The sequence below is a fragment of the Spinacia oleracea genome, chromosome 6 (assembly GCF_020520425.1).
Source record: "Spinacia oleracea cultivar Varoflay chromosome 6, BTI_SOV_V1, whole genome shotgun sequence".
NCBI lineage: Eukaryota > Viridiplantae > Streptophyta > Magnoliopsida > Caryophyllales > Amaranthaceae > Spinacia > Spinacia oleracea.
In genome coordinates this window covers 6,467,982-6,612,160 of record NC_079492.1, presented here as the reverse complement: position 1 = coordinate 6,612,160, position 144,179 = coordinate 6,467,982, and the positions used below count along the sequence as shown (strand labels likewise).

At 39.3% G+C, this 144,179-nt stretch overlaps 8 protein-coding genes across 9 annotated transcripts; 5 read left to right on the top strand and 3 right to left on the bottom strand.

The window, feature by feature from the left end:
- Nucleotides 1-761: 761 nt before the first annotated feature.
- Nucleotides 762-8,110, bottom strand: LOC110779099 (methylsterol monooxygenase 1-1). The gene is made up of 5 exons (XM_021983633.2): nucleotides 7,649-8,110; nucleotides 2,290-2,612; nucleotides 2,047-2,194; nucleotides 1,365-1,397; nucleotides 762-966 (listed from the first exon to the last, which is right to left on the bottom strand). Exons 1-5 carry the CDS (start codon nucleotides 7,976-7,978, stop codon nucleotides 913-915), a joined length of 888 nt encoding a protein of 295 aa, XP_021839325.1. The 5' UTR covers nucleotides 7,979-8,110; the 3' UTR covers nucleotides 762-912.
- A 44,040-nt stretch (nucleotides 8,111-52,150) lies between these two features.
- Nucleotides 52,151-65,806, bottom strand: LOC110790734 (RNA pseudouridine synthase 6, chloroplastic-like). Of its 2 annotated transcripts, XM_021995504.2 has the most exons (11): nucleotides 65,458-65,806; nucleotides 62,836-62,964; nucleotides 62,492-62,746; nucleotides 62,333-62,414; nucleotides 61,313-61,428; nucleotides 61,174-61,228; nucleotides 60,538-60,649; nucleotides 54,473-54,642; nucleotides 53,502-53,909; nucleotides 52,704-52,910; nucleotides 52,151-52,605 (listed from the first exon to the last, which is right to left on the bottom strand). In XM_021995504.2, exons 1-9 carry the CDS (start codon nucleotides 65,655-65,657, stop codon nucleotides 53,637-53,639), a joined length of 1,392 nt encoding a protein of 463 aa, XP_021851196.2. In that variant the 5' UTR covers nucleotides 65,658-65,806; the 3' UTR covers nucleotides 52,151-52,605; nucleotides 52,704-52,910; nucleotides 53,502-53,636. The 2 variants fall into 2 exon arrangements, with proteins under 2 accessions (XP_021851196.2, XP_021851195.2); XM_021995503.2 differs by lacking the exon at nucleotides 52,704-52,910.
- Nucleotides 65,807-73,879: 8,073 nt separating this feature from the next.
- LOC110790731 (cytochrome P450 77A3) lies at nucleotides 73,880-76,340 on the top strand. The gene is made up of 2 exons (XM_021995500.2): nucleotides 73,880-74,948; nucleotides 75,647-76,340. Exons 1-2 carry the CDS (start codon nucleotides 73,938-73,940, stop codon nucleotides 76,181-76,183), a joined length of 1,548 nt encoding a protein of 515 aa, XP_021851192.1. The 5' UTR covers nucleotides 73,880-73,937; the 3' UTR covers nucleotides 76,184-76,340.
- A 9,310-nt stretch (nucleotides 76,341-85,650) lies between these two features.
- On the top strand, nucleotides 85,651-89,811 carry LOC110790735 (N6-mAMP deaminase). Its single transcript, XM_021995506.2, has 11 exons — nucleotides 85,651-85,813; nucleotides 85,969-86,039; nucleotides 86,146-86,237; nucleotides 86,758-86,817; nucleotides 86,898-87,131; nucleotides 87,251-87,327; nucleotides 87,426-87,495; nucleotides 87,591-87,704; nucleotides 88,770-88,836; nucleotides 88,924-89,028; nucleotides 89,411-89,811. Exons 1-11 carry the CDS (start codon nucleotides 85,728-85,730, stop codon nucleotides 89,536-89,538), a joined length of 1,104 nt encoding a protein of 367 aa, XP_021851198.1. The 5' UTR covers nucleotides 85,651-85,727; the 3' UTR covers nucleotides 89,539-89,811.
- A 1,845-nt stretch (nucleotides 89,812-91,656) lies between these two features.
- Nucleotides 91,657-100,492, top strand: LOC110790736 (phospholipase A I). Its single transcript, XM_021995508.2, has 19 exons — nucleotides 91,657-92,578; nucleotides 94,107-94,254; nucleotides 94,392-94,470; nucleotides 94,595-94,748; nucleotides 94,843-95,052; nucleotides 95,130-95,375; nucleotides 95,463-95,625; nucleotides 95,702-95,962; nucleotides 96,067-96,188; nucleotides 96,298-96,459; nucleotides 96,617-96,809; nucleotides 96,898-97,034; nucleotides 97,145-97,283; nucleotides 97,530-97,733; nucleotides 97,902-98,373; nucleotides 98,672-98,882; nucleotides 98,969-99,058; nucleotides 99,595-100,094; nucleotides 100,183-100,492. The coding sequence occupies exons 1-18, from the start codon at nucleotides 92,069-92,071 to the stop codon at nucleotides 100,045-100,047; spliced, it is 3,954 nt and encodes a 1,317-aa protein (XP_021851200.2). The 5' UTR covers nucleotides 91,657-92,068; the 3' UTR covers nucleotides 100,048-100,094; nucleotides 100,183-100,492.
- Nucleotides 100,493-102,736: 2,244 nt separating this feature from the next.
- Nucleotides 102,737-103,537, top strand: LOC110790739 (uncharacterized). Its single transcript, XM_021995510.2, has one exon. The coding sequence runs from the start codon at nucleotides 102,906-102,908 to the stop codon at nucleotides 103,347-103,349; it is 444 nt and encodes a 147-aa protein (XP_021851202.1). The 5' UTR covers nucleotides 102,737-102,905; the 3' UTR covers nucleotides 103,350-103,537.
- Nucleotides 103,538-105,768: 2,231 nt separating this feature from the next.
- Nucleotides 105,769-107,822, bottom strand: LOC110790737 (trihelix transcription factor ASIL2-like). The gene has a single exon (XM_021995509.2). It carries the CDS (start codon nucleotides 107,524-107,526, stop codon nucleotides 106,054-106,056), a length of 1,473 nt encoding a protein of 490 aa, XP_021851201.1. The 5' UTR covers nucleotides 107,527-107,822; the 3' UTR covers nucleotides 105,769-106,053.
- Nucleotides 107,823-124,071: 16,249 nt separating this feature from the next.
- LOC110790750 (uncharacterized) lies at nucleotides 124,072-127,089 on the top strand. Its single transcript, XM_021995520.2, has one exon. It carries the CDS (start codon nucleotides 124,072-124,074, stop codon nucleotides 127,087-127,089), a length of 3,018 nt encoding a protein of 1,005 aa, XP_021851212.2.
- Nucleotides 127,090-144,179: the final 17,090 nt, after the last annotated feature.

Here is a 144,179-nt window from a genome sequence, read left to right as displayed (position 1 = left end):
GAGACACTGGTGTTATTGTTATCAAAATCGTAGGGGAGAGAAAATTTTGGTGTTACATCAATGCACTTATTTAACCAATAACATCTCTAATTATTCATTAGAACAAATTCTACTCCGTATTTTTTTTCATTTATAGTTTTCCAAAATAATAAAATAAATTATCTCAATCTCTTGTCCTTTATCACAAAGTTATATTTTTGTACATATCTTGTTGAGTGTTTCATACTCAATGTGCACCCTTATTCCACATTCAAAATTGCAAACGTCAAAGTACCCAAATCTAAAACCGATATAATCACAAATCTGAACAAATGAAACTATGAAAATCACAATAAGGAAGGGAAAATGTTACAAAGTATATAGAACCGACTTACACGTGAAAATAGTAATGCAAATCAAATGTAATGACGTCGATTGAAGTGTAATTGTTGAGGATAACGTAGTAATCCTAGAGGATAGAATATCATATGAGATAGAGCTATATTATTGTGAATAGTGAAATTGTAAATAGTATCAAGATTCCAAAAGGGACTAATACTCGAGAACTGAGGGAGTAGTAAAAAGTTAGTCAAAAATAGACACATTATTGATATATAAATATTATTAACCCCATAAAAGGAGTTACAAAACTACATACGTTACTAGCTACATATATAGTACGAAGTATATGGTGGATAAATTTTATTAACCCCATAAAAGGGACTTCGATTTAGTTTTAATTGATTGTTGAAGAAAAATAGAACATCAGTTTGAGATGAAAATGGTAGGGGTAAAGTGTCATTTCATATAAATAATGCGGGCGATTTTAACATATACGGATGTCAAATAACAATACATTATATATATGGGCCAACATTTTGCTTTATGTACACATATACTTGCATGGTATATAATAATATATGTACTTGTTAGCTAGTCGAATTTAAGGCCATGTTGTTGATCGTTGTTGCTCGATTCTACTTTCGACTGCATGCATGAAAACAATTCACCAAAATTATTTATATATTAAATATATATATTACCTCCGTTTCACAAAGTTCTTTATGCTTTGAAAAATATGTCCAAAAGTCAACAGACCATAAATTTTCACTATTATATATTTATATCTATAAAAAAATTATCATGAGATTCGTTTCAAAATATATTTTATATAATTTGTTAGATTCGTTTCAAAATATATTTTATAAATATCAATTTTTTTTATATAACTTTTTGCGTTACAGAATTAGATATATTAACAGTCAAATATTGCACCGTATTCCGTGCAAATAGTAAGTGTAAAGATCTTTTTGAAACGGAGGTAGTATGGTACAACTTGAACAAAATTATACAAGTATGACTGAAGAATGTACTAAAAAGTGTACCTTTGAAAGGAGTTTCTTCTGGTAACGATAGCCCTAATACCATGACATATAGAAAGGCCGACATGAATGATGAATAGCGAGTTAGTATAAAATTAAGTAGAGATGGAAATAATAAGAGAAACATGTATAATTAGACCGATCAAAAATCAACCCGACACGAACCCGACCCGGAAATACCGGGCCTTGAACAAGATTTTGTGATCCGTAACCCGATTTTATCCGAATCTGAGCAACCCAGAAAGGAATGGGTTAAAACCCGACCGAATTCGTTTTGGACCCGACCGATTGAAAATCATTGTATTTATAGTAATAAATGAGATCATGAGAAAATTTAAGCATAATAGACACGTTGTTTTTACTATTGTTGTGTGTAATATGATTTTAATTTGAAATATACGTCATTTTTTGGGTAAATTTGACTAAATATAAACTTGTGTAGGAAAATTTGTTAATTTGTGCCCATATTTTGTATATTTATCACCTAAATTAATGAAAATATAATGTGCTTTTTAAAATCTCTCAACCCGTTGGGTCGAACCGAACCCAAAAGTTATGGGTCTTGAACAAGCATTTGTTAACCAAATCCAAAAGTGACATACCCAATTCAACCCGAACCCGAAAATATTTTTTTACAACCCGACCCTTCCGACCCGTTTGACATGTCTATATATAATGCAATCACCTTATCAGTCCCATAGATGTAGTCGCAGTATGTGAAGATTGAAGCGAAATTGCTTTGGCTTTGTCCTCCAACATAATGATGGTAATCATGGTATTCGGCTCCACCATAGAAGGGAATATACTTTGTTGGTGTCCACGGAAAGTCATACCTGTACAATACAATCACAAACTAGATTATATAGGTAAGAAGAATGGACCTTGCTAAACCAGCATCTAACATAGGTTAACCAGTCCAGTTACATACCCGCAGTGAGTTTCAATAGCTTCAACGTGTCTGAGAACCATCCACAACCAAAATGTAACGATGTGGCCCGGTACCATGGCCGGGCCGAGGAATGACGGAATGCCAAGGATTACAATTTCAGCCCAATGTGAATACGGGGCTGCAAAACTAATCGGGGCACTATACTCATGGTGCACCTTATGAATCTTCTCATATCCCCATTTGGAGTGCAATGCTCTATGAAGCCAGTAATTTGTGTAGTCTTCAATTATCAAGTATATACCTAATTGGATCAATATCTCCCATCCTGACGGTATTGATAATCCTGTCCGTATACCAATTATCTGCCACACATATATCCATGTATCATATTCGTTAATTAATCGTTAATTATCGATCAATGCAATTTCTCTAATCCAAATCCATATATAGATATACATTAGAGATGATCAACATGGGCCCGACCCGCTAGCCCGGCTCGTCCCGAAAATACCGGGTTTTGGGGCAGAATATTTCAGCCCGAAGGCCGGGCCCGAACTTTTAAAAAAGTTGCGGGCTTTGGGGAACGTAAAACGACGAATTTAGTTATAAATTTGGCCCGGTCCGAAATTGGCCTGAAAAGCCCGCTATTTTTAGCCCGAAATAGCGGGTTTTGGGCACAAAAATTTGCCCGAAGCTTGGACCGGCCTGATCCAACATAATGGGCTGAATATTTTGTCCTCGGCCCGACCTTAACCCGGCCCGGCCCGCCTTTTGATCAGGTCTAATATACATAGACGTTGAATTTTAGCTTTCCCAAACAATTAAACAATGTACATATGGATGTACCATGTTGATAAAAAAAAATGAGAGAGTTAATCATTTAACAAGCTAGGTTAAGGAAAATTTGGTAATATTAATACAATCTTTGATCGATTTTCTTTTATTATTCTCACCTACGATATATTTTTTAATAATCCCACATTTTCAAAGGAAAAGTAGGGATGCTAGTGGAAAATGTGACATTTCTTCTTTTTAAAGGAAAAGTTAAATTTTCGCTAAAGAAAGTTATTTTCCACTATTAATTAAAACCGACGAAAATTGAAAAAATCATTTTAGAACCTTAAAGTGAAACTAACCTCCTTTAAACTTGTTAATTAGTGTCCCCAAAAGTGGGTTCGAATAAGTCTCAGGTTCGGGTCAAGTTTGGATCCATGAGTCTTGGGTTCTGATCAAATACGAGCAAGAACCAGTTGCTTGGCTTCACCGCAGACCTAGTGGCTATCAACTTTTAACTTCCCTTTCAGGAAATCTTGGAGGCTAGTTGCGGATTGGGTTTGCGGTTCGAGTTTAATTCGAGTTAGGCTTGTATTTTGTGTTCCATTGATCAAGTGACTCCCGAGTTCACGATCAAGTTCGAATAACTGTATTATCCTAGGACTTCATGCAAAATGATATTTTTTAGACCTCTGTTATGAGTATTTAATATACGAATGACGTAGAATAACCTTTACATTATACATTAGATTGGATTTAAGTAATGAACAGATCAATTTAGTTTACTGGAGTTAGATTAATAACGAGTAAATATCATAGGGTTTGGGTTAAATTGAGTCTTTTTTTAATCTCAAGTGGCTTTCTGTTATCAGGTTAAATCAAATCGATTTAATGTCGGATCTAGACAAGATCTTGACAACTCAGTTCTAATCTAGATATAACTTGGACATATTGATTATAATCAGGGCATGATATGGACAAACGGGTTCTAATCTGGATATGATCAAGAAATATCGGATCTGATATGGACATGATTTAGACAAATGGTTCTGATCTGGACATATCGGTTCTGATTTGACATGATCTGGACAAATCAGTTCTGATTTGGTTTCAACTTTGATCTAGACCAGGTATGATCTGGACATGTGAGTTATAAGTAACAAAAATTATATGGGTAGATTTGCCTTCACTTTTATTTACTCCATAATTCAATTAAATTTAGATGTCTTTTCATTTTATTTTTATTTTCGGAATATATTTTAATTTTATCTTCTTTTTCTAATTTTTTTTGTAACTTTGTGGAAATTGAAGTTTCTTCATGGAGTACCCTCATCCGGACGATAAGCAAAGGAAGGAGTTGAGCCGTAGATTAACGTTGAAGCCTCTACAAAAGTTTTGGTTCCAAAACAAACGCACTCAAATGAAGGTATAATTTGTACTCCTTCTGTCTCTTAATACTCGATCCGGTTTGACCGGCACAGAGTTTAAGGGACTTGAATTGACTTATTTAGTTTAATAGGTAATAGTTGATAGTGAGGTATTATTTTAATGTAGTTAGTGAGAAATGGGTAAAGGGGAGAGTAAGAGTTGAATTTTTTATTATTTTTTGTATGGAGTAGGGGGTATGTGGGTTAAAAGGGGGAGTGAGAAATAATATAATATTATTAAAATATTTCCATTTTTAGAAACAGGTCAAGTATTAAGGGACGACCCGATAAGGAAAACAGGTCAAGTATTAAGGGACGGAGGGAGCAATTACTTTTCCCTCAAAAAAAAAAAAAAAAAAAATTTGTAATTACTACTCCTTCCATTCCTAAATGATCTTCCTATTTGGTGTTTGGGTGGAAAATAAGAAAATGTAATCTTGTAATGATTGGATGTAAGAGAAAATAATAAATAAATGAAGAAAAGTAATAAATAAATGAAGGAGAGAGAATATATTTTTATTAAAGTAAAAAAATCATAAAAGTGGGCTTGGGTGGGTGAATGGGGAAATGTGAATGAATTAAACAAGGGAGGGTGGAGAAATTTATGGTAAAAAGCCATGTCCAAAAATAGAAACAGGAAGATCAAATAGGAACGACATTTATAGAAATAGGAAGATCAAAAAGGAATGGAGGGAGTACTTTCGTCCCACAATTTTTTCCGCCTAATTCCCCGTATAATACTAGTGTTACAAAATGAGAAGTCAGTGGCGGATCTAGGATTTGAGAAATGGGGGTACGAATAAAAATTCTTATGGTCTATCAACGGGGAAAAAAAAACCCGGGTCCAAATCCGCTATATAAATGATCCAAAAAAAAGGGTCTACTTTCGGTATTAAAAATGGGTCAAAATTACATTCGTTGTAATATTTTAGTCCGAATAATTAAAATCTAAACCCACCGTTTACTTCGTTTGTATTATCAATGATTTACTAGTCTTTTAGTATATTCGATAAACAATAGAACAATTAGAGAAATAAAGGGAGTAGTGAACTGTGTATATAAAAACCATTAATGAAATTGAAATCATATTAAATTTCAATAGAAATGAAAATATTATTCTTCACTATGTATATGACATCTAGCATTGTGTTCACAAATTTTATTTTTTAAAATTATATAACCCATGCAACTAATTTTAGCTAAGTATAAAAGTAAAATTCACAAAAAGTGATATATCTATGTAATTGAAATTAAATGAGTGAAAAAGAAACTCATAAATGATATACGGAGTAGCTAGAATCATTTAAAATTTGAAAAAATGGAAGACTAAATTCAATAAATAGTTAAATGGTGAAAAAACTCTTAAGTGCTAAACAATGAGAAAGTAAAACATTAAGGAGCTAAATAAATGGGAAAAAAGTGATGAAAAATAAGAATTACCAAGACTCGAACCCAATATATCTCTTTGCTCTAACATAATGAGGCTAACCACTCAACCAACCGAGACAAACTCATTTATGTAATACCTAATAGGGAATTTCAAATATATGCAAAATACCTGTTACTATTATATAATTTTTCGCAGACTTAGGGAATGGGGTGGGGGGGTGGGGGGGGGGGGGGGGGGGGGGGGGTGGGGGGGCAACGGCACCCCTTGTACCCCACCTAAATCCGCCACCTGTGAGAAGTCGTTGTTTAATGAACGTAACACATACTATGGTTGTTCCGTTTTCGCTCGCCTAATGGTTGGGTGGGATCATTTGGACTATCCAAAACCGTCACATAAAATTATTTAAAACATTATTCAGTGTTAATTAACTCGCTTTTAATGGTTGTTTAGCTTAACAACTTATGTAGTATCTATTGAACCGTCACATAAAATTGTTTAAAACATTATTAGACTTATGCATATTAAGCTCACACCATGGCGTAGATTTATGAATTTTAAGTTTCGTTCATGGTACGAGTTTAAACTGCATAAGTCTACCACGGTAGAAGCTAAAACTCATAAGTCTGTACCATGGTACAAGCTAAAAATACATAAGTTTCTGAAATTTTTCCCGGACAAAAAAAAAAATCTTGTAAATTCGACATTCCACCAGTAGACTCGGCCATGTAAACATTACAACGCAATTTCTCGCTGGCGACGTGGTGGGGGCGATGGTGGTGGTGGTGATGCTGGTCGTCGGTGGTGGACGGACGTGGGAAGATAAAAGGGTAAATAATGATGGTAAATGTTGAATAAGGGGGTAAATAAAGAAGGGTACATGGATAAAATAGTGGGGCAATTTTGAATAATATGGGACGGTAAATAGTAAGCCTCTATTTTTACTCCTTCCTATGGTTGATGATAGGTCATAGGGCTATTGTGAAAAGGACAATATCTAGCTAGCTAATTACTTACTAAGTACTGCATCATGTCCTTGTAATTCGTCATTTTCAATATAATTTGTCTGCTTAAATGAAGCAATTGTTTAATGCATTAATTGCATAACCTCGCTTTCTTAATTAAATTAATCAATATCTACTCCATCCGTTTCTTTTTGTTTGTTACCTATTCTTTTTAGGGTGATTCACAATGTTTGTTACGTGGGAGAATTTTTTCTTTTATAAATTTATTATATTGTCATTTTTTGTGCCATCTTTTAATTTTACTTGGTCCAATTTCTTCAACTCATTAAATTTCTTTACAATTTCCAAGTATGTTAAGTTAGCAATCTTTGTGTTTTTTCATTATTGGTTCTTTTTGATAAATAAAACAATCTTATTGGTTGTTGTAATGATTAGTGGATTGAGGTTTTACTTGGGTTTATTTTTTTAATAAAAAAGAAAAAGAATATTTATTATACGTTAATAAACGTGCAAAAGTCAAAACGTAATAAACAAAAAGAAACGGAGGGAGTAGTATTTAAAAAAAAAACCACGGATTATTAGATGATATGTATCATCCCATCTTTCCTCCAATAATTTATATTTTTTCCCAATTTTTCATTTTGTTGTTTGTTTCACAAATTATTTTACAACATTAATTATTTTACAATTTTTCTTTTCCTCCAACTCATTTTTTCATTTGTTACCCCCATCATCATATATTCACCAAAATTTCTTAATTATCGTGCAAACAGTAAGTGTAAAGATCACTAAAAAACGGAGACAGTAAATGATAAAAAAAATGAAATGAAATGAAAATGATTTACCTTGAAAGCAGGATATGAAATGAGTTGAAAAGGGCCCACAACGAAGAAGAACATCTTGATAACGGTGTTGTAGCAAGACATGATTTGAGCAAAGGATAACTTGACTTTTGGCTGGATTTTGTAGCGTGCAATATTGCCTACGCCAAGAAGCTCAACAACAACGAGTGGTAAAGGGATAAGAGTATAAACAATATAGAGGAAGATAATGTTGTGACAATACAAATTGTAATCTGATTTGTTAGTTGAGTAGTTTAACCAAAGAGTTTCTGCCACCGTCAGAGTTCGGTTTAAGGCCGCTTCCGCCTCGTCCACCGCCTTGTAAGGCAACATTGCCGTACCGGAGCTCCTTTTTTTTAAAAAAAAGAAATGTATGTTTAAAGGATACGGTAACCACAAATACAATTATATCTTAGCATGAGTTATTATTGAGTTTACAATAGGGACAATAAAGTTGTAGCCGTGTATAGTCCTTCTAATCCGTACCACTAGATTTCTATATATATATAATATTAAAGAGTCACATAGGATTACTATTGATTTCGGCCAATGAAAAATAAGATTACATAAATAATAAATTAAATTCCACATAGATAGTTTAATTAATTAATTAATTAATTAATATTTTTTTTTGGTGCAAACGAGCCACAAGGGCGGGGATGAAAATCAATCCCAAGATCACCTGAAACCGGGATGGAAGCTCTAACAAACTGAGCTATCCATCACTCTCATTAATTAATTATAAATATATACAATTCCATCCAAAATCAAACATTCTAATAATTAAAAAAATAAATCTAAAATAAAATAAATCCAAAATCAAACACTAATCTAAAATAAAATTCAATCCAAAATCAATACAATTATAATATGATTTGTTAGCCGAGTAGTTTAACCAAAGAGTTTCTGCCACCGCGCGTCAGAGTTCGGTTTAAGGTCGCTTTCGCCTCGTCCACCGTCTTGTAAGGCAACATTGCCGTACCGGAGCTTTTTTTTAAAAAAAAAAATAAAAAAAAAATTAAGAAATGTATGTTTAAAAGGATATGCTAACCACAAATACAATTATATCTTAGCATGAGTTATTATTGAGTTTACAATAGGGACAATAAAGTTGTAGCCGTGTATAATGCTTTTAATCCGTACCACTAGCTTTTATTGACACTAGATTTTGGTCCATGCAATGTACGAATTTTATTAAATTGTTAAGTTAAAATAAAACTCCTATATATACCATTTTAGAATTTTGAATTGAATTTCATTTTAGATTTATTTTTTAATTATTAGAGTGTTTGAATTTCGATGGAGTTGTATATATTAGTAATTAATTAGTTAATTAAAATATCTATGTGGCACCTAAATAATTATCTACATGGCACTCGATTTTTTTAATTCAAAAATAAATTAGAAATTTTGTTTTTCATTGGCCGAATACGTTAGATTTCCTATGTGGAGCTCTAAGATCTCAGTAAATATGTCCGCTTTAATTATATATACTAGTTGTGAAGCCCGGTCGTTGCCCGGGTTGTTCGATAATATTTTATGCATTGGAAACATGAGAAATATAACCAAACTCTTTAAATCAAATCATTATTAAACTATTCTACTTAATACATAAATTTTGTATATGTATAATGTAGGTTGTACGGAGTAACATTCTTAGGTGAAAACATCTTTACTCGGCAAATCCAATAGCAAAAACTATTATTTTTAATACTCTTCTTAAAAATCTAATGAAACTCAAAAAGAAAACAACTCAAAATTCTCAACAAACAAAACCAAGATGTTTTGTGTCATGTTTATTGATGATTTTCAAATCAACCTATTTTGATAGTTCTTCTACTTAATATAATTATTAAAAATAAATTCATACAAATCTTACCTGGAAAATTCAATTAAAAAAAATACAGAGTGTGACTACCTAGAAAATCAAAACAAACTGCTTAGGAGTAATCTAATGATGATAAAGAAAATTATAATAACTATAATAAACTGATAAAGGGAGAGCGAGGGTCTCCTTGTCTAATGCCCCTAGAGGGAAAGAATTGATCAGTGACCTGACCATTCCAAAGTACAGCAATAGAGGAAGTGGTAATACAATTCATAATTAAGTTGACCAAAGGTATGGGCATGCTAAAAGTAATTAGGGTTTCATGGATGAAACTCCATTCAAGGCTATCAAAAGCTTTAGATAAGTCAATTTTGAGAGCCATAAGGTTTGATTTTTTTGAAGCCTTATGAAAAATGTGAGCCATTTCTTTTATGATAATAACATTTTAATCGATGGTCCTATTCATGACAAAGCTAGACTGAAGGGGGCTAATAATATTAAGCATTAGGGGCCTATGCCCACTTTAGGGATTAAACAAAGGTACAAATTATTAATAGAAGAATGTATATTGGAAGACTGAAAACAATTTTTAATGAACTCAGTGATACTTTCTCCCAAGAATTTCCAGAATTTTTGAAGGAATATAGGTTGGATTATCTTAAGTTCTTAACTAAAATTTAAAAGTGTATCTTACTTTTTCATAATAGAATACAATATTGATGATCAAAGTTTAACTGTAAAGTACGAGGATAAATTCGGCATTGGAGACTTGTGAGAAGGATGAGTTATGGTAAAGTGACATAGTCCATCTGCTATTCTGCTAGTATCATTAAATCAAATACTCCCTCCGTCTCTTTTTGTTTTTTACGTTTTCCTTTTTGGGTATTTCAAAATGTTCTTTACATTTCCTTTTATATTATCACATAAATAACTTAGTTTTCTATCAAAATTTGTGTCAAATTATTATTTTAACCAATCAAATTCATTGGGTCATTTAATCTCTCACACTTTTTCATTGGGACATTAAATTTTTCTCATTTCCCAATATCAGAATTTTGATAAAAGTGAAAACATTATAAATAAACGTAATTTATCTCTTTTAAATAAAAAAAATTGAGGGATTTCAATGCAAATTAATAATTCGTTAAAACGCGTGAAAAATACCAAACGTAAAAAACAAAAAGAGACGGAGGGAGTATTAGGTAAATTTAAAAGTTTAGGAGTACATTAAAGTCAAAGTCAACTTACAGCAAAATTACTTGAAACAATACATCTGTAATCTGTTTACTTCCCCAATTACACAGAAACTTAACCTCATCCTCTGACAAACACAAACATCAGGTATAGTTGAAAATCCTTCCTGATGTCATGTTAAGATGCAATTTACAGAACTTTCCACCACATGACATCTAAGAAGAAAAGGAGAATGATCTGATAAACCTGGATTTGAGTGAGCGGCATGCCAATGAGTATTTCCAAAAGCCCTATCAATCCGAGAAGCAACCTGTTCCGGTATCGGAAACGGGTGGTGAGGTCGGATCTTCGGATCTTGAGCGTGGAGATGAGTGCCTGCAAGATGAACCCGAATCCGGGGGAGGCTCCCCGGATCAGGGCCTCCGACGCCCAACATTAGTATCATATTGTGAGATAAAGCAGTGAGATAGGAGAGAGAGTGTAGAGAAGTCCCTTTTACCTTCCCCCATAAATGAGTATTTATAGGGGTTTTAGATTATTAGGTCATGGATTGGGCCTTGGCCCTTATTACTCTTTGGGCCCATAATACTAGAATATGATGTTCTGGTATAGAAATGGGCCAACGGGAGTATCCCGTACAACTAGCCCCCTCAGAGTAAGTACAACCGTCTTAGACTGTTGTGCTTTCTCTGAAAAAGTAATCACCCCGTACAACTAGCCCCCTTATCTGCAGAGGTTCGTAGAATGGGCGGATATCTTGATTCTGCTCATGAGTCGAAGATATGCAGATAAAACTAATAATTTATTTTGCTTGCTCTGGCCGATTGGGCCCTTTGGTTTTTAGGACGACTAGCCCCCTTGATTTTTTAGGACGAAGCCTTCTTGATTTTTTAGGATGACTAGCCCCCTTGATTTTTTAGGAAGACTAGCCCCCCTTAATTTTCCAGGACGACTAGCCTCCTCGATTTTTCAGGATGACTAGCCTATTTAATGTTTAGGACGACTAGCCCCCTTGATTCTTTAGGACGACTAGCCCCTTTGAATTTTTAGGACGACTAGCCCCTTTGAATTTTTAGGATGACTAGTCCCCTTGATTTTTTAGGACGACTAGCCCCCTTGATTTTTTAGGACGACTAGCCCCTTTGAATTTTTAGGACAACTAGCCCCCTTGATTTTATTCGGGCGACTAGCCTATTTAATATTTAGGATGACTAGCCCCCTTGATTCTTTAGGACGACTAGCCCCTTTGAATTTTTTAGGACGACTAGCCCCTTTGATTTTTTTAGGACGACTAGCCCCTTGATTTTTGTAGGATGACTAGCCCCATTTGATTTTTTTAGGACGACTAGCCCCCTTGATTTTTTAGGACGACTAGCCCCTTTGAATTTTTAGGACAACTAGCCCCCTTGATTCTTTAGGACGACTAGCCCCTTTGAATTTTTTAGGACGACTAGCCCCTTGATTTTTGTAGGATGACTAGCCCCACTTGATTTTTTTAGGACGACTAGCCCCCTTGATTTTTTAGGACGACTAGCCCCTTTGAATTTTTAGGATGACTAGCCTCCTTTTTGCATTGATATGTCTTGCCGGTCTTTTTTCAACACCATATTTCATATTTTATTTTATCATTGCTTTATTATGGACTGCTACGATTCACAGTGGAGTGCCCCTACGGCATTTATTTTCCCCAAAGTTACTGATCACATCCATACATTTCGTTGGACTGCTACGATTCACAATGGAGTGCCCTTAACGGCATTTATTTTCCCCAAAGCTACTGATCACATCCATTCCTTATGGACTGCTACGCTTCACAGTGGAGTGCCCCTACGGCATTTATTTTCCCCAAAGCTACTGATCACATCCATACATTTCGTTGGATTGCTACGATTCACAATGGAGTGCCCTTAACGGCATTTATTTTCCCCAACGCTACTGATCACATCCATTCCTTATGGACTGCTACGCTTCACAATGGAGTGCCCCTACGGCATTTATTTTTCCCAAGGCTACTGATCACATCCATACATTTCGTTGGATTGCTACGATTCACAATGGAGTGCCCTTAACGGCATTTATTTTCCCCAACGCTACTGATCACATCCATTCCTTATGGACTGCTACGATTCACAATGGAGTGCCCCTACGGCATTTATTTTCCCCAAGGCTACTGATCACATCCATACATTTCGTTGGATTGCTACGATTCACAATGGAGTGCCCTTAACGACATTTATTTTCCCCAAAGCTACTGATCACATCCATTCCTTATGGACTGCTACGCTTCACAATGGAGTGCCCCTACGACATTTATTTTCCCCAAAGCTACTGATCACATCCATACATTTTATTGGTTGCCATATTTCACCTTTGATATGCGATGTCGGCCTTTTACTTACTTCAAACACAACGGCTATTTAGCACCTGCAATCTTGCTTTTTCCTTGCTTTTGGAGTAGTAACCAGTGAGGCATCGTTACTCCATCAAGCTCCATAGGATCGGTTAGGCTCTGCCTCAGAGGTTGGGAAGCAATGCTTGGACCAAGTGCCTACACCATTCACGTATCAAATATATTACATGCACAATGAATTTCTTGCTTTTCTTTTTAAAATGTGACTAAATACTGAAATTAGTTGGTTGCACATTCTGAATGCAGTTTAACCATAATTTTAATTAAAGGATCTCTTTTCCTTAGTGCCACAGGAAGTTAAAGCTTAAAGTGGTAGAGCGTATATCATCCTTAATCAGCGGTGGCATTTACAATGAGATGGTAATAAAAACGGAGTATGTGCCGGTAAGACTTAATTCAATTAAATTTTTTACCAAATAACCACATTAGTTGCGGCAAAATGAAAACACTTTCAATGGGAAACTTAACCAAGCACTCTATATGTACCCTTTACTTTGGTCAAACTGAGTTCGACTCATCCACACCCAATTATCAATTGGTCGGCTACTATCACAGATTTTTGTTACACCAAGTTGTTTGAGCATTTTCATATAGAGTCAAAAAATCACAATTTTGACTTAACATAAACGTCAATGAGGAGGTAAAAAATACCGTCAGCATGCTTATCACGAATTAAAAAGTTGATTGCGACAAATTAGACCATAGATGGTAGCAATTTTAGACCATTTGCGAACTAAAACTGTAGTAAGAATGACTCTTCAATTCATAGTGCAATCTTTGATAAAATAGCTAATTTCAAAAAATATGCGCCGGTAACAGTTGATCAGATGATGCATACAAACAAAGAGTAGAACCATGTATTCGAATAAACTTTTAGTAAGTTGCCGATAGCGAGCAGGCGGTAAATTATATGGCATGACTCTAGTTCAGGCCGGTAAGATTATCACATTAGGCCGTCTAACAATTTAGTGTGACTGGAAACAACAAAGCTGATAGCCAAGTATAAGGGACGTATCTGGCAGTAAGATTAGGCCGGTAACAAATTAGACAATGTGCAAATTAAAACTAGTAGTAAGTCAGGTGATAGCAAGTAGAAACTCGGTTTTAGATAAAACTTTTGCAGCATGGGTTCATGGGGGATGACTCTAAATCAGGTGACATCAAGTTGACCCATCAAACAAGGCCGGTAGCATTGTAAACCAATCATACATTAGACCAGTAGCAGACTAGCAGCCGACAATTATGACTCTACAGTTTATAGTGGTAATAGGTAGTTTTGCTAAGGAGTAATGAAGTTAGATGGTAGGAGGCGTATAACATTGTAGACTAACAGCAAATTAACTCGGTAAGATATGCACACTACTGACTGTATGACACTATGACTAACATCAGATTAAAGTAGCCAACAGAGAAGAAGTACGACAACAAACCATAATGGCCGACAATACACTAACTGGTAGCATTTTCAAATGGTGTAAGGTTGGCCGTCAGCAAGTTAGCTGATAGCAAGTTTTTAAGAGATGCGTACCCGACAACGAATCAAATGTCAAGGGGTAGGACTAGGCTGGTAATGAAACTTAGATCGGTAGCAGACAGTAGGATTTCGAAAAGACATACTTGTGGCCATTTATGCACGGACAGCCGATCAGATAACTTTTAACCACTTGCAAATAATTCCTTGCTTAAACATTTGCTTTAACATCGCTCATCATAAACCAGGTAATTTCACATTACCCTGGGAACAAATCAGTCAGAAATAACTCAAGTAAAAAATCAGGTAATCAATAAATCGGTATTATTAACACTTGTGGAATGACAGAGAGATTATGACTAAGACTTTGAACACTTAATGGAATTTGAAAGCTTAACCATTGCGCTTTAGCAAACACACAGTATGCACAATTTAACTTGGTCATATGAGAACTAGATTATGGCCGCCCAGACCTTCACATCTAATGCAGCGGTGTTGTAAAATCATAATCTTATTAATGTCGTTTAGCAGAGGGAAATTAATTAGCTTGCTCAAACTAAATTCCTACTGGTGCATACTAATTGCAGGTTGACTATGGAGTAATAAATTTATAATTAGAACTATGTCACAACGAAGTACACAATCTCGTAGAAAGTGCAAACGGTAAGCCGACAGTGAATTATGGTGGGGTATAACTTTTTAAATCAGGTCGGTAGTAAATACTCATTTACACAATGCATAGCCGGCATGGCCGGCATAATCCTAATACATAAAATCATACAAGGTTCATGCAGCCTTTAACTTAACAAAAGTGATGAAAAGGGAAGCTTAGCATTTATGGTAGTACCGAAGGCCCGTCAAATTAGGTCGGTAGTAAAGGGTATAACATTTTAAATCAAGGAAGACTCATCAAATTAGGCTGACGACAATTTTGGTAGCAGATAACAGTCTGAGTATTGGGCTCTTATAATTCTTTATCAAACCTCTTAAAATAGTAAAGGATGACTGATAGGCATGTACCATTTTAAAATGGCCGTATGTGGCCCATTACCATGGGATTCGGAAAATATACACTCGTGGAAATATGGCTATGCAAACAGTAGTAGTAACCTCCAATGGCTATATGCCTATAATGCAATACAATTCTTAATTAAAATTACCTCAAGAGGCACGATGGCATGCAGATAAAACTAACAAATACTTTGTAAACGGAGCACACGGTGAATTATGCAGGAGGACACTATTTCCCATAAACTAGCGTACTTTGTTTTATGAGAATTGAAATGAGATTGTAAGGGCGATATCTCAAAAATGTTTATACTATGACTTGCATTTCCGAGTTCAGCAAGAATTTGGCTGGCAGAGAATTCACAACTCCTAGTTTAAACAAGTCCCAAAGTTGCAGGTGGTTTCTATTATGCCAGTAGCAAGGTTGGCAATGGCGTCTAGCCGACTGCTTGTTGACTATAGCAACACTTGATGATTATGCTACGCTCTATGCAAATTGGTTTCAATCGGAATGCTGTTTTCATAAAATGTTAAAATCGCGCTCTGGCTACTCCTTTTTACAAATTTGAGTATGGCAAGAGTTTGGCCGATAGAAAAAACCTATAAAAAACCGTTACCTGATAATTGTAACTTTTGTTTCTCACCAAACCGGGCTACTTATGAAACATGGACTTCATAACCGCCTAGGCACATACTGGGAATAAGAAATTTTGAAATAAGAACTCAACCGTAACAACAGACTAGCCAGAGGGTACCATTTGCTTTTGAAAATATAAACTTCAGTGTATCTTGTATTATGGTCACCACTAGTAGACTCGTAGCGTACGATGGTATAATGTCGGTGATACTAAATCAAGTCATACCTTTCTAAAATATCATCATATACTAAGCATGCATAAACCTACGAAACATTATACCTATATTACTTATGCATCAAACATAATACATACACCATGCATTAACTGCTTTCCTCTTGAAAGGTAGTTGACACATGCTAGAACTAACCGACTGTACACTTCAAATGCAGTTTAAGGATACTTTTTATCGACATAACACCATGTAAATTGGGTTGGTGTCCAAAGTCCAAAGTTCTAGGAGTTACTGCTTTTAAGTTGTTAAACAAAGTGAGAGTGCCAAAAGTAAATACATGGACGTGCCAGCATTTTTAGTCTGCTAGTCATTATCTATGGCCACGAGATAGTATAAACAATATGTACTTAGGACGAAACTCGGTCCAGCACGAAGCGAATCCAATAAGTATTGGCAGCAACTAATTTTGACAGTAAATGAGCTAAAACATTAGCAATCAACACATTTGCGAGTCCGACAAGAAATAGGCCGACAAAAGATTCTCGTACTAGACAGATAGAAAATCACAACCGATAGCTCGGTCTTACGACTTAGATTAGCTTTTTTCTGGCTATTGGAGACTTATGAGTTTTACAAACACCATCTAACAACTTGGGTTGCTTAAAAATCCGGTAGCGAATTAAAAGGTTGCATCTTGGCAGTAAAGTAGGCGGCCACTTGCACTCATTATTACTGGATGGCTCACAATGTACATTTAAAAAACACTTGGAGCCAACAATTATTGGGTAGTGAAACGAAGACAATATAATTATAAACCGGCTGATAAGTTTACTACTATGTGCCGGTAAGATGTGTACTCCGACAGTGGGAGCCACTAATTATAAAGGATGTGTCTTTTATCATTGAAATTCAATTTCTCTTTGCTCATCAATTGAGAAAACTGCGGGTTCGAGCAGGTAGCACATAAAATTGTCTCAAAATGATTTCACATACAGACATACTAGGCACGTTTAAAAATTGCACAGCTGGGCTGATATGAGCTTTCAACCTAAGCTGGTAGCAAATCAAGTGGCTAGGCTGGTAGGAAATCACTAAGTTAAAAACGCCGGTTGGAAGGATACTGACAGCAATATTGTGACTGAGAGAATCCTCTACTGAGACAGGCTGACATCGATTAAACTGGCCGATTACTGACCACTCCAGATAAAGTTAAATGAACACTATGAAATTGTGCAATTGTGGTGAATTATCAAGTGTGTAATACAGGCTGCCAGTAAACCGCACTTAGCAAACTTAGAGACGCGCCCCCAGTAGCAAATCAAGTGATAAATAGCAGGACTAGGTTGGGCTGACAGTAGACCTCAACCGGTAAGATTACTTTTCAAAGTGGGCTGGTATTATTTTTCGAAGTGGGCTGGTAAGACCATAACCATTTGAAAGTGGGCTGGTGCAGACTTGCGAATTAACAACATTTAGTAGCACTGCAGGTAGCACTTTATTAATAAATCACTGAATTAATAGGCTGATAGCATACTGATAGCAAATCAGTAGCTGGTAAGAGGTGTATACTGACAGAGAATCACTTGGCTGGTATGACATTTAAATCACAGCCTAGCACATAAAAAGAATTATCAACGAAGCATATTTCAAGAGTATGCAAATCCATTAATACAATAAAATCAACCAGACCACCACATTTAGATACTATAAAAAATCAAACTGAAATCCACATTCAGATATTATGGACAATAACAATATTATAGCCATGTAGCCTTAAATGCTGGTATGACATTTTGAAGCTGATATGAGACTATGCACATGTATGATGGTCATTGAGTGAGATTTAAAGACTTTTTTAATTTCACATAAAAAATATAAAATAAAAGAGAAACTTAGCCTTGGTATCGGCGTTCTGGTGTCGTCACCGTTAGCGGAGCAATTCGGCAACCAACACTTGGTTGGTGAAGCCGGTAGCATATTTTCCGGAAGGATGATTTACTGCCATCCATGGATCTCGATCCTTTGTATTACCGTATTTCAGCACATCATTGAACCCTGCAGCTTAGCCTTGCTACCGGTGCAAGAACAACCCGCCATTTTTTTCGGAATTACACATGAAGTTGGCCTGAGGCCTTGTTTTTCTTGCAATACTCGATATCAGCCACAATCCTCACCCTTGATCTTGAAGATTTATTTAGAAAATAATATGACGTAGTGTTTGATGGTGGGTATTGATTTGTTTCCTCGAGATGGAATAAAATGTTCTTGTTTTCTCCGCACAATACACTTTCTTTTTCCTTTTCTTTTTTTTTTTTTTTCTTTACTTTCAGATCTGGGAACAAGGAAATGCCAAATAGTGATATGCGTGTATATTGGATTTTTAGTGGTAAGAGTGGTGGTTATTGTCGGTTTTCTTTTTTGCTCGACGGTAAGTTTGGCAGTAGCCAGTAGGCTTTCGTTTTTGACTTTTACGGAGATTCAGGCACAATGATGTGTTATTGTGCCCCTCCTTCTAGCGCCAATTGTTCCGGTATCGGAAACGGGTGGTGAGGTCGGATCTTCGGATCTTGAGCGTGGAGATGAGTGCCTGCAAGATGAACCCGAACCCGGGGGAGGCTCCCCGGATCAGGACCTCCGACGCCCAACATTAGTATCATATTGTGAGATAAAGCAGTGAGATAGGAGAGAGTGTAGAGAAGTCCCTTTTACCTTCCCCCATAAATGAGTATTTATAGGGGTTTTAGATTATTAGGTCATGGATTGGGCCTTGACCCTTATTACTCTTTGGGCCCATAATACTAGAATATGATGTTCTGGTATAGAAATGGGCCAACGGGAGTATCCCGTACACAACCCTTGAATCACCTGTACCAAATCAGTGTTATCAAGCAAATGTTCAAAATCTCTAGTCTCGGGAACTGAAATTGGATTTCCATTAATTCTGTCTGCAGAGTACAAAACAGAATTGAAATCCCCCATGATCACCCACGGGACCAACGTTGTGTAACCCAAGGATGCTAAATCTACCCACAAAGGCCTTCTTGTATCAACAACATGTAATCCATAAATAGCAGCGAACGCAGACTGAAAATTGCCATTTAAAACCAATGGGGAGATAAGCATAATAGCAGATATAATTAACTTGGAGATATTAACCGCGCTTAGGATATTGTTGGAACTTGGAAGTTCCTCCTACCTAGTCAAAATCTTTCTTTCAAATATGCAAAATCAGAATACAATAGAAGCTTTGTGTTTCATTCAGTAGGTCCATGGCATCAAGTGATCAGATACTTGGAGCATTGTGTTCATAGTCTGAATAATGAGGATATCGATTCCCTTCACACACAGACACAAATTAATTAAGTTTTTTTTCTAGAGAATTAAAAATAAAAAATATAAGTTAAACAAAAATAAATAAATAAAGTTCCTCATCAGTTTAACCAAACACAAACATGTTAAAATAAATCAGTGGCTGATATTTAAACAAACACAAACATGCTAAAATAAATCAGTGGCTGATATTAGCGGATTGATGGGTCTAACCTCTGAATTTTCCCATCGATTCGAGAAACTGACACAAACAAAATATACATTTGGCAGCCAATCAGAAGTAACCACCCTTCCATTTTGTAGAAACAACAAGATCATAAGTTCGTCCCATAATTTTCTGGCCTTCATCATCGCCGATACCGATATTAACTTTACCCAAAAAATGTTCCAAGCTAGAAGCTCCGGCTGTTCCCAAACTTGCATGCAGGTCTACATCAACAATCAAAGACGAATCTTCCTCTGGAACAGAAACCACATTCCTAGAAAGCGGCACTTCACCATCCTCTGTCAGGCATCGCGCATTCTCCTCTTCAAAAAGTACAATGCGCCAGTGTTTTCTCTGGTAATTATTTGAGTACTCATAGTTGCTATACTCCGCAACAATAGACCCATACACAAAGGGGACAGAAGCAGAAGCATCCTTGGCAATGACAGAGATTTTCACAGTAGCCCTCACAGCGCTGCTGAATACTATGAAGTTCACTGCAGTAAAGCTATGTTTCCCCATAAGAATACGGCATAGGGGCCTATCAAACCACTGTCCAGGATGATCATATACATGATAGTACATCATAAAACAATTATCAATTTCCACATGCCCCGCAATATCCTTGAGCTTCACGTACATAGAAAAAGTATCCCCTTCGTAACTGGTAAGCCCCTCCAGGGATGCTGCTTTGCCATTTCGAGGAAAGCTTTCAGGACAAGACTCACCCCTTTTGTAAATATATGTAACACACCAGCTAACCACCACAATAATCAAGGAAGAACACAAGGAAATTATACAGTAAGTAAGAGAAACAGGAAGCTTTTTGATAGATGAATGCTCAAGGCAAATTACAAAAGGAGTAACTTGAGGCTACAAATCTCCAAGTTGGTAGCTTGAGGCTACTAATCTCTATTCTCAGTACAAAAAAACACAATGCCTTGCTCTCTCCTCTTTCCCCTCTTTAATTACTAACTTAGGCTACTGGTACGGTGCTTCATAAATGCAGCTGCTGCTTTGCTTTGTCTTCTAGTAGCTAACAACCTTGCTTTCCAACTCTGCTCCTGCTGCAGGTGCTTGGTGTGCCTTCTGAGTCTGTGTAAGCCCTTTCTTGTGGCGCCTGCTGTACACAAACATAGGTGGGTCAGCTCTCATGTGGTCCATTACATCACCTCGCCCCCAAAGACTCACCTTGTCCTCAAGGTGGAAGTCCGGGAAGCGATCGGAGATCAAGTGAGCTTCCTCCCACGTTGCCTCAAACTGTGGCAGCCCTTTCCACTTAATCAAGACCAAGGTAGGCTTGCCTTCACCACTTTGGTCACGCACCTCCAGCAATGCTTCTGGTTCAGTTATGAGCTCTAGCTCTTGGGTGAGTTGCTGTGGAATAGTTGCAGAAGCCATCTGTTGTCCCACGACTCTCTTGAGCTGAGATACGTGAAAAACAGGATGAATTCTACAGGTGGGTGGCAATTTTAGCTTGTAAGCCACCTTGCCTATTTTCTGTAACACTTCATAGGGCCCGTAGAAACGTGCAGCTAACTTTTCAAAGGGTCTTTTTGTTAGGTTATGATACATATGACATTACATAGATCATGCGGAAACAACCATTAACCCAGGACAACATATTATTTACACATAATCATATAGCATAATTTAGATGCATACTCTTTGTTGCGTGCCCTCCCTAGCTGCGCCCGAACCGAACAAGAACAAGTCTTTTAGGACTCCAAGTGTCGTCCCTCCGTAGATAGTCCACAGCACGTCCGGATCCGCCTTAAGATTGACCAACTAGAATCGCCCTTAAGGTACTAGAAAATTTCGGCACTTTATGAGCAAGATGTGTTTTAATTTTCTCTCAAAAACTCACTTTTGAATACTTTGAAACTTGTGTATAAATTATGACCCCTAGGCCTTTATTTATAGAGTTATGGAAAAGGAATCGTAATCCTAGTAGGATACGAATTAATTGAAATTAGAATCCTACATGAATTCTATTTAATTAATTTATCCAATTAGGAATAGAAATTTAATCATACACTGACTCTTGTAGATTCAGGAATCACGCATGAGCACAAACTCACACACACACGGCAGCCACAAGGGCTGCCCATGCGCGTGCGAGCAGCAGCCCACGCAGCACGGCCCACGCATCCGTGGCCCTTGGCGCGTGCTGGGCCTGCCTTGCGGTAGGCCTGGGCGCTGCCTTGGCTGGGCTTGTGGCGCGCATGCTTGCTGGGCGATGGCCCCGGCTTCGTGCTGGGCCTTCGTCCGGCAAGCCTCGTCCGATGCTAATTCGTACGATACGCTTCCGATTAAATTTCCATTTCCGGAATCTATTTCCGATTACGAACAATATTTAATATTTCCGATTCCGGAATTAATTTCCGTTTCGAACAAATATTTAATATTTCCGTTTCCGGAATTATTTTCCGATTCCGGTAATATTTCCGATTCTGACAATATTTCCGTTTCCGGCAATATTTCCGATTCTGGTAATATTTCCATTTCCAATAATATTTTCCGATACGTACCATGTTTCCGTTTCCGGCAACATCTACGACTTGGATAATATTCATATTTCCGACACGATCCATATTTCCGTTTCCGGCAATATCATCGTTTCCGGAGTATTCATTTCTTGCCTGTGACGATCTTAGCTCCCACTGAAACCAAGATCCGTCGGTTCCGAATATTCATAGATGGAGTATTTAATGCCATTAAATACTTGATCCGTTTACGTACTATTTGTGTGACCCTACGGGTTCAGTCAAGAGTAAGCTGTGGATTAATATCATTAATTCCACTTGAACTGAAGCGGCCTCTAGCTAGGCATTCAGCTCACTTGATCTCACTGAATTATTAACTTGTTAATTAATACTGAACCGCATTTATTAGACTTAACATAGAATGCATACTTGGACCAAGGGCATTATTTCCTTCAGTCTCCCACTTGTCCTTAGGGACAAGTGTGCATTTCCTAATTCCTTTGTCGCTCGATGCTTGCTCTTGAACATAAGGTAAGAGTTGTCATCCTTATTATGTCCAGAGGTGTTCCTCGGTTTCAGAGTTCAACTGATCAAATAAACAGATAATCATAGCCTATGATTCATCCGAGCACGGCCATGCATTTCACAGTTTCTAGCTCTCCGAGTGGCCTTGTACAACTTTTAAGCATCTCTTCCCGATTTATGGGAGGACAATCCTAATCTTGCGATCTTGAGATTAGACTTCGTTTGATAGGTGATTACCTGAGCGTTGCCTTTATAGCCTCCTTTTACGGTGCGACGGTTGGTCAACGTCAAAGCAACCAGTTCTCAAACAAGTAATCTCAAATCACTCAGGTATTGAGGATTTAGTGTCTAATAATTTTAATGAAATTTACTTATGACAGACTTTCATCTCTTACAGTAAAGTTTCATAGGTCTTGTCCGATACTAGTCTTCCCAAAGTAAGTATCTATGCAAATGATTATGACATTGCCATGTCCACATAGTTCAAGAAACAGAACTACTAGTCATCTTGCATTCTAATCGTCTAACGTTTTTCTATGCGTCCAATTTTATAGAAAACTCCGATTAGGGACCATTTTCAACCTTTGACATTCAAGTTCACTTGATAGACATTTCTTAGTCACAGGACTGGTCCTGACAGTCTATCTTGAATATTTCGTCAAATTTGAAGGGACTCATCATTTAATACTAAACCAAGATTAAATGGAATATGAAAATACATTTCATATATGATAAATGTTCAACCCCAATGTTTTATAACCATGGGCCTCAAACCCATCTTCTAAAACAATTCATGGAATTCAAAGCTATGCTTGATTTCCAGTGCTACAATGTGAGTGTTGCTTCTCACTTGTTGCATAGGTTTAGTTATCATGCTTTGCCAATCTTAATATCCTTTTCATCGAATGTTCTTCGAGATATGATGATAAGATCTTTTCGAGTTTGTTTATTATGTGATCTAGTCTTTCTTACTTTGATGGTGGTTTTACTCACTTTGCAATGAAGAACCATCAAGTTAGCAGACGTTTTTCTTGCTTCAAGAGTGGTTCCACGCATTTTTCAATGAAGAACCATCAAGCCAGCAGATAGGTGATCTACCCAAGTTCAGTGAAGAACTTTAAACAACCCTGTTTTATTGCTTCTTAGGCAATAATTACTTTTACTTCAACTGCATAGGTTGCTAGTGATGCTTTGTTTGGATTTACCTATCCAAGCAGTTCATAGATATGTGGAAGACTCTCCAACTGTATCTTAGAACATAGAAATTAATATTTTAATTTCCCACGCAACAACTCATGGTCTCCAATCCATGTTGCCATTTCAAAACACGATGCTCTATAGCTCGTCCTTATCAATGGTTAACTCCAAAGGGTCTTGCTTGATCCTTTGCCAGTGTTTATGCGTGTAGCATCAATATTTAGCGTATCTTTATTTCCTTGAATCAAGAACTATTCCTATGTACCTTTTCAAGTACCATAAGTATTCTTGGTCTCAATCTAGTTGATCTTCACTTTAGATCAATAGAGATTGGTATATGTTCGTCATGCCTAAAGTCATACGATACGTTTTTGGCGATCCTCATATTATATCATACATGATAAATTCTTTTGCAGAATAATTCCCAATTGAATTCTATTCATGTAACTTTAGCTCATTCAATTTTTAGTAGATACTGAATCCAGCTAAATTCTTTGACATATAATATAGGTTAAGAATCTCATTTAGACTCTTTGATGTTTAACTTAGTAAATGCTTATACATAGTTCAAACATTCTTTACTTAGATTTATTCACATGGGTCGAATATCTCCAATGGAGACTTTCGTGTTTGATTTAGTAAATGCCATTTACTTAATCCAAAACAATAATATAAGATCTTTGTAAATAGATCTTAATACCCAATATGTACTAAGTTTCGCCATGGTCCATTATTGATGAATAATTTCAAATCTAAGTCATTAGTATTTGAATGTTATTTCACAATAGAGAGATATGTGTGTGATACACATAGGACCAATTAAGTTTTATGTACTCCCACTAAACTTCTTATATATCTATAAGAATCATGTATATTTTATGAAACTAAAATACTTATTAGCTTCACTAAAATACAATTCCAATTCCCAATTGCTTGCTTAAATCTGGACTTAGATTTTATAAACTAGCTTTTCTTTTCAAGCATTTATTTGGATCCACAAATCCTATGACATACCATGTACATAGTTTTCTTCCAACATTTGATTGAGGAAAATGTTTTGTCATCCAATTGCCATATGTACCAATATGCAATCATTGCTTGATTTATAGACTTGAGCATTACGATTATGCATGAGGTTTCAACACAATCCATGTCATGAATTTGCTTGTAACCTTTAGCAACTAATCTAGCTTTGCGTGTGAACACAATTTCATGTTTGATGGTTTTTATCCTTAAAACAAACTTGCAACCAATAGATGTGAAACTATTCTTGCAAATCAACAAAATTTTAATTTTGTCATCAAAACATTGAGTATGTTTTATGGCCTCTAACCATTTAAACATATAGTCTATATATGGCCTCTAACCATTTTAGGGAATCTAGGTTTCGTCATAGCTTTCTTACAAGTCACAAACTCATTAATCTACATGATAATAGTTTGACTGCAAGTTGTAGGTTTCTTCACTATTTAATAGAAGAATCTCATAGTTTCATTGACCTGATCTCTATGTTTCTTTACTATCTAATAGAAGAATCTCATAGTTTCAGTGACTTGAATTCTATGCCTACTTGGGTATAGAACATCAAACATTAGAATATCAATAGCCACTTAAAGTCCTTTGAATATTCTGTTCTCCTTGAATCACTTGTAAAGTCTTCTAAGAGATGTCTATTCTTTAAAGCCACTTCTAAAGTCTTAAAGAATAAGTTCGGATTTTCTGAAGCACTTCGAAAAGCCTCCGGAATGTCCGTTTATGTTTGTTGTTCGCCTCGAAAACTTTCGAGGTCTATTTTCTCCCACTTGTCATTTTGGAAACGAATCTCCAAAAGGACATTATTTCGAGCAAACAAACATTATGTTCTCAAAAATTCGTGGTAGAAACAATACCCTTGTGTCTCATTTGAATAAATCACAATGAAACATATATCTATACTTGGGCCTTAGTTTGTTGAATAACAAACACTAAGCTCTCACTGAGTTTAGGAACTCTTTAGATATATTATGAAAAGATATTCTGAAATTACTTTTCAATAGCTTTGACGAATTTGGTTTAGTTTGGTGGTAGTTGAGCATTTTGTTTTAGAAATTATAGGAAAAGTCTTTATGATTCATCATTGATCGAATCAAGTACTAATTGACTTCGATCATTCCAACGTAGATATGCCATATCTTATGGAGCTAGATTGTGAAATTACAACACACAATCATTGGTGATCATATTTGGTCTCAAGTAATCATCAACATGATCTAACCTAGATCTTTATGATTTCTTGCCAAGTGGATTTTATACTTCTGAATCTTTGAACTAGCCAAACAGATTCAACTTATATCACATTTGAGTAAATAAACCTATATTCACTCAAATCCATGTGAAATAATACAGTCATAAAATCTTTCTTTAGCTTTGAACTCTATCGTCTAGGCGTTCTAACAATAGTTCATATTCTTTGTTACTTTCAACAAGTAAGACTAGCTTGTCTTAAGTTGATCTAGAAATCAACCAACTTTCAAAAGTCCATCAAAATAGAGCTTATGAATGTTAACTTGTTGATATGGTCTAAGCAACAATGCCAAAGATTTAATGGAACTCAAATCAAGGGTTTGATTTGAACCTAGTAAAGTTCTTTTAAAGAGTTGTTTGTTTTAATCAAGCATATTGACTCAACCAGTAATTGACCATTTCATTCAAATAAACAAACAAACAAGCATTGTTTTTGTTCTTCTGAATGTGAGTCTTTCTGTGTTTGAAGCAGAAATTTAGGTATGCTGATTATGGAACAAAATAGCCATTAAGTTCCAGCCTTTGAAAGGACTTAAAACAAACTAGATGACCCTACAACTAATGTAGCATTGCCATGCTTCATTTCCCACTTGTAGGTCATTAGTGTATCCTAGCTTCCATTATTTGAGTTATTACCGAAGTAAGAACCTCAAGCGGTATATGATACCAAGGAAGTTTGATTGCTAGGTCACTTCTCTTTAAACATAAATTTATAGGTAGAAACGGAATCGTAAATTCCTTTCATTTGTTCCTCGTTTTCCTATTTCTTGTACCCTTTCTTATAGTCTTAAGAATTGAATTCTTTAGTGTTGACTTTTATACTTTGTTTAGACATGTCCAATGTCACCAACAAGGTTCTTTACCATTTTAATTTATGTTGAATATTTTGTTTCAACTAGATGATCTTACCAGAAGCTTCTAAAGTTCTCTAAGTATCGATCTATTCGAATGTCTAGGGACTAGACTCATTCGAGAATTAAATGGACAAAGATATTAGGTTGTTAACCATTGGTAAAGCTGAGCGTATTAGACTCAATGCTTTATGATCTCAAAACTACAGTGTATTTTGAATTCACAAGCACCAATTGGTTTGCCATTCGATTTTGATATTCGAAAACAACCATAAAAGTCGATATAAGAAACGTACATTTTAAATTGCTCACTTTCTCTCTTTTCCGTGAATCGTTCTTGGATTCACTACCAATCGAGGAAATTTACTGTTACCTTTCTAAAAGGATTTATTGCAGTGCAAGATATTTAATTATAAACAATAATTAAAACATACATTGAAGCATGCAAAGTCTAAACATTTATCATGAATAATAACTTGAAATTAAAGCAACCATGCAATTCAAACAAGTTATTAGCATTTTATTCGATTTTATTGTTCCGGCAGGTGTGAATAAAATGATTCCAAGATCCTAAAATCATTGAAGAACTAAGCACAGTTTGTCGACTTAATCCTAAAACATCTTAGGTAAGCAAAAGCCTTTTGCTAATAGTCTAGAAACTATTCTTGGTTGATAGGTACGTCTAAGAACTTATTAGGTAAACCTATCGATTTTGCCACGACATAAAAGGACTCCTTACTTATATCGTTGAGTTTCACCAAAACTAACATGTAATCACAATTATTTGTGTACCTTGCCCCTTTAGGACCAATAAGTAACACCTCGCTGAGCGAAAACTATTACTAGATTGATGTAAAGGATATCCAAGCAAGTGTATATTTTGGCATGGCACCTTTTAACTCAATTTTTAAGTTTGGAACTTAAGGCTCTTACTATGTTGGTTAGATTTTAAGTGAACTAAAATCCTTAATCATGCAACATAATCAAGCTTTTGATCTCATGCATTTTAAGACATATTTAAAACAATAAATAACTTAAAACATGCATAAGATATTTGTGATCTAGTATGGCCCGACTTCATCTTGAAGCTTTGACTTCAAAGTCCGTCTTGAAAATCTCCGTGGGAGGCACCATTTTCTTCAAATAGGATAAGCTATAACTAATTACAACTATTTGATGGTTCGCAGACCATATTTGAATTGAAAAATAACTTTGGTACTTTAGACCAATTACATTCAAATTAATGGTACGCAGACCATATTTTCTATCCTATTTGGGCCATACTAGTCACTTCATAACCTGCAAAACGGTACATATACAATATATACCATTCACCCATTCATTATCATGAATGGCCCACATAGCTGGTTAGTAAAACACATTATGCATCACGTAAACATTTGCAGCAATTAATCAAGGGCACCAATAATCTACCAATTATTCAGTCCTTATTAATTCTAATCAAGTTGTTTTAACCTTAAGGATTTGTTGACCTAATCAAGAGTTTATGACTAAAAAGCGCTCCCACTTAAACCAATAAATTCATATGCTTTACTAATTTTAAACATAAAATTGTATTTCTAGTCTAACCAGAAACATACAAATTTAATTAAAATTTAAAGCTCATATAAATTTATAATTGAATCCAAAAATTTAATTTAATTTCAGTCGCATTTAAATTAATTCATGATTTTAATTTTAGTAAAATAATTAGAATAAATTCCATTTATTATAATTATAATATTCAAAATTAAAATCCAAGAAATTAATTCAAATTATTAATTTTAAAATTAATTAAAATTACGTGAACTGAAATTTTCAAATTAAACATTCAAAACGATCTAATCGTAACGCAAACACCCTACGCGTTGCACGCCCATGGGCCGTACGCACACAGCCATTGCTGGCCATGTGCACGCAGCCCATGCGCTCGTCGCATAGCTGCTGCTGTCCTATCGCAAGCCTCCGCACAGCGCCCCATCGCACGCGAGCTATCGCTCGCAGTGCGCGCGCGCGAGATCGCTCGCTGGGCGCGCGACATCGCTCGCTGGGCGCGCTGGCTCGCTCGCTGTGCGCGCGAGCCATCGCTCGCTGGGGCGCGACATCGCTCGCTGGGCGGGCGACATCGCGCGCTGTGCGCGCGAGCCATCGCTCGCTGGGGCGCGACATCGCTCGCTGGTGCGCGACATCGCTCGCTGGGCGCGCGACATCGCGTGCTGTGCGCGCGAGTGATGCTGGGCGCAGCGCTCGTGGCACGCGAGCTTGCGCTCGCTGCGCACGAGGCTGCGCGCTCTTGTGCGAGGCAGCGCGCGCTGTGGCGCAGCTCGCTTGCTGCCCACACGCGACTGCCTTGGCTCGCCCCTCGCCCATGCCCATACGTTCATTGCTCGTGGCACACGACACAAGGCAGGGCTGCTGACTTGTGCTCGTGCACTACGCTCTTGCTCATTGCATTCGTGCCGCACGGGCGACGAGCTCCCTTGCTCGTCGTCGCATGCCCGCATTATACAACACCCCTTAAGGGTAACACGAAGCGTCCATTGCTTCGTGCGTGCAAGTTATTTGAACGAATCGCATAAAAATTCAAAATTTATATTTAAAATTAATGACAAATTAATAAATAATATTAATTTCATAATTTTAGGGCGAAAAAATCGAAAATTTATTATCCAATTGATTTCCGATTGATATGGATTCAAGTCTAGGTCATAAAAATTTAAAATTTATCGTAAATTTACAATTTTTATGGTGGTTTTTAATCATAGGTTTCTAATTAAATTACAATTAATTATAAAAATCAAATTAATTCTAAATTATTCTAATTTTCAACAAATTAATCATAATTACAAATTAGATTGCATAATTAACAAGACTAGGCATTCAAACTTGTTAAACATATGCAGTAGGTCAATCAAAAATTCAAGATTTATCAACAAGAATCGCAAATATTTAATTTAACATCTTAAATTTACGAAATTTTGCATTCGAAAAACTAAAACCTTCGAAAAGTCATAGTTAGGCTTCGAATTTGAGAATTCTGGGTTCGGCAGAAAAATACTATTTTTGTCAAAATTTTAGAATGCCTTTTACATGCGGAATTGACACAAAAATCACTCAATTCGGATGAGTAATGAAGAAACTGCCGAAAAACTGCGTACGTATAATTAAATAAACGCAATTTGCAATTAATTAACAATTACGAAAATTAATCACCCCTTTTAATTCTTGCAAATTTGTAATATTTAACCATGTTTATGCAATTTAGATTATGAAAATAATAAGGGGCTCGTGATACCACTGTTAGGTTATGATACATATGACATTACATAGATCATGCGGAAACAACCATTAACCCAGGACAACATATTATTTACACATAATCATATAGCATAATTTAGATGCATACTCTTTGTTGCGTGCCCTCCCTAGCTGCGCCCGAACCGAACAAGAACAAGTCTTTTAGGACTCCAAGTGTCGTCCCTCCGTAGATAGTCCACAGCACGTCCGGATCCGCCTTAAGATTGACCAACTAGAATCGCCCTTAAGGTACTAGAAAATTTCGGCACTTTATGAGCAAGATGTGTTTTAATTTTCTCTCAAAAACTCACTTTTGAATACTTTGAAACTTGTGTATAAATTATGACCCCTAGGCCTTTATTTATAGAGTTATGGAAAAGGAATCGTAATCCTAGTAGGATACGAATTAATTGAAATTAGAATCCTACATGAATTCTATTTAATTAATTTATCCAATTAGGAATAGAAATTTAATCATACACTGACTCTTGTAGATTCAGGAATCACGCATGAGCACAAACTCACACACACACGGCAGCCACAAGGGCTGCCCATGCGCGTGCGAGCAGCAGCCCACGCAGCACGGCCCACGCATCCGTGGCCCTTGGCGCGTGCTGGGCCTGCCTTGCGGTAGGCCTGGGCGCTGCCTTGGCTGGGCTTGTGGCGCGCATGCTTGCTGGGCGATGGCCCCGGCTTCGTGCTGGGCCTTCGTCCGGCAAGCCTCGTCCGATGCTAATTCGTACGATACGCTTCCGATTAAATTTCCATTTCCGGAATCTATTTCCGATTACGAACAATATTTAATATTTCCGATTCCGGAATTAATTTCCGTTTCGAACAAATATTTAATATTTCCGTTTCCGGAATTATTTTCCGATTCCGGTAATATTTCCGATTCTGACAATATTTCCGTTTCCGGCAATATTTCCGATTCTGGTAATATTTCCATTTCCAATAATATTTTCCGATACGTACCATGTTTCCGTTTCCGGCAACATCTACGACTTGGATAATATTCATATTTCCGACACGATCCATATTTCCGTTTCCGGCAATATCATCGTTTCCGGAGTATTCATTTCTTGCCTGTGACGATCTTAGCTCCCACTGAAACCAAGATCCGTCGGTTCCGAATATTCATAGATGGAGTATTTAATGCCATTAAATACTTGATCCGTTTACGTACTATTTGTGTGACCCTACGGGTTCAGTCAAGAGTAAGCTGTGGATTAATATCATTAATTCCACTTGAACTGAAGCGGCCTCTAGCTAGGCATTCAGCTCACTTGATCTCACTGAATTATTAACTTGTTAATTAATACTGAACCGCATTTATTAGACTTAACATAGAATGCATACTTGGACCAAGGGCATTATTTCCTTCACTTTTGGCCAACGAACGTTGGCGATAAGGTTGTAACTTGAGAAATACATTATCCCCCACTTCAAACTGCTCTTCCCTCCTCTTGACATCGGCATTTTTCTTTATTATTTGTTGTGCACGCAGGAGGTTGAATTTTAGCTCGTCCAACACACCATCCCTTTCCTTCAGCATTTCCTCTACACTGTCCACAGGGGTCTGCCCGGAGCCAATGTGAAACAGCCTTGGTGGATCACGGCCATAGACAATCTTAAAGGGGGTCATAGTAGTGGCCAAATGGGTTGAAGTGTTGTATGAGTACTCGGCCCAAGTCAACCACTTAGCCCACTCCTTCGGCCTTTCACTTGCGAAACATCTTAAGTACGTCTCCAAGCCTTTGTTCACGTTCTCAGACTGCCCATCGGTTTGGGGGTGGTAAGCCGTACTCCTCCGCAATTCGGTCCCTTGTAACTTGAACAATTCCTTCCAAAATATGCTAAGAAAAACTCGATCTCTATCCGACACAATGGAGGAAGGGAACCCATGTAGCTTCACCACTTCTTTAATGAAGGCATTTGCAACTGAAAGTGCAGTAAAAGGGTGCTTCAATCCGATAAAATGAGCATATTTGGACAAGCGATCAACCACAACCAAAATAGTGTCCACCCCTTTTGAGGGAGATAAACCCTCAATAAAGTCCATAGCAATGTCACTCCAAACAGCCGTGGGAATTGGAAGAGGCTGCAATAGCCCGGCGGGTTGTTGTTGTGAGTGTTTGCTCCGTTGACATACCGCACACTCTCTCACATACGCGGCCACCATCTTCCTCATCCCCTGCCAAAACCACTCTGCATTCAGCCTAAGGTAAGTTTTAACCTCCCCTAGATGACCACCAGTTGGGGAGTCATGGTATTCCCGTAGTAATAAGGCAATGAAGGCAGAATTTTTCGCCAACACCATGCGGCCTTTGAACAATAGTCTGCCACCCTCCACTGTAAACCCAGGTACTACCCCCCCTTCTTCTATCTCCTGCCTTAATTTCGTCAGCCCCCCATCATTCCTCACTTCTTCTTCCAATTTCTCCCAGCATATACCTTGAGATGAGAGTAATGCTCCTAACTCCATACCTCCCAATTCAAGCTCACCTTCATTCTTCCGAGAGAGCGCATCAGCAACACGGTTCGATGTTCCGGGCTTATATTGTATCTCAAAATCAAACCCAATCAATTTTCTCACCCATTTTTGATAGTCCGCTCCGATCTCCCGTTGTTGAGTGATGTATCTGATGCTCTGTTGATCGGTCCTTATCACAAAATGTCTCCCCAAAAGGTAGTGTTTCCACTTTTGCACAGCTAGACACACCGCCATCAACTCTTTTTCGTATATAGACTTCCCCCGTGCTTGTGGCCCGAGAACCCGACTAAAAAAAGCAATAGGACGATTGTCCTGCATCATCACAGCTCCTATGCCGTAGCCCGAAGCATCAGTTTCGAGGATGAACATGCTGCTAAAATTAAGCATTGCCAACACCGGGGCAGTGGTCATGGCTTCCTTAAGCCTCACAAATGCCGTGGTGGCCTCTGCCGTCCACCCAAAACTATCCTTACGTAGCTGGTCCGTAAGGGGTTGAGCTATTTGTGCATAGCTCGAGACGAACTTACGGTAGTATCCCGTGAGTCCTAGGAAACCCCGTAGTTCCCTCAAGTTCTGTGGTATGCGCCACTCTTGGATTGCTCGGACTTTCTCTTGATCAACAGCCACACCCTTACTTGAAATTACATGGCCGAGGTATGCAACCTCTGTCTTGCCGAATTCACACTTTTTATAGTTTGCAAACAGTTGATTCTCAGCTAAGGTTGACAGCACTATATTAAGGTGTTTCTCATGTTCTGCTTCACCATTGCTGTAGATTAAGATGTCATCAAAAAAAACAAGTACGAATTTTCTTAAATAAGGACGGAATACCTCATTCATAAGGGATTGAAATGTTGCCGAAGCATTGGTAAGCCCAAAAGGCACAACCATAAATTCATAATGGCCTTCATGGGTCCGAAATGCGGTCTTGGGGACATCACTCGGCTTCACACGAATCTGGTGGTAACCAGCCCGCAAGTCTAACTTGGAGAAGACTTTGGCCCCATGTAACTCATCAAGCAACTCATCGATCACCGGAATGGGGTACTTATCGGGCACCGTTTCCTTGTTAAGCGCCCTATAATCCACACAGAACCTCCATGAACCATCTTTCTTTTTTACCAACAAAACCGGGCTAGAGAACGGGCTAGTTGACGGTCTGATTATGCCGGCCTCCAACATCTCCCTTATAAGCCGCTCAATCTCATCTTTTTGAACTTGAGGATAACGGTAAGGCCTCACACTAACTGGGTCACTCCCTTCCTTCAAGAGAATGGCGTGTTCGTGATTACGAGTGGGAGGCAGTCCCGATGGAAGTTCAAACACTCCCTTATATTCCATCAATGTCTCACGCAAGAACAGGGGTTGTTCCTGTGTTGCCCTGACCTCCTCTTCTAGTCGATTGAACTCGACCAAAATTCCCCCACCTTCCTTCTTGAGAACCTTAATCATGGCTTTGAGAGAGATTTTCGATCGTGACAAAGACGGGTCGCCGGTGATGATCACCGTCTCCTTCCCCAACTTATATTTCATCACCTGTGTTTTCCAATTTGTAACCACTGGACCCAATTTCTCAAGCCACTGTATTCCAAGGATAACATCTGAGTTCCCTAACTCCAAAGGCAAGAAGTCCTCCTGTATGGCTACCTCCCCATTCAACTTCAGACACACATTTTTACACACTCCCGTTCCCCGTACTCCTTCTCCGTTTCCCAGCGACACCCCAAACCCACCGGAGCCCGTAATTGGAACTCCCAATTTTTTCCACTGCCTTAAGCGAAATAAAATTGTGGGTGGCCCCAGGGTCCACCATGACCACCACTTCGCCATCTCCAATTGTTCCGACCAACTTCAGCGTTTTTGGGTTAGTTAACCCCACAATTGAATTCATGGATACAGTGATAGGACTTACCTCTGTCTCTGGCAATTCTAGTGACTGAAATTCGCCTCCCATCTCGCTGTCGTCCTCCCCCAATTCGCCCTCATTATCATCCACAAGCAAGACACTCATCTCCTTCTTCTTGCATTGGTGGCCAATGCCCCACCTTTCGTCACATCGGAAACATAACCCTTTAGCCTTCCGGTCTTGCAATTCCCTTTCGTCACATCGGAAAGATAACCCTTTAGCCTTCCGGTATCGCCCAAAGCAACCTACCACCCAGGTCGGCTCCGGCCAACTCACTGATCCTACAGAAGACGCCGGTTTGAAACTGGTTGCCTTTGCCGTAGGATTGTAGTGATTTGGAGCAAGGCTGTGGGTTTGGGCGATAGGTGTGTTTGAGGTTGGATAACTGTTTACTGGACTTTTGCTAAAATAAGAGAACCCGTTTTTGTTGGGCCCAGATTCGTTCCTCTTTAACCCATTGACCCTAATCTTCTCCTCCACCCGTAACGCCACATCCACAGTATCATTATATGTATACGGGTTTAAAACCCGAACCTCCGCCTTAATCTCCTCCTTCAACCCATTCAGAAACTGCCCTACTAATATGCTCTCTGGTACGTCATCTAATGGTGACACCAGCTCGATGAAACGCCGCTCATACTCTGCCACGGTGGAGGTTTGTGTGACTGCAAGCCATTGCTCGTAAAGTGAGCCTGTGTTCAAAGGCCGGTACTTTAACAGGACCCTGGCTTTGAGCGCCGCCCAACTCCTGATTGGATTTCGCCTCGACTCAAATGTGAACCACCGCAAGGCGTCGCCGTCCATTGACACAACTGCAGCGTTTAGCTTTTCCTCTTCTGTTAATTTGTAAAATTCGAAGTACTTCTCTCCCCTCATTATCCACCCATCCGGATCCGTCCCTTCGAAATTCGGCATGTCGAGTTTTCTGTACTTCCAATGGCCACCTCTTCCCCCGCCATCGAACCGGTGGTTGTGTCTGGTTTCAGAATACTCATCTTCTCCTTGGTGGTCATTTGGCCTTGCGTTGGGTTGCTTGGTTAACAGTGCCTTGATGTCTTCTTGGAATTTCTCCTGGTTCTTCTTTATCAATTCCATTTGCGTATTTTGTTCTTCCCTGAAACGATCAATCCTTCCCTCTAGACGGAGAGTTGCTGTGTTTACCTGCTCTGAACTCTTAGCCATCAGTTTTTCGGCCAAGGTGTTCTGAAAAACCTCCATACTCTCTGCCAAAATCTGTTGTATATTACTCTCTAAGCCATCCATTCGCTGGGTTACTTCTGCCAGACCAGTTTCCAACGCCTCAAAACGTTGTGAGTTCGGAAGCACCATGGTGGCTGACTCCCTGGGACCGTACGGCTCTGATACCAAATGTAACACACCAGCTAACCACCACAATAATCAAGGAAGAACACAAGGAAATTATAAAGTAAGTAAGAGAAACAGGAATCTTTTTGATAGATGAATGCTCAAGGCAAATTACAAAAGGAGTAGCTTGAGGCTACTAATCTCTATTCTCAGTACAAAAAAACAAAATGCCTTGCTCTCTCCTCTTTCCCCTCTTTAATTACTAACTTAGGCTACTGGTACGGTGCTTCATAAATGCAGCTGCTGCTTTGCTTTGTCTTCTAGTAGCTAACAACCTTGCTTTCCAACTCTGCTCCTGCTGCAGGTGCTTGGTGTGCCTTCTGAGTCTGTGTAAGCCCTTTCTTGTGGCGCCTGCTGTACACAAACATAGGTGGGTCAGCTCTCATGTGGTCCATTACAATATATTGACTACCAGGAGAGGAATCAACTGCGATTGTGCCATACATATCCACCTTTTCCCTACCTTCATGAGCAACAAAGACTGAAAGCACCTGTATTTGTTTATTAAAGCGTATTATTGTTGTTGGTGATACACTCCTAAAAGAAAAGGTCCATATTAGTGCTTCAAATACCGAGCCAAACAAGGAATAAACAGTTGCAGCAGATACAAAGAAAAGCAACCAACCTGCATATACTCGAGGCTGAGACAGGTTGTTGATGAGACTGCGACATGCACAAACAAGAAAAGAAAATAGCTTTAAAAGGTAGGAGATAAAGAAAAGAAAAATGGAGATTAAAGATGGACAGAAAACACACACACCAGTCGACTTTCACGGTTCTTTTCTTTCTCGAGGTCTAATCCACCTTCATCACTAGTAAAGAAGTTCACTTCAGCTTTGACACAGATATTTCCAACAGACAAAAATTCCGGAGATGTCACACCATTTCCACAGATAATGAATTCTTTTGACCCCTTGAGAACAATGTTCTCTTTAGCACCACGCTCCCTCAAGGTTATGTCTAATGTAACCAAAAGGGAGGAATAGGATGGCACGCAATGTTAGGTTATGATTCATATGACAGTTCATAAATCATGCGGAAAAACCATAAAGCCAGGAAACATATTATTTACACATAATCATTTAGCATAGTTTAGATGCATACTCTTTGTTGCGTGCCTTCCCTAGCTGCGCCCGAACCGAACAAGAACAAGTCTTTAGGACTCCAAGTGTCGTCCCTCCGTAGATAGTCCACAGCACGTCCGGATCCGCCTTAAGATTGACCAACTAGAATCGCCCTTAAGGTTCTAATATTTTCGGTTGGGTAGGCAAGAATATTGGCTGATTTTTCTGCTTAAAAATCTTAGTTTTGAATACTTAAAAACTTGTATGTAAATAATGACCCCTAGGCCTTTATTTATAGAGTTATGAAAAAGGAATCGCAATCCTAGTAGGATACGAATTAATTGAAATTAGAATCCTACATGAATTCTATTTAATTAATTTATCTAATTAGGAATAGGAATTTAATCACACACTAACTCTTGCAGTTTTAGGAATCACGCATGAGCACAAACTCACACACACACACGGCAGCCACAAGGGCTGCCCATGCGCATGCGAGCAGCAGCCCATGCAGCGCGGCCCACGCATCCGTGGCCTTGGTGCGCGCTGGGCTTGTGGCGTGCGTGCTTGCTGGGCGATGGCCCGGCTTCGTGCTGGGCCTTCGTCCGGCAGGCCTCGTCCGATGCTAATTCGTACGATACGCTTCCGATTAAATTTCCATTTCCGGAATCTATTTCCGATACGAACAATATTCAATATTTCCGATTCCGGAATTAATTTCCGTTTCGAACAAATATTTAATATTTCCGTTTCCGGAATTATTTTCCGATTCCGGTAATATTTCCGATTCTGACAATATTTCCGTTTCCGGCAATATTTCCGATTCTGGTAATATTTCCATTTCCAATAATATTTTCCGATACGTACCATGTTTCCGTTTCCGGCAACATCTACGACTTGGATAATATTCATATTTCCGACACGATCCATATTTCCGTTTCCGGCAATATCATCGTTTCCGGAGTATTCATTTCTTGCCTGTGACGATCTTAGCTCCCACTGAAACCAAGATCCGTCGGTTCCGAATATTCATAGATGGAGTATTTAATGCCATTAAATACTTGATCCGTTTACGTACTATTTGTGTGACCCTACGGGTTCAGTCAAGAGTAAGCTGTGGATTAATATCATTAATTCCACTTGAACTGAAGCGGCCTCTAGCTAGGCATTCAGCTCACTTGATCTCACTGAATTATTAACTTGTTAATTAATACTGAACCGCATTTATTAGACTTAACATAGAATGCATACTTGGACCAAGGGCATTATTTCCTTCAGTCTCCCACTTGTCCTTAGGGACAAGTGTGCATTTCCTAATTCCTTTGTCGCTCGATGCTTGCTCTTGAACATAAGGTAAGAGTTGTCATCCTTATTATGTCCAGAGGTGTTCCTCGGTTTCAGAGTTCAACTGATCAAATAAACAGATAATCATAGCCTATGATTCATCCGAGCACGGCCATGCATTTCACAGTTTCTAGCTCTCCGAGTGGCCTTGTACAACTTTTAAGCATCTCTTCCCGATTTATGGGAGGACAATCCCAATCTTGCGATCTTGAGATTAGACTTCGTTTGATAGGTGATTACCTGAGCGTTGCCTTTATAGCCTCCTTTTACGGTGTGACGGTTGGTCAACGTCAAAGCAACCAGTTCTCAAACAAGTAATCTCAAATCACTCAGGTATTGAGGATTTAGTGTCTAATAATTTAATGAAATTTACTTATGACAGACTTTCATCTCTTACAGTAAAGTTTCATAGGTCTTGTCCGATACTAGTCTTCCCAAAGTAAGTATCTATGCAAATGATTATGACATTGCCATGTCCACATAGTTCAAGAAACAGAACTACTAGTCATCTTGCATTCTAATCGTCTAACGTTTTCTATGCGTCCAATTTTATAGAAAACTCCGATTAGGGACCATTTTCAACCTTTGACATTCAAGTTCACTTGATAGACATTTCTTAGTCACAGGACTGGTCCTGACAGTCTATCTTGAATATATCGTCAAGTTGAAGGGACTCATCATTTAATAAACCACAAATTAAATGGAAAAATGAATTTCTTTCATTTATTGTGAATGATTAACCAATAATGTTTTACAAAGATTTAAGCTCTAAAACTTTAAAACATTAAACAGAGACATCAAAGCCATTCTCCAATATGCTTGATTCCCATAGCTGCAGTGTGCGAGTTGTGCTTCGCTTGCGGCAGAGGTTTAGTTAATGGATCTGATATGTTGTCATCAGTTCCAATTTTGCTTATCTCGACTTCTTTTCTTTCAACGAACTCTCGTAGAAGGTGAAATCTACGAAGTACATGCTTGACTCTCTGGTGGTGTCTAGGCTCTTTTGCCTGTGCAATAGCTCCGTTATTATCACAATACAGGGCTATTGGTCCTTTAATGGAGGGGACTACACCAAGTTCTCCTATGAACTTCCTTAGCCATATAGCTTCCTTTGCTGCTTCATGTGCAGCAATGTACTCCGCTTCAGTTGTAGAATCCGCAATGGTGCTTTGCTTAGCACTTTTCCAGCTTACTGCTCCTCCGTTGAGGCAGAAGACAAACCCAGACTGTGATCTGAAATCATCTTTGTCGGTTTGGAAACTTGCGTCCGTATAGCCTTTAACAATTAATTCATCATCTCCACCATAGACCAGGAAGTCATCTTTGTGCCTTTTCAGGTACTTCAGAATGTTCTTGGCAGCAGTCCAATGCGCCTCTCCTGGGTCTGACTGGTATCTGCTCGTAGCACTGAGTGCGTACGCAACATCCGGGCGTGTACATATCATAGCATACATTATTGAACCAATCAATGATGCATATGGAATCCCATTCATTCGTCTACGCTCATCAAGTGTTTTTGGGCACTGAGTCTTGCTTAGAGTCATTCCATGAGACATGGGTAGGTAGCCTCGCTTGGAGTCCGCCATCTTGAACCTATCAAGCACCTTATTGATATAAGTGCTTTGACTAAGTCCAATCATCCTTTTATATCTATCTCTGTAAATCTTGATGCCCAATATGTACTGTGCTTCTCCTAGATCCTTCATCGAAAAACATTTCCCAAGCCAAATCTTGACAGAGTTCAACATAGGAATGTCATTTCCGATAAGCAATATGTCGTCGACATATAATACTAGGAAAGCAATTTTGCTCCCACTGACCTTCTTGTATACACAAGATTCGTCCGCGTTCTTGATGAAACCAAAGTCACTGACTGCTTCATCAAAACGTATATTCCAGCTCCTGGATGCCTGCTTCAATCCGTAGATTGACTTCTTTAGCTTGCATACCTTTTTAGCATTCTTTGGATCCTCAAAACCTTCAGGCTGTGTCATAAACACAGTTTCTGTTAAAACGCCGTTTAAGAAAGCAGTTTTGACATCCATCTGCCATATTTCGTAATCGTAATATGCAGCGATTGCTAACATTATTCGAATAGACTTTAGCATTGCAACTGGTGAAAAGGTTTCATCGTAATCCACACCGTGGACTTGCCTGTAACCTTTTGCAACCAATCTAGCTTTGAAAACTTCAAGTTTCCCATCCTTGTCCTTTTTCAGTTTGAAAACCCATTTGCTTCCAATGGCTTGGTAGCCATCTGGCAAATCGACCAAATCCCATACTTGGTTTTCAGACATGGAGTCTAATTCAGATTGCATGGCTTCTTGCCATTGCTTGGAGCTAGGGCTCGTCATAGCTTGCTTGTAAGTCGCAGGTTCATCACTTTCAAGTAATAGAACGTCATAGCTCTCGTTCGTCAAAATACCTAAGTACCTTTCCGGTTGAGATCTATATCTTTGCGATCTACGCGGGGTAACATTTCTAGATTGACCATGATTCTCACCAGATTCTTCTAAAGATCTCTGAGTTTCATCCTGAATGTCATCTTGAGCATTCTCTAGAGTTTGTTGTTCGACTCGAATTTCTTCGAGGTCTACTTTTCTCCCACTTGTTATTTTGGAAATATGATCCTTCTCCAAAAAGACACCATCTCGAGCAACAAACACTTTGTTCTCAGATGTATTGTAGAAGTAATACCCCTTTGTTTCCTTTGGATAGCCCACAAGGATACATTTGTCAGATTTTGGATGAAGTTTGTCTGAAATTAATCGTTTGACGTATACTTCACATCCCCAAATCTTAAGAAAAGACACATTTGGAGGCTTTCCAAACCATAATTCGTATGGAGTCTTTTCGACAGCTTTAGACGGAGCTCTATTTATAGTGAGTGCAGCTGTATTTAGTGCATGTCCCCAAAATTCTAATGGAAGTTCGGCCTGACCCATCATTGACCTGACCATGTCTAGCAAGGTTCTGTTCCTCCGTTCCGACACACCGTTCCATTGTGGTGTTCCAGGAGGAGTCAATTCTGATAGAATTCCACATTCTTTCAGATGGTCATCAAATTCATAGCTCAGATATTCACCGCCTCTATCAGACCGCAGTGCCTTAATCTTCTTGCCTAATTGATTCTCTACTTCACTCTGAAATTCCTTGAATTTGTCAAAGGATTCAGACTTATGCTTCATTAGGTAGACATAACCATACCTACTGAAGTCATCAGTGAAAGTGATAAAGTAGCTGAAACCACCTCTAGCATTTGTACTCATTGGTCCACATACATCTGTATGGATTAAACCCAATAGTTCATTTGCTCTTTCTCCAACTTTAGAGAAAGGTTGCTTTGTCATTTTGCCAAGTAAACATGATTCGCATTTACCATAATCCTCTAAGTCAAATGGTTCTAGAATTCCTTCCCTTTGAAGTCTTTCTAAGCGTTTCAAGTTTATATGGCCTAATCGACAATGCCACAGATAGGTGAGATCTGAATCATCCTTTTTGGCCCTTTTGGTATTTATGTTATATACTTGTTTGTCGTGATCTAATAAATAAAGTCCATTGACTAATCTAGCAGATCCATAAAACATCTCTTTAAAATAAAACGAACAACTATTGTCTTTTATTATAAAGGAAAATCCCTTAGCATCTAAGCAAGAAACTGAAATGATGTTTTTAGTAAGACTTGGAACATGGAAACATTCTTCCAATTCCAAAACTAGCCCGGAGGGCAACGACAAATAGTAAGTTCCTACAGCTAATGCAGCAATCCGTGCTCCATTTCCCACTCGTAGGTCGACTTCACCCTTGCTTAACTTTCTACTTCTTCTTAGTCCCTGTGGATTGGAACATAAGTGTGAGCCACAACCTGTATCTAATACCCAAGAAGTTGAATTAGCAAGTATACAGTCTATAACGAAAATACCTGAAGATGGAACGACTGTTCCGTTCTTCTGATCTTCCTTTAGCTTCAAGCAATCTCTCTTCCAATGCCCCTTCTTCTTGCAGTAGAAGCATTCAGATTCAGAAGTGGGTTGACTGACCTTTCTCTTTGCAGATTTGGCGCCAGTTTGCTTAGTTGGGCTGGCCTTGTTGCCACCTTTCTTAGCATTCCTCTTCTTTCCAGATTTCTTGAACTTGCCCCCACGCACCATAAGCACATCCTGCTTATCACTTTTGAGCGTCTTTTCAGCGGTCTTCAACATACCGTGAAGCTCAGTGAGCGTTTTGTCCAGACTATTCATACTGTAGTTCAGTTTGAACTGATCATACCCGCTATGAAGAGAATGGAGGATGGTGTCTATAGCCATTTCCTGAGAAAATTGCTGATCCAGCCGACTCATATTCTCAATGAGTCCAATCATTTTGAGAACATGTGGACTTACGGGCTCGCCTTTCTTAAGCTTGGTCTCAAGAATTTGCCTATGAGTCTCGAATCTTTCGACTCGAGCCAGATCTTGGAACATGTTCTTCAACTCACTGATGATTGTGAAAGCATCTGAGTTGATGAACGTTTTCTGCAGATCCGCACTCATGGTGGCGAGCATTAGACATTTCACATCCTTGTTGGCATCAATCCAACGATTGAGGGCTGCCTGAGTGACCCCGTCGCCTGGAGCTTCGGGCATCGCCTCATCTAGGACATACTCCTTTTCTTCCTGCATAAGAACTATTTGCAAGTTCCTTTGCCAGTCAAGGAAGTTTTTCCCGTTCAACTTCTCCTTTTCGAGAATTGATCGAATGTTGAATGAATTGTTGTTTGCCATATTAAAAACTACAATTGAAAAGAATAAACAAATAAATAACCATTCACAGTTTCTCTTAATAAACTTAAATTCTAGCATACATGCATAATTCAATGTTTATTAAGCATTTTATTCAAGTTATGTGTTCCGGCAGGTGTGAATAAAATGATTCCAAGATCCTAAAATCATTGAAGAACTAAGCACAGTTTGTCGACTTAATCCTAGAACATCTTAGGTAAGCAAAAGCCTTTTGCTAATAGTCTAGAAACTATTCTTGGTTGATAGGTACGTCTAAGAACTTATTAGGTAAACCTATTGAATTTGCCACGACATAAAAGGACTCCTTACTTATATCGTTGAGTTTCACCAAAACTAACATGTACTCACAATTATTTGTGTACCTTGCCCCTTTAGGACCAATAAGTAACACCTCGCTGAGCGAAAACTATTACTAGATTGATGTAAAGGATATCCAAGCAAGTGTATATTTTGGCATGGCACCTTTTAACTCAATTTTTAAGTTTGGAACTTAAGGCTCTTACTATGTTGGTTAGATTTTAAGTGAACTAAAATCCTTAATCATGCAACATAATCAAGCTTTTGATCTCATGCATTTTAAGACATATTTAAAACAATAAATAACTTAAAACATGCATAAGATATTTGTGATCTAGTATGGCCCGACTTCATCTTGAAGCTTTGACTTCAAAGTCCGTCTTGAAAATCTCCGTGAAGCGTTCCGTTCGCCACGCACTGGCCCCATTCACTTGCTTCTCCCATTTGCTACTGCCACTGATACTCCTACTCAGGCTCCAACAGTGGCTCAATCAGGAGCAGATGCTGGGTGGAGGGTTGCTACCAAGAGAGGTAGTAGAGCTAACCCTGCTTAAAAGACCGAAAAAGGGCTATTGAGCCCTGAGTTCAACCGTTGAAGAGATTATAGCCTTAGACCCAGTTCAGTTTGATGGAACCACAAGGAAGTCTACACGAACAGTGGCGGCGAACTTTCTTATCGACTGCTATAACCGATAACTCCCCGAATTCTTAGGCAGCCAAAAGGAAGCGTAAGAGGTCTCTTGGTACGTACTTGATTCTAAGTGTCTGGGGAAAGTGAAAGTTCTGTAAATTTTTGTGTCTAGGATTCAAGGAAAAGAGAAGAATGGAAATCACCACTCTTTACGTGTTTACAACAACAAGGTTCTGGAAGAAAAGCTGCTGAAGGAAGGGCGGCCCAATTTTTTGTCTCTTTCCTTCCGCTTTCCTCAAGTTAGCTTCCTCTGCTCTTTCTTTTTTGTTATAGTTTCCGGGAAAAAGAAAAGAGGATCATTTCGTTCTATTTTTACTCTCAAGTACAGTTTGTTTTTTTGGGGGGGGAAGGAGCCCGACAGGGTCCCCCAGTCGGGGGCAGAAAAAGGCCAGGTTCCAAAAGCATAGCTTTAGCTATTACATTCCTTTGCATTTCCGATCCTCCAATAACGCGAGGCTACCAAATGGAGTCCCGAGATTGGAAAGCAAGAAAGGGTAGAACTTGGCCAGCAGGTATATAATCGCTTAAGCGACTGGACCTTTTGCCTAAGAAAGTCTTAAGAGAGATTCAAAGATGCTGCAGGTTGTTCCTTTGGACAGGGTCTGATAACCCTTCTAAAAAAGAAGCTCGAGAAGGAATACTAAAACCTAGTTCACTCGCTGAGTCTTTTTGCATCCATGGCCGAATGCTTAAAGCGCGACCAACAGCCATCAGCTGTCGGCTCGCTTTTGTTGACTCGCTAAAGCTCGAAGAGTTTAAATCGAAATAGCGAAATTCTTGGGTCATCTCAAGCTCTTATGCGTCCGGCCCATGATTGGTGTATGGCCGGTTTAAGGCGGAGAAGTCGCTAAAGCTATGCTTCCAAGGCATAAAGGTTCCGATTTGAGCGAGAGCCCGAACGGGGGACGCGAGATGCCAATCCAATGAGTTCGATTTCCCGCAGCTGGAAGTCAAGCTAGCAGCGTAGTCGCCGACAGAGAAAGAGAAGAGGGTTGAGTCATCTCCCCCTTCTCCTTGATTAGCTACAAAGTCATAAAACACACCCTCTTATCCCATGCTGAGTCACAGGCAGCGTCTCGTAAAGCACGGACGAGCCACATGCAGGGAAACTTGCACGTTTCTTTAGCCCTATGCCTCTTATCCCTGGGGGGTCTTCCTCCACTAGCAGGTTTTTTCGGAAAAATCTATTTATTCTGGTGTGGATGGCAGGCAGAATCAATTAATCCCCCAAACCGGAGAAGCTTAAGCGGAAATGAAAGAATAGGGTGGGAGGCACCATTTTCTTCAAATAGGATAAGCTATAACTAATTACAACTATTTGATGGTACGCAGACCATATTTGAATTGAAAAACAACTTTGGTACTTTAGACCAATTACATTCAAATTAATGGTACGCAGACCATATTTTCTATCCTATTTGGGCCATACTAGTCACTTCATAACCTGCAAAACAGTACATATACAATATATACCATTCACCCATTCATTATCATGAATGGCCCACATAGCTGGTTAGTAAAACACATTATGCATCACGTAAACATTTGCAGCAATTAATCAAGGTCACCAATAATCTACCAATTATTCAGTCCTTATTAATTCTAATCAAGTTGTTTTAACCTTAAGGATTTGTAGACCTAATCAAGAGTTTATGACTAAAAAGCGCTCCCACTTAAACCAATAAATTCATATGCTTTACTAATTTTAAACATAAAATTGTATTTCTAGTCTAACCGGAAACATACAAATTTAATTAAAATTTAAAGCTCATATAAATTTACAATTGAATCCAAAAATTTAATTTAATTTCAGTCGCATTTAAATTAATTTATGATTTTAATTTTAGTAAAATAATTAGAATAAATACCATTTATTATAATTATAATATTCAAAATTAAAATCCAAGAAATTAATTCAAATTATTAATTTTAAAATTAATTAAAATTACGTGAACTGAAATTTTCAAATTAAACATTCAAAACGATCTAATCGTAACGCAAACACCCTACGCGTTGCACGCCCATGGGCCGTACGCACACAGCCATTGCTGGCCATGTGCGCGCAGCCCATGCGCTCGTCGCATAGCTGCTGCTGTCCTATCGCAAGCCTCCGCACAGCGCCCCATCGCACGCGAGCTATCGCTCGCAGTGCGCGCGCGCGAGATCGCTCGCTGGGCGCGCTGGCTCGCTCGCTGTGCGCGCGAGCCATCGCTCGCTGGGGCGCGACATCGCTCGCTGGGCGGGCGACATCGCGCGCTGTGCGCGCGAGCCATCGCTCGCTGGGGCGCGACATCGCGCGCTGTGCGCGCGAGTAGTGCTGGGCGCAGCGCTCGTGGCACGCGAGCTTGCGCTCGCTGCGCGCGAGGCTGCGCGCACTTGTGCGAGGCAGCGCGCGTTGTGGCGCAGCTCGCTTGCTGCCCACACGCGACTGCCTTGGCTCGCCCCTCGCCCATGCCCATTCGTTCATTGCTCGTGGCACACGACACAAGGCAGGGCTGCTGCCTTGTGCTCGTGCACTACGCCCTTGCTCATTGCATTCGTGCCGCACGGGCGACGAGCTCCCTTGCTCGTCGTCGCATGCCCGCATTATACAACACCCCTTAAGGGTAACACGAAGCGTCCATTGCTTCGTGCGTGCAAGTTATTTGAACGAATCGCATAAAAATTTAAAATTTATATTTAAAATTAATGACAAATTAATAAATAATATTAATTTCATAATTTTAGGGCGAAAAATCGAAAATTTATTATCCAATTGATTTCCGATTGATATGGATTCAAGTCTAGGTCATAAAAATTTAAAATTTATCGTAAATTTACAATTTTTATGGTGGTTTTTAATCATAGGTTTCTAATTAAATTACAATTAATTATGAAAATCAAATTAATTCTAAATTATTCTAATTTTCAACAAATTAATCATAATTACAAATTAGATTGCATAATTAACAAGACTAGGCATTCAAACTTGTTAAACATATGCAGTAGGTCAATCAAAAATTCAAGATTTATCAACAAGAATCGCAAATATTTAATTTAACATCTTAAATTTACGAAATTTTTGCATTCGAAAAACTAAAACCTTCGAAAAGTCATAGTTAGGCTTCGAATTTGAGAATTCTGGGTTCGGCAGAAAAATACTATTTTTGTCAAAATTTTAGAATGCCTTTTACATGCGGAATTGACACAAAAATCACTCAATTCGGATGAGTAATGAAGAAACTGCCGAAAAACTGCGTACGTATAATTAAATAAACGCAATTTGCAATTAATTAACAATTACGAAAATTAATCACCCCTTTTAATTCTTGCAAATTTGTAATATTTAACCATGTTCATGCAATTTAGATTATGAAAATAATAAGGGGCTCGTGATACCACTGTTAGGTTATGATTCATATGACAGTTCATAAATCATGCGGAAAAACCATAAAGCCAGGAAACATATTATTTACACATAATCATTTAGCATAGTTTAGATGCATACTCTTTGTTGCGTGCCTTCCCTAGCTGCGCCCGAACCGAACAAGAACAAGTCTTTAGGACTCCAAGTGTCGTCCCTCCGTAGATAGTCCACAGCACGTCCGGATCCGCCTTAAGATTGACCAACTAGAATCGCCCTTAAGGTTCTAATATTTTCGGTTGGGTAGGCAAGAATATTGGCTGATTTTTCTGCTTAAAAATCTTAGTTTTGAATACTTAAAAACTTGTATGTAAATAATGACCCCTAGGCCTTTATTTATAGAGTTATGGAAAAGGAATCGCAATCCTAGTAGGATACGAATTAATTGAAATTAGAATCCTACATGAATTCTATTTAATTAATTTATCTAATTAGGAATAGGAATTTAATCACACACTAACTCTTGCAGTTTTAGGAATCACGCATGAGCACAAACTCACACACACACACGGCAGCCACAAGGGCTGCCCATGCGCATGCGAGCAGCAGCCCATGCAGCGCGGCCCACGCATCCGTGGCCTTGGTGCGCGCTGGGCTTGTGGCGTGCGTGCTTGCTGGGCGATGGCCCGGCTTCGTGCTGGGCCTTCGTCCGGCAGGCCTCGTCCGATGCTAATTCGTACGATACGCTTCCGATTAAATTTCCATTTCCGGAATCTATTTCCGATACGAACAATATTCAATATTTCCGATTCCGGAATTAATTTCCGTTTCGAACAAATATTTAATATTTCCGTTTCCGGAATTATTTTCCGATTCCGGTAATATTTCCGATTCTGACAATATTTCCGTTTCCGGCAATATTTCCGATTCTGGTAATATTTCCATTTCCAATAATATTTTCCGATACGTACCATGTTTCCGTTTCCGGCAACATCTACGACTTGGATAATATTCATATTTCCGACACGATCCATATTTCCGTTTCCGGCAATATCATCGTTTCCGGAGTATTCATTTCTTGCCTGTGACGATCTTAGCTCCCACTGAAACCAAGATCCGTCGGTTCCGAATATTCATAGATGGAGTATTTAATGCCATTAAATACTTGATCCGTTTACGTACTATTTGTGTGACCCTACGGGTTCAGTCAAGAGTAAGCTGTGGATTAATATCATTAATTCCACTTGAACTGAAGCGGCCTCTAGCTAGGCATTCAGCTCACTTGATCTCACTGAATTATTAACTTGTTAATTAATACTGAACCGCATTTATTAGACTTAACATAGAATGCATACTTGGACCAAGGGCATTATTTCCTTCACGCAAACCAACGATCTACACAACTCTATTGGAATCCCGTAAGTCAGTCGATCATGCTTCCTTGGTAGTTTCTTATAGAGAACAATTGGAGGATATTCTGTAGAAGAGTCGTCCGCAGTGTGCCCAAAAGTCCTGCCATTGCAAGCTGTGATGCTTCCATAAATCTTAGCATTGCGGAGTCCACTTCTTGCAACACCATCTTCTCCTACTTTAACAACTTTTATTACTTCCACTTCAGCAATAAGGCCACAAGGCATAGAAATATAATTCACACAAACAGATCCAAGGATACCCTTAAAAGAAAAGGATTTGAATTCATGATAGCAAACTTCAGCGGTATTGTCCAAATTTTAACACCCTTTCACAAACCAAACATCCCTAGAATCAACTGGACGCATATCACGACCCCGACCCCGAGCCTTGATTAGATAATACCAACCCATAGAGTTATCCTCGGTTGCAAGACCCCGACCCATCTCTCCAGCTAGTAACCAGCTAGAATTATCCTCAGTTGCAAGACCCCATCCCTTCTCTGCAAAAGGATATTCCCAGCAGTTTTTCTTTTTGTTCAGGCTCAGTACCTTGAGATTTACAGTCATGCTAAGCGCTCCATTGATTGTGATAATACTGTCTTGTGGACCATTAAGCAATAAGGTGTTATTGTCTGAGGAGATAAACTGAGGATTCCCCTTATCATATATTAGATATGACTTTTGATTATCATATAGTTGGACAGTCGCAGAAGACACTTCAATAAGATATTCTCCAAAAGCACGACCCAATTCTTTATTAGAATCAAACTGTAAATCCATAGGATTCACGGAGTCTTTGTCAAATGTATCTCCCATGTTCGAAACAGTTACCTACAATTTTTATTTTTTGGCAAATAAAAGGGGTTATATTACCAAAAGGGATAACAAAAAAGCTACTTATAAGCAGTTAAGTACAAAACTCAAGAACAAAGCTCATCGCAAAAACGGAGCACCTACACAGACAAACCACTTTATGAAAATGTTATAAAATTACAAATCTTTTCATGTAATCTAGCAGTTCAGGGAATAAATTTACAAACAAATATGGCACCCACTACAATAGTTCTTCATCATATTAAATTGTCACTTTCAGGTTCATAATTGCCAAAATTGTCATTTCACTTTCGATGGTAAGTTGAATTACACCAAAAAACAAAAAAATGGTAAATTGAATTATAAATTTCGCCAGCCCTTGGATGAATGAGCCAAAAAAAATGTTCAAATCAGATACAATCGAAGGAATTGGAGGTAAAACAGAAAATTTTCCGAAATTTTAAGGAATTGAATATCAATGGTTTGTTGAATCAAAACCTATGTTTGTGACAAGATTAACAAAAACCCTAGAAATCAAATCATGAAAAGATTGGGAGTGTTAGATTTGAGTTACCTGATTAACTCTGAAACCCCTCCTTCGATCCTTCCTTACGCTTCTAGAGTTCTAGGTCCGGAAAATAAAATTTGAAAAAGGTAGGTTAAATAGTTTTCCTGTCTAGCTAGTAGCCAAACAATATCACAATTAGGGTTCTTGAAATTAATACAAGTTCCGGTTTAGGATAATCTGTCATTTTAAATATTTTTAGGGCTCGTTCGATATCGTTTTTTGTTTCTGGTTTTCTGTTTTTTACACACCTAAAAACTAAAATATGAAAACCACAAAAAGTAGTTTAAAATATAAAAATCACAAAAAATAGTTTAAAATATAAAAACCACAAAAAGTAGTTTTCAGTTTTGTTGTCTGTTTTCAAAATTAACATGATTACAATATGTATGACTATTTTTAGTTCATAATTCTATCTAAATCATATGATGTATAAAACCAAAAAACCAAAAAACCAAAAACTGAGAACTGGCGGTGATTCCGAACGAGCCCTAGATAAATTATTGATAATTTATTGAAAAAATCTACTTTTAAGGTTTAGTTTGGATTTTTATAGTTTTGGATTAAATTGTAATTCTATATTTATATTTTTCAAAAATTAACTTGAATTATTTTATATTTTTGGGCATATGAAGCATTTTCATATGGCTCGATCACTTTGTTTAGGTACTTCATATTAGAATTAGTGTGTACATGGACCCATTCCAAAAAATTGAGAACCGGAACCTGTTGCAACAATTTTGTTACCCGGAACCGGAACCTACACAACAGGTTCCTTATAGGTTCTGGCCGGTTCCGATTCGGGGTACCCTGACTTTTTGAGGAACTTCATTACACTTCCTAAGACGGTGAGCAACTTCATTACACTTTCTGCGGCAAAAAAGAAGTTTAATTGTAAAGTGCGAGGAGCTATTCGGTAAGACGTTGAGCAACTTCATTACAGTTTCATCATTAACACATTAACGACCTATTTATTAAGACGGTGAGGAACTTCATTACTTTTTGCGGCAAAAAGAAGTTCAACTGTAAAGTACGAGGAGCTATTCGAAGACGGCCTATTCGGTAAGACGGTGATCAACTTTATTACTCTTTCAACATTAACACATTAACGGCCTATTTATTAAGAGGGTGAGCAACTTCATTACACTTTCACCGGCAAAAAGAAGTTTAACTGTAAAGAAGTTTAACTTTATATTTTGGGCATATGAAACATTTTTATATGGCTCAGTCACTTTCTTTAGGCACATCATATTAGAATTAGTGTGTACATGGACACGTTCCAAAAAATTGAGAACCGAAACCTGTTGCAACAATTTTGTTACCCGGAACCGGAACCTACACAACAGGTTCCTTATATGTTCTGGCTGATTCCGATTCAGGGTACCACTTTTTGCTCACTCTAATCACAATAACGGCCTATTCGGTAAGACGGTGATCAACTTCACCACACTTTCAACATTAACAGCCTATTTATTAAGACGGTGAACAACTTCATTACACTTTCTACGGCAAAAAAAGTTTCACTGTAAAGTATGAATATTTAAATATTCGGCATTGGTGATTTGTGAGACAGACAGTTATGGCATCTGTTAGTATCATTAATTCAAATAACAGGTAAATTTAAAATGTAGGAGTACATTAAAGTCAAAGTCAACTTATAGCAAATTACTTGAAACAATACATCTGTAATCTTTACAGATTACTTCCTTCAGTTACAATAGTATACAGAAGCTTGACCTCATCCTCTGACAAACCCAAACACAAACATCAGGTATAGTTGAAAATCCTTCCTGATGTCGTGTTAAGATGCAATGAACAGACTTTTCCACAAAGGCTATATATCACTCTTTGTCTTCAGGTCTTAAGCTGTCTTATTAGGAGTTCTCTTTTCTGGTAACTTGTTTTGAGACTTTGAAGTTCACAGTTCTGTTTCAAGTATGTAATTCCGAGGTAATAGAAACTTCCTGCATCCAATCTTCTGTTTGCTAATCTGGGGAAAACCCGGAAAAGAAACTTTTAGACAAAGCAATTTTGAACGAAAAACATTGGATCTTGTTTAAAGCCATCCGTGATAAGTTACAGGCTTACAGCTTAATTGGTGTAAGATTATCATACATCGTGATACATCATTAACCCCAAAGCCAATGACAGCATGCCACAATTAACCGTTCCTACTTTTCACATTCACAGCATAAGCTGTTTGATTAGGGGCAAACAATAAGTGCATGCAAACATTCCACAACAACAGGTCCACAGGTAGAGAAGAATAAACAAACAGCAGCCGTTATAGCCTACCTGAAGATATAGTGTGAAATAATGATGTAAATACAGAATATCAGGAAACAGAATCCAGTGAGAGAAACAACTCCAATGAAACGAAAAGATTCAGCATGTAAGTACATTTAAGACTGATTAATCCCGTGAGATAAAACAGCTCCAATGAAACGAAAAGATCCAGCACTGTAGTACATTAAGCCTGATTAAGTCATGACGACATACTACAACGGCTTCCAAAAGTAGTGAAAAGAACAAGGATCCGGAGAGGTTACCAATCCATTGAACGATGATAATTTTTTCTCGAGAAATAGAAAACTTGAAATCAATAATCCCAGGTTTTAACCATTTTCTTTTAAAAATCCTTCCATTTGATTATTTCAGATAATCCCAAATTTTGGGGGAAACTTACTCCAAACTGTTCAAAGTGCTATTATTGTCATCGACTCATCTATGTTGGAATTTTTTAGGGTCTGTTATTTTGAGAAGGTTCCCCAAATCTTGGATAAGTTGGATTATACCTAACTAATCATAAAGTGGGATAATAAATGAAACTTCAGATTATTTACACAAATCTTTTCTTTATTATGTTTACATAAATGAAATGCTTACCATGCATGCAGAAGCATTGACATGTAACCTTGAAAACTGAAGACCAGAAACAATGGAATCCAACATCAGCCAAACCCGGCTTCATCAACAAGAAATTTTAAGTTCTTCGAGTGCAACAGACCCCTGAATATGTCCTCATCTCCACCAAGGTGATCCAGCTTCATAAACGTACTTATCATCATCCCATGATATTTGACTTGCTTGAAGACCGATAGCCAAACTTGGCTCCTTTCCGTGCAGAGATATCCAATTCTCAATAGCAATTCTTTTGTCATCCTCACGTGAATATTCTCTTTTGTATTTACCAAAGGGAAAAACTCCAGGATTTGTTAACTCTGCAAGTGCGGCTGGCATGTACATTGAATCACCTATTAAAGGAGCCCCACAAGCAGCAAGTTGTGCTCGAATCTGTCCAGAAAATTAGGGACACGAGTAAATCAACAAGTTTCTTCTGTGCCCAGATGTTTGTAAACTAACTGAAAAGGAATGTTCATGGGAACAAATATTCATGTTTTGTATAAGTGATAGAAAATGGTAGAAGTTCAAATATTCATGTTTTGTATAAGTGATAGAAAATGGTAGAAGTTCAAATATTCATGTTTTGTATAAGTGATAGAAAACGGTAAAAGTTCAAATATTCATGTTTTGTATCATTCCAAGATGTCAGACGGTACACATAGGCGGAAATATCATTCCAGAAAAAACAGTGGACATACAAAACTGTTGACGATGCTGGAAAAATAGGACTTATTACTTCTGTAGTTCTGTATCTCAATTCCCAAAGAAATTAACAAAGAAAACCGAACTCGGATATTGACATTAGATTTCAGCTCCTCTACCACTCAAACAAAATTCGTGTTTTCGGTCCAAAATTAAGTGTTTATCCATAACCATGTCTAAGTGTCAAGGATCCGACACATGTACTTGAGTGGAAATGAAGCCTCTGAGTAACATAGAGTTGAGCATGATACCTGATGAGTTCGGCCAGTCAAAAGATTGATTTTACATTCATAAGCAAAATTCTTGGCAGGCCATCCGCAGTCATTGATTTGATACTTCTCTTCAATTATAGAGTTTGGCCAAGGAACTTCTTTGCAATCCAAAACTTCAAGCTGACATAACTGAGATCCTTTCACATATTCTGCATTCAATGAAACGCTAAGCTCTACGTGAAACTTACCTTAATAGCAATACTGCATAGCTTTACTTTAACACAAGCTTATGTGCAGAACTTTCAAATTACACTAATCTTTTTTATCCATCACAAGCTAAGAAAAGATAAGCTACTCCTATATAGCATCTCAACATCACATCCATAAACACTTAAAATAATTAACAAGAATACTAGGTATGTAGAACTAGTAGAAGAAACAGCAAGTGTCGATTACCGGGCGCATATATTTAGCTTAATATATAGAAACTTGTATTTGTTGCACTACTCTAGCAATTTGATTGAATATGACTGTATAAATAGGGGTAAGGCCGTATGGCTACAAGAATTGAGACCTCCCTAAATTTGAGTAACAATGAAATCCATAAAGGCATTTTTCTTTTTTTCGAGAACTTGCATAATTACTGAAAATTAAAAGCAAGGATTTAAGTTAAAGGGAAATACATAATCCTCATCCTGCATGCAGTTTTTGTATTTAATTGCAGAAATTTGGCAACTTTTGTAACGGGAGAATCTGTTATTTGCCTCTCCTTATAATTAGGAAATCTGTTATGTTGTTATAACTGAATTGTGGTGGGAAAGTTAGCTAAGGTAGCTCAGCTATTGTATAAATAGCTGTATTCAGAGCTTACAGCACTTATGAGTTATGATTGTTAATAATAAACTCCTTCTTCCTAATAAATTCTCTCTATTCTCTCTATTTCTTCTGTCATGTTATCTTTGATCAAGTCCTGTTGAAGTTCTGACTTCATTCAGCCATTAACAGTACCTCACTGTTACTTTGGTATCAGAGCTAACACATTTCAGAAGAATTTCCTTCTTGAACATACCCATTTTCTCTTTGAAAGCTTGAAGATTAAGTGTTGCACACCAACTGTTTGAGGAATTGCCTGTCAGAAAATTTCCAGAAACCTCTCTCAAAAGTTTTAACCCATATCAGCAAAATCAGTTCAAGTTCGGTTGAACAAGAATTTGTAGCGAGCTCATTCCTCGAATTCTTCTTTAACTCAGCATATCAGAAATTTTCATAAACTGTTCTTGAAGATTCTGGAATTCAAGAATTCTGGCGCCAGTTTCTCACAAAAGAATGGCGGCAGTTGAGGAGCAACTGAAGTTGATGGAGCAAAAATGGGAAGAACAGCAAGCATACAACCAGAAGTTTGAAGAATCTGTGATGAGAATGATGCAAGATATTAGTGATAGATTGGCTCGAAGTTCTGGAGATTCCAGGAGTGGGGAGGCCGGTGGAAGAGATGGTTATGACAGAAGATCAGGTTCGGGTTTCAATTCCACCAGAAACCTCGGGTATGTTCTTAAACTTGAGTTTCCGAAGTTTGAAGGGTCAAACCGTCGAATGTAGATTAAAAAGTGCAATAAGTATTTCACTTTGTGTAACATTAGTGATGACCAGAAGGTTTATCTTGCATGTTTGAACATGATTGATAAGGCTGAAACTTGGATGTTTAGTTATACTGCTGTCAGGGGTAATGTGGATTGGACAGAATTTGTAATTGACTTGTGTGCAAGATTTAAGGATGTCATAGGTGATAATGTTGTTGAAAACTTCAATAAACTCCACCAAACTAGCTCCATTGAGGCTTATGTAGATGAATTTGTGAATTTAAGGTCTTTGATGTTGCAATAAAGCCATTTCTTACCTGATTCTTACTTCCTAGATAGCTTTATTGGGGGTTAAAAGCTGTTGTTAAGCCATTTGTTAGAGCATTTAAACCAAAGACTCTAGCAGAGGCAGTGGACTATGCCAGGTTGCAAGAAGAAAATCTGGAAGCAACCAAGAACCTGCATAAGACTTCTTTTGCCGTAGGTTCTAAGACTAATTTGCAGCCTTCTATTTCTTACCAGAAAAGTTCAAACCTACCACCCTTATTACCAACCCCTACTTCTTCATTCAAACCCACTTCTACTCACAAAATACTCAAAAACCTTATCAAAGACCACAAAAAATTCTTGACTGCAGCAGAAAGGAGAGAAAAGCAACTTAAGGGATTGTGTTATTTTTGTTATGTGATAAGCCTTATGAAAGGAATCACAAATGTCAAATAGGACAGACACAACTATTCACTGTGGAAATTCCTGGAGATGATGACGAGGAAGTGGATAATGTGGAAGAAGAGCAGGAGTTTCATGTTTCTGACGTGGAACCTTGTATCTCTGTGAATGCTTTAAGTGGGAATCATAATTTCCAGACCATGAGGGTCACTGGGTATTATGAGAAGAAGCCTCTTCATATTTTGATTGACTCGGGCAGTACACATAACTTTGTAGACTTAGAACTAGCAGGAAGTTTGGGCATGAAGATTGAGAAGACTGCTCCCCAATCTGTGACAGTAGCAGATGGGAATCATTTGGCCTGTCAAAATGTGTGCAAGGGGTTCAAATGGAAGATGCAACACACTGAATTCATGTCTGATGTGCTTCTAATCCCATTGGGTGGATGTGATATGGTACTTGGAGTTCAGTGGCTTAGTGATCTAGGCACTGTAAGTTGGGATTTTAAGAACCTGATAATGGAGTTTGAACTCAAGGGAAGCAAGCATGTTCTAAGGGGTGAGAAACCAAAGAAAGTTGTGACAAACTTGGGACAGAATGGTGGAAAGCTATTTGCTCAATCAGTCCAACTTCATTTCTTGCAGTTGTTAACTTCAAGTGGTGGAAATGAAGGTATTATAAGCTGGAATGTTGAAACTAAAGTGGTTCCTGATTGTGTAGAGGAGTTATTACTTGAGTACAACGAGGTTTTGAAGAGCCGAAGGTATTGCCACCTGGTAGGGGTGTTTATGATCATAGGATTCCTTTAGAGTTTGGTGCTAATCCAGTAAGCATTAGGCCTAACAGGTATCCATTGAAACAGAGGGATATAATTGAAAATTTGGTTGAGGAAATGATGGAACAAGGCATTATAAGGGATAGTTGTAGTCCTTTTGCCTCTTCAGTGGTTTTGGTGGGAAAGAAGGATGGAACTTGGAGGTTATGTGTAGATTATAGGGAGCTTAACAGGAAAACAATCAAAGAAAAGTTTCCAATCCCTGTAGTGGATGAATTGATTGATGAGTTAGCTGGCTCACATGTGTTTAGCAAGATCGATTTAAGGGCTGGTTATCATCAATTGAGGGTTCAAGAAGATGATGTTTTCAAAACTGCTTTTAAAACTCATAATGGACATTATGAGCTCTTGGTGATGCCATTTGGTCTCACAAACTCACCAGCTTCTTTCCAAAGCTGGATGAATCATGTTTTTAAACCTCTTTTGAGGAAATGTGTGCTCATATTTTTTGATGATATATTGATTTACAGCAGGTCTGTCAGTGAGCTCGTACAACACTTAAAGTCAGTTTTTGAGCTGATGAAACAGAGTGTTATGTATGCAAAGAGAAGAAAGTGTGCTTTTTCCATTGATAAGGTTGGATACTTGGGCATTTGATCTCAGGAGTGGGTAGAAACTGATCCTCATAAAGTGGAGTCAGTTGTCAGGTGGCCAATACCTCAAAATGTCAAAGATTTGAGGAGTTTCTTGGGTTTGGCCGGATATTATAAAAAGTTTGTCAGGAATTATGCTCGTATAAGCAGGCCACTAACTCAGTTATTAAAGAAGGGTGAGTTTAAATGGTCAGATAAAGCTGAAAATGCATTTGCAGCATTGAAAAAGAGCCTTAGTTTAGCTCCTGTGTTGGCTTTGTCAGATTTTTCTAAGGTTTTCATGGTGGAGACAGATGCTTCTAACAATGGCATTGGAGCTGTGTTAATGCAAGAATTGGGTCCAAGATGGCAGAAGTTATCAGTTTATGAGAAAGAACTTCAGGCTGTTGTTACAGAAATTCAGAAATGGGAACAATACTTAATGGGGCAGCATTTCATTATCAGAACTGATCAGAAAAGTCTCAAGTGGCTTTTACAGCAGAAGATCTCAACTCCATTTCAACAATTGTGGCTGTCCAAGTTGATGGGGTATTGGGGTTTAGCTATGAGATTCAGTATAAGAGTGGGAGTCATAATCTGGTGGCTGATGCACTTTCTAGGGTGGATGAAGCTGAAATAATGATGATGATGGCACTTTCAGTTCTTGACTCCAATCTTTCTCATAAGATATTAGAAAGCTGTGAGTTAGACCTGAACACTTCTCAGTTATTACAGAAGCTAAAAGCAGGAGATCAAGTCCCTAATTTTTAGCTGCAAGAGGGTTTGATTAGAAGGAAAGGCAAGTTAGTAGTTGGGCCTAATGGTGAGTTGAAGCAAGTAATCTTGCACTGGTTGCATAATTCTGGTCAAGGTGGACATTCGGGAAGGGATGCCACTTTAGCAAGAGTGAAGAGTATTTTCTATTGGAAGGAAATAACTACCTTTGTGACTTCATTTGTGAGAAGTTGTGTAGTCTGTCAAGCCAATAAACCTGAAAATATGGCCAATCCGGGACTGTTACAGCCTCTACCTATTCCTCAAGAAGTTTGGACAGACATGTCGATGGATTTTATTGGTGGATTACCTAAGTCATGTGCAAAGATGTGATTTTTTTGGTTGTGGATCGTTTGAGCAAATATGCACACTTTATGGCCTTGTCACATCCTTATGGAACTATAGACGTGGCTCAACTCTACTTAAAAAAGGTTTTTAAGTTGCATGGTTGGCCTAGGTCGATTGTCAGTGACAGGGATACCATTTTCTTGAGCAACTTTTGGAAAGCCTTGTTTACTTTACAAGGAACTGAGCTACTGCTATCTTCTGCTTATCACCCACAGACTGATGGACAAACTGAACCAGTCAACAGGTGTCTAGAGACCTACTTAAGGTGTATGACAGGGGATTGTCCCAAGAATTGGAGCAAGTGGCTACCACTTGCTGAGTGGTGGTATAATACTACGTTTCATTGTGCTGCACGAACAACTCCTTGTGAGATTGTGTATTGTCAATCTCCCCCTATTCATTTGCCTTAGTTACCTGGAGAATCTAAGGTGGATGCTGTTGACAGATCACTCCAAAAGAGGGAGGAAATGGTGAAGACAGTGCAGTTTCATTTAAGAAGGGCTCAAGATAGGATGAAAGCTCAAGCAGACAAGAGAAGGAGTGAAAGGAAGTTTGCAGTGGGTAACTGGGTTTGGCTTAAGTTGCAGGCTTATAGGCAGAGATCAATGAGGCCAGTGAACAATGAAAAGCTTGCAGCAGTGTTCTACGGGCCTTTCCAAATCAGTGAGGCAGTAGGGGAGGTTGCATACAAGCTGAAGCTGCCACAAGAAGCTCAGATCCACCCAGTTTTTCATGTGTCACAACTTAAGCGGTTGAGAGGGGCTATTGGTTCCATGGAATGGATGAGGAAGAAATTGCTAAACCTGAAGCCATTATTGACAGAAGAGTGGTCAAGCATCACAATGTAGCTGCAATTTAGCTCCTGTTTAAATGGCTGAACTTTCCTACAATAGAAGCTACCTGGGAGTTTGCAGATGATTTCGAGCAAAGGTTTCCTGATTTTTATGTTCAGACTTGAGGACAAGTCATTTCTTAAGAAGGGAGAATTGTAACAGACTAACAGGAGAATCTGTTATTTGCCGCTCCTTATAATTAGGAAATCTGTTATGTTGTTATAACTGAATTGTGGTAGAAAAGTTAGCTAAGGTAGCTCAGCTATTTGTATAAATAGCTGTAGTCAGAGCTTGCAGCACTTATGAATCTGTCATGTTATCTTTGATCAAGTTCTGTTGAAGTTCTGACTTCATTCAGCCATTAACAGTACCTCACTGGCTCACTGTTACAACTTTCTAAGACATCAAAAGACTTATACACCACTTACTGACAGACATTAATATTATACAATTTATGAAGAAGAAACAAAAGGGCTAATATGTTGATTGTTACCTTCAGAAACTATACGTGGAGCAAGCTTTGCCGGTTGCATGTAATGGGTGATTATCCCACACGATACTGGAGCTGCAACAAGGGCAAGATAGTATTTCTTGACCTTCTTATCCTAATTTAGAGCAACAAACACATTAGATATCAGCTTAGTAAGAGTTTTCAAAAATGTACTAGTGTTGGATGTCTAACACTCTAATTGCACCAAACATCAGAAAGATTAATCAGTCACAATAGTTCATGTATAATGTACAAATGGATTTGATTGTCAATGTCCAATACAGTAATAATTGTACTCTCTCCGTTCCTAAATAGGTGTCCTGGATTCCTAATAGGGCTTTCCTATTTAAGTGTCCTTTTTCTAATTTTGGACATACATTTTTCCCACTTTTCCATAAATCATGATTGTATTTTCGTACACATTATACACTTTTCCATCCCCACTTCCACTTTTATTTGTACTTTATCAATAAACAATCATCTACTTTACCCTTTCCCCATAAAAACACTCCCAACCATTGTTTTTCTTACCCATTTTTCACATTTCTTAATACCCGTGTTTTTCACCAAATGAGACACTTATTTAGGAACAGAGGGAGTATCATATATGAAACTTTATTGATAACAGTATCAACTTACTCTAATTTTTTCATGAAAAATAGAACAGTAATCTTCCGTTCTGGCCATCACAACACTGCAATGAGTTTGACGGTCACATGCTGATTTAGGCACCAAAACAGTTGAACGAAAATAGTCTGCAACTGTCTAAGCATATTACCATCCTTCAGTACAGTTATCAATCTGATGTGTAGTCAAGAGCGGACTAGTCAATCCCAAAGCACGAGTAGCAAAGTTCGCACAAGTTTCTTCTATATTGTTGGAAGTTCCTCCTACCTAGTCAAAGACAGATAAACATCATTGCAGATATTAGCTTGGAGATTAACATAGGCATTTCAAAGGACTGCATCAGATGATAATCACAGCTCCAAGTGAAATGGGATAATGTCCCACAGTCCCATTTAACACGTCTACCTTAAAATATTAGGCATAAACACGTCTACCTTAAAACAGATGATCTTAAAATATTAGGTATAAACACGTCTACCTTAAAATAGATGTTTTAATAACAAGGAACAAAACCATAAGAAAAGATAACAATTAATAGAGTGAAGATCAGGTAAGATACAAGGAGGAACAAAAGATCAGTTAAGAGCCACAAAAACTCCAACTTCAAGCCCTAACGGCCCGTTTGGTAGCCGGCCATAAACGGTGTCAAAGAGAATGAATTTGTAAGGAAAATCAATATTCATTTCCATGGTAATGCTAATTCACTAGAAAGATCTCTTTTTCTTTATAAATTTCCATTACCCTCCATTACATTTACCATTTGGGGAGTAGTATTAGGTGGGAATGCAAATTTATGAAGAAAACACCAAGTTTGACACAAAATTTCATTCCCAAATTTATTAGGTGGGACATCATAATGTTATTTTCTTGCCAAATAACACTTAGTTTTATTCCCATTCCTACCATTTATTACCGGCTACCAAACTGACCGTAAGATGCTTGAACAATATTCTCAATCTTACCAAGCGGTAATTCTTCTAACCACTGCATGAAGCTTTAGATGCTTCATGTCACCAGTTAAAGCACACCCTAGAGGGGTGGTGATGAGGAAAAAAAAGTAGTCGTCCTCAATAAATGAATCTATTCTAGTTTCTTCATTCACAGCATATACCTCTTCTAATCAGAAGACTATAAAGAACCTAAGTAACTAGTAGTTCCAAGAGTTACTTACAGAAGTGCCAGCAGGCTTGTCCAGAATCACATAAGATTCCATAACAGCTATAATCCTCGACTTCCAATCGATTTCATAGCACCTGAAAGAATCCAGTGTGTGACTTATACATAAAAGGAAAATTGCAAGCACAAATAATTAACTTTATTCTCAAAAAACCTTGGGAAGCGTCTTGGATGTACATATACGCGCAAGTAAGTTCCAACTTCAACATGTTGATCGATATGAGTTATACGGAAGGTCTTTTGTGCTTCCGAAACAGTTTTCCCCTCAAGTGACTGCCTCTGTTTTAGAAGATGAGGTGAAGTAAATTTTTCATATACTTGAACCTGCTCTGGAGTTGCAGTTGCCGGAGGCTTAGGATGTACGAGTGCATAATAAACAGCTCCAAAATGGATAAGATCAGCAACATACCTTCATAAATCACTAGCTCAGTTTACTACCTCTTCCCACTCATCATCAAAGAAAGGACAAAAAATGAGGAAACAGTAAAAAAAACTTACAGAGGTGGGAGGTTCAAAGTTCTGCTAATGTAATCACAAACAGGGCTTGCTTCTAAGACAACCAAGTGTTCAACTCTAGGTGGGTGTTTCGTTGGAACATATGGCAACAGACGGTCATATTTTGTGTTGCTAAAAATAAGAAACGAGAGTCAGATGTGACATCGAATAAAGAATGGCAAAAGCCTAGAACAAAATATGTCTGTTAATAACTGTCTGAAAACCCCGAGATTGGCAGACATGGAAACTTGCTGAAAGTAAGGATAGATCTAAGGAAATTTTTCAAGTACACCGAATAATACATTCTCTATTCCATAAAGAATCAGGGAGTTTATAAGAGCATCTCTAATGGTAAGCTAATTTGACAATTACCTTGTTATGCCACATAAGATTTCAAGCCATTTCATTGTCTAGCTAATTTGTGCTCCAATGGCTAGCAACTAGCTTGTTATTTAAATTGGTCCCACTTGTCAATTAATTATTTGGCAATTTTTGGAAGTTCTCAAGCAAATTAGCTTGTTTAAGCTAATTTGCTTGGCCAAGCTAATTTATTACTTTTCTCCAATGGTCTACCTATTAGTTTGAAACTTTTATAAATTTCAAGCTAGTCCCTATATACAACCATTGGAGATGCTATAAGGAGACAACATGAACCAAGTGGATGAAATGGATTGGAAGAAACCACACTGACTTACATACTTTCCTTAATGGATGGCAGTGGCGGTCCCAAGAATTTTTCGTTAAGGGTTTGGGGTTTAAAAGAAGAAGAAAAAAAGCTAATCTATATCAATATATAATACAATAAAATCTCTTTCTCCTAATTGCTTACAACCATAATATTGGGTGTGAATGTGCCATTAGTGCAAATTTGCAGTTACAATTTGTTAGGAAAGAAAACTAGGTAACATATGCCTTTCCCTAATATCAACCGAATAATCATTCAAATAACCCGTTACATGGAAAAACAAACTAGGAGTACACTAAAAATGAAGAAACACTCACGAAGGCACATTTGCTTAGAAGACTGGCAGGGATCGATCCCGCAGCCAGTTGGAGATTGAGTGGTGTTTGGACCACTGACTTGCACCGGTTCATTAAGATTAGTTATGCGTGCAAATGTTTATAAATTAATTTGCTGGGTTTTTTTTAATTAAGCTTTCCTAAAATCCAGTAGGGGTTCAGTTGAACCAACTGAACCCCTATTGGTGCCGCCACTGATGGATGGTCGAGTTTGGTGTTTCCAATGTGCCTAATATGAACCTAGTGGATGAAATGGATGGTCGAGTTTGGTGTCCAATGTGCCTATTAATGAGCATCGGTCTATAGCAAATTCAAATATGCAAGAGTTGGAAGCGTCTCTACCTTAGACCATATATCTCCTTCAACCACTTTCATCAAAGGATAAGAATCAGTCACCCAATAAAACCTCCTCTCAATCAAGCTCGTATTATAGTGATACCAGTAGTCGAACAACCTTGACATATGGTAACACCAATGAGGTAGTTTTATATTTGTATGTATGACTACTAGTCCACTGAGTTATAGATGGATCAATGTGCGGATATCTCTAGAGAAAATCAAAAGTCATAAATTCCTTCCTTTCACTAAGGTGTCGATGAACCTACCTACTAGCCAGGCTACTACTACTAGTACTGGTTTCGTGATACTTCATGCTGCATAAGAGCATGTTCATATAATGTTATGAATAAGATGTGCAAACTATCCCTCAACTCCAACCCTTATAATCAATTTCAAATTTTCAATAACCTTTCCTAAGTTAAATTTCATATAAAGTTCACCACTCCTATCAATATTTCATTAAACAACCCAATTAACAATATAAATTACATTACTCGACAAATGAAGTCTAATAGTACTCCGAAACTGCTATTCCATAACAAATAAGAATCGACTTGATTTGACCCTCAATTGTCCGCCATTTTGTTAACCAAGGATGAAGCCGTAACCAAAATCATCATTTGGTGCACCTAACGCACCCGGGTGCAAGATAAAATTTGTACATTGTCTATAACATAAAATGTGCAGGAGATTATAAGTAATTGCGAGCGAATGTTTCGTGTTTAGAGCCTCATTTATTCATAGTACATCATAACATAGTTCAAGGATGAAACTGTAACCAAAATCGAGCTAGTTGCACCCGGGTGCAGGATAGAATTTGTACATTGTCTATAAGGATTATAACATAAAATGTGCAGGCAATTATAAGTAATTGTGAGGGTGTTTAGGGCCTCACTTATTCATAGTGCATCATAACATAAGATTACTCAACAAGTGAAGCCTAATAATTCCATAACAAATAAGAGTTGACTTAATTTGACCCTCAATTTGTTCCATTTTGTCAATCAAGAATGAAATCATAACCAAAACCACCATTTGGTATACCTAGCTCTAGTCGCACCGGAGTGGTGCTAAGGTAGAATTTTTACATTGTCTATAACATAAAACATTGCAAGATAGAATTTGTACATTGTCTATAACATAAAACATTGCAAGATAGAACTAATTTTACTGCACTAATTTTTTGATGGGTTTCAAACTAATTAAACTACATTGCAGATAAACATATAATTAAAATTAAAATAAGAGTGAAGAAACTTGGATTACCCAATAGCAGAGGGAGCAGAAGCAATACAACAAACAGCCAATTTGCCCTTCCTGACAAGAGTGTCTGCTAAAGTAAGCCGCCGGAATTTCGCCGGAGCTCCGATTAACCGGTGATATGAGATTGTCGGATTTGTTGATATTGGGCCGAAATTCACCGCCCCAATTCCAAATCCCCCAATTATAACCGGGTTTCCGAGCATTATTATCTTAATTGATAGTAAATTGGCAAGTTTGTATGCGAAGAAGAAGATAAGGATTATTTGACCCGTTGGATTTAATGAATAAGTAGCTAAACAGCCATGGGTCGCGCGGTTTGAATACTCCGGGCCTCCGGTAGACCTGGTGGGCCATGTCGGGCTAAAATTCAGGGCGATTTTGTGTGCCAAAATCCGCTTTTCAGGCTAAAAATAGCGGGATGTTCGGGTTATTTTCGGGCCGGGTGAGTATTAAAACTACTTCCTCTGTATTATTTGTAGCAGGCACATGTTGACTGGCAAAACTACTGAGGAAACATAGTTGAATTTGATGTAATAATGATGCAAATAGGGTAGTTGACAATAAATATATATATATATATATATATATATATATATATATATATATATATAAAGTGGGGTTGTTAAAGTTACTAATAATGAAATTATTTATGATTTAAGTGGGCTCATAGAAAAGTAAAAAATTATAAACAATTGGGGAGTGGGTGTAAAAGTACCAAAAATATAATCGTGACTCCTAAAAAAAATACTATCGGAAGTAGTAATTGCAACTCCTACAAAAATACGGAGTAAAATTGTTGTTTTGAGTTGCCCAAAACTCGTCAAAAAGTTCAAAAATCGGGTCAGACTAGTTTCAAAATTGGCCTAAAAATTCTGTCCAAAATACACTACTTTTCTGATCGGGTCAGCGGGTCGGGCTCAAGTTGATCGAGCCTAGCCTCCCGTGATCCGTTCAGTAGTAAATTGTAATAGTCTTGAATCTTGATAGTAAACCCAAAATTGTCGAATCGGGTCTATAATTTGTTACGTATAGGGTCTAATAATCAATTTGAATATTATCGAATAATGTTATGCGTGGGGTTATTACGTACGAACTAAATATGTGATTTTTCCTTTGCCATTCGGTTTGCGTGGGATTGTGGCCTGGCCGGTTCTAGTCATTTTCGACAACTCTAAGTAATCTCAACTTGAAATCACAAAAGTCCAAGTATTGGCCCGATTAGTCACTTGATATAGGCACACATAGCACAAGCCTATATAAAATTCGTGCTTGAATTCTACTCGATGCCACATATTCATAACAATCTCTAATATCAAACAATAACAAGATTAACAATTTTGTGGTTTGATTTGAAAATTGCTTCTTAATTGGACTCGTGAGAGACATTTCTAATAATTTTTTAATAAAGGTAAGAAAAAAATATCTTAAGAAAACCTTCGCACAAGTGGAACTCCTAAGAAATCATTATGAACAATAGAGGCTAACTCAGGGCTATTACAAGGATCATTATACATACAATTATCGACTAAGTGCCCCACATTAGCATTTCAGTATGCAACTCTATTTGCTTCTCTATAAATATGCTTGATTAGTTAATTTCCCAGGTGTCAAATGAGGCTAGAAGGGCGAGAATGTCGATGATGATGTGTTGAAGCTTCCAAGGAGTGAACCAACATTTCTTAGTGCAGTTAATGACTAGGAGATTATCACCTTCTATTATGATGTGTCTTATGTTGAGCCCAGTGGCGGATCTTGAAAGATTTTCTTTCCGGGGCCAATCTAAACAGAACATGCCAATAAAAAGTATACACTAGAATAATAATATTATATGGAGTAAAAAATATTTTTAATAAAATAGTAGCTAAAACAAGTAATATAAGCCCTAAAAATAATAAGCATCACAATTACATCATGAATTAATAAATTATAATACTCTATAATGCTAGTCACTTTTTCAACAATTTAAAATTATTAAATATGGACTTAGTACTACTATAAATCTTTGTTATTTTCTTTTAAATACAAAACTAAATTTCTAATAAAGCATTACAAATAGAATTAACATATTACGAGGTAACATAATTTTTTTATTGGAAATAATTATGTATAAAACATTGAATCTTACCTGATTATTGATAGGGATTACTTAGTGTAAGACTCCAACAATGGAGCAACATAACTGACGAAAAGTGGATTCATTCTCAATTTCTACTACATATAGTAACAATAAAATCATAATAATAATAATAATAATAATAATAATAATAATAATAATAATCATCCTCTCAAAAACAGGCGATTAGGGCACGATGTTTACGTGCGTTTAAGGCTCCCTCCTCGTCGATCATCCAGGGATCTCCGGCGTCGGCGTCGGTGTGCCGGGGTCAGGCGAGGGCGGTCAGGTGTCAGGCGACGGCGTTCAGGCGGTTTCCAGGCGATTTCGTGGGGGTTTTCGCAGGCTGTTAGCAACGATTTTCGCAGCCTTTTCCGGTGGTTAAGCAGGCATTTCCGGTGGTTTTCAGGGGGCTTATGTGTCGGCGGTTTTCAGGCATTTCCGGTGGTTTAGCGCGGCTTCAGTTTCAGGTTCGTGGGTTCGTCAGTTCGGCAGTTCGGCAGTTTCAGTTTGGGTTTCATTTTGGGTTCTCAAACATTTCCGGTGGCTTTTCAGTTGTTCGGTGGTTTGGGTTTCAGTCTGGGTTTCAGTTCCGTTCGAGAGTTTCAAGTGCGTTTGTTCGTAAGTTCGTGGGTTGTTCCGTTTCAGTCTGGTTCGCAGTTTGTTGTTGCGTTTTGGGTTTGGTGTTGCAGTTTATGTTTTTGGTGTTGCAGTTTGTGTTTCGATCATTTCCCGGCAATTTGGAGATCACTTTGGGGTTCTGTTTCAGTCGTGGGTTTCAGTTTGGTGCTCAGCTTCATTTTGGGGTTCTCTTGGGCGTTTCGATCTTCTCTTGTGGGCAACAACCGTGATTGTTGTTCGTGAGTGTTTTGTTCACTTGGGTGTTTTGATCGTGAGTGTGCAACAACCGTGAGTGTGTTCTCTTGGGTGATTTGTCCTCTTGGGTTTGCTGTGTGGTGTTCGTTGGTGTTCGTTGGTTGGAGTTACTTTTTGGTTGAAGTGCTTTGTTATGGCGGCTTCCGTAGAGAAGTTTCATTGCCCTTTTGTGGGTCTTAGCGGGTGCCAGGATGGAGGTGGGCGTGGTTTGGTGAGGAGTTCTCTGATCACTCACTTACGTGATCGTCATTGTTGCACTGGTGTGCGGGATGTAACCCGTCATTCCCTTACTACCAATTTGCAGGTTTTTACTACGGCTGAGGTGACCTTTCGTCGTATGGGAATTTGGTTATGTGGAGATTGTTTCAAGACGCATACTCATCGTATTAGGTGTCGTCATGGCAGTGGTTCTAGTACGGTTTTTGTGGACCCACCTGATTCTGGGGATGGTACTATTCGTTTTACTCTCTACGGTATTCAAAAACCACAAGCTCCTGCTTCCGAGCTGTCTACTTCTGTTGCGCCTCGAGAACATCATTTTTCTTTTGATGTTGCTCTTCTAAACACTTTATGGTCCAAGCGGCTGCGTTCTGTGAAATCCATCCCTCCCAAATGTCGTTTGGGTTTTTTGCGAGTTCTGAAAGGGGCGCTTGATAAGGTGATTTGCAGGCCAGATGACATCGCTTGTTGGGTTCAGTTGCTCGTGTTACCTCTTTGTGTCCTCAAGACTTTTTCTCCACGAAGTAATCGTGAGTGTTCCTCCGGTGTTAGGCGGCGGCAACAGGAAGAGAGTATCACCTCTGCTATTCGTTCTTGGGGTGTGCCTGGTGGTTCTGAGCAACTTGTCATAGACACATTGGCTAGTGTGTCTCCCCCTCTATTGGATGTTGACGACGACCATGATTTGGCGGAGCGTAATATTAAGCAATGCAAGAGAAAGATTTCTGACGGTCACTACACTGCTGCCGTTAGGGTTCTTTCTTCCTCAGGTCTTGCCCCTTACAATGATGCTACTCTTGCAGATTTGCAAGCAAAGCACCCTTCCGTTCCGGTCCCTACCTTACCGGATATCCCTGTTGATCACCACCTTATTGCTTCCTCCGCTGTTGTTTTGGAGCAGATTATGGGCTTTCCGCGTGGTACTTCGTGCGGTAGAGATGGCTTGCGTGCTCAACACCTTTTGGATTGCTTGGGTGGTGCTGCTGTAGCTGTTTCTGATGAGTTGGTGGATGCTATCACTCAGGTTGTTAATCTCTTTCTTGCTGGAAAGTGTCCTGCTGGGCTTGGAGGATACATTGCTAGTGCTCCTCTTACGCCACTTATTAAGCCTGGTGGGGGTATTCGGCCTATTGCCGTGGGCACTATTTGGAGGCGCCTTGTTTCTAAGGTCGGGGAAGCTTTGATTGGTCCGCGTTTAGGAAACTACTTTGGAGGTCTTCAGTTTGGAGTTGGGGTTCCAGCTGGTGGTGAGGCCATTCTCCATGCTGTCAATCGGTTGGTTGAGGCTCGTGGGGCTGATGTTGGCCTCTCTATGTTATTGGTGGATTTTCGGAATGCGTTCAATTTAGTTGATCGTTCGGCTTTGTTGCGTGAGGTACGGCTCCATTGTCCTGCTCTTTCGCGTTGGGTTGAATTCTGCTACTCTTCTCCAGCGCGGCTGTATTATGGGGAGCATACCTTGTGGTCTTGTCAGGGTGTGCAGCAAGGGGATCCTCTCGGCCCTTTGCTTTTTTCTCTAGTTCTACATCCATTGGTGTGTCGAATCAGAGACTCATTTGATCTATCTCTTCAGGCTTGGTACTTGGACGATGGCACTATCGTTGGTGACACTTTGGTGGTTGGACAGGTCTTGGAGTTGATTTTGGAGGAGGGTCCTCATTTAGGTCTCCATGTTAATGTTGAGAAGACGGAGGTTTTCTGGCCTTCGGAGGACCCCCGCAGTCGTCTAGAGGGTGTCTTTCCTACGGATATTGCTCGTCCTGCGCTTGGTGTTAAGTTGCTTGGTGGCCCAGTCAGTACGGATTCCTCTTTTTGTAAGGAGTTGGTTTCGCAGCGTGTGTCGAAGGCTGTTGTGTTGATGGATGCTGTAGCCAAGCTTAATGATCCCCAGTGTGAGTTGTTGCTTCTTCGTGCGTGTACTGGAGTTTCTAAACTCTACTTTGCTATGCGCACTTGTCCGCCTCATCTTTTCGAAGCGGCCCAATTATCCTTTGATGTGGCTTTGCGGGCTTCTTTAGAGCGCATCGTGGCTGCTTCGGGGCCTGGTTTCGGTGACTGGCAATGGCGCCTTTCCACCTTGCCTTATTCTTATGGAGGATTGGGTGTTTATTCAGCTGGTGATGTTCGGCATTATGCTTTTCTTGCATCCCGTTTGCAGTCTTCTGGTTTGCAGGATTCGCTTCTTCGGCTTTCAGGTGTTGATGGTCCGGGACCGGCCTTTGACGATGCTCTTGGTCTTTTCAATAGGACCGTGGAGACCGACCTTATGCGTAGCCCTAGTGAGATCGCTGCCCCCAGACTCATGAAGAAATTGGCAGACATATATTTCACGAAGGTTACTACTGATGCGGAATCCGCCTTCTCCTTATCTTCGCGTCTTGTTGCCCTATGGAAATCACAGCAGGGGGATCACTCCTCGGCTTGGTTGCGGGTAGTCCCCATCTCGGGGTTAGGCCAGACTATGAACGGTAAGACTTATCGTTCGGTTCTTTGCTATCGGTTGGGTATTCCGTTGTTCTGTTATTTGACGCCGTGTTCTGCTTGCTCTCGGGTTTTCGACGGGGACATTTATGGGGATCATGCCGTGTCTTGTGCTGGGATTGTGGGTATCAAACATCGGCATAATGTTGTTCGTGATACCCTTTTGGATATTTGCTATCGGTCGGGGATTTCTGCTCGCAAGGAGGTTGATGTTGGGCTGACTAGTGAGAGTGATGGAGCTCTTCGTCCTGCAGATATACTGCTTTACTCATGGGATGGTGGTTTGGATGTGTGTGTTGACTTGACTGGGTCTTCCCCTATGACGCAATCTGGGTTGTCAGGCTTCGTTCCGGGTCGGGTTGTGGCGGTTGCAGCGCAGCGGAAGCAGGATAAGTATGGGGCACGTTGTAGGGCTTTGGGTTACGGTTTCTTCCCTTTTTCCTTCTCTTCTTTTGGGGAATTAGAGAAAGGGGATGTTTCTTTGCTGAAGCGGGTCCAGGCGTACTCCAGGGCTCAAGACATTGGGGCACGGGCAGCTGCCCACATTTTCAGCAGGATCGGGTTCGCCATAGCTAGAGGAGTGGGGGCCCAGATTGTATCTCGGCTCCCCTCCAACTTCTTGTAGTTCATTTGATCTTTGTAGCTTGTTAAGCTTGTAACGTTTTGGTGTTTTCCCATAATAATAATAATAATAATAATAATAATAAATATAAAAAAAAAACAGGAAAAGGAAGGCTAGAAGTCTAGGTCTTGTAGGAAGTGGGCCACGGGATATGAATCATGCATCCTTGATTCACGGTATTGTGGAGTTAAAGTTAAGTTGGGCTTTTTTTTGCTTTTTCGCTGGGCTATTTATGAACTTGCTCTACAACTGCATTTCTGAATTTTCTCTACGACTGTTAATCTATTATGTCTTGTTTTTTTAATTTTTGGGCCAGTACCAGGGGCCAGGCCCCTCTGGATGGTCCGCCATTGGTTGAGCCTGATAGTTTCTTGCACTCCTTTTTGTTGACCAATCGCTTCTGCCATGAAGAATTGTGTAGGTCGTCTGGCCTGGGCTGATGGCCTTTCGTGTAGTTCCGAGATTGAAAGTACAGGATGACACTGATTTCCCAGTTGAGTCTCGGAGAAGGATCCCTGCAGCCGTTGAATCCGCCTTGCTTGAGCCATCAAAATTTAGTTTGAAAACGCCTGAAGGAGGAGGAGCCCAATTAACTAGGATGATAGAGGTGGTGGATGTTGATGTAGGATTATTGTTGGTAGAGGAGAATGGGGTACCCAAGTTGAGAGTGAGTCAATTTTAGTTTGCAATTGCCACTCTGAGTAGAGAGCAGTTGCTTTTTTATATACATCATTCGTGTTAAAACATGCGTTATTAAAAACACAGTTATTTCTTTCTTTCCATAATTCCCAGCAAAGAAATTTGGTTTTTTCAAGAGAAGCTGGGAATTTCTGAAAATAGGAAAGCAAGTCTATGAGGCCTAAAGAAGGTAGTCTGTAATCCGGCCAAGAAGTTATAAAAGGTAGATCCCACATAGTTCTTGAGATGGGGCAGTGAATAAATAGGTGATCAATGTTTTCTGAGTAGGTGTCGCACAAAGGGCAATTATCAAAAGGCAAGATATGTCGTTGGTAAAGAGTATTCCGGATTGGCATGATGTCATCATTTTCCACATTTCTAGTGATCGGAATGCCCAATAATAGGATTTATTTTCTAATGATAGGCAGATCCCACATTTCTAGTGATTGGAATGCCCAATAATAGGATTTATTTTCCCTCATAAAAGAATGTACATATTTTCATAATCTTATACCCTCATTTTAGTTTTGAAACTTTTTTCTATCTACTTTATACCATAGTTTTTTCCCTCAAAAGAATTACTCGTAACATTTTAGTTTCTACTCTTTATGTTTTTGGTTACTAAAACACATACATGTGGTGCGACGTCTATTAAGGTATTTGATAGGTAAAACATTAGAAGTTCTTGTTAAGAAACCAAAAGAAAAGAGTGAAAACTGATAAAGTCCCACATTAGTAGAATATCAAACCTATTATATATTGGAGTATGTGAATACTTCAAGAAAGTGGGAGGAAGACCTTGTTTGCGCACACACGCCCATCCTGGTCAGTTGAGTGGTGTCGGGCTCCGGTTATGGGGAATGCGATGCGAGAGTTGAGTTCTAATTAATCGTAGAGGGTGACTGCATATATTCCACTGTATCGGGGTACGTAGCGCGAAATCATTTTCTAAGACTCCCGGTACATAGCGCGAAATCATCTTCTAAGACAGTATGTGGTGTTTCAGGACACAACGGTTGTACGTTCCATCACCATACAAATAATTCTTCAACAATGACCATCCATCACCTATGAATCCTATGATTGCGAATTATTAGGTGGGAAGTAAGGTTCCACATTTGAGTAAAGTGCAATTGTACACGAACAAGCATTTTTAGACTTTTAGTTTCGTGATTGGAATTAAGTTCAACTTTGATTTATCTTTTTTTCATCTTTACGCATGTAGTACACCTTCAAAGTCATACCAATTTTGTCCAAAGAGAACAAAGTTAGTAACAAAGTAAATACACACACAACTCACACATTTACTCACGTACACAACTAGCTCAAAAGTAAATAAAAAGTTAAGTACTCGTATTCAATTCATTGGCTGGTTGGTAGATGCTACATATTTATTCATACTCTCACTCAATACATAATATACCACTATATATTATATATACCCTCTTCATACCATAACCCACTATACAAAACTACACACTCTAACTAGAAAGCATGGAACTCCTAGATATCTTCTTACTCTTCTTTGCACCAATCTTTCTCCTACTATGGTGGCGACGATTGTTCGTCACCACCAGAAAGGGCCCGGAGAAGGGAAACCTTCCCCCGGGCCCACCAGGGTGGCCTGTTGTTGGAAACCTCTTTCAGGTCATCCTCCAACGTAGGCCTTTCATGTACGTGGTCAGAGACCTACGAAAGGTATACGGGCCAATTTTTACCATGAAGATGGGTCAGAGGACGTTGGTCATTCTCACAGATGCAGATCTCATCCATGAGGCTCTTGTTCAGCGGGGCGCGCTCTTCGCTAGCCGCCCCGCCGAGTCACCTACTCGCTTGGTTTTCAGCCTTGGAAAGTGTGCTATCAACTCGGCGGAGTACGGCCCGTTATGGCGGGCCCTAAGGAGGAACTTCGCCACCGAGGTGGTGGTGTCGGCACGGGTGAAGCAATGCGGGTGGGTGAGGAAGTGGGCCATAGAGAATCATATGGGCCGGGTCAAGGAGGAAGCCCAAGAGAAAGGATACGTAGAAGTTATGAGCCAATGTAGGCTCACTGTTTGTAGCATAATAATATGTCTTTGCTTTGGGGCCAAGTTATCTGAAGAATGGATAAAATCCATAGAGAGTGTTCTTAAGGAAGTAATGCTTATGACTTTGCCGAAGCTTCCAGACTTTCTGCCCATTCTAACCCCATTGGTGGCCCGTGGGCAGCTTAAACGGGCCAAGGAGCTAAGGAGAAAACAAATGGAGATCCTTGGCCCCCTTGTGCAGGCCCGTAAGGGTTTTGTTGAGAGCGGTGGGTGCCCCAATAGTGGCGATCTTGATATGGCAAGCCCGGTTGGGGCAGCCTATGTGGACTCTCTCTTGGGCCTTGACCCGCCCGGCAGGCCCGGCGGGCTTGGGGTGGAAGAGTTGGTGACTTTGTGCTCGGAGGTAATTAATGCTGGAACTGACACTAGCGCCACCGTCGTTGAGTGGGTCCTCCTACACCTTGTGTTAGACCAAAGGGTAAGATTATATTTCACGACCATTTTATTATTTTGTTGTATAATAAATTATTGTGAATCATTTTGGCATTATTGTACTTTAAAACATTTGACTTTGAATTTGCACAGTAAATAACTCCGCAGTTGGTACGATAAGTTGACCCGACCCGATAACTCGACCTTATTCTAACATCAAAATTGAGATTTTGACCGATTTTTTAAAATCAAATTTATATAATTGTGTAATTTTGGATTTGACCTGACATGACATGACCCGGCCTAATTAAATGTCACTCTTAGGTACGAAGTACTTAATAAGTAAATAGACCTAGAATCCTAAGATACATAAATGTTAGAAGATTGCGTTTTTGAGTTTCATTAATGGTACTCTTGTTGGTTCTAATATCTTCGTACGTGGGTACAATAAGTTGACCCTACCCGATAACGTTAAATAAACGGATTTTGATCAACTTTTTTAACCAATTTATGTAATTGTGTTAATCCGAATTTGACCTGATCCGACCTAATTGATTGTCAATTTCTGGGTACGACGTACGTAGAACTTAATTACTTAGCCGAGTATCCTAAGATACATAAATGTTCGAAGATTAATTATGTTTTTATAGTTTCTTAATTGTACTTATTGTGTATTTTAATTAATTCAATTTTCAGCTCATAAAAAAGACTTGTTACGATTGATGTTACATGTCCAACTTACAGGTTCAACAGAAATTGTACGAAGAAATAGTAGACGTGGTAGGGAAAAATGGAGTTGTTACTGAGGATGACCTAGAGAAGATGACCTATCTCAACGCCATCATTAAAGAGACGATGCGGCGACACCCGCCGAGCCACTTTCTTCTCTCCCATGCCGCGACGGAGGACGCCGTCCTAGGCGGCTACACCATCCCGAAAGACGCGAATCTCGAGATCTACACCGCGTGGGTGACACAAGACCCGGCCCATTGGCCCAACCCGGATGTGTTCCGGCCCGAGAGGTTCTTGCCCGGGGGAGAAGGGTACGAGGTGGACTGGACGGGCAACCGGGGGGTCCGGATGCTTCCCTTTGGGGCGGGTAGGCGAATATGCCCGGCTTGGAGTTTGGGTACGTTGCATGTGGGTTTATTGCTTGCTAGGATGGTGCATGCTTTTCGTTGGGTTCCTATTCCGGGTAGCCCGCCCGACCCGACTGAAACTTTTGCTTTTACTATGGTGATGAAGAACCCTCTCAAGGCTGGCATATTACCTAGGTGTTGATCATTATGGTATACGTTCCAATATTAATTATGGGTGAATTAATTTTCAATTTGAAATTGGTACGTTATTTAATTAGGAAGTACGTGTAGAAGTTATTGTGTAAACCATAGCTTATATTAATGATCGAGTATGATAATATTATAGGCGGTTGCTTGAAGTTTTTGGGATTTTTCGAATTTTATTTTGATTAATGTTGTCTTTTATCGTATTGCTTTAAGAAAAAAATTATTATTATTGGTTAATGATCAATATTATACAATTTGAATATCACATTTTTCTTAATCAGACGTATTTTTAAATTATCCTACCTAATATATAATATGCGGGCGACTTCATAAGTGTAAAGGCCAAGGAAAATATATAATTCAATGTAAAATAGATGTCGTATTTCGTATCATGAAGCTAGATATACTTAGGAGGGACGATAAAGCGAATTTATGTTATTACCGTCATTGTTTATATGGTGAAAAAAAACAACTCTACATCTATCAGTATGTGTAATTCTTGAAAGACCATCAATATTCCCGATCACACTTGGTATATTAATCTCGTTGTCACATTATCGAAAATTCGAAAAGGATAGTTGATAGTAGGTCGGATAGCTAATGTTGGTCATCTTGTCGATTCTCATATGTTTATTAGACGAAACACAACGGCAGATGTTTCATATGGCTCGGATGCATGGGCCCGGTCCCTCAAACGAAAATTATAGTGTATTTTATGTTACGGTCTCCCTTAAAATTTATTAAAAAATTGCATAAATTACTTCTTACTAGTCCGGTAGTCCCTCTCATAAAAGTGTTCAAAACCCTCCAAATATTGAATCGTAATGAAAACCAATTTCTTTATTTACGTACATGATCAATAATGTCACCGTCAGTATACATTTTATTGTACAAGGTACGGCCTTATTTTGACTATACGGCATTGGCATATGCTTATAAATGTTAAGAGGGGCATGCATTATTGGCCACCCCATATCGATCACTAAGGTATTCCGAAACATTGTCATATGAGACGTTAATTCTAGTTTGTTTGATTTTTTTTATTTTTTTCTATTTTTAGAAAGATAGCATGGGCATTTTATTAGCGTATATTAATTTTCGCCAAAGTGGAGATACTTTGGGCAAAAGAACTAATACATTGTCACATAATAATGCTAGCTTATTATGTGAGTCTATCTCTCCTATTTTTTGAGCTGAGGTCAATTTTCCGACTTATATTTTCTGATTCGAATGAGTTACAAGGGTAATATAAATTTTACAAATGGGAATGAGAGGTTTTGAACCCGTGAATTATTGTACACATGTCCCTCGACATTAACTACTAGGTCGAGACTGTATTGTTATTTCTTGACGTTGTTTAACATGGGTATTAGTCACTAGTCAGGTTTTGTCGTTCTGAATGTTTTCGCGTTTTCGGCTAGGGGCCAGGCCCACCCCAACCATAAGGAAGCTCCGCCACTTATTTGGATAGAGAGAAAAATGTGACATTCTAAGCACTATACATATATTAGGCCAGAAAACTATATTCAACGTGACTTGATTACTTGAGGATCAGATAATTTAATTTCTCACCAATTTTCAAACCAAATTTAATTTCCTCGTCTATTTATGAGTGTTGTAAGTAGTCTTTTAATAGCTTTGGATGATCAATTAATCTAATTGTTATTCAAGTACATTGATATTAAATATTCCAAGTACTACGTACAATATTTACAATAAGTTTTCTTATCTATTTATAGCTAGACTTTTACTAACTTTCTATAAATATATATCTAGGTGCTCAGACTCACAGTCACAACCACGGTGTATTTATTTCTCTCGCAGACTGAGACTGCCAATCTAAAAATTGTTATATAAATATGTATATATGAAGGCTTTAGAGTTTAGGCCAAAGGAAAATTTATTGTTTTGAATTATACTAGCATATCTAGGGTTTGTTATGTTTCACCAAAATGGGTTATGGAGTACTTGACCAAATGTACCATCTAGCTAAATGGTTTCATCTATGGCAAAATTTGATTACAAAATCCATAGCCGGAAGAACGGTTACGTTGCACCATACTCTACGTATATAGGATGCGTTCTTTTCGCCAGATGAAATCTGGATTTATCTGTACTGCACTTATCAATTTAATTAAACTTCTTGAAGTTGATTAAACATGATTTATTTGATAGGACATGAATACAAATGCTTAGAATTTGTTGGATCTTATTATACCTATTGCAAGAGAGTATACTTGAGAAATTTATAGAACCACTATAAGAAATTGTACCATTAATGACGGAAAATCCGGTCGCTAAAGGCCAATAATCGTTGATTAACGACGGGATTTTCTGTCGTGAACCCGTCATAAAAGGGGATCGTCATTAATGGAAAATCTCGTCGATCGGTAACCCATCGTAAAAGACATTTATGACGGTTGTCCCCATCTTTGTTTGGTTGTTATCCCTGTCGCAAAAGGTTTTTGCGACGGAATTTTTGACCCGTCGTTTTTAGGTTGTTATTAAAGATACAAATTCTTGTAGTGAACCTAATTTGTACGTATATGAAGACTTTAGAGTTTAGACCAAAGAAAACTTTATTGTTTTGAGTAGCTAGAGTTCGTTATGTTTCACCAAATCAAATTAAATGGGGTTGTGGACTAATTAACCAAATGACCATCTAGCTAAATGGTTTCACCTATGAAAACATTTGGTTAAACAAAATTCATAGCAGGAAGAACGGTTACGTTGCACCATATTCTCCGCGTATACGATGTGTACGTTTTTTTCGCCGGATGAAACCTGAATCTATCTAACTGGACTTATCGATCTAAACTTCTTGAAGTTGATTCAACATGATTCATCTCATAGGAGTATAGGACCCGAACCTAGATGTTTGGAACTTATTGTTAGACCTGATCATATCTGATTGCAAGAGAGTATATTTGAGAAACTTATTGAATTTGATTGGAACTGGCTTATATGACCTAATCTCTACTTATAAAGGAACGCTTGATAATGCGTCAAAAAAGTGCATGTTTGCCTCTTTTACCCTTTACTTGACCCGAAAAATAAAACAAATTAAATATAAAAAACTTTTATATTACAACATAAAACGGAATCAATATAAAAGATATTTACCAAAATCACAAATATTAAAAATAATTAGAAAAAAAATCAATAAAAGAACAAAAAGTTATTACCATTTAAGTATTATTTATGTGCGTTTTTAAATTACAAGTACACTTCACGTGTATATAAAGACATACTTACTCCGTTCTTATTTACATGACACCATTGAGTTTTTGACACTATTCACATAAGTTATTTTGACTTGCTTTTGTGATATATATATACATAAGAAAAAACATAGTCGTGTAGGATCTTATTAAATTTGTCTCAATAAATATTTTTTAAATATCAATTTTTTATAATTTTTTCTTATCCATAATGGAAGATATTAATGCTTGAAATTGTGCATTGGATAACGTACATGCCTAAATAATTGCGTCATTTAAAAAAGAATAGAGGAAGTATATATAATTGCAACTTAACTAAATTGAAACTTTTATTTTTTCAGGTGAAGACTCAATTAATAGAACACACTCATAGTCGATAGAACTGATCGACTAACTAGCTTAATTATATAGTTTAGACGTTTAGTTAAAGTCTTGTAGAAAACGTACTGAAAACTTAGAATTGAATCTCGTCTGTATCATATAGTCCTAAACAAATAGGGGAAGAAAAACAGAAGCAAGCTGAAGCTAGTCATGGTATTATTGGTATGGCATTGAATTATGGAGTAAATGAGGGCGGTCTGTCGTAGCAATTAATCAAGTATGGAGTCGATCGATAAGATTTGGAATGTCAATGTCTCAGATTATAAGGTTTCACAATTGGTGTACACCCCTCATTAATTTCTTCTCGAATTCCTAACTTCTTATATTTTTCTACGAGTACTCTTTCTGTTTCGTTTTAAGTGTTACAGTTTGATCGGACCTATTCACGAACACTCAACTTTATCATTTGAGACATTGGCATTTTGGAATATTTAGCTATGTCAAATCTCTTCACCTGGTCTGATCTGTATTTTTTAGTTTTTGGTTAGTCTGTTTTGAATATCTCTTGTATGATATGAATGTTTTCTGCGAGTGTCTTTTGTTTTTCCTAGTCAAGTATGATGTGATTTTTTGTTGGTCTGATCCAGTCTATTCTGGATATTTATTACTTTCTCCGTTCTTATTTACATGACACAATTGGGTTTTGGATACTATTCACATAAGCTCATTCGACTTCCTTTTGTGGTTTATACTTAAAGTAAAAACATAGTCGTTTGGGGTCTTGTTAAATTCGTCTCAATAAATTTTTTTAAATATCAACTTTTTATAATTTTTTCTTGTCCATAATTGGAGATATTAATGTTTGAAATCGTGTGTTGGCAAACGTGCCTAAATAATTGTGTCATTTAAAAAAGAACAGAGAAAGTATGTGGTATGATGATTTTAAGGAAAACACAGTAAGTAATAAACCATAAGGATGAGGTGAAGATAACAAAGTCATCACTCTAACGTACTTAGTTGTCCATTACGGAAATTATATAGTGAAAATAATATTGTGACTAATCAAAATACATATTATTATATAATAACATTCGTTTTGAATATATTAGTAAAAAAAACTAGTCAAAGCTAAGGCTTTGTTCAATTCGACTTATTCTAACTTATTTCAGACAAAATAAGTTCAGATAAGTTCAAATAAGTTAAGATAATATAAGTTCAGCCAAAATAAGTCCAATAGAACGGAGCCTAATATAAGTAGTATAGAGTAACACTTAAAAAAACGTCAACTTTTGTGTAAGACCGCCTTACCAAAAAATACTACTTTGATTGCTTAATTAATTAGTTACAGTGTTTAACTAATTAGTTATAATATTTAATTAATAGGTTTCATTGTTTAACTAATTGATTTTATTGCTTAACTTATATAACACCGATATGGTCTTTTGTATAAGATCGCCTTGTATAAAAGTTTATATAAATAAAACCAGAGCGAGTAATACGCGACTACGCGTAAGCAACCGTTGACAATTGGTCAGGATCTTTACTAGCTTCTACGAAGTAAACTAACATAGAACTAAATGCTGCATCATGGAGAAATATGCACAATGTTTCTTTTTAGTAAGGTTGATCAGATGCAAGTGTTCTTCACAATTTAGTTTCTAGTTAGGAAATTAATTAAGGAATGGGCAATTTTAAGAAAAAAAATATGGGAAGGTACATTATTGTTGACTTTTTGTCACCGTCGAACAATGAGACCGAACTGCTAGAACTAGACCTATATAATGGGGCGGAGTCTTATTAAGCACTCTGACCCAACCCTAAAATTATGGGGTCAGGCCCATCTTACCCCAAACCCGTTATGTTAATGTTATCGTGTTTTTTATCGGGAAATAGATGACAAAAAATTAACCCTTTAAAAGCCTATTAGAGAGCGGTTCAACCCGTTTGTTCTTAAAATTATGTTGATCCTTCAAGGGCATACCCCATATATGTAGAGGGTCGGACTTGACCCTGTAATTTCATAGTTGGGTCTAGGGCCCCACCCCATTCTACGGATCTATGGTCTACACCTAAGAAAAGAGTACATACAAATAAAGTCTTTATTCGCTTTATCTGGTCTGGTCTGGTCTGATTTTTCTAATTTTCGTATGTTTTTGTTTGACTTGGTCTGATCTGGTCTAAAAAATTTCTATAGGTGTCTGGTCTAATTTTCTATTCCGATCTATAGGTGTCTGGTCTGATTTTCTATAGAAATAAGAATAAAGTTAAGAGAACAAAGCCAAAACGACACAAATTTTAACTTCAAAATAGGATTTAGGAGGGTACTAATGGGCCTCTATATAGGCTTTTCATATGGATCAACTACAAAGATGGGCCAGGAACAGTGGGCCTATCAGAAGATAAAGTTGTAGGCCTTGTTGAGTTGCTGCTGATAGAGATTGGTTTGTCATTTGAGTGACTAGGCAAGGAGTTCGTATGCTATTTATCACCATATTTCAAGAACTTGATTGATGATTATTTCTTACTTTGCTTTTTATTAAACTTACATAATACCATATCATAATGACTTGTAACATATTGGAATTCTTAATTTTTTATTTTCTAATTGAAAGGTGTCTTTAATTGGACATTAGAAAAAATTATGATGATTAGACATTTGGAAAATATAGGTATGGAGGAATCTTTCAATAGTCTACATGCTGAATGTTTTTGTCTTAAAAAATATTGTCAAAGTAAGGTCATATTCAAGTAAAATAAAATATGAAGTAAGAGATTTGGATAGAATCATTCCAATAATCGGAACATCCTTGAAAATTCAGACTACAACACCTTACCTTAAATGAAGAGAATTTAACCTTAGTACCTAACATACTCCGTAATAACATTCTTCTATATCAACATTTAACTTTTGAATCAATAATGTAGGCAATCACTTGAATAATGCATTGGAGAATTTTCAAATTCCAATCACGGATTTCACTTATTACCAGAAAGACGGAATCACGACATCCAAATTTGTGTACCTCTACGTAATAGACAAGTGAAAAACGTTAATACTTCCTCCGCTCCATAAATATCGCACCATAATGGACTTTTACTTCTCTAACACATTACTTTGACTCTTAATACTTGAATCGTGTGTAGTTAAAAATTATAAAAAATTGATATTTAGAAAATATATATCGATAGAAATCTAACATGACCCACATGACTACAATTTTCTTACGTATGAACCATAAAAAATGGCCAAAATCATATCGTAGTGTGAATAGTGTAAAAAACAAAATGGTGCGATATTTACGGAACGGAGAAAGTATGACTTTCAAAATCAGTTGATTACAAATTTAGATGGTTTGAAACTATTTGACTTGAAAATGACCTATATATGATATTAGATGGTTTGAAACTGGCAAGACCTGTAAGAGCAACTCCAATGGTGGGCTACAAGTAGAGCTGTCAAAACAGGTCATCGGGTCGGGTTTGGGTCGGGTCATCTCGAGTCTCGGGTCATGATCAGGTCGGGTCGTGTCGGGTCAATATTTCATTCGGGTTGAGTTCGGGTTCGGTCGGGTCGATTTCAGGTCGGGTCATATCTGGTTTTTTCCTATCCCGGGTTCAGGTCGGGTTCGGGTCGGGTTACATTTCGGTCAGGTTTGATTTCGGGTTCAGGTCTTATCGGGTCGGGTTTAAGTCGGTTTGTAGCAGATAATTTCGGGTTCGGGTCTTATCGAGTCGGGTTTAAGTCGGTTTGCAACACAGTTATTTTCGGGTTCGTGTCTTAGTTTGAATCGGATAATAATCAGATCAAATAGAATTCAGATCGGGTCACTCTCAAGGACGGGTCAAACTCGGGTGTGATAATTAACCTATACATTTTAATTATTTTATATTCTAAAAAATTTTGTTTAACTTATTTTAGAGTTAAAATTTTCAATATCTAGCAATAAATAATTAAAATAGATTTATCAATGTAGTTAATATTTGGTCGTGTCATTGAAAACTCGGGTAAATCGGGTAGCGGGTTGTCACAAGTCGGGTCAATAGCAGGTTTCATCGAGTTACAATCGGTTTTGGGTTGACATCGGGTCGGGTATCGAATCGGGTTCGGGTCATTGTTCGGTCGGGTCAGTTCGGTTATCGGTCATTTTCGGGTCGGGTGTCGGGTTCGGGTTCGGGTGTTACAAAATCGGGTTAAAATCGGTTATCGGTTTTTTCGGGTCGTGTACAGGTCGGGTTTCGGATTACCTATTTTACCGTAATTTCGGGTCATGATCGGTTACGGGTTCGGTCGGTTCAGATCGGATTTTCAGGTCGGGTCAGTTTTTGACAGTTCTAGCTACAAGGTGATGTAGCTAAGTTTGCCTCATCATATTTATAGCTACAATTAATTTAAGCTACGAATTTTCACATTGGTGGGCTACAATCCCTTGTAGCTCCCTATAATATTTAATTCATATCTTTCCCCTTTTATTTTTTGAGCTACCTGCCTAAAATAGCTACAATGTTTTAGTTCAAACTATTAATACGAAGATAAAGGGCCTATCACCTTTATTTTTTATTTACGATGATGTAGATGAGCTTTCTAAGCTATTTGATTTTTTTGTTATTTCTCATACTAAGAGGATAGGGAATACAGTGGCCCACTTGGTGGCAAGGTGAGACACTCGGGGTAGTAGTGAATTGATTTGTATGAACTATTTTCCGCAAAGTATCACTACTCTAGCGGAGCTTGATTTGCAATAATAATCTTTGCCCTCAAAAAAAAAAAAAAAAAAAAAAACTACAATGTTTTAGTAGCTGGTGATGTCATTATTGCAACAATGGTGGGTTATCTGCTCATATATTCTTTTTTTTTTTGTGAGCAAGTCCATTTTCCAACCATTGGAGTTGCTCTAATCCACCTGACTTGAACATACCATCGAAATTAAATTACTATGCGAAGTAGCTGAAGTTGATTTATTTTTCACAATAAACTAATTTTAAATATACACTTCCTCCATTTCACAATAGAATCATCATATCCTTTTTCTTAGGAAATTTTGTGGAACACTACCTTTAAGTTTGGTGGTTTTGTGAATTGCTACCTTATAAAAACTTTTTTTAATTTAACTACCTTATAAGTTTGGTTTGTTTGACGTTTTTCTTTAATGTTTTCCGTCGTGCATTTCTTCCATTCTTTTAAATATCTCTGTTCATTTGTCATTTTGTGCATTTGCCATATTAAATAACCGTTGTAGTGGAGTCCAAAGACGTAAAAATTAACAAAAAACGGCAAATGGTAGTGTTAGTCAAACAAACCAAACTTATAAGGTAGTAAAATATAATTTCCTTTTTAAAAGGTAGCAATTCACAAAACCACCAAACTTAAAGGTAGTGTTTCACCAAATTTCCTTTTTCTTAACTACTTATATAGAAGTATTTCTAACTTTGACCTGATCCGAACGGGCCCGACTCGATCCAGACTTGACATAAAAAGTCTCCTCACGACCTTACGCCTAAAGATGGTTGTGGGCCTTGCGGGCCCAAGCTCGACTCGACCCGGCACGAAAAAAGCCCGGCCCGACACAAAGTCGTGGGCAGAGTCTGAGCCTTAATTTTTTGAAAAAAGTACGACAAGGCACGACACGACCCAACTTGGCACGACAAAGCACGCTAAATTTAGTAAAATTAGCATTCGGCATGACGGGCCGACCCCACACGAAAGCCCATGGAATCGGGCCAGAGCCTGGGCTTTGTTTTGAAAATTTCAGCCCGCCCAGATCGTCACAATGTGGGCCTATAATGAGCCCTGCCCGGTTAGATTCATGGGCCCGGCCCACGGCCATCTTTATTCACGCCCTCACCCAATATGACCCGTCCTCAATAAATCTGAACCGATCCTAACTCGAACCGAACAACCCGAATGATCCATAAATCATAATCCATTAATCTTCTTTGGATAAACTGACTAAAACTGAGTTTACCTTCGTCAACAAATCGTGAATCAGTCGATCAAAAATGGAGATGATGGATTGGTTGGTTTCCATGCCAAAAGTGGAGCTCCATGCCCATCTCAATGGTTCTGTTCGCAATTCCACTCTCCTGTAATATTTTCTCTCCTCTTTTCATTTCAATCTTCTTCAAAAACCCTTAACAATTTTGTTTTTTATTTTTTAAATTTTTGCAGCAAAATTCTAGAACCCAGTTGTAGTTTCTTGAATTGAGTGAAAAAACTAACAAAAAATGAGTTGAATTTCAGAGAACTTGCTAAAGAATTGGGTGAGAAGGACATTATTGTTTTTTCTGAAGTTGAGCATGTTATCCTCAAAAGTATGCTTACCCTTAATCCCCTATGATTATTTTTTGTAATTATTTTAAGATAGTGTTGAATTGGTAAGATTTTTCTGTTTGTAATTGTAGTGATTATGTTATGCAGATGATAGATCTTTGGCTGAAGTGTTCAAGTTGTTTGATTTGATTCACATTCTTACTACTGATCATGCTACTGTCACCAGAATCACCAAAGAAGTATGGTAGATTTTCCTCTTCTTAGTGAAGTTATTGTTGTTTTTCGGCTTCGAATCCATTGAATTAGTTGTGAATTAGTCCCTTGATTGTTAATTTGTTTTTCGCCTTCAAATTCATTGAATTAGTTGTGCATTAGTCCCTTTGATTATTAATTTGTTTTTCGGCTTCAAATCCATTGATTTAGTTGTCAATTTGTCCCTTGATTGTTTGATAAATTAACAGGAAACGTTCCAATTTGGATTATGATTGTCCCAACTCCCAAATAATCCCAAGTTTGAATGTTCTTTACATGAAATGGTCTATAGCATGTTGGAAGTAGAATTTTCCTCATATTAGCCAAAGTTGAGGGCGAACCACGAGATAAGGTGATTTGAACAAGTGATTGTTCCACCTTTAGTACAATAGGGTCGAGGGTACTCAAACACAGGGATTTTAGTAGAATTGTTCGGAGTTTGGATTTACTTTAGGAAGGTCGTGCAAACTTGGGATTGCTGTTGATATGATTACATTACTTTTATAGGTTGTTGAAGACTTTGCTGCTGAGAATGTTGTCTATTTGGAATTGAGAACTACCCCTAAGGTACTAAAGCCATGTTGTTGGAAAATGTTATAATTTGTCCAATTTGGATGTAATTTGGCCTTTTCTAATTGGGAATGCAGAGGAATGATGCTAGAGGAATGACCAAAAGGTCTTACATGGAAGCCGTGATTGAGGGTTTAAGGAAAGTTGATGCTGTCGACATTGATTTTACCTATACTGAAGTCAGATTGGAGAAGAAAGGGAAGTCGTGTGAAATGGGAAATGAGTGTGATGGCATTTCTAGGAAAAAGATACATGTTAGACTTCTCCTCAGCATTGATCGACGTGAGACACTTGAAGCCGCGATGGAAACTGTATGTAATTAATCCTAATTATGTATCATTCTTTTCCGTGAGGTTTATCTTTGTATTTTAGGTAATTCCCGAGATAAATTTACTCATGGAAAGTAACAAATTGCAAAACATGATTATAGGTTAAGTTGGCGTTGGAATTGAAAGATTTCGGAGTGGTTGGTATTGATCTATCTGGGAATCCAAAAGTGGGAGAATGGTACTTATGCTAAGAGTTTTCTTGTACAGTTACACAACCAATGTGCTTCATGAGTTCATTCTATTTGAAATTGTGGTTATGTTTGGTTCTTGTTGCAGGACAACATTTTTGCCAGCTTTGAAATTTGCCAGAGAACAAGGTCTTTGCGTTACACTGCACTGTGGAGAGGTATATGTTGGTGTTTAGCAATCTGTTCTTCGTGCATGCATTTACTTAATTGGAATTTCTCTGATTACCATGTCTGTGAACTTAGTGCTGTCTAGGTCCCTAATCAGGAGGAGATACATGGAATGCTGGACTTTCTTCCTGAGAGGATTGGTCATGCCTGTTGCTTGGAAGAAGATGCATGGACAAAATTGAAAATGTCCAAGATACCGGTTTGTGCCATTACTTGACATATCATATGCTTCCTCTGTTCTTATTTACACGACACAATTATTTAGTCACGTTTGCCAATGCACGATTTTCAAACGTTAATATCTTCAATTATGGATAAGAAAAATTTGTAAAAAGTTGATATTTAAAAAAATATTTGTTCAGAAGAATCTAACAAAAACCTACACGACTATGTTTTTTCTTCGCAAAAGGAAGTCAAATGAGCTTGTGTAGATAGTGTCCAAAACCCAATTGTGTCATGTAAATAAGAATGGAGGAAGTAGTAAACTAGTAACATCGTCACTTTCCCAGAGTACCTTCTGCAAAGTACCTTTTGTTTCTCGATCTATGTGAAACTGAGCTATGTCCAAATCATTTACTAAGGATGATGCTTTATAGCTCTTAACAATTCTGACATGTAACCTAACCTCATGGTTAGGAGAGTTAATTGTGGTGTGAGACTGTGAGCCTCTGGGCTAGGCTCACATATCCCCATGATTCTATCCCAAGAAGTTGACTCATGTAACAATTACGGGCTTGTTAGTTTTTCAGGTTCTATAGCCGGTGTATCCCTGATTCCCCTGAATATGGTTTATGCACCCGGGTGCAAAATGCTCATGCTCACTACACCCAGTTTTTAAATGAACATATAGTTCAAATATAAAGAGCATATTGTTCATACCCAAAGAACATATAGTAAAATGAACATATAGTTCAAATATTCCACTTGTACACGTACTTTGAAATCATTCTCCGTGTTCATTAGATGCTCAATGAATGTTCATTCGGGTGCACAATGAGCACTGTGCATCCGGGTGTATAATCTAAATTGTGCAGATTCCCAGCTGTGTAGTGTTGTCCCCTCCCCAACTTTCGATGCTCGGTTTTTTTTTTATCAAACTGCCATCATAGATACATACTACTTCATACTACTTCCTTCATCCGAAATTGAATTAGTTGTTGCATATTCGATAAACTTGGCTCTGGTTTATGTTTCTTTTATGCCTATTCATGAGGTAAACTGGTAAGTCTGGGTTATTGTTGATCATACATTTTCAATTTTGCAGGTCGAAATATGTTTGACATCTAACATTCGAACTAATACAATCTCCTCCATCGACGTTCATCATTTTGGTCTACCTCCTTTTTATCTGAATTCCTAATTCGAATCTTTCGAACATGTCTGCAACTTGTCTCTGATGCATTTGTTTTATTTGACAGCCGATTTATACAATACAAAACATCCACTTATTCTGTGCACTGATGACACCGGGGTGTTCTCCACCAGTTTGTCTAAAGAATACGCCGTTGCTGCTGCTGCATTTGGTAGGCATCATTTTCTTTGTATACATTCTACACAAGCACACTTAACTAAGGAGATTTCCCAACGGAAAAGCATATATAAATTACTGTTATTTGTGAATAATGCAAATAACATGGCATTTTCGTAAATAAATCAGTAGGAAAAAAAGAAAAAAAAGTGTAAAATAAAAACAGAAACGAAAAAAGTGAATTAAATGAATAAAATATGAGGTTAACAAAATATAATTTGAAGTTAACAAAATAAAATGTGAGCTTAAATGAATAAAAATTGAAGTTAAATGTATATCTTGAAAGTTTATTTATTTACGATTTTGCCATGTGATTTGTACTATACATCAATAAAAGTCGATTTCCATTATCTCATCTGTGTTATATCCGGTGAAAGGTCTTGGGAAGAAGGAATTGTTCCAGCTAGCGAGGAATGCGGTTGAATTTTCATTCGCCCAGGAACAAGTAGCGCGAGAATTGAAAGATTTCTTTGATCTAGTTGAAGAAAGGCTTAGCTTACACTGATTGATGAGTTTGTTGTAAGCTTGGAACTACATAACCAGGCATATTAAGGTTTGGTATGGATTATTGATATTATTATGGAGGCCACCAACTAACAACTATGCAAGTGTGTTAATTGGTGTTTCTTTGGCGATTCTTGCTTGTATTATGTACGGAGTATAGTTCATTTATCTATTTTCCTTTTGTTGACAGAAATAGAAATATGTTTTTGAGGAAATAACATTTGTTATGTATGTTTAAGAAGAACACACGTAAGAAGAATTGAAGATTGAGTTCCGTTCAGTACTTTTTGGCATTGACTTTAGTCAACAGAGCTAGCCGACATCTAAAGATGGTTGTGGGCCTGAATGAGCCCAGCTCATGTCAAACCCGCTTGAATAGGCAGCAGCCCGGGCTCACATGCTCTCGTGCCAGGACGGGATATCACGTCGTATCTAAGCCTACTTTTACTAATTTTAGCGTGGTTTGTCGTGCCTAGCCAAGATGTGTCGGGCCTTATCGTGCTTTTTCCAAAAGACTTGGCCTAGGCCCAAGACACGACCCACTCTTTATACCCGTGTTGAGCCGGGCTTTTTTTTCGTGCCCGTCCCTAAAGCCATCTTTATTGACATCCACTTGAAACTATAATACCGTCATGTAGAGCTGTCAAAAACTGACCCGACCCGAAAACCCGACCTGAACCGACCGAACCCGTAACCGACCATGACCCGAAATTAAGGTAAAACAGGTAACCCGAAACCCGACCCGAAAAAATCGATAACCGATTTTAACCCGATGTTGTAACACCCGAACCCGAACCCGACACCCGACCCGAAAATGACCGATAACCGAACTGACCCGACCGAACAATGACCCGAACCCGATTTGATACCCGACCCGATGTCAACCCGGAACCGATTGCAACTCGATGAAACCTGCTATTGACCCGACCTGTGAGAACCCGCTACGTACTCGATTTACCCGAGTTATCAATGACACGACCAAATATTAACTTCATTGATATATCTATTTTAATTATTTATTGCTAAATAGTGAAAAATTTAACTCTAAAATAAGTTAAACAAAATTTTTTAGAATATAAAATCCTTAAAATGTATAGGTTAATTATCAGACCCGAGTTTGACCCGTCCCTGAGAGTGACCCGATCTGAATTCTATTTGATCTGATTATTATCCGATCCAAACTAAGACCCGAACCCGAAAATAATTGTGTTGCAAACCGACTTAAACCCGACTCGATAAGACCCGAACCCGAAATTATCTGCTACAAACCGACTTAAACCCGACCCGATAAGACCCGAACCCGAAATCAAACCTGACCGAAATGTGACCCGACTCGAACCCGACCTGAACCCGGGATAGGAAAAAACCCGATATGACCCGACCTGAAATCGACCCGACCGAACCCGAACTCAACCCGAATGAAATATTGACCCGACACGACCCGACCTGATCATGACCCGAAACCCAAGATGACCCGACCCAAACCCGACCCGATGACCTGTTTTGACAGCTATACCGTCATGTTTATAATTTATATATCATCTTTGTATAATTTGTATAATGGTACATAATTGTGTGTTTTCTTTTAGGGTGGAATTTTGATGATGCATGTCTTGTAATGTACTTGTAGAATATTCAACCAAACCACGATTTAAGGCATCTTGATTTTGTGGTTGTTGACTTGATGGGATTGAACTTGTATTTATTTGTGTGTGGTTGGTGTAATGGGTTTGCAAAATCTTCAACGCAATGACATTCCAAAATTAATTATCTTGTAATAACATGTTTAATTAAACGGATCAGGTTAGTGTTGAGATTACTAACATAAAACTGACATGAAATAACTCATTTCAACTAAATTGAACAACCATGACAACAAGACACAAACTGAACACAAAAACATGTTAGTAACAACACAATTAGCTAAAGGGGTCGACACGACACGTTTAATTAAACGATTTGGATTAGTGTTGATTTTTTCAAACCGTCTATATTAATATTACACCCGACCCGAACCGACCCGTTTGCAATCTATTTATCAAAAAAACTATGTAAAAAAAATTAAGGAAAAAGAATATTTCATGTAATAAGCCTTGAAAAGAGGAAGAATTTTGCAAGACACTGACTTTGATGCAACAACGTCGTCGTTTAAGCGGGAGAAATTGAGAAACAAAGAAATGTACTCGTAATCATCATCTTCCTCAAGATTCAAGAAGACGTGAAACATGACCATCAAATTTTCTGTAAAATATTGAAAATTCAATCACATTCAAAGCTTAAAGTACTCCTGATTTCACATTTCAGATTCGTTTCTCTCTCTTACATTGTTACTCCTATAGTTGCATCATTCAACTTCAGTTTCTTCATTTATTCATTCATTAATCGATCAAATTAATTTGGGAATTCTTTTCACCAGAATTCTCCTACTTTTTGCATTACCGTAAACCCTAATTTATTGATTATTCGTTGAAATCGGCGAATTTGGAGCAAATTTGAGTTGATTTTCGTGATCAGAGAAGAGGGAAAGCGAAATGTCATGGGGATTAGGGTGGAAGAGACTGTCGGAAGTGTTCCATTTGACGCTACATTTCGGCGAAGAAGCGGAGGATGATGAAGATGACGAGGAGAGAGATTCGATCGTTGTTGTTGAAAATGGCAGCGATTTGTCAAAGAAAATGGTGGAGATGGAGTGGACAGCGGGGGACGATGAGGATCAGGTGGCGTTGAGGTTGCAGTCGAAGTTAATGGTAGAGATGCCGCCGCCGGAGGATGCTGTAGTTGTTGAGTTGGAGGAGAGGGAAAATGGTGGCGGAGTTGCGGTGGAGATGAAGGTTGTTAGGAGGAGGGAGCCGTTGAAAGCGATTACTATGGGGAAAACTGGGTCTGGTCAGCAGAGTGATGGCATTGGGGTTTTGACGAGGTTGCTGAGGTCTAAAGTCGCCGCCACCGCCGTGGCAACTGGTGTTGGAGATGGATGTCTGAATTTTGCTGAGCATTGGAATAGTGTCACTGCCTTGAGCCTTTGTGGTTGTGGCATCACTGTAAGTATGCTTCTTCATAGTCTAGTTATGATTTGTTGTTGGAATTATTAGTTAACACAGTAAGGAATTGAATTGTTTGAATCTTTAATGATGATTGGATAATTAGGGTCACTGTAAGTATGCTTCTTAATAATCTAGTTATGATTTGTTGTTGGAATTGTTAGTTAATACAGCAAGGAATTGAATTGTTTGAATCTTTGGTGATGATTGGATAATTAGGGTCACATGTTGAAGGTATGTGCCCTTAAAGCTTATGTTTGATAGACCCATGGTTCTTGTATACACTTATATTTGAGGAGAAATGAAGAGTCCGAGAAAGTGAGTAACATAGGCCACCTGTTGAATATGCTAGCTAAGCTGAAATAGTAGAGGAATTATGACTTGCTTTAACTTAATTGAATTACCCTAAAGTCTAAATTCCTGCTTAATACAGATCAAAGATGTAAAATAATAGTGTTTGGTGTCCCATTCTATCAAATCGAACCCCTACTAAAAAATGTGCTGTTGGGACACTGATTAGTGCCTATTAGAGCATCTCCAATGGCAAGCTAATTTGGCAATTAGCTTGTTATGCCACATAAGATTTCAAGCTATTTCATTTTCTAGTTAATTTGTGCTCCAATGGCTAGCAACTAGTTTGTTATTTAAATTGGTCCCACTTGTCAATTAATTATTTTGCAACTTTTGGGAGCTAATTTTCTTGGCCAAGCTAATTTATTATTGTCACTCCAATGGTCTAGCTATTATTAGCTTGAAACTTTTATAAATTTCAAGCTAGTCCCTAGCTACAACCTTTGGAGATGCTCTTAGTTACAATTTATCATCTTGCAGTGTCTGCTAAAATACCCTCCAATGAATTAGACATGCCCACCTCTAAACTGCCTGAAGTCTTAAGCTTGCCTTCAATCAGCTTGAGGACAGACCTCGCTCTTCTTCTAGTTTTTGCTCTTCTACTGAAGCTTCTGGCTAGTTAGATTTCCTCAGAGTAGTCTCAGAGGTACAGGAAGAAAGGTGGAATTTTAAAGCATTAAAATCACTTATCTAGAATCAGGGCTCTAGAAGCATATATTAATGGTATTGCAAGATATAGGGGTCAACATTAGGAACCACTTGAATAGATATATAGATGTCACAAACTCACAACACATTCACCATTCTATGGAGGTCAAAACGTATCTGAATTTACCCTGGCATTGTTTATGAGGCGAAGAATGATATTTCATTTAGTTCCTGTTTGACTGACCTAATTGACAAAACATGCAGGTTAACAGTGATTAGTAACTATTTGATATAGTTGAACTATGTATTAAATGGGAGTAAGCAAATAAATTACATGGTTCGTTAAAGGATGTTTTTACCTAACGACATTCTGATTCTTACCCAATATTACTTGTTAGCAAGGAGGATGGAATGCGAAATGTTTGTTTGGTAACTATGATAGCATACAGGTCTTAAACTTGTGATTTAGATTCTTCATTATGCCAAGTTTTGGCAATTGTGTGATGCAAATTTTCTGTGTAACCAATAGGTACTGCCTGTGGAAGTGACGAAACTTCCATTACTCGAGAGGCTTTACCTTAACAATAACAAGCTATCTGTATTACCGCCTGAAGTTGGTCTACTTAAAAACTTGAAAGTTCTAAGAGCGGATGATAACGCTCTGGTTTCTGTTCCAGGCAAGCATATCTATTCTGTATATTAATTCACATCCATAGAATGATCTGGCTTAAAAGCTTGAGTGGAAGAGCTGTTAGATACTGAAAGTTTCTACTAATTTACTCATTATCCTGGTTGGTATGGATTTTGGAAGCAGTGGAACTAAGGCAGTGTGTTGGGCTCGTGGAACTTTCGCTGGATCATAACAAGCTGATTCGCCCATTACTAGATTTCAGGTTGTGTTTCTTGTGATCAACATCAGCTACCTGTCAAACATTCAACCCCCTTTGTTTTTTCCTGGTTAAAGATTACAAGTAAACTTTTGCAAGACACCTAATGTATTTTCCCCATTCATGACAGAGCTGTGGCTGAATTGCGTGTTTTAAGATTGTTTGGAAATCCACTTGAGTTCCTTCCTGAAATTTTGCCACTACAAAAACTGCGGCACTTGTCTCTTGCTAATGTCAGAATTGTCGCTGACGAAAATTTGAGATCAGTGAATGTGCAAATAGAGGTACTACAGATCTCTGTGCCAATTTTGTTTTAAGCTCCAATAGATGCTATTTGAGTGTGACTTTTTCCTTCATTTGGGAACTTGACTATTACAGACAGAGGCGACGTCCTATTTTGGTGCATCTAGACACAAACTAAGTGCCTTTTTCTCCCTCATATTCCGCTTTTCTTCTTGCCGGCATCCCCTACTGGCATCTGCACTGGCAAAAATTATGCAAGACCAAGATAATCGTGTTGTTGTTGGTAAAGATGAAAATGCTGTTCGTCAGCTTATAAGTATGATCAGCACTGACAACCATCATGTGGTATGCCAAACAGTTGTGATATTTTCTCTCGTCTTACCGTTCTCAGATACTAGCTGAATTGTGTTTCATTCTGGTAGGTAGAACAAGCATGCTTTGCTCTTTCATCTCTTGCGGCAGATGTCTCCGTTGCGATGCTTTTAATGAAATGTGATATTATGAAACCCATTGAAGCTGTTCTCAGATCAGCTGTTGAGAAGGAACTAATTTCTGTGCTTCAAGTCGTGGAACACCTTGCTTTTGCTTCTGATGCTGTAGCTCAGAAAATTTTCTCCAAGGATGTATTGAAATCGTTGAAATTGTTATGTTCCCATAAGAATCCAGAGGTAATTTCTAGAAGTATGTTAGTTTAATTGAATCATCCTGAACTCCTGAAGGCCTTTTCAAGAAAATTTGATAAATGCACATCTTAGGTCCAAAGACTAGCTCTGTTGGTGGTTGGAAATTTGGCTTTCTGTTTGGAGAATAGGCAGAAGTTGGTCACTTCTGAAAGTCTGCGGGAACTTATTATGCGCTTGACATCCACAGCTGAGCCACGGGTTAATAAAGCTGCTGCTCGAGCCTTGGCTATTCTTGGTTTGTTCTAAGCCCTACATTTTTAATTTGTTGTTTAAGTTCAGCATAGTGATTATCTTCATCGTTCTTGATTCAGGAGAGAACGAGATTCTACGACGTGCAGTCAAGGGGAGACCAGTAGCGAGGCAAGGGCTTCGGATACTCACAATGGATGGGGGTGGAATGAAAGGTCTTGCAACAGTGAAAATCCTGAAAGAATTGGAAAAGGGGACCGGTAAACAGATACATGAAATGTTTGACCTCATATGTGGTACATCAACTGGTGGTATGCTAGCTGTGGCTCTTGGGATCAAATCAATGACATTAGACGAGTGTGAGGAAATATACAAGAAACTTGGTGAGTGCATGAGCTGCTAAAGATGCTATCTTTTTTTCTTCCTTAGGACATTTAACGTATAATATTGGTTTTGAACCATGTTTTCACTTGGCATGCTTGATCAGGCAAAGTTGTCTTTGCTGAACCTGTCTCCAAAGACAGCGAGGCAGCAACTTGGAGGGAGAAGTTGGATCAATTATACAAAAGTTCATCTCAGAGTTTCAGAGTTGCTGTACATGGAGCAAAAGTATAGATTGCTATTATTTTCCCCTCTTCCTAGTTTCCTACTATTGGTCTTGTAAAATTGGAACTTGATCCTGTGTTGGAAATAATATCCAATCATGTGTTTCTTGCAGCACGGTGCAGATAAGTTTGAGAGATTGTTGAAAGAGATGTGTGCTGATGAAGATGGAGACCTTTTGATAGATTCTGCTGTGAAAAGAATACCTAAAGTATTTGTTGTATCAACCCTAGTTAGCGTGGTTCCTGCACAGCCTTTTGTATTTCGGAATTACCAGGTTTTTAGTTATCTAACTTTTGTTTTAGCTTTTTATGACTTTATTATTGCAACTTGATCATTAGTTTATTTGGAAAACTTATTTTGCGTTTGTGGTGTACGTTTGTTTATTATAGTTTTTTTGCTCCTTTTTTTCACAATTTAAATCTATTTTTCAGTATCCATCTGGAACTCCAGAGATGTACCTGTCACCCAATGAAAGTTCAGCAATCAGCATGTCAGGAGGTGAAAACACAAGCGGGGAAGTTGGTTACGAACATATTGCTTTTATTGGCAGTTGTAAACACATGGTCTGGCAAGCTATAAGAGCTTCATCTGCCGCACCATATTATTTAGATGATTTTTCAGATGGTAATTTAGTATACTGTTCCCTCAATTAGTTTTCATTCTGCCTTTTTTGTTCTCTCTCTTGATTTAGATCTTCCTTGTCTCCAAGCAGATGTCAATCGCTGGCAGGATGGTGCTATAGTGGCAAATAACCCCACTATTTTTGCTATACGGGAAGCTCAACTTTTGTGGCCTGACACTAAAATAGATTGTTTGGTTTCTGTTGGATGTGGCTCTGTTCCAACAAAGGTTATAGTTTTTTGCCTGCTACTCTTTGAAGAGTAATATTTAATACTTCACAAAGATGTCAATGTTGATATCATGATATGAAAAGATTTGTTGATTATTTAATTTTGCAGGTACGGAAGGCTGGTTGGCTGATTTGGGATACAGTGCCAGTGTTAATTGAGAGTGCATGTTCAGTGGACCGAGTTGAGGAGGCTTTAAGTACACTATTGCCGATGCTTCCTGATATACAATACTTTCGGTTTAATCCTGGTTAGAACATTGAATGGCTTTTCCCGATAACAACAATATATTCCTATATTGCTAAGCAGTGTTTCTTTCCTGGTTTTTGGTCCATAATTTTTTAGGAAACTTTTATCTTGTTTGAGGAGTTTGTGGCTGCTATAACATCGCAAGGGTGCTTTTTAAATTAATATTTCTTATGTTTTATCTTTCCTCTTCCTGCCTCTAGATTAGTATGAGAAAAGAATCTCACTAAAAAAAAATGTTTGTGCTCAGTTGATGACCGATGTGATATTGAGCTGGATGAAACCGACCCTGCTGGTTGGCTGAGTTTGGAAACAGCCGCAGAGGACTACATCAAAAATAACTCTGAGGTATTCAAAAGTGTTTGTCAGAGGCTAACGTTGCCATACCAACAGGACGATAGATTTTCGGATGGTGTGAAATCTCAAAATACATCTAAACCGAAGTCAGCAAATGGTACTAACTCTGAATTCTGTCACTAGTAACACATAAAATTCATCCTGTTTTTTTTCCCTCTTTCTTCATTCTCCAAACACAGAGGAAGTAATTTCCCTCTAGGTCTGAGTTTTAAAGTCCTCGATATATGTCGTATTCAATCCAACTTTGATGTTTTTGCATTGCTAGATGATGGTAGCCCTTCCTTGGGATGGAGGCGTAATGTACTTCTTGTAGAAGCTTCTAATAATCCAGATTCTGGAAGAGTCACACACCATACAAGATCACTTGAAACATTTTGTTCCCAGAGTGGAGTAAGAATATCTACTGTAACAGGAATTTTAAATTCTTCTAAGCCAGTCACGGGTACTTCAATTAACTCGCCATTTGCTTCACCTATGTTTACGGGAAGCTTTCCATCAAGCCCATTACTGTACAGTCCAGATGTTGTGCAGAGGATTGGCCGAATTGACTTAGTTCCTCCTTTGAGCTTAGATGGGCATCAGCCTCCAAAATCAACTTCGTCACCTCCAAAGTCTCCTTCAGGACCCAGACAGCTCTGCTTGCCTGTGCAGTCATTGTTACATAAGCTAAAGAATTCACCACAAGTGGGCATCGTTCATTTAGCGCTCCAAAATGACACAACGGGTGCTATTTTAAGGTCAATGTTCCTGCTTTATTTTAGTGTCTGCCCTCTCTATGGCTTATATCTTACCCTATGTTACTCGGACTCTTTGTTTTACCTCAACTACCCGTGTCGGATCCTCGACACTAGGACATGGGTATGGACACCCCTACACTTTATTTTGGTCTAAAATCAAGGAAATTTTCCAAAATTTAGGTGTGTCGGACACTTGAATACGTACCCGAGTCTGAGTAACATTATTCTTACCCCATCTTGCATAGATGGACATTTGATGTTGAAGTTCATGCTTTTGACTGGTAAAATGTTTTTGTAGTTGGCAGAATGATGTATTTGTGGTTGCTGAACCTGGAGAGCTTGCAGACAAGTTTGTACAGAGTGTTCGTTTTAGCTTGTTGTCATCTGTTCGGGGTAGAAAGGAGATGTCAAAGCTGAACAACATCTCAACCATAGCTGACTTGGTGGCATATAGGCCTTATTTTCAAATTGGTTGTGTTGTCCATCGGTACATAGGACGCCAAACCCAGGTTTGTATTTTAGCTTTTTTTTTTCCTCTGGTGCGGATTTATCTCTTCCATAATACCAGACTCATCTAGTTTTTTACTTCGTGAAGGTTATGGAAGATGACCGTGAAATTGGGGCTTTTATGTTTCGGAGAACTGTCCCATCCATGCATCTAGTGGCTGATGATATTCGCTGGATGGTATGTATATACATGTCTTATTTGACAATTTTAAGTTATACCTTGTTTAATTCATGTGCCTTTTGTTTAATCTATAAAAGAAACCTGTGGTTCTTGAAGAATTTTAACAAAGTATAACTGTTACCCTCGAGTTTTACAATTCATGATGACATTGGCTGGAAGGCTGTCCCTTGATCGTGCAACATGGGCAACTATTTCTGTAATCTTGTTCTTAATTCAGAAGTCAGAAATGGAGGTTTTGTTTGATTGTGCTTGCTTATAATGGATGTATAGGATTTCTTTGGTTCTGTTATGTTCACCTTGTTTCCACTTATTTCAGGAAAAATAAGTTCAATTTAGTTTGGATAAGATAAGTTAAGGAAAAATAAGGGTCAACTAAACACAATTTATAACTAAAATAAGTTTTGAAAAGTTCAGATAAGATAATTTCGAAAATAAGTGAAATTCAGGTGAATAGAATGCACGCTTAATTTATATCCTTGAATGAGTTTAACATTATGCATCTTGGACTAATGTCATACCACATCATCTCTCAGGTTGGGGCGTGGAGGGACAGAATTGTAATCAGCACAGGAAGATACGGGTTGGTTAAGCCCTTAATTAAGGCCATTCTAGACTCTGGTGCGAAAGCTGTTCTTTGTCCAACTTCTGAACCTCCTCAAACGCAGTTATCATCATTCAACGGTTCAACCGATTTCGATAACTTGGAAAACGGCAAGTTTGAGCTTGGAGAGGACGAAGCAGAAGACGACGAAGAAACACCAGAACCAGTGAGCCCTATCAGTGACTGGGAAGACAGTGACCTTGAGAAAACCACGGAATCATCAAAGGCTTTCTGGGACCACGAAGAGGAGGAATTGTCTCAATTTGTGTGCCATTTATACGATTCACTGTTTCGTGAAGGAGCAACCGTGCATACTGCGCTGCAAAGCGCGCTCGCCTCTCATAGGAAGCTGAAATATTCATGCCATCTTCCAAGTATGTCCTAGTTCTTTAGTTGACACCAGTGTTACCTGGTTCGCTAGTATGAGATTGGGTAAGAGTTCGCAATTCGCTACCTAATTTGCTAAATTAGACCAAAATTATACCATTTTGATGTTGTAATTTGTTTTTTCGGTTCGCAGTTCGTGGGCTGATTGGAGGATTAGGTAACACTGGTTGACACAGATGACACGATATGTTAATATTCAGACAGGATTATAATGAATGTCATTAGTTAATACTTAATACTCATAAGATTATAGGGGAGGGGTTAGAAAAGGCAATAAAAATTTATACAGGGTGTCTGGAAACTAGAAATAATTGATGAGGCTAGTCCGTACACCCATTTTTTGAGTCATAGAATTTGTATTTTTTGTTTTTTTTTACATCGGAATTAAAGGAAATTGTTGGTGAATGTAAATTTTAGAGGAATACATTTTGTGAGTTCTTTTACTGTGTTCCTTCGAATAATTGGACGGGTTTTTTCCCAAGGTATTTTGGATATTTGAAAAAGTAATATAATTTGTATGCCTATCATAGCCATAGAAAAATGGAGTGACGCATGACTGTTATGGAGGAAATACATTAGAATTTGTAAAGCATGGCTTTGGAATCTCACAAAAATCGAGTTAGAATCAATAATGGAATCAAGGACTTGCCTATTACTTTTTGTTTTCTGTATTATTAAGCCCGGTTTTAAAATATACTGGTAGACACTAAAGATGGTTGTGGGCCGGACCGACCCGAAACCCGACTCGGCACAAAAAAAGCACGGGCCGGCCCGAGCGTGAAAATTGCCCGGCCTGGCCCGACCATGAAGCCGTGGACCGTGGGCCTTATTTTTTGGAAAAAGCACGACAAGATAAATCACGCAATTTTTTGTAAAATTAGCTTCAGGCACATCGGGTCGGGCCGGGCCGGCCCGACACAAAAGCATGTGGCCTTGGGCCCTGTTTTGAACTTTTTGGCCCGGCATGATACAACGTGGGCCTAAATTGAGCCCGACACGATACAACGTGGGCCTAAATTGGGCTCGGCCCGGTTAGGCCCACGACCTGTGGGCTCAGCACGAAGTCAGGCCCGGCCCGGACCGACCCACAACCATCTTTAGTATACACAGGGGTTGGTGAATAAAAAATTGATTCGAACCTAAATCTTGGATACAAGTTAAAGCAACACTATAATATTAAAAATGTAACTAGCATGCCGATGAAAAAGGGTATCAAGTTTGAGCCTTGACGTATAGCCTGTATGCAGAAACTCTCATTAGAAAACTCACCCATTACAAGCTAAGTGCACAACTCGATCGGATTTGGATATTGTTATGGCAGAAGCTCTAGTGAACTGGACGTGGCCATGAAACAACCCTAAAAAAAGGAAAAAAAAATATGATGACATTAAACATGATTAGAATGAGCACTAGGGACATGATTATGGTCCTTGAATAGGTGACTTATTTATACTATCCATTTTCCCACTATTGAAATTGGCCATTAGGCAAAAGGAATAGAAGAAGAAAAGAAGGCCGACCATAAAAAGGTCATGCTTAGGGCCAATGCACTCAAAAGCAATCACGTTTGTTTAATCATAATAGTAATGTTTTTTTTTTTTGAGGGAAAATCATAATAGTAAATTACCTACACATCCTTAATCATTTCTTCACTTTTACCCTAAAAATAATAATCACTTCTTGTGTTTCTATTGATCGTGTACCTTTATTTGGTTAGACAAGACCTAATTGGCTCATATTACATGTTGAAAGAGGCGTGATTTTGGGGTCTAAATTACAGTCTGACGAACGTCTTAAATATTTTATAGGTAAGAAAAACGTAAAAACTTTTAAAATTGATTATACGGCTCAATCATTATAATATAAAAACATACTGATATTCATGAGAGAGAAAAAAAAAAAAAAAAACCAACTTAGTGATTGTTTCTTTTTCAAGAAAATTAAAATAAACATATTTGAGTATATTAAAAAGACACCATCTCATATAAACCAATAAGCTTATATTTGATAATTGGTACTCCCTCTGTCCCTTAATACTCAACTTGTTTTGACTTTTTGCACTATTCACATAATTCACTTTAATCTTATTTTATTTCTAGTATATGAAAACAAATGTTAGCTAGTATATAATATATTATTGGCTTCATCTTCAAAATATTAATATTTTTATAAGTTTTTATAATATGTAGTTAAAGAAATTGGTGGTCAAAGTTGTACATGGGCAAACGTATCCGGTTAAAACAGATCGAGTATTAAGAGACAGAGGGAGTAAGATAAACCTCTTAAAATATTAAAAAAGACATTGTCCTATACAACCCAATATTTTATTACATATTACAAATATTTCTTAAAAACAAAGTCGTAAATTTTCAGGGCCATGTACGATTACATCGTTGCAGATGGGCTTAGCCGCCCGTTGTGCATGAAAGTGTTACTTAATTTTTTTTTTTTTTGGTGTGTGAGCTGGCACACGCAAATGAGCCACAAGGGCAATACAACTTACAATTCGGGAAATGGGGATTCGAACCTGAAAATGTTACTTTAATGTTCCTTGATCTATCTTTACTTTTTTTTTTGTGAGGGGAAAATGATCTATACTTTACTTATAATAATACTATGGTGAATTCTATGGTGATACCAAAGTCACAATCATATTCTCATGCTGATGTTTAGCCCCTTTACATAAAGCAAGACATGTACAACTCTATAAAGCAAAAGATCAGAGATGCCTGAAGCCAAAGCAATCCTTCCCACACAGACAAACTCACAGCCAGAGCCATAATACAGTGCTTCATTTCCAAGTCACTTGAAAAATAAATTTTAAGAAAACAAAAAAAAAAAAACATTTTCTGAAAAATGTTATATAAGGCAAGCAGCACCTCAACAAACATACTCATCACAGATCTGAAAATGAGCACAGCTACTCCTATTGCAATAGGCACCAGAGGCACTGTAGGATCGCTCGTCAGACGAGAGATCGAGTATTTTCGAAGGGTTGATCAGGTAGACTGTGGTGAAACGTCTAAGAAACTCGACCCCAAAAAGTATGTAGGAGTCTCTAGTAAAACTACAAGTTTCCCTACTAGTCGAGTGAAGACATCTTCTTCCTCCTCTTCTTCTTCGTTTGGATCGTTACTGAGCATGAGTTGGGGAAAGAAGAGGCGAAGCAACAACAACAGCAGTAAGAATAATAATAGCAGTAGTTTTCTGCCTAGTATGTGTTCTGCTGTGGATGTCTCAGAAAGCAAGAAGTTTGGTGGGTTTAGTTATAGGAGCCTCAAAACAGATGGTACTTATTAGTATTGAAGAACCTTAAACCTTTTCAGTTTCCCTTCTCTGTAAAGTAGTATCTTTTTAGTATCAGAAACTCTAGATGGTCTGTTTTGTTCTGTTGTTTGTTGCACAAAGCTGTAGATGATCCTTAGTTGTCGATTCTTGTGTTTCAAAGGATGCTTTTGATGAATCAATCTGGTGAAAGATCTTTCAGACTTCTGAAGTTTCAATCTTTCCCGATAAGCTGATCAGAAACAACAGGTCAGACTCGGGTTAGCCTTGTTACGAAACAAATTACTTATTGAAAAACAGATAGTGCTTATTGAAGAACCTAGAGTTATCAAAATTCGGGTCGGGCCGGACTTTAACACAAAAAACTCATGCCAAAATCCATAAATTTGATACGGGGTTTTTCGGGCCAAATCGGGTTTTTCGGGCCGAGTTGGTCTGAAAATGCATACTTGAGGAGGATGCTCTACCCCGCACTTTTTCAGGATGGGTCGGGTTGGGCCAACGGGCTGGGTTATAGTCGATCAGGTCTAGAAGAACCCTTTCGAGCATTTCTTCAAGGTTCGCATTTGTTCTAGGTACGAGGCATGCTCTCTTTCATTTCCTTTCTTTGTAAGTAGATTTTTTTGTTTGTAAAGTAGTGTCTTTTTAGTATCAGAAGCTCTAGAAAGTCTGTTCTGTTCTGTTGTTTGTTGCACAAAGCTATAGATGATCCTTAGTTGTCAAATCTCGTGTTTCAAAGGATGTTTGTTAAGAATCAATCTGGTGAAAGGTTTTTCAGGGTTTGGAAGATTCAATCTTTCTGATAAGCTGATCAGAAACAACAGGTCAGATTCATGTTAGCCTAATCAAGATACATATCTAAACCACTTCTGTTCGAGTCTTTGGACTTGGACCTTTTTAATCGGATTTGGATAACAAAACAAATTACGAAAAAGTATTTGGATTTCCATTATTAATTCCCATCCGTACAGTTGTGTTAGGTAAGTACAGAAGCATGGCTTGGGGTTAACCTAAAGCTAAGGGGGAAACATACACTATTGGAGGAAGGCAGTGGTAGGGAAAAGCATGATATTAGTATATAATTGATGATGTAAGAAAATGACATCAACTGAGATTAGTGGAACCATGAAAGCTCCATTTTCTTAATGTAATACTGTCTTTTCAGGCATCAGACCATCTGATAGAGGAATTTGAGAGTATTTGTAAAGTGATAAATCTACCTGTGTTGCACTTAGTTAAGTTAAAAGACTGTACAAGGCAATGAGCATTCTGAAACCTTAAAAGACTGTAGGAACCACAAGCTGACAATTGATAGAAATAGTGATCCAAAAAAATTCCAAAATTAGAAAGACATGAGCTTGAAGCAGAAACACTAAACATTAACCATATAATTGTTCTAATCAACTGCATTTCAGTAAATATCCAGATGGAAAAATTCCGAAATCAGAAAAATAAAAGCAAGAAAAAGAAAGGAGAAATCTTTAGAAATTGTGTTACCAATAATAAAAGGCATTGTGATTAGACCACCCTTGGACCTTGGTTCTGGGTTTTGGGTTTTCAAGGTCTGAGTTCTGATGATCTAACAAAAACGCCAATTTCTCCTCTTCTTTATTGTCTTCAATCCCCATTTTTGAAATTTCAACCAGTATAATCCTTTGTTATTTCTGCAGTGAAGAAAGGGAGAAATTGCAAGAAATTATGCACAATGATTTTGAGCAAACTTTAGCGTATTTATAAAGCGATAAACCTACTTTAACTACACTTGGCTATGAACATTCTGAAACCTTAAAAGACTGTAGGAACCACAAGCTGACAATTGATAGAAATAGTGATCCAAAAGTACGCGTACCTTCATCTTCTTTCACAGTGGATTACGGTGGGAGTGCTTGAAATTTTAGATCTGAAACCTGTCTCTGCATAATCAAACGGAATACAGACATTAGTGCAGTTTACATAAAGCTATTCTAAAACTGCATACTTTCAGGCTTTCACCAGCATCAGATTTCTCTTACTTGGCAGATGATTTTTCACCAGCATCAGATTATCGGATCTTTCCAGTTTCCAGCTCGCTGTGTATATGTTGAACCGAAAGCTAGACAGAGAATGAATAAACCCTTTTGGAATATTTACAGATACAAAGTCATAAAATATTTATGCTCCAAGAGGTCATTTAACATTTTTGATTCTGAAGTATAATTTCAGACATATTTCAACCTCACTTACAAACCAAATGAACAGCAGCTGTTTTCCGGCAATTCTTTCACAAGTTTCTGAATTTCTAATGAGCTCAATAATTCAGCTCGGAAATTATTACACAACTTACAGATAAGCTCTCTATTAAGAGCTTAATTATTCAAGCTGATCAGTGGCTGTTTTCTGGCAATTGTTCACAAGTTTCTGAATTTCTAATTCAGCTCGGAAATTATTACACAACTTACAGATTAGCTCTCTGTTAAGAGCTTAAATACCCAATTAATAAATTCGAATTTCTAAGATAACCATCATCAATTACAAATGATTGAACTTTCCCCCTTTTTTCCCACAATCAAATAATCTCAACAATAAGAACATACAGATCTTTTCCCAAGGAAAAAGACTTAAACTTTTTATCATCTTTAGCTCATAAACATACTATTAAAAAGACTAAAAGAGATCATGTGATCTAATATAATAATCTTCCTCTTCTTCTTCTACCAGTAGACTACTGCTTCTACAACTACTAATTACTACTATCACTATTAGCATGATTCAGATGATTCTCATGAAGATGATGATTATGATTACTATCGCCACCACCACCACCACCGCCCCCACTTCCACCACCACCACCACCACCACCTCTACTATCACTATTATTACTCCCATTACCATTCAATTGCGAAAGCTCAAGTTGTGTCTTCATCATAAACTTCATCCTCTGCAACTCCAACTCCTTAGTAAACTTCATCCTCTGCATCTCCATCTCCACAATGTGCTGCAATTTCGCGCTCTCTGCCGACTCATACGCCTCCCCGAACTTCATAATCGCCCTCGTCAAGTCCCTTACAGAGTTCCCCCACACTTTAACCGCCGCCGCCTTCTTTTCTCTGCTCTTCTTCCCTTTAACCTTCACCCTTTCTCCTCCTCCCCTGTTAACCACCTCCATCCTCGGCCGCTTCCTTCGATGATCAAACCCTGTCCTCTCCGGTGGTAAGCTGTCCCCAGAATCATCATGGGACCACTCTTCTTGATCAGTATCAGACTCCTCCCCCCTCCTAAATTGTAATTCTTGTTGATGCTTATGGAATTGTAATTGTTGCTCTAGTGGTGCTCTATTAACATTATTACTAGCAGGAGTAGCAGCAGCAGGAGAACTAGTAGAATTAGAATTGATTGAATTGTATCTCACTGGTTGTTGAACAGGAGAAAATTGAAATTGCTGTTTCAATTGTGGCCATTGTTGTAAGTGGGGAGGGGTTTGGAGTGAATGAGAGGAGAAGGGGAGTGGTAGGGGTCTAACCCCTACCGGAATTCCAACGGGAACCGCCTTACCATGAGAAGATAATCCACCGGTGGAAACGGAAACTGTCGCAGTCGACATTGGCCCTAACCCTAACCCTGACCCCGACCCCTTCGAAGTGGTCGGAGTGGCGGCGGGACCTATAAGCCGATCAAGCCGATCAAAAAACGGCCACCGGCTAGGTCCGCCGCCGCTCGCAACTTTCTGTTTCTCAATTTTATACTTCTTCTTCACTGTATCGATACGATTCTTACACTGAATATCAGTCTTAGGTACCTTCGTGTAGTCTTCGCGGCTGCTAACAATGTCGGCCACTTCTTTCCAGTGCTTCTGCTTCAGATTTCCTCTACTTAACTCCATGTATCTCTCCCCCCAAGCATCGATCAACACCGACGTAGCTCCTTCGCTCCAGCAATCCTCTCTCCCTCCTCCTCCTCCTCCGCCGCCTCCACCACTACTACCACCACCGACGCTCCCTCCTCCTCCACAGCCGCTAGAGATAATAGCGAGAGGTCGAGGGAATTGCTGGATCGGAAGTGCGAGAGTTAAAGAACTCGGCGGCGGTGTAGATGAAGGAGTTGTTGAAGAAGGAGGCGCCGCCGCAACAGTTACCGTGATTTGACCGGAAGGTGGGGAGTGAGGTTCACTCTCAGGTGACGGAGGTTGAGACCGGATTTCCTCCTCGTCGTCCATGGATCTGGTCGGAGGAGAAGAGAGAGAAAATTAGGGTTTTTTGAGAGAGAAGAAGGGGGGAAGGTGAATTTAGAGGAGAGAGAGTTTGTTGGATTGCCGTTTGGGGTGTGACGGAAAAAGAGGTCCGTCCGTCATGACATAGGAAACCGATGAAGGACACGTGTCAGGAATTGGTGGGGTAGGGTAGGTTGGAAAACCGGGGAATACCGGTAAACCGGTCATCGGAGTGGGTCATTTTGCCGGCTTTTAGGTAGGTGTGTGAGACTCTCTTTGCCTGTTTTGATGGAGTTTTTGTCCTTTTTTTTGGGTTTATTACTTTTATACCCCTGTTATGGTTATAATGTAAAAAGATTAATTTGTTGCTGACATGGAAATAACACTAAATAAAAAAATATTTTGTAGTAAAAACGTCTAAAGCTGTTGATTGGTTTATTTGTGGTAAACATGTTTAGAAATTGGGAAAAGATGATATTGTCTTCTACTCCCTCCGTCCCAAAGTTATCTTTTTGTTTCTAATTTTGGTTACTAAGGTCCTCACTTTCTCATGTACTATATTAATTAAAATTGAATTGAAAACCCTACCCATGTAATATATTCCACTTTTTCCATGTACTATATTCTCTTTCACATGTACTTTATTCCACTTTTCCATACAACTCAATCATCATTTGTACTTTAATCCACTTTTTCATGTATTATACTCCATTTTTCTTAAAATTCGTATTTTTGGTCAAACAGAAAGATAATTATGGGACGGAGGGAGTAACTAACTTGGGAGTTGAAAGATTAAAAGAAAGGAAGAAAATAGATTAGTACTTGTAATTTAGTGGTATTAATTTTGATATTTTGATGGTATTTATTTTATATAATCATGGTGTTTTGTCCTTAATTTTTTTTAGTTTAAAATGTTACAAGGGTGTTCCGGGGTTGAAACGATGGAAGGAGCGTCCTTGATGTCTTGAGTTCCGATCACGTACGGTGCCTGCAAGATGAACTCCGGGCCAAAGGGGGGGTCCCCGAGGCGGAGCCTCCGACGCTCAAGTCAGTACAATTGATGTATAAAATGAGGTGTTTAGGGGAGAGAGAGAGTAGGGTGGCTTCTCTAGGGTTAGAGAATGACCCCTTTACCTTGCCCTTTGAGGGGTATATATAGTGCCTTTGTTGGGCCTTTGAGGCCTTGTAAGGGATATTGGGCTTGAGTGGATTTTATTGGCTTTTAGGTTAAAATGGTGGGCCCATTTTAACACCCCAACAAATGCCCCCCAGACCCAATTCTATTTGAAAAATGGGTTGGGTTTTGATTTTGATCACTTCCAAGTGAAAGTCGATTTCAGCTCAGAATTTTAACCTCGGCTCGGATTGTAACATCGGTTCGAGTTGTAATCTCGGCTCGGATTTTACCTTCGGATTTTTGTCCTTCGGATTTTTACCTTCGGCTCGGTTTTGTCCTTCGGATTTTTACCTTCGGCTCGGTTTTATCCTTCGGATTTTTACCTTCGGCTCGGTTTTGTCCTTCGGATTTTTACCTTCGGCTCGGTTTTATCCTTCGGATTTTTACCTTCGGCTCGGTTTTATCCTTCGGATTTTTACCTTCGGCTCGGTTTTGTCCTTCGGATTTTTACCTTCGGCTCGGTTTTATTCTTCGGATTTTTACCTTCGGATCGGTTTTATCCTTCGGATTTTTACCTTCAGCTCGGTTTTATCCTTCGGATTTTTACCTTCGGATCGGATTGTAACATCGATTCGAGTTGTAATCTTTGAGCGATTTTTAACCTCGTTCTTCAAATCCGGAGATCTGTTTAAGAACGTGCTTCTAAAATCGGCTCGGATTGTAACATCGGTTCGAGTTGTAATCTCGGAGCGGCTTTTTACCTTCGGCTCGGATTGTAACATCGATTCGAGTTGTAATCTTTGAGCGATTTTTAACCTCGTTCTTCAAATCCGGAGATCTGTTTAAGAACGTGCTTCTAAAATCGGCTCGGATTGTAACATCGGTTCGAGTTGTAATCTCGGAGCGGCTTTTTACCTTCGGCTCGGATTGTAACATCGATTCGAGTTGTAATCTTTGAGCGATTTTTAACCTCGTTCTTCAAATCCGGAGATCTGTTTAAGAACGTGCTTCTAAAATCGGCTCGGATTGTAACATCGGTTCGAGTTGTAATCTCGGAGCGGCTTTTTACCTTCGGCTCGGATTGTAACATCGATTCGAGTTGTAATCTTTGAGCGATTTTTAACCTCGTTCTTCAGATCCGGAGATCTGTTTAAGAACGTGCTTCTAAAATCGGCTCGGATTGTAACATCGGTTCGAGTTGTAATCTCGGAGCGGCTTTTTACTGTTAGGTTATGATACATATCACATTTACATAAATCATGCGGAAACAACCATTAACCCAGGAATCATATTATTTACACATAATCATATAGCATAATTAGATGCATACTCTTTGTTGCGTGCCCTCCCTAGCTGCGCCCGAACCGAACAAGAACAAGTCTTTTAGGACTCCAAATGTCGTCCCTCCGTAGATAGTCCACAGCACGTCCGGATCCGCCTTAAGATTGACCAACTAGAATCGCCCTTAAGGTACTAGAAAATTCGGCACTTTTATGAGCAAGATGTGTTTTAATTTTCTCTCAAAAAAAAACTCACTTTTGAATACTTTGAAACTTGTATGTAAATTATGACCCCTAGGCCTTTATTTATAGAGTTATGGAAAAGGAATCGTAATCCTAGTAGGATGCGAATTAATTGGAATTAGAATCCTACATGAATTCTATTTAATTAATTTATCCAATTAGGAATAGACATTTAATCATACACTGACTCTTGCAGATTCAGGAATCACGCATGAGCACAAACTCACACACACACGGCAGCCACAAGGACTGCCCATGCGTGCGAGCTGCAGCCCACGCAGCAAGGCCCACGCATCCGTGGCCTTGGCGCGCGCTGGGCTTGTGGCGTGCGTGCTTGCTGGGCGACGGCCTGGCTTCGTGCTGGGCCTTCGTCCGGCAGGCCTCGTCCGATGCTAATTCGTACGATACGCTTCCGATTAAATTTCCATTTCCGGAATCTATTTCCGATACGAACAATATTTAATATTTCCGATTCCGGAATTAATTTCCGTTTCGAACAAATATTTAATATTTCCGTTTCCGGAATTATTTTCCGATTCCGGCAATATTTCCGATTCTGACAATATTTCCGTTTCCGGCAATATTTCCGATTCTGGTAATATTTCCATTTCCAATAATATTTTCCGATACGTACCATGTTTCCGTTTCCGGCAACATCTACGACTTGGATAATATTCATATTTCCGATACGATCCATATTTCCGTTTCCGGCAATATCATCGTTTCCGGAGTATTCATTTCTTGCCTGTGACGATCTTAGCTCCCACTGAAACCAAGATCCGTCGGTTCCGAATATTCATAGATGGAGTATTTAATGCCATTAAATACTTGATCCGTTTACGTACTATTTGTGTGACCCTACGGGTTCAGTCAAGAGTAAGCTGTGGATTAATATCATTAATTCCACTTGAACTGAAGCGGCCTCTAGCTAGGCATTCAGCTCACTTGATCTCACTGAATTATTAACTTGTTAATTAATACTGAACCGCATTTATTAGACTTAACATAGAATGCATACTTGGACCAAGGGCATTATTTCCTTCAGTCTCCCACTTGTCCTTAGGGACAAGTGTGCATTTCCTAATTCCTTTGTCGCTCGATGCTTGCTCTTGAACATAAGGTAAGAGTTTGTCATCCTTATTATGTCCAGAGGTGTTCCTCGGTTTCAGAGTTCAACTGATCAAATAAACAGATAATCATAGCCTATGATTCATCCGAGCACGGCCATGCATTTCACAGTTTCTAGCTCTCCGAGTGGCCTTGTACAACTTTTAAGCATCTCATCCCGATTTATGGGAGGACAATCCCAATCTTGCGATCTTGAGATTAGACTTCGTTTGATAGGTGATTACCTGAGCGTTGCCTTTATAGCCTCCTTTTACGGTGCGACGGTTGGTCAACGTCAAAGTAACCAGTTCTCAAACAAGTAATCTCAAATCACTCAGGTATTGAGGATTTAGTGTCTAATAATTTAATGAAATTTACTTATGACAGACTTTCATCTCTTACAGTAAAGTTTCATAGGTCTTGTCCGATACTAGTCTTCCCAAAGTAAGTATCTATGCAAATGATTATGACATTGCCATGTCCACATAGTTCAAGAAACAGAACTACTAGTCATCTTGCATTCTAATCGTCTAACGTTTTCTATGCGTCCAATTTTATAGAAAACTCCGATTAGGGACCATTTTCAACCTTTGACATTCAAGTTCACTTGATAGACATTTCTTAGTCACAGGACTGGTCCTGACAGTCTATCTTGAATATATCGTCAAGTTGAAGGGACTCATCATTTAATAAACCACGAATTAAATGGAAAAATGAATTCCTTTCATTTATTGTGAATGATTAACCAATAATGTTTTACAAAGATTTAAACTCTAAAACTTTAAAACATTAAACAGAGACATCAAAGCCATTCTCCAATATGCTTGATTCCCATAGCTGCAGTGTGCGAGTTGTGCTTCGCTTGCGGCAGAGGTTTAGTTAATGGATCTGATATGTTGTCATCAGTTCCAATTTTGCTTATCTCGACTTCTTTTCTTTCAACGAACTCTCGTAGAAGGTGAAATCTACGAAGTACATGCTTGACTCTCTGGTGGTGTCTAGGCTCTTTTGCCTGTGCAATAGCTCCGTTATTATCACAATACAGGGCTATTGGTCCTTTAATGGAGGGGACTACACCAAGTTCTCCTATGAACTTCCTTAGCCATATAGCTTCCTTTGCTGCTTCATGTGCAGCAATGTACTCCGCTTCAGTTGTAGAATCCGCAATGGTGCTTTGCTTAGCACTTTTCCAGCTTACTGCTCCTCCGTTGAGGCAGAAGACAAACCCAGACTGTGATCTGAAATCATCTTTGTCGGTTTGGAAACTTGCGTCCGTATAGCCTTTAACAATTAATTCATCATCTCCACCATAGACCAGGAAGTCATCTTTGTGCCTTTTCAGGTACTTCAGAATGTTCTTGGCAGCAGTCCAATGTGCCTCTCCTGGGTCTGACTGGTATCTGCTCGTAGCACTGAGTGCGTACGCAACATCCGGGCGTGTACATATCATAGCATACATTATTGAACCAATCAATGATGCATATGGAATCCCATTCATTCGTCTACGCTCATCAAGTGTTTTTGGGCACTGAGTCTTGCTTAGAGTCATTCCATGAGACATGGGTAGGTAGCCTCGCTTGGAGTCCGCCATCTTGAACCTATCAAGCACCTTATTGATATAAGTGCTTTGACTAAGTCCAATCATCCTTTTAGATCTATCTCTGTAAATCTTGATGCCCAATATGTACTGTGCTTCTCCTAGATCCTTCATCGAAAAACATTTCCCAAGCCAAATCTTGACAGAGTTCAACATAGGAATGTCATTTCCGATAAGCAATATGTCGTCGACATATAATACTAGGAAAGCAATTTTGCTCCCACTGACCTTCTTGTATACACAAGATTCGTCTGCGTTCTTGATGAAACCAAAGTCACTGACTGCTTCATCAAAACGTATATTCCAGCTCCTGGATGCCTGCTTCAATCCGTAGATTGATTTCTTTAGCTTGCATACCTTTTTAGCATTCTTTGGATCCTCAAAACCTTCAGGCTGTGTCATAAACACAGTTTCTGTTAAAACGCCGTTTAAGAAAGCAGTTTTGACATCCATCTGCCATATTTCGTAATCGTAATATGCAGCGATTGCTAACATTATTCGAATAGACTTTAGCATTGCAACTGGTGAAAAGGTTTCATCGTAATCCACACCGTGGACTTGCCTGTAACCTTTTGCAACCAATCTAGCTTTGAAAACTTCAAGTTTCCCATCCTTGTCCTTTTTCAGTTTGAAAACCCATTTGCTTCCAATGGCTTGGTAGCCATCTGGCAAATCGACCAAATCCCATACTTGGTTTTCAGACATGGAGTCTAATTCAGATTGCATGGCTTCTTGCCATTGCTTGGAGCTAGGGCTCGTCATAGCTTGCTTGTAAGTCGCAGGTTCATCACTTTCAAGTAATAGAACGTCATAGCTCTCGTTCGTCAAAATACCTAAGTGCCTTTCCGGTTGAGATCTATATCTTTGCGATCTACGCGGGGTAACATTTCTAGATTGACCATGATTCTCACCAGATTCTTCTAAAGATCTCTGAGTTTCATCCTGAATGTCATCTTGAGCATTCTCTAGAGTTTGTTGTTCGACTCGAATTTCTTCGAGGTCTACTTTTCTCCCACTTGTCATTTTGGAAATGTGATCCTTCTCCAAAAAGACACCATCTCGAGCAACAAACACTTTGTTCTCAGATGTATTGTAGAAGTAATACCCCTTTGTTTCCTTTGGATAGCCCACAAGGATACATTTGTCAGATTTTGGATGAAGTTTGTCTGAAATTAATCGTTTGACGTATACTTCACATCCCCAAATCTTAAGAAAAGACACATTTGGAGGCTTTCCAAACCATAATTCGTATGGAGTCTTTTCGACAGCTTTAGACGGAGCTCTATTTATAGTGAGTGCAGCTGTATTTAGTGCATGTCCCCAAAATTCTAATGGAAGTTCGGCCTGACCCATCATTGACCTGACCATGTCTAGCAAGGTTCTGTTCCTCCGTTCTGACACACCGTTCCATTGTGGTGTTCCAGGAGGAGTCAATTCTGATAGAATTCCACATTCTTTCAGATGGTCATCAAATTCATAGCTCAGATATTCACCGCCTCTATCAGACCGCAGTGCCTTAATCTTCTTGCCTAATTGATTCTCTACTTCACTCTGAAATTCCTTGAATTTGTCAAAGGATTCAGACTTATGCTTCATTAGGTAGACATAACCATACCTACTGAAGTCATCAGTGAAAGTGATAAAGTAGCTGAAACCACCTCTAGCATTTGTACTCATTGGTCCACATACATCTGTATGGATTAAACCCAATAGTTCATTTGCTCTTTCTCCAACTTTAGAGAAAGGTTGCTTTGTCATTTTGCCAAGTAAACATGATTCGCATTTACCATAATCCTCTAAGTCAAATGGTTCTAGAATTCCTTCCCTTTGAAGTCTTTCTAAGCGTTTCAAGTTTATATGGCCTAATCGACAATGCCACAGATAGGTGAGATCTGAATCATCCTTTTTGGCCTTTTTGGTATTTATGTTATATACTTGTTTGTCGTGATCTAATAAATAAAGTCCATTGACTAATCTAGCAGATCCATAAAACATCTCTTTAAAATAAAACGAACAACTATTGTCTTTTATTATAAAGGAAAATCCCTTAGCATCTAAGCAAGAAACTGAAATGATGTTTTTAGTAAGACTTGGAACATGGAAACATTCTTCCAGTTCCAAAACTAGCCCGGAGGGCAACGACAAATAGTAAGTTCCTACAGCTAATGCAGCAATCCGTGCTCCATTTCCCACTCGTAGGTCGACTTCTCCCTTGCTTAACTTTCTACTTCTTCTTAGTCCCTGTGGATTGGAACATAAGTGTGAGCCACAACCTGTATCTAATACCCAAGAAGTTGAATTAGCAAGTATACAGTCTATAACGAAAATACCTGAAGATGGAACGACTGTTCCGTTCTTCTGATCTTCCTTTAGCTTTGGACATTCTCTTTTGTAATGGCCTATTCCATCACAATAAAGACAGCTTGATGTGGACTTGTCCTGCTTTGATTTAGCATTGCCCTTGGACTTTCCACCTTTCTTGAATGGTCTCTTTCTAGCCTTGAGTAAATCTTTGGCTTCACAGTCCAGTACTATTTCAGCCTTTCTAACAAGGTGAATAAATTCTGCAACTGTTTCTTCTCTTGGTTCACTTAGGTATTGTTGCTTGAAGCGACCAAACCCACTGTGTAGTGATTTGAGCAAGACAGAGACTGCCATCCTTTCGCTTATTGGTGTTCCTAGTAGACTTAGGCGATCAAAATATGAACACATAAGATCCACATGGAACCTCAGTGGGACGCCTACCCTCTGTTTAGTGCGAAGGAGCTGAACATGTGTTTCTTGGACCTCCATCCTATAACACCTGTTGGGAGAACTAACCTTTAGCCCAGACATTGATTCAATCAACTCATGGACGTTCAGGTCCCTGTCCTCCGTACTTCCACGACAGATATCCCTCAGATTCTTGATGAGCGTAAAAGGTTCATAGGCTACAAACCTTCTAGCCCAATCATCAGGGATATTGTTCAGCATGAGACTCATAACCTTTTTGAGATCCGCATCCCAGGCGTAAAATCTCTCAGGGGTCATGTCTCTGGCATAGTAGCTTGGCATGGGATGTGATAGTACATACTCAAGTCCATTGAGTTTGACTATCTCAACTAGCTTAGCTTCCCATTCAAGAAAATTTGTCAGGTTCAGCTTGACCATAAGCTCAGAACCCATGATGATGTTTTGATTGTTGTTTGCCATATTAAAAACTACAATTGAAAAGAATAAACAAATAAATAACCATTCACAGTTTCTCTTAATAAACTTAAATTCTAGCATACATGCATAATTCAATGTTTATTAAGCATTTTATTCAAGTTATGTGTTCCGGCAGGTGTGAATAAAATGATTCCAAGATCCTAAAATCATTGAAGAACTAAGCACAGTTTGTCGACTTAATCCTAGAACATCTTAGGTAAGCAAAAGCCTTTTGCTAATAGTCTAGAAACTATTCTTGGTTGATAGGTACGTCTAAGAACTTATTAGGTAAACCTATCGAATTTGCCACGACATAAAAGGACTCCTTACTTATATCGTTGAGTTTCACCAAAACTAACATGTACTCACAATTATTTGTGTACCTTGCCCCTTTAGGACCAATAAGTAACACCTCGCTGAGCGAAAACTATTACTAGATTGATGTAAAGGATATCCAAGCAAGTGTATATTTTGGCATGGCACCTTTTAACTCAATTTTTAAGTTTGGAACTTAAGGCTCTTACTATGTTGGTTAGATTTTAAGTGAACTAAAATCCTTAATCATGCAACATAATCAAGCTTATGATCTCATGCATTTTAAGACATATTTAAAACAATAAATAACTTAAAACATGCATAAGATATTTGTGATCTAGTATGGCCCGACTTCATCTTGAAGCTTTGACTTCAAAGTCCGTCTTGAAAATCTCCGTGGGAGGCACCATTTTCTTCAAATAGGATAAGCTATAACTAATTACAACTATTTGATGGTTCGCAGACCATATTTGAATTGAAAAATAACTTTGGTACTTTAGACCAATTACATTCAAATTAATGGTACGCAGACCATATTTTCTATCCTATTTGGGCCATACTAGTCACTTCATAACCTGCAAAACAGTACATATACAATATATACCATTCACCCATTCATTATCATGAATGGCCCACATAGCTGGTTAGTAAAACACATTATGCATCACGTAAACATTTGCAGCAATTAATCAAGGTCACCAATAATCTACCAATTATTCAGTCCTTATTAATTCTAATCGAGTTGTTTTAACCTTAAGGATTTGTAGACCTAATCAAGAGTTTATGACTAAAAACGCTCCCACTCAAACCAATAAATTCATATGCTTTACTAATTTTAAACATAAAATTGTATTTCTAGTCTAACCGGAAACATACAAATTTAATTAAAATTTAAAGCTCATATAAATTTATAATTGAATCCAATATTTAATTTAATTTCAGTCGCATTTAAATTAATTCATGATTTTAATTTTAGTAAAATAATTAGAATAAATTCCATTTATTATAATTATAATATTCAAAATTAAAATCCAAGAAATTAATTCAAATTATTAATTTTAAAATTAATTAAAATTACGTGAACTGAAATTTTCAAATTAAACATTCAAAACGATCTAATCGAAACGCAAACACCCTACGCGTTGCACGCCCATGGGCCGTACGCACACAGCCATTGCTGGCCATGTGCGCGCAGCCCATGCGCTCGTAGCATAGCTGCTGCTGTCCCAACGCAAGCCTCCGCATAGCGCCCATCGCACGCGAGCTATCGCTCGCAGCGCGCGCGCGCGACATCGCTCGCTGGCGCGCGAGATCGCTCGCTGGGCGCGCAAGCTCGCTCGCTGCGCGCGCGAGCCATCGCTCGCTGGGGCGCGAGATCGCTCGCTGGCGCGCGAGATCCCTCGCTGGGCGCGCAAGCTCGCTCGCTGCGCGCGCGAGATCGCTCGCTGGGCGCGCAAGCTCGCTCGCTGCGCGCGCGAGCCATCGCTCGCTGGTGCGCGACATCGCTCGCTGGGCGGGCGACATCGCGCGCTGTGCGCGCGAGTGATGCTGTGCGCAGCGCTCGTGGCACGCGAGCTTGCGCTCGCTGCGCGCGAGGCTGCGCGCACTTGTGCGAGGCAGCGCGCGTTGTGGCGCAGCTCGCTTGCTGCCCACACGCGACTGCCTTGGCTCGCCCCTCGCCCATGCCCATACGTTCATTGCTCGTGGCACACGACACAAGGCAGGGCTGCTGCCTTGCGCTCGTGCACTACGCCCTTGCTCATTGCATTCGTGCCGCACGGGCGACGAGCTCCCTTGCTCGTCGTCGCATGCCCGCATTATACAACACCCCTTAAGGGTAACACGAAGCGTCCATTGCTTCGTGCGTGCAAGTTTTATGAACGAATCGCATAAAAATTTAAAATTTATATTTAAAATTAATGACAAATTAATAAATATTATTAATTTCATAATTTTAGGGCGAAAAATCGAAAATTTATTATCCAATTGATTTCCGATTGTTATGGATTCAAGTCTAGGTCATAAAAATTTAAAATTTATCGTAAATTTACAATTTTTATGGTGGTTTTTAATCATAGGTTTCTAATTAAATTACAATTAATTATGAAAATCAAATTAATTCTAAATTATTCTAATTTTCAACAAATTAATCATAATTACAAATTAGATTGCATAATTAACAAGACTAGGCATTCAAACTTGTTAAACATATGCAGTAGGTCAATCAAAAATTCAAGATTTATCAACAGGAATCGCAAATATTTAATTTAACATCTTAAATTTACGAAATTTTGCATCCGAAAAACTAAAACCTTCGAAAAGTCATAGTTAGGATTCGAATTTGAGAATTCTGGGTTCGGCAGAAAAATACTATTTTTGTCAAAATTTTAGAATGCCTTTTACATGCGGAATTGACACAAAAATCACTCAATTCGGATGAGTAACGAAGAAACTGCCGAAAAACTGCGTACGTATAATTAAATAAACGCAATTTGCAATTAATTAACAATTACGAAAATTAATCACCCCTTTTAATTCTTGCAAATTTGTAATATTTAACCATGTTCATGCAATTTAGATTATGAAAATAATAAGGGGCTCGTGATACCACTGTTAGGTTATGATACATATGACATTTACATAAATCATGCGGAAACAACCATTAACCCAGGAATCATATTATTTACACATAATCATATAGCATAATTAGATGCATACTCTTTGTTGCGTGCCCTCCCTAGCTGCGCCCGAACCGAACAAGAACAAGTCTTTTAGGACTCCAAATGTCGTCCCTCCGTAGATAGTCCACAGCACGTCCGGATCCGCCTTAAGATTGACCAACTAGAATCGCCCTTAAGGTACTAGAAAATTCGGCACTTTTATGAGCAAGATGTGTTTTAATTTTCTCTCAAAAAAAACTCACTTTTGAATACTTTGAAACTTGTATGTAAATTATGACCCCTAGGCCTTTATTTATAGAGTTATGGAAAAGGAATCGTAATCCTAGTAGGATGCGAATTAATTGGAATTAGAATCCTACATGAATTCTATTTAATTAATTTATCCAATTAGGAATAGACATTTAATCATACACTGACTCTTGCAGATTCAGGAATCACGCATGAGCACAAACTCACACACACACGGCAGCCACAAGGACTGCCCATGCGTGCGAGCTGCAGCCCACGCAGCAAGGCCCACGCATCCGTGGCCTTGGCGCGCGCTGGGCTTGTGGCGTGCGTGCTTGCTGGGCGACGGCCTGGCTTCGTGCTGGGCCTTCGTCCGGCAGGCCTCGTCCGATGCTAATTCGTACGATACGCTTCCGATTAAATTTCCATTTCCGGAATCTATTTCCGATACGAACAATATTTAATATTTCCGATTCCGGAATTAATTTCCGTTTCGAACAAATATTTAATATTTCCGTTTCCGGAATTATTTTCCGATTCCGGCAATATTTCCGATTCTGACAATATTTCCGTTTCCGGCAATATTTCCGATTCTGGTAATATTTCCATTTCCAATAATATTTTCCGATACGTACCATGTTTCCGTTTCCGGCAACATCTACGACTTGGATAATATTCATATTTCCGATACGATCCATATTTCCGTTTCCGGCAATATCATCGTTTCCGGAGTATTCATTTCTTGCCTGTGACGATCTTAGCTCCCACTGAAACCAAGATCCGTCGGTTCCGAATATTCATAGATGGAGTATTTAATGCCATTAAATACTTGATCCGTTTACGTACTATTTGTGTGACCCTACGGGTTCAGTCAAGAGTAAGCTGTGGATTAATATCATTAATTCCACTTGAACTGAAGCGGCCTCTAGCTAGGCATTCAGCTCACTTGATCTCACTGAATTATTAACTTGTTAATTAATACTGAACCGCATTTATTAGACTTAACATAGAATGCATACTTGGACCAAGGGCATTATTTCCTTCATTTACCTTCGGCTCGGATTGTAACATCGATTCGAGTTGTAATCTTTGAGTGATTTTTAACCTCGCTCTTCAAATCCGGAGATCTGTTTAAGAACGTGCTTCTAAAATCGGCTCGGATTGACATCCTGAAGCTTTTTTTTTTTTGTTGGAGCTTTCCTCTTTATCATTAATTAATGTAAATAGGGACCTACAAAACAAATTGCAACTTGTTTTAATCATTTACCGCCAGGAAGATGCTTTTCTTGTAGTAAAAGATTGTTTATCTTTTAAACAGATCTTTCTCTTGGCTCTTGATAAATGGAACTTGGTCATTAGATGTTTTGCTGATGCGTAGCTCGTAATTGATTTGTTTGTTTGCGACTGAAGTGTCGTCAAATGAGTTTGCCAAACACATTATCCACCTTCGAATGATGAAGATTTGTTAGTAAACTAGTAGTTCTGGCTGGCTATCTTCAAATTTTCCGGCCACTTTTGTGCTTGAACACGATAGCCATGTAAGAGTGGATCTTCATGGGTTATTGTACTCTCTCCCCACAGACGACGCCAAATTGTTCCGGGGTTGAAACGATGGAAGGAGCGTCCTTGATGTCTTGAGTTCCGATCACGTACGGTGCCTGCAAGATGAACTCCGGGCCAAAGGGGGGGTCCCCGAGGCGGAGCCTCCGACGCTCAAGTCAGTACAATTGATGTATAAAATGAGGTGTTTAGGGGAGAGAGAGAGTAGGGTGGCTTCTCTAGGGTTAGAGAATGACCCCTTTACCTTGCCCTTTGAGGGGTATATATAGTGCCTTTGTTGGGCATTTGAGGCCTTGTAAGGGATATTGGGCTTGAGTGGATTTTATTGGCTTTTAGGTTAAAATGGTGGGCCCATTTTAACACCCCAACAAAGGGTATTATTCGTTATTGATATTCGAATGGTTAATCCAAAAACTATCGTGAAAAATAGCAATGGACTTAATGGTAGTGAATAACAACAGTAACATGTTAGGGGTTTTAGATCAATAATTGGGGGAAAAAAACATGATTAATACCGAGTAACATTTTACAGTTAAACAATACTCCAATGTCAAAGCCCGTTTTATGATGATTAAGTTAAATTAAAGTTGTAATTTTTAAATACAAGGATTAAGGCTTAACTTGTTTAAGTGCGCTCATATGAAGTTGTTCGCATGACACATTGCTGACCATGACTAGTACTGTAGTTCGTATTATATAAAGCAAACTTTATTATACATCAAACTTTATACTCCCTCCGTCCCGGAATACTCGACCCGGTTTGACCGGCACAGAGTTTAAGGAACTTGAATTGACTTATTTAATTTAATAGGTAGTAGTTGATATTGGGGTATTATTTTATTGTAGTTAGTGGGAAATGTGTAAAGGGGTGGGGTTAGGGGAGAGTAGGGGTTGAATTTTTAATTATTTTTTGTATGGAGTAGGGGGTAGGTGGGTTAATAGGGGTGGAGTGAGAAATAATATAATATTGTTAGAATATTTCCATTTTTAGAAACAGGTCAAGTATTAAGGGACGGCCCGATAAGGAAAACAGGTCAAGTATTCCGGGACGGAGGGAGTATAAAATGTAACTAAATGGTTTTCCAAAAAGTGTGTACGTGTCCAACTATGAACTAACTAGACCCTGATCAAAAGGCGGGCCGAGCTGAGGGCATAAAAATCTGCCCATCGACCATTGTGTCCGGCCGGACCAAACTTCCGGCCAAAAATAGCGAGCTTTTTGGGCCATTTCGGGTCGGGCCAAATTACATTGCCCAAAGCCCACATTTTTAAAAAAAGTTCGGGGCAGATTCGAATAAACGGGCCGAAATATTATCCCAAAAAAGGGAAAATTTTGGGCTAGGTCAGCGGGTCGGGTCGGTCCCATGTTGATCCGCTCTTGAACTAACCACTAATAAACATATGTTATCTAGGCACAAGTAAGCCCAAGTGCATCAAAACATATGTTATAAACTCACGTCAAAGGAGAGTCTGACCACATACAAGTCTCATAAAACTCCATATTAATACGATTACAAATTAACAACTAATCCTAACAAAAGAAACAAAGAGTTGGGTAAAAATTAGAGTGATACGATGACGTGGGAGTTGTGTTTAAGACTTCAAGTTAGAGGAAGAAACGTAGTTTTAGTTTTGTACGGGGTGTCCTACCGGCACCACTTGGTATCAGCAGAACTCCCCATAGGTCGACTTCAACCTGCAGGTAATCTGGTCATCTTAGGTAAACAGCACCTACCGGCAATATTTGTAAGACCCCTACCGGCGTTATCATGAGGACAACCAACCAAGGGTCACTATCAACAGGTCGCTATCTAACTACAAGGGACCCACCTGATCGTACCCTTGGATTGGTCTATATAAGGAGCACCTCATTTATTGCTATGAGGTACACAAACACTTAAACACACTTCTTTCTTACTCTCTGATTAGCTCTTAATCACTTCTTAATCCCTCAGTAATCTTACTTAAGCATCGGAGGGGGGATCCTCGAACCACCCCCGAGGCTAGTTAATCCATTATGTTGTGCAGATATCAACCGGCACTCTCAACAGGAATCAAGTATCCCACAGTCAGCTGTTCTCATTCCACACTCGGAACAATTGGCGCTAGAAGGAGGGGACCTCATCCCTTGTAACGGTAGAACAGTCAGTATGGATCTCTCACAGAAAGACGGTAAAAAATCAAAGAAAAGTCTGGAAAAAACAGCAACTCCACAACCGGCGGGAACCTCCAAATTCCAACCCTCACTTGTAAACCCAGCCCATCCATTACAAGCACAATCAATTCTAAACCCAGCGACAAAAAACACCTCGATACCGGCACAAAAAGAGTTCACAGTGGAAGACGATGATGAGTTAGAAATGGAAAGCCCTGTCAGAGAGCAACCAAAAACTCCTCTGGAGGAGACGCTGCAGGAGCGTCTGTCTCCCCTATCGGAAGTATTCACTGGAGAGCAATTGAAAACACTGTCGGCGGTGATGGCCACTTTGTCAGAGTTACCGACCTCACAGCAGCCAGGCTCAGTCGGCAGTCTAAGAAAGACCAAGTCGGCGAATCCCTAGTTACCCGTTAGGGATCTCCTAACCGCCCTGAATCAAGAAAACACCCCGGAAAAAAGAAAGCGCTCGGATCCGACAGAAACAGAGTGGCATGAAACAGAGCAAGTCCCCACCACTGAATATGAGCGAAGAGCGCCGGTTCTACAGGTAGCTAGACGGCAGACAATCCAGCCAAAAGATTCTCCTCTGTGCCGAGAAATCCTAGAAGAAAGGATGGAAAAGATAAAACTCCCGACAGGGAGATACGATGGGACAACGGATCCGGAGGATCACTGCACCACATTCGAACAACACATGATGCTGTACACAGATTCTGACGCCATGTGGTGCAAGGTGTTCCCGTCCACACTCTTAGGAGTTGCAGCAAGCTGGTATAAGGGCATAGAGGCACACTCCATTTACAGTTTTCGACAGCTGCAGGCGGCATTTTTGTCACGATTTGTGAGCAAACATAAGAGAAAGAAATCGTCGGGAGAGTTAATGTCGTTCGCTCAAAGAGATAGAGAGCCGTTAAGAGATTACCTCACCCGCTTTAACAACGAATCAATCACTATTCCCAACCTACAGCAGGAGGTTGCGGTTCTGGCTCTGGTGAGGGGAATGCAAGAGTGCGAATTCAAGAAGTACCTCAGCCGGAAATCATACACTAATCTGGGCGACGTCCTACACAAGGCAAATGAGTATATCAGGGGGGGATGAAATGATGAAGATCTCCAATGTGGTAGTGGCAACCGGCGGGAATGCCGGATACAATCCAAGCTATAACCCCCAGGCGGGAAAAGGAGGAAACAATTTTCACCAGAACAATAATCAGCAAGGGGCAAGCCAGAAAAACCAGAATAACATAAATGCCAATCCACAGGGGCAGAGACCCCGACAGGATAGAAGGGAGTCCAGAGGACTCTTTGATAACTACACTCCGCTGAACACACCGCGGACAGCAATTTACAACATAAACAACAAGATGGACGGTTGGAGAAGGCCGCCACCAATGCAGAGTGGGGAAAGAAATGTCAAGAAATTCTGTGACTTCCATAATGAACACGGCCACCTCACAGATGACTGCAGAGACCTCAAAGACAACATTGAGGATATGGTCAGAAAGGGGTATTTTTCGCAGTATAGGGCGAGACAAGGAAATGGTAACAACAACTCGGTGGGGGGAAACCCTGCCAATTCATACCGGCCACAGCAGAAAAATCAACAACAATACCCCAGAATCGAACAGCCATATCAGCCACCTAGAATCGAGCAAAAACAGCCGGAAACCAGTGCCAGAGCAGAACAGAGGGATGGCGGGAAAAAACCACCCGTGTATGTAATTTCTGGCGGCCCAGTCCACGGAGGGACGATAAGCGGCGCCAGCAGAAGTCTGGAAGAACACAGGCACATGGTAAACTATCATAACACAAGAGTGTGGCCGAACCCACCCAGCATACCAGTGATGACGTTCTCGGAATCGGATTGCAGAGGCATCATTTTCCCGCATGATGACCCGCTAGTTCTAACAATCGATATAGCAAATGCCGATGTGAACAGAGTACTGGTAGACGGCGGCAGCTCAGCAAACATCATTTTCTGGGAAGCCTTCAAACAGTTGCACATACCAGAGGACGAGCTTCAAAGGGTGAACTACCCAGTAATCGGTTTCTCAGGATCTACAGTGTACCCAGAAGGTAGCATACGGTTGCCGGTGAAAATCGGAGAGGGATCTGAAATGCGAGATCTCATGGTGGATTTCCTAATCATCAAAGTACCAGCGGCCTACAATGTGATCATCGGCCGCCCATTCATACACGACGCGCAAGCGGTAGTCTCCACCTATCACTTGACAATGATATATATGTCGAACCTGGAAAGGCCGGCAAAGATAAGGGGGAGTCAGTTGGCGGCAAGATCCTGTTACTTGACTGCTTTGAGAACACCGGGAAGAATGGTCCCAGAAGTAAACTTGACTACTGAGCCGGCAAGGCAAGAACAAAGGCCAAAAAAGAAGAACGCCACGAAAAGAGGTCGAACTGACCTAGACATGGAACACTTTGATGAGAGACCGGTATCAACACCAAGACCAATGCCAGATGGTCTGACAGAAAATATTGAGCTGGAGGTTGGAAATATGGATAGAACGGTCGTGATCGGTACAGAAATGGGGAGTGACATGAAGATTAACCTCATAAGCTTGCTAAGAGAGAACGCGGACATCTTTGCATTCTCACCAGATGAGATGCATGGTATCGATCCAGAGATAATGGTCCACCGGTTAAATACCGACAGAAATGTTAGGCCAGTACGGCAGAAAAAGCGTAATTTCTCCACGGAAAAAATGGCAGCAATACAAGAAGAGGTGGATAAACTGTTGGCGGCAGGTTTCATTGAGCCATGTGATTACCCTGAATGGTTGGCAAATGTAGTAATGGTAAAAAAGCCGAGTGGGTCATGGAGAATGTGTGTAGATTTCACCAACCTTAACAGAGCGTGTTCGAAAGATTTCTACCCACTGCCAAGGATTGATAGGCTGGTAGACTCTAATAGCGGCCACGCAATGCTCAGGTTCCTAGATGCTTTCTCAGGATATCACCAGGTCAGCCTGCATAAATCAGACAGAAAGAAGGCGGCTTTTATCACGGATGCAGGAGTTTTCTGTTACAAGGCAATGTCATTCGGGTTGAAAAATGCAGGGGCAACGTATCAAAGGCTGGTCGACAAGGTGTTTGCCGACCAAAAAGGCAGAAATGTGGAGGTCTATGTAGACGACTCTATCGTAAAAAGCCGGAAAGAGGAGGATCATATTACCGATCTCCGAGAAACTTTCGAGACTTTGAGAAAGTACAGGATGAAATTAAACCCAAAGAAATGCGTCTTCGGAGTAAGATCAGGAAAATTCCTGGGATTCTTAGTCAGCGAGCGTGGCATAGACGCTAACCCTGAAAAAGTAGAAGCAATCATCAGTCTGCCGCAACCCAAAAGTGTAAAAGACATACAGCGGTTGACAGGAAAAATGGCCGCCTTGAACAGATTTGTGAGCAAGTCGGCAGACAAGCAGATGCCCTTCTTCACAACCTTGAGGCAAAACAAGAAATTCAAATGGGGGCCGGCAGAGCAAGAGGCTTTTGAATCTCTAACAAGTCACCTGAAGAACCTACCAACAATAGCAAGGGCAAAGGAGGGCGGAAAATTACAGTTGTACATATCGGCGTCACCAAAAACAGTCGCAGCAGTACTGGTAGCCGAAACAGAAAACAAAGTGCAGCAACCAGTATATTTTGTGAGCCATGTGCTAAACGGCCCAGAAACAAGAAACACGTTGGTGGAGAAAATGGCATATGCAGTCCTTATCGCGGCTAGAAAGTTAAGACCATACTTTGATGCGCATACAATCGAAGTGCTGACAAACTTCCCTCTCGAAAAAGCCATTAGCAAGCTAGATACATCAGGCAGGCTGCTAAAGTGGGCAATAGAGTTGTCCGAATTTGACTTGGAATTCCGGCCAAGAACTGCAATCAAAGCTCAGGCATTGGCGGACTTCATAGTTGAAGCGTCATACCAGGAGGATGAAGTACAAGCTGAAGTATGGGAAGTGTCAGTGGATGGTTCAGCCGCGCAGACAGGCAGTGGGGCCGGAATAATCATGAAATCGCCAGGCGGAGATATTTTTGAGTATGCTGTAAAATTTACGCTCACCCGCGTCAAATAATGAGGCAGAGTACGAGGCAGCAATCGCCGGCATCCAAATGTGCCTCGCAGCAGATGCAAAAAGACTAACACTGACAACAGACTCCCAGCTAGTAGCAAGTCAGTTCAGCGGAGAATACGAAGCCAAAGAACCTTTGATGATAAAATACCTGGAAAAGTTGAGGTCAGTGTCGGCCCAGCTAGAGAAATTCAGTATTAATCTGGTACCCCGGGCAGAAAATACGCTGGCAGATACGCTATCAAAGTTAGCAAGTTCGAATATCGCCGACTTAAAAAGAACAGTCATGATGGAAGTCATGAATAGGCGGAGTACGGAGTCGGAAGATTTACGGGTCATGGCCATCACAACTGCTTCAGAGTGGTACGATAATATCCAAACATACATACAGACCGGAGCCCTACCAGCAGATTTGGCAGAAGCCAAAAAGACAAAAAGGGACGCGGTTTAGTACATCATCCTGTGGGGACGACTGTACAGAAAGTCATTTAGCCTGCCATTCTTAAGATGCCTGACGGCATTCAAGTCAGCAAGGCTGATCGAAGAGATGCACGAGGGGACATGTGGGAACCATGCCGGTGGAAAACCCCTTGCCTTCATTTGCCAAAGGCAAGGCTATTACTGGCCAACAATGTTAGAAGATTGTCGAGCATACGTAAAAAAGTGCGAGAAATGTCAAAAGTTTTCAGCCGTGATAAACTTGCCAGCTAATGATTTGATTCCCATTCTGAACCCAATCCCATTCGCACAATGGGGAATGGATATTGTAGGACCATTCCCAATGGCAGCCGGAGGGCGCAAGTTCTTAATAGTAGCAGTGGACTACTTCACCAAGTGGATCAAAGCAGAGCCGGTAGCAAAATAACGGCGAATCAGGTGAAAAACTTTATATGGAAAAACATAATAACAAGATTCGGACTGCCGCAGGCGATAGTTTTTGATCACGGATCGCAGTTTGATTGTGCGCCCATACAATGATTCCTGGGATTATACAGGGTAAAGTTAGCCCACTCATCAGTATGTCACCCGCAAAGCAATGGGCAAGCAGAGGCGGCGAATAAGCAAATCCTAGCTGCGTTGAAAAAGAAACTAGAAGACTGTAAAGGCAAATGGGCAGATCTTATGCCAGAAATTTTGTGGTGCAACAGAACTTCTGTTAATGAGGCTACCGGCGAGAGTCCGTTTAAGCTAAGCTACGGGTCTGAAGCAGTCATACCGGCAGAAATGGCTCTGCCAACCATGCGAATCCAACATTACGACGAGGAAAGAAACGATCAGCTTCTACGACATCAGTTGGACTTCATGCCAGAAATCCGCATGAAAGCAGAAATCAGTTCGGCAGCATACAAAAGCAGAATGAGCAGGGCATACAACAAAAAAGTAAAACACCGGCCTCTAGGAGTAGACCTGGTTCTGCGGAGAACGACTGCAACGGGAAAAGGAAATGCTCAAGGAAAACTGACAGCAAATTGGGAGGGACCATACCAGATGTGGGAGGAAATTGTTCCTGGATCATACCGGTTAATGCAGATGGATGGTACCACGCTCAAGAATTCCTGGAATGCCAGTACTCTGAGAAAGTACTATGTTTGAAAAAGTGTAATCATGATCTGTTCGTAGACTGACTGTACTAGCAGTCTGCATTTTGCTGTTGTGTATAATTAGGACGGTCCTCAAATACGACCAGTCCATAAATGAAGGAAGATAAAGCAAAAAACAAACGTTGAAATTATTCGCGCACAAAGGTAATGTATGGATGTGATTAGTAGCAGTAAAGAAAACATGTGCCGTATGGGCACTTTACTGTGAAGCGTAGCAGTCCATAATAAGTTGATGTGATTAGTAGCCTTGGAGAAAATAAATGCCGGTAAGGGGCACTCCATTGTGAAGCGTAGCATTCAACGAAGTGTATGGATGTGATTAGTAGCAGTAAAGAAAATAAATGCCGTATGGGCACTTTACTGTGAAGCGTAGCAGTCCATAATAAGTTGATGTAATTAAGAAGCCTTGGAGAAAATAAATGCCGTTAAGGGGCACTCCATTGCGAGGCGTAACATTCAACGAAGTGTATGGATGTGATTAGTAGCAGTAAAGAAAATAAATGTCGTATGGGCACTTTACTGTGAAGCGTAGCAGTCCATAATAAGTTGATGTGATTAGTAGCCTTGGAGAAAATAAATGACGTTAAGGGACACTCCATTGTGAAGCGTAGCATTCAACGAAGTGTATGGATGTGATTAGTAGCAGTAAAGAAAATAAATGCCGTATGGGCACTTTACTGTGAAGCGTAGCAGTCCATAATAAGTTGATGTGATTAGTAGCCTTGGAGAAAATAAATTCCGTTAATGGGCACTCCATTGTGAAGCGTAGCATTCAACGAACTGTATGGATGTGATCAGTAGCAGTAAAGAAAATAAATGCCGTATGAGCACTTTACTGTGAAGCGTAGCAGTCTATAATAAGTTGATGTGATTAGTAGCCTTGGAGAAAATAAATGCCGTTAAGGGGCACTCCATTGTGAAGCGTAGCATTCAACGAAGTGTATGGATGTGATCAGCAGCAATAAAGAAAATAAATGCCGTATGGGCACTTTACTGTGAAGCGTAGCAGTCCATAATAAGTTGATGTAATTAAGAAGCCTTGGAGAAAATAAATGCCGTTAAGGGGCACTCCATTGCGAGGCGTAACATTCAACGAAGGGCATAAATAATAATAAAGGTCGTATGGGCACTCGTGTGTAAAACATGGCGTTCAAACACATTAAAATAATATCACGAAAAAGCCGATAACAAGAATATTTTTTAACGAAAAATGGTAAATATAAACGGCAAAATAAGCAATCACATTACTAAGTCATAAATACGATTACAAGAGAAAACACGAAAAACCGACAGCCATCACCAAAAAATCTCGCGAAGTGATTAGCTGATCACAAGGCACAAAGGATGTCGATTAAAAACCGACACCTCTGCAATAATACGATGTTCTAAGATATGTTACATCAACATTAAGTGCCCTAACAGCATTTGTCAAAAAGTCAGAAGCCAATCGCCAAAACTAAAAAACCCTAACATGTATGAGGCTGACTGGGAAAAGCAGAGGATCCGCAAGAAGAGGAGGGTGATGACTACCAAGACCGTCAAACGGCATGCTCATCACCAGACCAGTAGGCGTCTTCTGGAACTTGCAATGGGGGCAAGGTTCTCTGATTGACATTACGAGTCACAGCCTCCGCCAGCTTCTGTGGCTCAAAGCCGGTTGCAGTCTTGTATAATTCCTTCTCCTCATAAGCATCCTCAAACTCCTGCCAGGCATCCTCATCCAGCTTCTTCAGGTTACAGACAACCCGATGAGCAGCGCACCAACCACCATTATGGCGCAGAGTAAGAAGATCATTAAACCAGTCGGACTGGAGAAGCTTATCAACAGCCCTCTTGGCGGCAGTCTTCTTCACTCCAGGCAAACTCCGGTTAAGATCGGTCAGCTCCTGAGTCAGGCCGTCTACTCTCTCAGTTTCAGCCTTCAGCTTCGGCTCGACATCTTCCAGCCTCTTGTTCGCCGCCTCCAAATCTGAAGAAGCAGTCTCCAACTTCTTCTCGCTATCCTTCAAAGCGGATTCAGCCGCCTCAGCCCGCTTCTTCAGCTCGGCAATATCAATATTATTCTGCGTCAGCTGCAGCTGGTTCCAACGATAGATGTAATACAAATCCATGCTGGATTGAACAACCTAAAAGCAAAACAAAAAGCGGATGAGTAACCAAAGATTAGCGGATAGAAAGTTGTAACAAATTAAGCAAGAAATACCTTGTACAAATCATTGAAATGCTGAGCAGCAGGGGCGTCAATCTGACCCTGTGGCCTGTCAGCAGGAGTTATCAGATCCCGAAAAGCACGGTAGCCCAAATCCCCATCGTCTTTAGCAGAACCGGTTGCCACCGACTCCCCACATAGCAGATCAATGTGTGGGTAGAACTGATCGGTGGGTTCTCCCCCAGAAGACCCGAACCATGACTTCATTGCCGCCGGGATCTTGAAAGGTGTATCCTCAATCCAACCGCCGGTACGCAGCGGCAGATGGTAATTCAGCCGAGAATCACTAGATCTATTCTCACTACGACTAACAGGGGGCATACTAGAATTACCCCCCTGTCACAGCGGCCGACGTGGCACAATGCTGAAGTGGAGGCTCATTCTCGCCGCCACCACCCTCCACGTCCAAAATCTCAATGGACGGCTGCGGAGACGGGTGAACCGCAACAGTAGAATCCGCCGTCTTCTTGAGAGTGTTGTCAGCGGGGAATTCATAGTTGTCAACAGCAGCCGAAACATCATCGTTGCCAGCAGCCTTAGACTTCTTAGTGGGGTCAGAGCGCCCACTAGTATGCGACAACCTCTTTCGGGTCTTCCCACCGCGGCCGGTTGGATTGGATTGCATATTGGGCGGTTGGGCAGTTTTCGGAATAGAGACAGAGGAGGACTTGGTTTTAGAACCACCGGCAACACGGTTCTTGGCAACGATAACAGTTGAGCGACGGGAGGAGGCCCGTGTGGAGTACGTTGATATGGTGTCGTACTTTCCTTTAGGCGGCGGAGGCTGCGTGCACACAGGTCTCCAATTCTCGTCGAATCCAAGAATATATCTATCCAAGGTTTTAGTACCTGCAAGGACAAAGACTCAATTAAAGCCGGCAACGGACTTATGCAATACACAAAACTATAAATAGCAATAATAAATACATCCCATTCAGCTAAAAATATGTTTACCAAAGCAGTGGGTGTTGCAAAGGCCGACAGCGAACAGGGGCTGACTACCCAAAATATAATAGGCATTAGGGAGCCAATTTCGATTTACAGCCTGCTTTTTGCTGAGGCCGACATCTAAAATGTCACACGCCAGATAATCAAAAGCTTTTCTCTCCCGTCGGCCCATACCACGCTGGTTGTACTGCTCCATTCGAGGTCGGGGTTTAGTAAAAGTCCGTCGGAGAGAAAAGTCGTCAGGAACTTGAACGAAGTAAAAACGATCCTGCCAATCTTTACAGCTCGACAAAGGGGGATGCACAGTCTTCCTCTTCGTTGCGCTATACGCCGACATCCACCCCGTCTCTCCATCCTTCTTCAACCATAACAGCCGCTTCAATAAAATCAACGTCAGCGGCCATTGTTTAAACAAACACAGCCAGACATACGAAATAACGGTTCTGATGGTAGTAGGGGTAACTTGGGCCAAGAAGACATTCCAAGCCCGAAATATTTTCTCAACAAAAGGGTGCAGAGGAAAGCGAAGTCCAAAATCGAAATGCTTCGCATACACATCAATATGGCCGGGAGGGCAGTCAAAAATAGTAGCATCTTCAGGCGGCACTACCAACTTATACTCAGCCGGCAAACCAAGAAAAGTCCCTCCATGAACCACATGATTCTTCTTTATGATCAGATCACGCCAAGTCGTCAAAATCTCGGTCGTACGAGGAAGACTTTCTAAAGGAGGGAGTTCTTCTTTCCCATGAACATTCATGGAGTCATCGGTAAAATAAGGCTGCTCCTTAGCCTCATCCGCAAGAACGTCAGCCACTATCACGTCGGCCGGATCATCATCATCTAAACCAATACCATCGTCACCAATGTCTGTGTCATTCCTACCAAAAATGCCAACTTCATCACCATCACCACCCCTATGATCATCAACATCCTTACCGGCGGAATCCTCGAAGATGGAATCACCATCAGAGTATTCGCCGGTAGCCATATCTATGTCATCATTAACAGGCTCTTTACCAGGGCGGCGGCCGCTAGTGCTAGCCGGTTGTTCTGAAGCCATTCTATCAGCCTGACCAAAAGAAACACCGAAGTTGCCAGTACTAGTTCCATACTGCTCGTGGCCACTGCCGGCGGAATCCAAGAATTCCCGGTAATCACGAATATAATACCGCACCGAAATGGGGGAAACATCTAAAACAGGCTCAGTAGCCGGAATAGGACGCTCATGAGACCTCATTTCCCGTATCATTCGAGCCAGTAGATGATGTAGGGCATAACAACGCTCTCTCTCAGCCTGACTTAAACCCTCGTCGTATATCTCACGAATGACAGTCCGTCTTAAATTAGACCGAGAAGGCGGCCTCTCCTGGGCCCAACTACAGTTACTCTCTCGGGGAACACTCCAACCGGTAAACCCAGAAGGTTGAGAAGAAGGGTTGTCCCCACCCAAATTTGTGGTCATTTTTTTTAAGGCGGCGGATAATTAAAATTTTGACACAGCAGAAAAGCAAAAACAACTAAAAAAAACAAAGAGGAGCAAAATAGAAGAGGGGGTACCTACTAGTTTTCTGGAGTTTGAAATACAAATGAAGCACGCGAAAGAGAAAAACAGGGAGAACCTACAAAAAACACAGAAATGAAGAAAACTCAAACACAAAAACAAAAGAGAGGAAGAAAAACCCAAAATTCAGTAACAATGAAAAGGGAGGCTAGTAACCTTGGCAAATTCAAACCACAACAACAGCAAAGGCTTGAAAATCAAACAGCAGCGAAGTTCAGCGAAAAACTCCAAGGGAAGAGAGAGAGAAAAGTCGGAATTTCAAGAGAAAAAGTGGGTGAAATGGCAAAATCTCGAAGAGGTTAAGGATTTTTATAGGTCAAAGGGGGGTATACAAAATGTCATGACCCTTAAGTCAAGCAGTTAAAAGGTCAGTTACACTCGAAATCAACAACCCAGATTAAGCGCACCAAATACTGCCCGGGATGAAGGCCACGTGGAAGAACGTGGGTAGCAATCTCCCGCCACTTGTAAGGTAAAAAATTCAAATAGTGCCCAATCATCCAAAGTATCTTCAAGGTGGCCAGTCGTCCAATTATTTTATCAAGGGGGCTAGTCGTCCAAATATTTTTCAAAGGGGGCTAGTCGTCCAAATATTTTTCAAGGAGGCTAGTCGTCCAATTATTTTATCAAGGGGGCTAGTCGTCCAAATATTTTTCAAGGAGGCTAGTCGTCCAAATATTTTTCAAAGGGGGCTAGTCGTCCAAATATTTTTCAAGGAGGCTAGTCGTCCAAATACTTTTCAAAGGGGGCTAGTCGTCCAAATATTTTTCAAGGAGGCTAGTCGTCCAAATATTTTTCAAAAGGGGCTAGTCGTCCAAATATTTTTCAAGGAGGCTAGTCGTCCAAAGATTTTATCAAGGGGGCTAGTTGTCCAAATTTTTTCGAAGGGCCTAGCAATCTGGCTCATTCATTCAGAGCGAAGGCAGTCGGCAAACTGTTCACAGTATTTCCTCAAAAACACTCGCAACACAGTCAACGCCCGCGCTTCACTCTGAGGGGGCTAGTTGTACCACCAGGTATCAAAATAGTACTTATTTTTTCCCATTTATTCAGAGCAAGCGCAGCAATTGTCATATATGCGCTTACTCTGAGGGGGCTAGTTGTACGGGGTGTCCTACCGGCACCACTTGGTACCGGCAGAACTCCCCATAGGTCAACTTCAACCTACAGGTAATCTGGTCATCTTAGGTAAACAGTACCTACCGGCAATATTTGTAAGACCCCTACCGGCGTTATCATGAGGACAACCAACCAACGGTCACTATCAACAGGTCGCTATCTAACTACAAGGGACCCACCTGATCGTACCCTTGGATTGGTCTATATAAGGAGCACCTCATTTATTGCTATAAGGTACACAAACACTTAAACACACTTCTTTCTTACTCTCTGATTAGCTCTTAATCAGTTCTTAATCCCTCAGTAATCTTACTTAAGCATCGGAGGGGGGGATCCTCGAACCACCCCCGAGGCTAGTTAATCCATTCTGTTGTGCAGATATCAACCGGCACTCTCAACAGGAATCAAGTATCCCACAGTCAGCTGTTCTCATTCCACACTCGGAACAAGTTTGAGTTGTGCTTTTGGTTATTGACGTTTTAGTTTAACCCACTTCTCAACTTTGTCTGGACTCCTTATTTAGGATGACTAGCAGTTAACTACAATTTGCAACAACTGAGTTCTGCACAACCATACTTGGAATTTTCTGGAGTATGTTATGTTACTAGTATAAAATTTGTTATCAAATTTCCCCTATAATTTGTGAGAATTATAAAAGCACTAGAGTAAACTATGAGAGGGTGCACGGACACCCTTCATACCCGGATGTACCTTAGATATGCTGAAAATATTGCTCAGTATAGCTTTATTGTTGCATTAAATTAAACTAGTTTGTGGTTGTGCTGATGCACGGGAATTCTATAAAATTAAAAAGCTAATAAAAGCGAGAATTGGATTATATAAAAATTATGTACTATTGTGAGGGGGTCGAAAAAGCACGAGGCTAATGCGTGACCTCGTCCCTCGTGGGTGTGACGATTCTTTTATTCAATCAAGTGTAATCGGATTTCCTGTGAGTGTACACCCAATTGACTAGTAATATAGGAGTCGCCATTCAGTTTTTAACAACAATGAGAAAAACTGACAAAACCGGTTATCGTGACATAAAGGGAGTGCAATTATGTTTGACCACGACGGCCGTAGGTTCCCTTGTGATCCCTGGTGTGGGGATCTCTCAACATACACCCGCAAGGTAGAGATTGAGGGTTCGGGGGACTATAACTACCGAGAGGAGTACTTCGCTCGTCGATAACTCCAGAGGCAAGATATCCTTACTAGCTCAGCATAAATAGTTGAAGGGACATGAGTTAACTATTAAACTAATCTGAGTTGATTTTAGCAATATGCAACATATAATACTAGATCGATCGCGATTATCTGATTTAGATTGCATTAAGGGACCTAGCATGATAATCCAATTTCCCAAAATATTATATTTGTTAGGCGTGATAGAACAATCAGATTTAGTTAGTTTAACAGTTCATAAAAAGGGCGAGGAAAGCAATTAAATCATCGAAAAGGGGCACATTACGACGCACCCTTGAGAGGTGCGTCACGGTTCTCAGAAAACTAACCACTTTGACTTTGCTATTTCTCCTTTTTATTTAACGAATCTCAAATTATGGGACAGGATACGTTCTGTTCGATTTATGGATCGATTGCGACAGAACGCGTGAACAATTTCGCAGCGTGAGGCTTAGGCTAAGGGTTGGAGTCAATACTCAGAATATGAATTTTGTGTGTGTGTGTGTCCTTTTCACGTCGAATTTGGGGCTGTATTTATAGGGAAGAGTTCGTGGAAATATAGAATTTGCAGAGTTCTAATCCACAAAGAATTAGGAAAAAAACACGTACCCAGGTATTTTCAGCGCCCAGGCCTGGGCGCCGAAGATTTCGGCGCCCAGAGCCAGGCGTTGAAAATAGGGTCTAGGCTGTTTTCTTAGTCAGATTCGGATTCCTGAAATCCGTAGTGTTTGAGACTTAATCGAGTCTTTTAGTGCGTATCAATTTCATGACGGAATGCGTCTGGGCCCGTTACGAACTCTAGGCTCGTTAGGATTTTAATTAATACGTAACTCTTATTTCCGAATCATATTAGGAATAGGATTCTCGCAGTTTTCTATCTCATTTAGGATTTATGTTGGAGTGCAACACCTAATTCTGACAGGTTTCTATCTTTTATGACTTGCCACTTTTAGAAGCTACCTTTTACGGCAGTTACTATTTTTAGCAGGTTTCCATAAATAGCAGGTTTCGGGTGAAATGAAAAGGGGAATTGAGATTCGTTTATTTTATAGGAGATGCGTTGTCAAGCGGAGATTTATGTTTTCATCATCGAACCTTTCCCTTTCGGGAATGGGGACAAAAGTAGGTGTCTACAGTTAGCCCCCACTTTGACTGAGTCTCGGGATGAGACTATGGTCAAAGTATTAGACGGAGTGCGTCACACAAGCTATGGTGTATGTGACCTGTTTTGCGAGGGTCTCACGAGCCCCCGAGTGATAACATTTGACTTAAGGGTCATCACTTGAAATGTCGACATATCCCTCACGTGTCATTGGGATTTGTCAACGGATAGTATAGAATACTCCCTCACTTTGTCATTGGAAGTATCTAAAGAGGCGTAGAAACTCCGTCACTTTGTCATTGGGAGTAGATACAGATGTTTTCGAAATCAAAGCTATAAAGTGTAATTGGGCCTGGCCAAGCCCAACCACGAGGTAAAAATGTTTTTAAAGACTCTCATTTTCAGGGCTAGCTAAACGAGAAAACCCCCTTGTTTTTATGGGACGTAAAACGAAGGAAAATCCAGCATATCGCTCTTTTTTTTGGAAAAAACGGAAAACCAATCCTTTTAATTTTTGGAAAAGGGAAAACCAGAAAAAGTTATCGCTGCAGCGACTAAGGACCTACGCGACTTGTGACGTAGACCCCACCGGCTAAAGATGGCGAGCCTGTCCGCTAAGGGTGGACACCCCGTCCGATAGAAGTGGACGAATCTGTTTTTGAAATTTGAAGATAAGGACCTATGCGGTTTGTGACGTAGACCCCGCCGGCTAAAGATGGCGAGCCTGTCCGCTAAGGGTGGACACCCCGTCCGATAGATGTGGACGAATCTATTTCGAAATTTGTTTTGTGTTTTTTTTGAAAATAAGGACCTACGTGGTTTGCGCTGTAGACCCCGCCGGCTGAAGATGGCGAGCCTGTTTCATTTTGGTTTTGAAGACTTCATTTTTGGAAAACTGAGGACCTGCGCGGCTAGTGACGCAGACCCCGCCCACTGAAGGTGGGCGAGCCCTATCCGCTAAGGGTGGACGTCCCTGAATTCGTTTTTTCGATTTGGGAACTTGCGCGGTTTGTGACGCGATCTTGCCAACTGAAGATGGGCAAGTTCCTATTTCTTTGGCTCTTTGTGATTTCTTTTGAGAATTTCTTTTTATTCATTCTTGCAAGAGCGAATTCTTTCGAGGGATGCTCGAATTTAGTTGTAACCTGAACTGAAGGAAATAATGCCCTTGGTCCAAGTATGCATTCTATGTTAAGTCTAATAAATGCGGTTCAGTATTAATTAACAAGTTAATAATTCAGTGAGATCAAGTGAGCTGAATGCCTAGCTAGAGGCCGCTTCAGTTCAAGTGGAATTAATGATATTAATCCACAGCTTACTCTTGACTGAACCCGTAGGGTCACACAAATAGTACGTAAACGGATCAAGTATTTAATGGCATTAAATACTCCATCTATGAATATTCGGAACCGACGGATCTTGGTTTCAGTGGGAGCTAAGATCGTCACAGGCAAGAAATGAATACTCCGGAAACGATGATATTGCCGGAAACGGAAATATGGATCGTATCGGAAATATGAATATCATCCAAGTCGTAGATGTTACCGGAAACGGAAACATGGTACGTATCGGAAAATATTATTGGAAATGGAAATATTACCAGAATCGGAAATATTGCCGGAAACGGAAATATTGTCAGAATCGGAAATATTGCCGGAATCGGAAAATAATTCCGAAAACGGAAATATTAAATATTTGTTCGAAACGGAAATTAATTCCGGAATCGGAAATATTAAATATTGTTCGTATCGGAAATAGATTCCGGAAATGGAAATTTAATCGGAAGCGTATCGTACGAATAAGCATCGGACGAGGCCTGCCGGACGAAGGCCCAGCACGAAGCCAGGCCATCGCCCAGCAAGCACGCACGCCACAGCCCAGCGCGCACAAGGCCACGCATGCGTGGGCCGCGCTGCGTGGGCTGCTGCTCGCATGCGTGGGCAGCCCTTGTGGCTGCCGTGTGTGTGTGAGTTTGAGCTCATGCGAGATTCCTGAATCTGCAAGAGTCAGTGTATGATTAAATGTCTATTCCTATTGGATAAATTGATTAAGTAGAATTCATGTAGAATTCTAATTCCAATTAATTCGCATCCTACTAGGATTACGATTCCTTTTCCATAACTCTATAAATAAAGGCCTAGGGGTCATAATTTATACAGAAGTTTCAAAGTATTCAAAAGTGAGGTTTTTGAGAGAAAATTCAAACACCCATCTTGCCCCAAAAGTGCCGAATTTTCTGAGTACCTTAAGGGCGATTCTAGTTGGTCAATCTTAAGGCGGATCCGGACGTGCTGTGGACTTTCTACGGAGGGACGACACTTGGAGTCCTAAAAGACTTGTTCTTGTTCGGTTCGGGCGCAGCTAGGGAAGGCACGCAACAAAGAGTATGCATCTAATTATGCTATATGATTATGTGTAAATAATATGTTTCCTGGGTTAATGGTTGTTTCCGCATGATCTATGTAAATGTCATATGTATCATAACCTAACAGTGGTATCACGAGCCCCTTATTATTTTCATAATCTAAATTGCATGAACATGGTTAAATATTACAAATTTGCAAGAATTAAAAGGGGTGATTAATTTTCGTAATTGTTAATTAATTGCAAATTGCGTTTATTTAAATATATGTACGCAGTTTTTCGGCAGTTTCTTCATTACTCATCCGAATTGAGTGATTTTTGTGTCAATTCCGTATGTAAAAGGCATTCTAAAATTTTGACAAAAATAGTATTTTTCTGCCGAACCCAGAATTCTCAAATTCGAAGCCTAACTATGACTTTTCGAAGGTTTTAGTTTTTCGGATGCAAAATTTCGTAAATTTAAGATGTTAAATTAAATATTTGCGATTCCTGTTGATAAATCTTGAATTTTTGATTGACCTACTGCATATGTTTAACAAGTTTGAATGCCTAGTCTTGTTAATTATGCAATCTAATTTGTAATTATGATTAATTTGTTGAAAATTAGAATAATTTAGAATTAATTTGATTTTCATAATTAATTGTAATTTAATTAGAAACCTATGATTAAAAACCACCATAAAAATTGTAAATTTACGATAAATTTTAAATTTTTATGACCTAGACTTGAATCCATATCAATCGGAAATCAATTGGATAATAAATTTTCGATTTTTTCGCCCTAAAATTATGAAATTAATAATATTTATTAATTTGTCATTAATTTTAAATATAAATTTTAAATTTTTATGCGATTCGTTCAAATAACTTGCACGCACAAAGCAATGGACGCTTCGTGTTACCCTTAAGGGGTGTTGTATAATGCGGGCATGCGACGACGAGCAAGGGAGCTCGTCGCCCGTGCGGCACGAATGCAATGAGCAAGGGCGTAGTGCACGAGCACAAGGCAGCAGCCCTGCCTTGTGACGTGTGCCACGAGCAATGAACGGATGGGCATGGGCGAGAGGCGAGCCAAGGCAGTCGCGTGTGGGCAGCAAGCGAGCTGCGCCACAGCGCGCGCTGCCTCGCACAACAGCGCGCAGCCTCGTGCGCAGCGAGCGCAAGCTCGCGTGCCACGAGCGCTGCGCACAGCATCACTCGCGCGCACAGCGCGCGACGTCGCCCGCCCAGCGAGCGATGTCGCGCACCAGCGAGCGATGGCTCGCGCGCGCGCAGCGAGCGATCTCGCGCGCCAGCGAGCGATGGCTCGCGCGCACCAGCGAGCGATCTCGCGCGCCAGCGAGCGATGGCTCGCGCGCACCAGCGAGCGATCTCGCGCGCCAGCGAGCGATCTCGCGCGCCAGCGAGCGAACCAGCGCGCCCAGCGAGCGATCTCGCGCGCGCACTGCGAGCGATAGCTCGCGTGCGATGGGGCGCTGTGCGGAGGCTTGCGTATGGGACAGCAGCAGCTATGCAACGAGCGCATGGGCTGCGCGCACATGGCCAGCAATGGCTGTGTGCGTACAGCCCATGGGCGTGCAACGCGTAGGGTGTTTGCGTTTCGATTAGATCGTTTTGAATGTTTAATTTGAAAATTTCAGTTCACGTAATTTTAATTAATTTTAAAATTAATAATTTGAATTAATTTCTTGGATTTTAATTTTGAATATTATAATTATAATAAATGGAATTTATTCTAATTATTTTACTAAAATTAAAATCATGAATTAATTTAAATGCGACTGAAATTAAATTAAATTTTGGATTCAATTATAAATTTATATGAGCTTTAAATTTTAATTAAATTTGTATGTTTCCGGTTAGACTAGAAATACAATTTTATGTTTAAAATTAGTAAAGCATATGAATTTATTGGTTTGAGTGGGAGCACTTTTTAGTCATAAACTCTTGATTAGGTCTACAAATCCTTAAGGTTAAAACAACTCGATTAGAATTAATAAGGACTGAATAATTGGTAGATTATTGGTGCCCTTGATTAATTGCTGCAAATGTTTACGTGATGCATAATGTGTTTAACTAACCAGCTATGTGGGCCATTCATGATAATGAATGGGTGAATGGTATATATTGTATATGTACTGTTTTGCAGGTTATGAAGTGACTAGTATGGCCCAAATAGGATAGAAAATATGGTCTGCGTACCATTAATTTGAATGTAATTGGTCTAAAGTACCAAAGTTGTTTTTCAATTCAAATATGGTCTGCGTACCATCAAATAGTTGTAATTAGTTATAACTTATCCTATTTGAAGAAAATGGTGCCTCCCACGGAGATTTTCAAGACGGACTTTGAAGTCAAAGCTTCAAGATGAAGTCGGGCCATACTAGATCACAAATATCTTATGCATGTTTTAAGTTATTTATTGCTTTAAATATGTCTTAAAATGCATGAGATCAAAAGCTTGATTATGTTGCATGATTAAGGATTTTAGTTCACTTAAAATCTAACCAACATAGTAAGAGCCTTAAGTTCCAAACTTAAAAATTGAGTTAAAAGGTGCCATGCCAAAATATACACTTGCTTGGATATCCTTTACATCAATCTAGTAATAGTTTTCGCTCAGCGAGGTGTTACTTATTGGTCCTAAAGGGGCAAGGTACACAAATAATTGTGAGTACATGTTAGTTTTGGTGAAACTCAACGATATAAGTAAGGAGTCCTTTTATGTCGTGGCAAATTCGATAGGTTTACCTAATAAGTTCTTAGACGTACCTATCAACCAAGAATAGTTTCTAGACTATTAGCAAAAGGCTTTTGCTTACCTAAGATGTTCTAGGATTAAGTCGACAAACTGTGCTTAGTTCTTCAATGATTTTAGGATCTTGGAATCATTTTATTCACACCTGCCGGAACACATAACTTGAATAAAATGCTTAATAAACATTGAATTATGCATGAATGCTAGAATTTAAGTTTATTAAGAGAAACTGTGAATGGTTATTTATTTGTTTATTCTTTTCAATTGTAGTTTTTAATATGGCAAACAACAATTCATTCAACATTCGATCAATTCTCGAAAAGGAGAAGTTGAACGGGAAAAACTTCCTTGACTGGCAAAGGAACTTGCAAATAGTTCTTATGCAGGAAGAAAAGGAGTATGTCCTAGATGAGGCGATGCCCGAAGCTCCAGGCGACGGGATCACTCAGGCAGCCCTCAATCGTTGGATTGATGCCAACAAGGATGTGAAATGTCTAATGCTCGCCACCATGAGTGCGGATCTGCAGAAAACGTTCATCAACTCAGATGCTTTCACAATCATCAGTGAGTTGAAGAACATGTTCCAAGATCTGGCTCGAGTCGAAAGATTCGAGACTCATAGGCAAATTCTTGAGACCAAGCTTAAGAAAGGCGAGCCCGTAAGTCCACATGTTCTCAAAATGATTGGACTCATTGAGAATATGAGTCGGCTGGATCAGCAATTTTCTCAGGAAATGGCTATAGACACCATCCTCCATTCTCTTCATAGCGGGTATGATCAGTTCAAACTGAACTACAGTATGAATAGTCTGGACAAAACGCTCACTGAGCTTCACGGTATGCTGAAGACCGCTGAAAAGACGCTCAAAAGTGATAAGCAGGATGTGCTTATGGTGCGTGGGGGCAAGTTCAAGAAATCTGGAAAGAAGAGGAATGCTAAGAAAGGTGGCAACAAGGCCAGCCCAACTAAGCAAACTGGCGCCAAATCTGCAAAGAGGAAGGTCAGTCAACCCACTTCTGAATCCGAATGCTTCTACTGCAAGAAGAAGGGGCATTGGAAGAGAGATTGCTTGAAGCTAAAGGAAGATCAGAAGAACGGAACAGTCGTTCCATCTTCAGGTATTTTCGTTATAGACTGTATACTTGCTAATTCAACTTCTTGGGTATTAGATACAGGTTGTGGCTCACACTTATGTTCCAATCCACAGGGACTAAGAAGAAGTAGAAAGTTAAGCAAGGGTGAAGTCGACCTACGAGTGGGAAATGGAGCACGGATTGCTGCATTAGCTGTAGGAACATACTATTTGTCGTTGCCCTCCGGGCTAGTTTTGGAACTGGAAGAATGTTTCCATGTTCCAAGTCTTACTAAAAACATCATTTCAGTTTCTTGCTTAGATGCTAAGGGATTTTCCTTTATAATAAAAGACAATAGTTGTTCGTTTTATTTTAAAGAGATGTTTTATGGATCTGCTAGATTAGTCAATGGACTTTATTTATTAGATCACGACAAACAAGTATATAACATAAATACCAAAAAGGCCAAAAAGGATGATTCAGATCTCACCTATCTGTGGCATTGTCGATTAGGCCATATAAACTTGAAACGCTTAGAAAGACTTCAAAGGGAAGGAATTCTAGAATCATTTGACTTAGAGGATTATGGTAAATGCGAATCATGTTTACTTGGCAAAATGACAAAGCAACCTTTCTCTAAAGTTGGAGAAAGAGCAAATGAACTATTGGGTTTAATCCATACAGATGTATGTGGACCAATGAGTACAAATGCTAGAGGTGGTTTCAGCTACTTTATCACTTTCACTGATGACTTCAGTAGGTATGGTTATGTCTACCTAATGAAGCATAAGTCTGAATCCTTTGACAAATTCAAGGAATTTCAGAGTGAAGTAGAGAATCAATTAGGCAAGAAGATCAAGGCACTGCGGTCTGATAGAGGCGGTGAATATCTGAGCTATGAATTTGATGACCATCTGAAAGAATGTGGAATTCTATCAGAATTGACTCCTCCTGGAACACCACAATGGAACGGTGTGTCAGAACGGAGGAACAGAACCTTGCTAGACATGGTCAGGTCAATGATGGGTCAGGCCGAACTTCCATTAGAATTTTGGGGACATGCACTAAATACAGCTGCACTCACTATAAATAGAGCTCCGTCTAAAGCTGTCGAAAAGACTCCATACGAATTATGGTTTGGAAAGCCTCCAAATGTGTCTTTTCTTAAG

Bases quoted from the DNA above. Each gene is read 5' to 3' on its own strand.
- LOC110790735 (XM_021995506.2), top strand. From the start codon at position 85,728: ATGGAGATGATGGATTGGTTGGTTTCCATGCCAAAAGTGGAGCTCCAT. The intron at 88,837-88,923 runs GTCTACCTCCTT...TTTATTTGACAG, and splicing joins CATCGACGTTCATCATTTTG to CCGATTTATACAATACAAAA. The intron at 89,029-89,410 runs GTAGGCATCATT...ATCCGGTGAAAG, and splicing joins CGTTGCTGCTGCTGCATTTG to GTCTTGGGAAGAAGGAATTG.
- LOC110790734 (XM_021995504.2), bottom strand. From the start codon at position 65,657: ATGCTCGGAAACCCGGTTATAATTGGGGGATTTGGAATTGGGGCGGTG. The intron at 62,747-62,835 runs GTAAGTTTTTTT...TGATTTATGAAG, and splicing joins ACTTTGAACCTCCCACCTCT to GTATGTTGCTGATCTTATCC. The intron at 62,415-62,491 runs GTTTTTTGAGAA...GGATTCTTTCAG, and splicing joins CATCCAAGACGCTTCCCAAG to GTGCTATGAAATCGATTGGA.
- LOC110790750 (XM_021995520.2), top strand. From the start codon at position 124,072: ATGAGTATATCAGGGGGGGATGAAATGATGAAGATCTCCAATGTGGTA.
- LOC110790739 (XM_021995510.2), top strand. From the start codon at position 102,906: ATGTTATATAAGGCAAGCAGCACCTCAACAAACATACTCATCACAGAT.
- LOC110790736 (XM_021995508.2), top strand. From the start codon at position 92,069: ATGTCATGGGGATTAGGGTGGAAGAGACTGTCGGAAGTGTTCCATTTG. The intron at 92,579-94,106 runs GTAAGTATGCTT...TGTAACCAATAG, and splicing joins TTTGTGGTTGTGGCATCACT to GTACTGCCTGTGGAAGTGAC. The intron at 97,734-97,901 runs GTACTAACTCTG...TTGCATTGCTAG, and splicing joins TAAACCGAAGTCAGCAAATG to ATGATGGTAGCCCTTCCTTG.
- LOC110790731 (XM_021995500.2), top strand. From the start codon at position 73,938: ATGGAACTCCTAGATATCTTCTTACTCTTCTTTGCACCAATCTTTCTC. The intron at 74,949-75,646 runs GTAAGATTATAT...TCCAACTTACAG, and splicing joins ACCTTGTGTTAGACCAAAGG to GTTCAACAGAAATTGTACGA.
- LOC110779099 (XM_021983633.2), bottom strand. From the start codon at position 7,978: ATGTTGCCTTACAAGGCGGTGGACGAGGCGGAAGCGGCCTTAAACCGA. The intron at 1,398-2,046 runs GTGATTGCATTA...TCATGGTATTAG, and splicing joins ACATCTATGGGACTGATAAG to GGCTATCGTTACCAGAAGAA. The intron at 967-1,364 runs GTACACTTTTTA...TCATGCATGCAG, and splicing joins AGAAGAAACTCCTTTCAAAG to TCGAAAGTAGAATCGAGCAA.
- LOC110790737 (XM_021995509.2), bottom strand. From the start codon at position 107,526: ATGGACGACGAGGAGGAAATCCGGTCTCAACCTCCGTCACCTGAGAGT.